General features: G+C 40.1%; 1 protein-coding gene and 1 long non-coding RNA gene across 2 annotated transcripts; one reads left to right on the forward strand and one right to left on the reverse strand.

The window, feature by feature from the left end:
- Nucleotides 1-23,802: 23,802 nt before the first annotated feature.
- EXO5 (exonuclease 5) lies at nucleotides 23,803-94,367 on the reverse strand. The gene is made up of 6 exons (XM_053706292.1): nucleotides 94,235-94,367; nucleotides 88,488-88,554; nucleotides 68,817-69,088; nucleotides 67,270-67,374; nucleotides 52,126-52,298; nucleotides 23,803-25,049 (listed from the first exon to the last, which is right to left on the reverse strand). Exons 1-6 carry the CDS (start codon nucleotides 94,365-94,367, stop codon nucleotides 24,582-24,584), a joined length of 1,218 nt encoding a protein of 405 aa, XP_053562267.1. The 3' UTR covers nucleotides 23,803-24,581.
- LOC128653164 (uncharacterized) lies at nucleotides 94,280-98,812 on the forward strand. The gene is made up of 2 exons (XR_008401337.1): nucleotides 94,280-94,403; nucleotides 98,038-98,812. It is a non-coding gene; the product is annotated as an uncharacterized LOC128653164 (long non-coding RNA).
- The last annotated feature ends 40,086 nt before the right edge of the window (nucleotides 98,813-138,898 follow it).

A 138,898-nucleotide genomic window follows, 5' to 3' on the forward strand; every position in this document is an offset into this window, starting at 1 on the left:
TACAGACAAAATAAATAGAATACATAAAATACTAGCAGTTCTATATAAGCACACATTGTCTTTTTATCATGCATTTGTTAAATGTGTATTTTATTTATCCAATTCTTTGAATCCAGTTTAATAAGAACTATTAATTAATAAATAATTGTAAATAGGCATAGAATAAACAAAGGAGTGCTGAACCCTAGTGTTTAAATAATAGTTACTGCCAGTGGCGTATTTAGGTTTTGTGCTGTCCTAGGCACCCCCACCCAAAGGTTTTAGGCTTAATATTTTTTGGGTCAGTGTTTAAAATGTTTTGTTGTTCTTTTTCATAACATTTCAAAAGAAAATGGGCTATCAAAACACTTGCATACAGGTGGGTTGAATTACATGCATCTCATACTATTTTCTCCCTGAGAGAAGGGAGAGAAAAACATACATTATGCTTACCTGATAATTTTCTTTTCTTCAGATGGAAAGAGTCCACAGCTGCATTCATTACTTTCATCCCCCAGTCATTCTGCCGAGGAACAAGGAACAGAAAACAACAGAAAACAATACCCAAGCTATAGAGGACACTGAACCCCTACCCAACAAAAAACCTGCTTCGTCCGAAGCCAAGAAAACTTTGAAAAAGGACACTGACCCACAGAAGATCACAAGCCTTGCTAGAGACTGCAGAAAATAGACTCGACTGAGCCAACATGCCTCCGGGAGAGACCATCAACCAGCAGTCGGTCCCCCACAACACACCCCTTACGAGAGAAAGGGATCAACTACCGTAAACTTCCCAAAAGGAAGAGAACACAGAGAAACCAGACAAGGATACCCGGAAGACACTAAATAGGGTACAATAAAGTCCAAATAAAATAAGGAAAAAACTCCAGAACCAAGTCTAGCTAACAGAGATAAAAAAAACAGTTCTGAGAAACAAGGGGAGGCAACGCCCAGACCCCAAAGAGTACAGAAACCACAAGATTAGGACCGGGATCCGAAAACAGAGAAGAAAACTTCTATTACAGTGTGAACGCACCGTAAATAACAACTGAAGACAAAGTCCTCAAGTCGCAAGGAACTCAGAATATCAAGATATTCAAAAGCCAAAATACGTGCCGCAAACCCAGATAGAAAACACCTGCATCAAGCACACGCAAAAGTCATACCAGGATGACTTGTAAACAAAAATACTTGCAGAGCAAGTAAAGAGCACCTGAAGTAGATTTGATAAAAATACATTTCCCAGTAATGGGAATCAAACCTAAGTTGTCAACAGACCTAAGCTGTTGCTCTAACCAATATACCAGATTAGAGCACCTACCCCACCTTCAAACTGAGAAACATCCCCGGAGCAGTGGACACATCACAGGCTATCCATAAGCCACCAAAGCTACTCGCGTAACTTAAACATGGAGAAGCACCGAAACCTCAAAGAGGCTCACCGTACCTCAAGACCCAAGGACTAACTCCAGATCCCAGAGTCTACTCCCAGCACCAGACCAGCCCAGCAACAGGCAGATCTGACAAGCAGGGGAACAAAAGGACCCCAATCTCAGTCACAGAAAAAGGACAGAATGGGACAGACCTAGCCACCCCAGTAGAGTTCGGGTGCCAACCCAAATAGATCTCTCAATTAGGAACTACCCTGATTGAAATGAATGGATAAATGCAGTAGATCGCCATAAGACCCAGTACAATACTAATGACAGTATCAACATGGAGACTTCATCTCCACCGATGGAACAGAACAACCCACTATAGGTTAAAATACCCATTCCATCACCTGCCCACAAGACAGGACAGCCAACCTACCGAGAAAGGACTCCACCTCCTAAAGGAGAACAAAACTACCCCCAAGGGGGAGAGCACAAAGAACAACTGCGCACAATCCCCAAACAGGAAGCCGTAGCCTGATGAAAACAAAAGCTGAATGAAAATCATCCACATGCCAAAAAACACAGAAGAACTGCCAATGAAGGAGAGCACCCATCATTCAAAAGGCAGGACAGACCAAAAGGAGCATATCCAAAAACACACAGATCTTGGCCAAGCTGCAAGCAGCTCAACTAACTAGACCATAAGTCATAGCCAACGTTCCCTGCAAAAACTGGAACGCACTGAACCAGCCACAGGATCATAATGTTCCGGACATCCGGAAAGATCCAAGACAAATGTGTGGAACCAACCACACCCCAGGGAACACAAATACCCTGTCTGAAAACAGACCTCACAGGAGAATGACCCGGAATAATCGGAAAACAAGAGTGACTCGAAAATTCCCAACTACAAGGGAGAGAACACCCCTTGTCAGAGTCCAGCACTCCAAAAGGAGCTAGAGCACAACAGAGTCGCTACAAGACTCTAGAGCCCAAAAGGCGTGCAGAACAACACCAAGACATCCAAGACCAAGGGAAAACATTTAGGACCAAGTCGTCCGAAGAGGGAGTAGAACAAGGCTAGAGCAAACTGTAGTGTTGTGCTTACTTCCTGGTTTGGTCAGATGGCACATTGAGGCTTCCATACAAAGATGATGTCACCAAGTGGGCTGTGCTTAGAATCAGAACAGTTCAGAGAAGCCATCTTGTGACAGTTTTGTGATGCAGTTATAAAGTACAAGGACTGAACCTGAGGCTCTGAATATTGCTGATACTAATAAATGTAATGTCAGCTACAGATCACTGCAGAGGATACAGCATCAGCCAGTCAGGAAGAGTAAGAACTGTCAGTTACACATTATAAGTTATATTGCAGTTATACAGTTATCAGTTATAAGTTTCCCTGGATTACTATAGTGCTGCATACACAGTGTACAGGACTGCTAATATAAGGAGTGCTGCAGCCATTCATTATAAAGGACTATATATATGTGTATCTATCCATATTACTGTGTGCAAATATACAGGAGCACCTTGTTATGTCATCCAGTGAATAAAGTGCCAGTTACATTTAGAAGTTGCAAGTGCATCATTCATATAGAGTTAATGTTTGCTACATAAGGACATTACACAAACCACGAGGCTATGCCAGTGTGGCCCTAAACGTCTCCATAAACACCTCAGAGTACGTAACCAGAGGAACCCACCTAAGGAAAAAGAATGCAAAGCATCCCAACCCTGGTAGAAAAAAACCCCTAAGCAAAGCTTGGAGAAGGAGACAACACAGCCTATTGTCCCTGATAGGGAAAAAAACTAACTACCAAATACAGGAAAAAGGCCACAGGCCCTCCCAGAAGGCGGCTTAACCGCTAAGGATTATGGACAAAGTCCAGAAGTCTCCAAAAAGCCCCTAAAAGGCAAGACCGCCAGGAACCAGCGGCAAGGAGGCCCAAAATCCTCCAAACCTTCACCCACGCGGGAAGGAAACAGACATCAGAAACAACTGAGTGTGTCGCAGCGGACCTCCACTGAATCCCAAACGACCAGCTAAAAAGGCTGAGGACTGAACCAAACCTCCACGCCACACAAACCTTTAGGTCTTTCTTAATGCTCAGCATAACTTGTAAATTAAAAACAATAATAATAATAATAATATTGTGAAGCTCTCGGCGTCCTACTCGGATCAGCCAGGTAGAACAGGCGCTACGAGTCTGAAATAGGGACAGAAGGATCAGAACCCAAGCAGGACTAGTCTGCAACCAAGGGCCCAAGGCCTCATATATTTACCCCCAGAGGAAGAATAAACGGCAGATAAACATAGGACCAAACTAGACAAACTTCCATAGAAGTAAACAGTGCGACTTAAAGGTCGCGAGTATCTATTCCAGAAAATAAAATTCCCGAAGGAAAAATTTAAAAAAAACATGAGCTGTAAGCAATAAACAATCATCCTAAACGGAGTGAATAAAGAAGGCAACCCGTAGGTTCTCGCCCAATAAGAACAGACTCACCCGCAGGAATAGCCCAACAGGGACCCTGTTCTTCCAAGCTCATAACTGGAAAAGGATACTCAACAAATAAGCCTATAAGAGGAATACTTTATCCCCTTATATCAAATTCTGAAAGCTATTCGAAGAAGACGACTGAGACTTCTCAGATCCATTAAGGATGGGATCTTCCAACAACGCCAAAGCATGCCTCAATAGAACACGAAAGTGCACCAGTCTATACCGAAAAGCACAGCATACCCCCGCCGTAGCCCCGAAGGTTGACCCCCTGAAGCCTCAGGGACAGTCATTCCCCCAGAGAGCTGAACAGGCCATCCCATGCCTTAGGAGCCCCAGATAACGGAACACGAATATCTGAAGCAACTCTCTGGAAGTTGCAGATTCGCCAGCGCAAAATTATGGACATGCGACATTGTGCCGAAACCCCTGGTGGGAACAAGCCACCTTCCCGAGAAGGATAAGCAAAGTCTGGGTTACCTGCATGCGCAGTAAGAGATGGTGGAAGGGAACTCGTCACTCGGAGAACAAAAGTCCCAGAGGCGGATGGCTCAGCGGCCCCTTGATTCCTCGATCCCAAGGAATTGAGCACTCTAATACAGCATTCAGAACATAACTGATAGGCTTGTATCATCCAGGGCAATACGCATTCTGCGCAAGAAGTAGAATCTGAAACACAGACTTCCGTCCCCACAATATCAGACTCCTCCATAACTAGGATATTGAATACAAGAGAGTGGACTAAAAAATCTAAACGGCACCTGACATCCACAATGGCTGGGGTACTTACCACCTCATATGAACCAGACACCAGCAGACCAGAATTTACCCGTCGCCACATGGTCAGGAATGCGAAAATGGAGCCCAAAAACGTGACCACGTCCGGTCACCAGGTGAACCATATAGTCCAAAAAAGCGCGCCCGACCGTAAGGTCGTGTCACTTTCCAAAAGCTGTTATGTTCCACAAGCCATGAGGCAAAATAACACTACACATAAGCAGGTTGAATCATAACAAACATGATTAAAAAAAACCTGTTCAATAACCCCCCTCAGGAGATATTAACCCTTGATTCCAAGATACAAAAGGAGCCTCACTGAGACCCTGTGTTATGTTAGACCCGCGAGGTGGTAGCCCCTCGGAAAAACATCTGTAATACAGTACATTTCATTCAGAAAGTAAAATGAAACAATCTTACCGGAATGTACGCTGTGGAACAGGAACACGGCCCTTCAAGTGTGACAGATAGTAGCATCACTTTTGCCATAGACTTATAAGAAGAAAGCAGGCAGCGAAACACGTCAACCAGTCTCTGCCAACCTCCTGGGACGAAAGGCAAAGAATGACTGGGGGATGAGAGAAGTGGGAGGGGTATCTTTGACTCCTCCTGGTGGCCAGGTTCTGAATTCCCAAAAGTAATGAATGCAGCTGTGGACTCTTTCCATTTATGAAGAAAAGAAGGGGAGAAAGAGAGAGAAAGAAAGAGAAATAGAGAGAAAAAAAAGAGAGAGAGAAAAAAAAGAGAGAGAGAAAAAGAGAGAGAAAAAAAAGAGAGAGAGAAAAAAAAAAGAGAAAAAAGAGAGAGAGAAAAAAAAGAGAGAGAGAAAAAAAAGAGAGAGAAAAAAAGAGAGAAAAAAAAGAGAGAGAGAGAAAAAAAGAGAGAAAAAAAGAGAGAGAAAGAAAAAAAGAGAGAAAAAAAAGAGAGAGAAAAAAAAGAGAGAGAGAAAAAAAGAGAGAGAAAAGAGAGAGAGAGAAAAAAAGAGAGAGAAAAGAGAGAGAGAGAGAAAAAAGAGAGAGAGAAAAAAAAGAGAGAGAAAAAAGAGAGAGAAAAAAAGAGAGAAAAAAAGAGAGAAAGAAAGAGAGAGAAAAAAAGAGAGAAAGAGAGAAAAAAAGAGAGAGAGAAAAAGAGAGAGAGAAAGAGAGAGAGAGAAAAAAAGAGAGAGAGAGAGAAAGAGAGAGAGAGAGAAAGAGAGAGAGAGAGAAAGAGAGAGAGAAAGAGAGAGAGAAAGAGAAAGAAAGAGAGAAAGACAGAGAGAAAGAGAGAGAGAGAAAGAGAGAGAGAAAAATAAAAAGAGAAAGAGAGAGAGAAAAAGAAAAACAGAAAGAGAGAGAGAGAGAGAGAGAGAGAGAGAGAGAGAGAGAGAGAGAGAGAGAGAGAGAGAGAGAGAGAGAAAGAAAGAGAGAAAAAGAGAGAAAGAAAGAAAATCGGGAGAAAGAAAGAGAAATAGAGAGAGAAAGAGAGAGAAGTAGAGAGAGAAAGAAATAGAGAGAGAAATAGAGAGAGAAAGAGAAAAAGAGAGAGAGAGAGAAAGGAAAAGTGGGGAGGGAGAGGAGGAAAAGTGGGGAGGGAGAGGAGAAAAAGGGGGAGGGAAAGAAAGAAGTGAAAGAAGGGAGGGAGGGAAAGAAGGAAGGGAGGGGAAGAAAGAAGGGAGGGGAAGAAAGAAGGGAGGGAGTTGAGGGAAGAAGGTAGGGAGCAAGGGAAAGAAGGGAGAGAGGAATGGAGGGAAAGAAGGAAACACTCTGAAACAATCACTGCCCTTTACATGCAACAACATACAGTAATTAACATCATTCAAGTAATGAAACTTTTTTTTTTTTTTGAAAAAGCTTTATTGAATGAGTAGAATACAGAAGTCCAAAAACAATCATAAAAATACAGACACTATTAGCAAAATGATACTTCCAAGTTATAACATAGTGTAATTAGTAATAACAGTAGTTTGTCAGTGCCTCTTGCTTACTTTTCTGACTCATTGTTCATAAGTAGGCTTATAGTGTTATACAGTGCAATTATATTTAGGCTTGCAAATTTTGTGAAAGCTCGGGTATTACTTCATACCCAAGAGAAAAGGAAAGACAGGGGGGTTATGGGCAGAAAAGGAGAGGGGGAAGGAGGGAAAGGAAGAGAGGGAAGAGAAAAAAAAAAAAAAAAAGGGGGGGGGGGGGGAAGAGGGGAAAGGGGGCGGGTCTCAAAATTACAGGCGACTTACATCCAACCTCCAGTGTTCTTATAATATTCAATTTTCCAGGTCCCCTCAAGGGGACATCGGGTAAGTGCACCCCCAGGAGTAGTAGCTGCGTATTAACCAGATCAATATTTGTCCAAAAGGGCTAGTAAATACCCCTGCCCTCCCAGATCAGAACCATATGTTCATGCGTCTCCAATTTCCCAGTTTTGAGGTAATGATACCGTTCCAGACCGAGCAGATCACGAACTCCATGCTTCCATTCACTGCGGTTCGGAGCATGTACAGATTTCCAATGTTTTGGGACTAGGCCCTTGGCACAGTTTAGCATCAGCAGGAAAAGCCTATGTTTGGCCTCCACCACAATCTTGGGGAGGTCGTGATATAACAGGTATCTCGGGTTTGGTGGCAAGATAATGTCAAGAAGCCGACTACATTCCTGGAACACTCCTTCCCAGAACACACGCATTCGTGGACAAGTCCACCATATGTGCATAATTGTTCCTTCCTCTCCGCAGCCCCTCCAACAATCCCCACATGCCTGCAGGTAGATCTTGTGGAGCCTCTGGGGGGTCAAGTACCACCGGCTTAGGAACTTAAAATGCATTTCTTGCAGCCTCATGGAGACCGAGGTTTTTTTGGCTTTATTGAATATCTCGAGCCAATCCTCTGTGGTGATGTCAGAGTCAAAATCTGCCCGCCAGGCATCTACATAAGAAGGCAGTGTCTCCTTACTGCTCACTAGAAGCAGCTTGTATAACCGGGATATAAAGTGACCAGGTGGCTGTGCCATAGTGCATATGGATTCAAAGAGAGTTTTTCCCCTTGTGAAGGATGTGGTGTCTTTGTGGCTGTTTATGTAATGGTGGAGCTGTGTAACCCTAAACCACGAGGAGAATAGCCAGTGATCCCACTGTTTCAGATTCTCTTGGGTCTGAATCTTCCCCTCATGGAAAGCATTTGAGATTGCTGCATCCGCTAGGGTATATGGTTGTCTCGGGTATTGAGTTTTGTTTGCCAGAGCATTGTCTGGGTTTTCAAAAACCGGCGTCACTGGCGATTGGACAGTGGAAATATGTTTCTTTAGTTTAACCAGGGCATTCCATTCCCGAAACACATCTCCCAGTAAGGGATATTTACGCAGTAGGGGTGGTCGGTTCTCAACTGATATCCACGCGAGGGTACCAATGTTTCCCCTCTGCAGGATCTCGCAATCCAACTCCACCCATGCTCTGTCTGTTTTATTATGGCACCAGTGAACTAACCGTTGGACGATTATCGCCCTAAAGTATGTCTTCAGTGAAGGGACCCCCGCTCCCCCCCCTGTCCCTAGGTAGGAACATTGTTTTTTTGTTGACTCTCGGTCGAGTGCCGTTCCAGATATATGCTTCTATTTCTGATTGAATCTGGTGGATAAGGGGTGTTGCTGACAGGAGAGGGATTGCCTGCATTACATAAAGGACCCTGGGCAGTATGTTCATTTTGACTGCATGGACACGGCCCATCCATGAGATGGATTTATTCTTCCATCTGGTTAAGTCCTCTACAACTGTGTCTCTGATCAGCTTGTAATTTATCTCAACACTGTCTGTTGCCACTGGAGTCAGGAAGATCCCAAGATATTTCAAGTGTCGTCCTGCTATTTTAAGTGGGCAGAGGGAACCAACCCCACAGAAAACATCAGCTGGTACAGTTATGTTCATGATCTCTGACTTAGATAGGTTAAGTAAAAAGTCAGAAACCTTTCCAAATTCCGCAAATTGCTCCAACATTGGTGAATTTATTTAACTATTATTTTATTGAGCATAATAAATGCTCTCCTTAGTTTGCGGCGGCGGTAATATCTCTAATACCCAAAAAAAAAATAAGGATCCAGAGTTACCTGGGTCATATAGACCTATATCAGTTCTCAATGCGGACTACAAACTGCTTACATCGATTTTGGCAAAAAGACTAAAACCCCATCTCGGGTCAATAATACATGAGAATCAAGCCGGGTTTATGGCAGGGAGGAATCTGGCCAAAAATACCCGTAAGATCTTGACTCTAATTGATTATTTTTGGAATAAGTTCAGAACGGATAAAGACAGAGCGAAGGTAGATCTGGCTCTGCTGACCGTCGACGCGGAAAAGGCGTTTGACCGGGTTTCTTGGAAACATCTGTTTCATTCTTTAGAGCAGTTTGGTATGAGGGGGCATATTCAGGAAGTAGTTCGCATTATTTATTCTGCCCCAAATTCAGCTTTGCTTATCAATGGCGAACTTTCCCAACCGGTAATACTACATAGGGGCACCCGTCAAGGATGCCCCCTATCTCCTCTCCTGTTTAACATCTCATTGGAGCCTCTTGCAATCATACTTCGTCAACGGTTAGAGGGGATCCGAATAGGGGCACAAAAATTAATACTATTGATGTATGCGGACGATATCTTATTGTGTTTAAGTAATATCAAAAAGGATCTCCCGCTTCTGTTGGAACTGGTTAACAGTTTTGGCAGTATATCGGGTTTTAGAATTAACTGGTCCAAATCGGAACTGTTATGGATAAATAAAAAAGATCATATTATCAAACACCCTTTCAAAGAAACAGAGCAGATAACATACTTAGGGCTCACTCTAAATTCAAATCCTTCAGAGTGGTATAACCTGAATTACAATAAATGTTTTTCAGAATGTAAAAAAAAAATGGAAGACTGGATGAAACTGCCTATCTCCTTATCAGCCAGGGCCACGCTTTTAAAAACTATTTTATTTCCTAAAATATTCTACTTCATTCAAAATATACCGCTACCTATCCATAAAAAGGACATAATAAACTATAATAAGGCATGTGCCAAATTTTTATGGCAAGGCTCTAGAGTTCGGATTTCTGTAGCACGCTTGATGAACAAGGTAGAAGCTGCCGGCTTATCACTGCCGAATATATTATTTTACAGTCAGGCGGCTCGGGTCAAGATAGCAGTGGATTGGTTGACAGGACTAGAACAGGTATCCCCAGTAAGCTGGGAATCAGCATTGATCGCTCCCGTACGTTTAGATGCGATATTACATTGCCCAATTACTGCATTGCCAACAAAAATTTTCATGATGGAAACTTTTAAAAACATAATAACTGCCTGGCAAAAGTATTGTGTGGATCTGGGTGCCTCACCCTATGTATCCAAGTATTTACCGATTACAGGGAATCCCAACTTTTCTCCAGGTATCACAGATCAGGTTTTTAGAGACTGGGAAGGCAGAGGGCTCGGTTATGTGATACAATTTCTTAATTCGGATCTAGAGATACTTACTTACAGGGAATTGACCAATATGTTTGGATTATCGAATAAGGAGTTTTATGCTTACCTACAGTTAAGACATTTTATTCAGGAACTAAAGCTAAGTTATTACGGGATAGATTGGTCACTAGGTGAGGCACAAAGTAGTATTAATAATTTCCAAAGAGGGGATTATTCTATTGCCCCATTTTATTCCCTTCTCATGCTTGAGCCTTCCTCAATCCAAATAGAGTACATAGTATCTTTATGGGATAAATCTCTCCCACAAATTGACGCTGAGATGGTAAAGAACGCCTTTAGGGTAATTCAGAAAAGCTGGGTGTTGACCACTTGGCGAGAAACGCAGATTAAAGTAGCCTTAAAAGTGTATTTGACGCCGGCAAAGCTATCTAAATGGCATAATTCAACGATCACCTATTCCAGATGTAGTGCAACTAAGGCGGGCATGTTGCACTGTTTCTGGTCATGCCCCAAGATAGCGCAGTTTTGGGCTAGGATAATATATTGGATGAAAGTTACGCTTAAAATACAATATGAGATTTCACCATTAGAAATATTTTTTTTGGTGAAATCTCGCTATACGCCCAGAAATTATAAAATGATTAATCAGATTATATTGGTCGGACGTAATTTAATCCTAAAAACATGGAAGGCCAAGTCTGCCCCAAACATAAAATCCTTGAAGGGTGAGTTGACCTCTCAACTTATATTTGAACAATATAATTTACAGAACCCAACAGATACTCAGATTGCTATCTTTATTAAACACTGGAAATTGTTTATTACTTCTTTTCCAGCGGAGACCCAAAAGACGTTGGTCAGGCCATTGAAAAACTCCATTTATATTCAATCTCAAGTCCTAGCAGGCCATCTCCCAAGTATTTGGTTGGAGGACAGTGTGGATGTGGGTTAGACTTGATACACTTAGGAAGTTGACACTTCAATATTAAGATGAGCTGGAGGGTGGGGCGAGGGAGAGAGAGAGCGTATTTCCTTCCCCTTTTTCCCCTTCTTTTTTTTCTCTTTTTTTTTTTTTTTGTTTTTTTTTGTTTTTTGTGTGTTTGTCTGATTTGGTGTTTTAGAAAATAATTGGGAAAAACTCCAACATTTATGAGCTAGTATCTACAAGCAAAGACTGTATTGTCTATATTTAAGTTAATTATAGGTAATGGGGCCCTGCGTGGCGCAAAAGGTAACACACCTGTATTATTTGTTTTTTGTATTTTCTTTTTTGTTGGAAATAAAATAATATATAAAAAAAAAAAAAAAAGTGTCGTCCTGCTATTTTAAGTGGGCAGAGGGAACCAACCCCACAGAAGACATCAGCTGGTACAGTTATGTTCATGATCTCTGACTTAGATAGGTTAAGTAAAAAGTCAGAAACCTTTCCAAATTCCGCAAACTCCGCCAGCAATGCTGACAAGGAAGTAGACACGTTAGACAGCATCACAAGGACGTCGTCTGCATACATGGCCAATTTATGTTCCCGTCGGCCGACCACTAGGCCAGAGATGTCGGGGTTGTTACGTATTTTGCAAGCTAGTGTCTCCATAACAAGAGCGAATAGTAAGGGGGACAGGGGACACCCCTGCCTCGTCCCATTGGTTATCTGAAAAGGCTTGGATAGTGTGCCGTTGACTCTCACCTTGGCACTCGGTGCAGAGTATAAAGAGAAGATTGTATTCACAATACCGCTACCAAATCCCAGCTTGTTCATAGTGTGTCACATGAAAAGCCAGTTGACCCGGTCAAAAGCCTTTTCGGCGTCTGTGGAGACCAAGGCCAACGGCACTGGGCGTAAGAAATCAATTGTATTACTCTTGTGGTATTGTCCCGGGCCTCTCTACCTGGGACAAACCCCACCTGATCAGTGGTGATCAGCTTTGGTAATAGTTTGGCGAGGCGATTGGCTATGACCTTTGCCAGGACCTTAACATCTGCGTTAAGGAGTGAGATCGGTCTATAGCTACTAGGTTGATTTTCAGGTTTCCCTGGTTTATGGATAACCGATAGAAACGCTTCCAGCATGGAGCTCGGTAAAGCCACCTCCTCCGGTAAGCGATTGAACATCTGGAGTATCTGAGGTGCCAGCTTATCAGAAAAGATTTTATAGTATTGCATGCCAAACCCATCCGGGCCGGGGCTTTTGCCTCCCGGGAGGAGCTTGATAGCCAACTGGATCTCTTTTAGAGTAAATGGGGCTTCAAGTTGGCCCGCTTCTTCTTGTGTTAATTTTGGCATATCTATTTTGTTTAAGAATTCTAATATATTACCCTCCTGGTTATCCACAGATGCCTGATCAGGGTTCTCTTCTCCCGTATTGTGCAGGTTGTATAGGGTTTCATAGAAGCACCTAAATGTTTCTGCAACAGATAAGCCATCATAGTGTTTATTACCATTAGAGTCTTTGATCTCATATACATACGTTTTGAGCCTCTGACGCGCCAACGCCCTCGCCAGGAGCCTACCGGCTTTATCATTTTGTTCAAAGTAATATTGCCTAAGCCGAAGAGCCTTGGCTTGTTGTTCAGTCTGGATGTGGCTTAATAGAGCCGATCGTGCGTCAGCAAACTCTGTTTGTAATGCGTTATCTGCTGGCCGCGCTTTGTGTAGAGATTCTGCCTGTGCCACCTTTTGAAGCAGGGTGTCGTAGCGAGCTCGTTGTTCCCGACGAAGGGCCGAGGTATGCTTAATTAAGACACATTTATGTGCCTCCCATACTGTGGTGTTAGCCAAGGCGCCTCCTGCATTAAGGCGGAAGTATTCTTCAATGGTGGTGTCAAGTTTCTTTTAAAGTAGCTGATCGTCCAGTAAGGACTCATCGAGTCGCCACATGAATGGGGTGTTCGACGCATCCGGCCAGCTAATGGTGCATTTTCCTGGTGCGTGATCTGACCAGGTTATTTGACCAATGTTACTGCTAGTTGTGATTGAGAGCCCTGCTGGGTCTGCAAAGATGTAGTCAATCCTTGTATATTTCCCATGAGGATGGGAATAAAATGTGTAGTTTTTGGCGGTCGGATGCAATGTGCGCCAGACGTCATGAAGAACCAATTCCCTCATGTGTTTGGCGACTTGTTTCACCACCTTGTGTGGGGTGCTAGACAAGCCATCTGACGTGTCCAAGGTAGGGCAAAATGAGATGTTGAAATCACAGCCCAGAAAAACAATCCCTTTTTGGGTTTCCAAAGTTCTATTTGCTAGTTTTTTGAAGAAGATATCTTGCGCCACATTTGGGGAGTAGAGATTAACAAATGTTACTCTCTTGCCATATAAGGTGCCAGTCAAAATCAGAAACCTGCCATCTGGGTCTCTTACGATCTGCTCCATTCGGAAGGGCACGTCTGCCCCAAACAGCATTCTCACTCCATTTTTTTTGGTCGGGCCGGACGCGAAGTAAGCTACTGGGAATTTTTGGTTATACCATTTTGGCTCTCTGAATCTGGAGATGTGCGTCTCCTGGAGGTACACTATGTCCCCGCCCATTCTCCGAAGGTCTTTGGTGACCAGTGATCTCTTTCCAGGGCTATTAAGTCCCTTTGCATTCACTGTGATAAGGTCTCACTGGGGTTAAGAGGGTCAAATGGGGACGGAGAGAAAGAAAAAAAAAAAAAAGAAAAAAAAAAAAAAGGGGGGGGGGAAAGGAGGAGGAGGCGGGAGGGAAAGGAAGAAAGGGTAGGTTCAAAGGATTAGGAACGTATGGTAAGGTACAGTTGCCAGAGGGGAACAGAGGTTAGGAGGGAGTGCAAGAGTTAGGGAGCTAAGAATAACTCCTAGTTCAGATATGGATGTGAGTAGGATAGGGAATAAAGGAATATAGAACAGTAAAAGTGTAGAGTTTCACTCTACTTAAACAAGAATAAATCAAACAGAAGGGTAGTAACCTTCATGCTCTCAGCAATGAAATATATACTTTGATTCAATAACTTATAGATAAGCACAACTAAGGGAGAATAAAGTTAACAGTAATAACATATGCATTTAACACCAACTAATATCAGCTCAAATGACGCTCTCTATAGCCACAGTGATTCTGTGAAGATCCAGGGAGCAGTCGGCGCCACCAGATGGGTCTGGCTCATCTTGTGTCTATCAGACACAACCCCATCGGGTGGTATCTCAAGCTTACTCCTACGCGTCTTAAGTTGTGTCTAAGTCAGAGCCAGCACAGTCCCTCGATCTATATCGGACAGGCCCAAGTCGCTTCTAATGTCTAAAGAATATCTTTATGGAGAGCTTATTTTTCTTTAAGTGGGGCTAGTGTCCGAGCCAAATAAATCTCATGTCAGTGAGTCAGGTCTCCTAATCGGGTCAGGGTGTGGTAGCGTGTCCAACTGCCCCGGGATCAACACCAAAGCCTAGAGTGCACATGTTTTCCAATCATTTCTTAGCAGAGTGAAAGATAGAACCAAACATTGAGTAATAACATATACATATTTAGAGTGCGTAACATAGAGTAGTACAGTGATAACAACAATAACTGCGCAACTGCTATATTCTGTAAGTTCGATTGTACAGCAAATTTCCCAGTCTTGGCAAAAAGGCAAATTGTAGATGTCTATTGCTGTGATATCCCTTTAAGACTTTCTGGCTATCAGCACTTCCTCCTATTTAAGGAAGTGCTTCTCCATTACTCAGTGCCTGAAAATTAAAGTGGATTCTCTCATCCTGTGCTACTGCTCATTTCAAGCAGTTTATTTTTCCCTTTCAGGTCTAAAGTATTTTATATTTTTGAAGGCTGATTATAACTCAAAGTTTGCTGCACTTCTTTCCTGATTCCTTTTTGGACCGTTACTTCTTATCATATTCCTACGCTTCCGGAACTCTATCACTCACAGCTGAAGCCGCACTCACACATGCTGCTACCGGACGCCGCTCTCTAATATTCTCCGGTTTATTAATTACTCTGCTGCTAATACCGCTCTCCACGCTTCACCATCGTTTCTGGGGAAATCTGGTCTTATCACCACGCTGGTATTGGTATCGTATTGTATACAAAGTTTAAGGTTTACAAATATAACGCTAAGTGTCATTACTTACCTGAGCTGTATTTTCACTGAATTAACCTCCTCCTTGCTGCTCAATATTGCGTGTGTGTTGGATCATTGTATATATATTTTAGAGTGTTTGTGTGAGTGCGTGAAACTAAAGGAAAGTTACTTGAACATTACTTTACTAAGATTTGAACTTTATCAACTCATTTCATATCCTGAATATAAAGGAATTTTTCTCATTTTTTCTTTTGATCATAAACGAATCATTGTTTATATATTAGAAACTTAATAAGTTTCTCACATAAGAATTACTATTATCATTCATAGAGGTATAGTCCATACTTTTCATTTCAATTACTAAAAGTAAATGCTCACCTTGTGCATGCGAGTATACTAAGTTATATATACTTGCTGTTTACAAGAATAGAGCTACATTTCCTTTATTTTATTTTTCTCTAAAGTTTGTGAGACAAATTTATCACACATATCACAGAATTTTCAGGCCTTAAAAAGAAAGTTTTTTTTTTTATTTTTTGGAATATGGATCCTAATGAAATTAAAAATGAATTTTCTAGTATTCATCAGAAATTGGAATATCTTGCTAGAGCATTAACAGAGGTACAAACTGAAAATAAAGCTCTCAAAACCATAATAAAAGATTGTATGTCAGGGAAAGAAGCAGGAATTGCTGAACCTCACATACAATACCCACAACCATTTTCTGGCAAACGCAGCGAATTCAGGGATTTTAAAAGTGCATGTAAACTTCTTTTCTCACTTAGACCTAAAACATATCATAGTGAAAGGATAAAGGTCTGTACCACTATTTCCTTCCTACAGGGGGAGCCACGCTCCTGGGCCAATAGATTTTTTGAAAGTGAACATTCAATATTGGATTCGCTTGAAGAATTTTTTTTAGCTATGACTGCCTTGTATGAGGATTCCCACACTCAAATAACAGCTGAAAATAAATTAAGATCTATGAAACAAGGGAAAAGAAACATTGAAGAATATATTACTGAATTTCAAATGTGGATAGATGACTCTCAATGGAACGAGATCTGTTTAAAGAATCAATTCAGATTGGGTCTCTCTGAATCCCTTAAAGATGAATTGTCACGATTAGAGATGCCTGACACACTGAATGGGTTGATGAAATTAAGCACCACCTTGGACCGAAGGTTACGTGAAAGAAAGGCTGAAAAAGCTTCCTATGAAGTTGTGCCCAGACGTTCATATCCCTGTTTTACAACCATGGAAAAAGCTGTTTCAAACCAGGTTCCTATGGAGATTGGAACTATAAGGGGTCCTCTAACCCCAGAGGAAAAAATTAGACGTAGATTAGAAAATCTCTGTCTTTATTGTGGACAAAAAGACCACTCCGTCACAAATTGTCCATCTCTATTGAGACAGAAAAAGGGTAAGGGTAGTTTCAAAAACAATATTTTTCACATTTCTCAAAACCCACATCTCACTCTCACTTTTTCTTTACAGTGGGATCAGAAAAACGTGCGCTCTAACGCTTTGATTGATTCTGGGGCGTCAGGAAACTATATAGACATAGCATATGTTAAGCTCAATAAAATTCCAACTGTTGTCAAGACACATCCTGTTTCAGTTAAACTTATTGATGGTTCTATTATACAACAGGGCCCCATTACTCATCAGACAATCCCTTTACTCATAACAACTGACCAAGGACATTCTGAATATATTACTTTTGACCTCATACCTATCTACATGCATATTATTATCTTAGGGTTTAACTGGTTACAAATACATAATCCTCATATTGACTGGTCATCACAACAAATAAAATTTGACTCTGATTATTGTACAAAGACTTGTTTTCCCTATCAGGTAATCTCTACTATAGAACATGAGCTACCACAAATTTATCAGGACCTGGCAGAGGTATTTGACCTCAAGGAGGCAGAAAACCTCCCACCACATAGGGAATTTGACTGTCCCATTGATTTAATACCGGGATCTCAGATACCACATGGTAAGATTTACCCCCTTTCGCAAGAAGAATTGGTATATCTAAGATCATATTTAGATGAAAACTTGCGAAAAGGGTTCATCTCACACTCAACATCCCCTGCTGCTGCAGGATTGTTTTTAGTACGCAACAAAGATGGGACAATAAGACCTATTATAGACTACAGGGCATTGAATGAAATAACAATTAAAAATAGGTATCCTTTACCTCTCATACCAGAGTTACTCGAAAGATTAAATGAGGCCACGATCTACTCGAAATTAGATCTAAAGGGCGCTTATAATCTTATTCGCATAAAGGAAGGGCACGAATGGAAAACCGCGTTCAGAACCCGCTATGGTCTTTTCCAGTATAACGTAATGCCCTTTGGTTTGAGCAATGCTCCCGCAACCTTCCAACATTTTATCAACGAGATTTTTCATGATCTAATGGATATCTGTGTCATCATATATCTAGATGATATTCTGATTTATTCGAAATCTCCCATAGAACATGAAAAACATGTTAGGTGGGTTCTTACTCGACTCAAGGAGCATAAGTTATATGCAAAGCTAGAAAAATGTGTTTTTCATGTCTCAAAAATAAAATTTTTGGGTTATATAATTACCCCAAATAAAATAGAAATGGATCCTGAAAAAGTATCCGCAATTAAAGACTGGCCTAAACCCACTACAGTAAAAGCATTACAGCGATTTATTGGTTTCGCAAATTATTACCGTAAATTTATAAAAAACTTCTCCTCAGTGATAAAACCATTAACACAATTAACTAGCATAAAACAGCGCTTTAAGTGGTCTGAACAAGCCCAGAAGACTTTTGATAGTCTTAAGGAAATGTTCACAACAGCTCCAATACTAACACTGCCTAAATTTGATCAACAGTTCCTGTTGGAAGTTGATGCATCTAATACAGGCATAGGGGCTGTTCTTTCCCAACAAAATAAGGAGACAGGTGAAGTTCATCCCATTGCGTTCTATTCAAGAACGTTGACTTGTGCTGAAACTAACTATAGTGTTGGAGACAAAGAACTCCTTGCTATTAAGTGTTCTCTAGAACAATGGAGACACCTACTAGAAGGATCAGTAATTCCATTCCTTATTTATACTGATCATAAAAATTTAGAATACTTAAAAAAGAATAAGACTTTAACAGCAAGGCAAGCAAGGTGGTCACTCTTTCTAGATCGCTTTAACTTTCTAATAACTTATAAACCTGGGAGTCAAAACACAAAGGCAGATGCACTTTCACGTATTTATGAGTTACTTCCACATGAACAACCTAACTTCACTATTCCTCCAGAAAAGATAATAGGTACTTTAACACCCTTAGAAGAAGAGATTTACAGCGCTCTAAAACATGATTCAATACCATTACAAAATTGTTCCAAAGATCCTACTACAGGTCTTTTTTATCATGAAGAAAAGTTATACATACCTGAGAAAATAAGATCTTCCATTCTCACACATACCCATGATGACACCATATCTGGTCACCCAGGGATACAGAAAACCATTGAACTTACCCGTCGTAAGTTTTGGTGGCCAGGGATGAATAAATACATTTATGATTATGTCTCTAGGTGTGAGAATTGTGCTAGAAATAAAATTGAACATAAAAAACCCATAGGGTTACTTAGACCTCTGCCCATTCCAGATAAACCATGGAGTACTATTGCCATGGATTTTATAGTGGAGTTACCTGCATCACAACAATATAACACTATCATGGTAGTAGTCGACCATTTAACAAGACTGGCTCATTTTATTCCACTTAAGGGATTACCAACTGCCATGACTACAGCTAAAGTATTTCTTGATCAGGTTGTAAGACTACATGGTTTACCCTCTAATATTATTACTGACAGGGGTACCCAATTCACCTCTTCGTTCTGGAGATCTTTGTGTAAATTACTGAAAATTGATCATCGCTACACTACTGCTTTTCATCCTCAGACAAATGGGTTGACAGAAAGACTCAACCAGACTATTGAACACTTTTTACGTTCTTATATTTCACATTTACAAGATGACTGGCTAATTTACCTTCCTATGGCTGAATTTACTCATAATAATTCATTCTGTTCCTCAACCAAAACATCCCCCTTCTTCACAACTTATGGGTACCATCCTAATACTATAACCTTGTCCCACAAAACAGTGAATTCCCCTTCAGCTTTAGATTTTTCTTCCAAGCTTCAAGATCGATTAAGAGTATTGAAAAAACATTTAGCTGAAGCTAAGGAATACCAAAAGAAATACTATGATCGGAAACATTCAATTGGACCTGAATATAAAATAGGTGACCTAGTATTACTCTCTACTAAAAACCTCAAACTTCAGGTCCCTAGCAAGAAATTGGCTAACCAATTTCTGGGACCGTACCCTGTGGAGCAGGTAATAAATCCCAATGTGGTCAAGCTCACCTTACCCAAGGACTACAAGTTTCATCCCACTTTTCATATTTCATTACTAAAACCTTTTGATTCAATGACACGTACGACAGTTGATCTTCCACCTCCTATCTCAGTGGATCTTCCAGAGGAATTTGAAGTTGAATCTATATTGGATTCTAGGATTCGACGACAAAGATTGGAATATCTCATCAGATGGAAGGGTTATGGTCCAGAAGATGATTCCTGGCATCTTCATTCGGAAGTTCATGCCCCTCGTCTGGTGAAGTCATTCCATCATCGTTACCCCCCTTAAACCTGGTCTGGAATCCCCGGGGGTGATTCCCTGAGAAGGGGGGGATGTGATATCCCTTTAAGACTTTCTGACTATCAGCACTTCCTCCTATTTAAGGAAGTGCTTCTCCATTACTCAGTGCCTGAAAATTAAAGTGGATTCTCTCATCCTGTGCTACTGCTCATTTCAAGCAGTTTATTTTTCCCTTTCAGGTCTAAAGTATTTTATATTTTTGAAGGCTGATTATAACTCAAAGTTTGCTGCACTTCTTTCCTGATTCCTTTTTGGACCGTTACTTCTTATCATATTCCTACGCTTCCGGAACTCTATCACTCACAGCTGAAGCCGCACTCACACATGCTGCTACCGGACGCCGCTCTCTAATATTCTCCGGTTTATTAATTACTCTGCTGCTAATACCGCTCTCCACGCTTCACCATCGTTTCTGGGGAAATCTGGTCTTATCACCACGCTGGTATTGGTATCGTATTGTATACAAAGTTTAAGGTTTACAAATATAACGCTAAGTGTCATTACTTACCTGAGCTGTATTTTCACTGAATTAACCTCCTCCTTGCTGCTCAATATTGCGTGTGTGTTGGATCATTGTATATATATTTTAGAGTGTTTGTGTGAGTGCGTGAAACTAAAGGAAAGTTACTTGAACATTACTTTACTAAGATTTGAACTTTATCAACTCATTTCATATCCTGAATATAAAGGAATTTTTCTCATTTTTTCTTTTGATCATAAACGAATCATTGTTTATATATTAGAAACTTAATAAGTTTCTCACATAAGAATTACTATTATCATTCATAGAGGTATAGTCCATACTTTTCATTTCAATTACTAAAAGTAAATGCTCACCTTGTGCATGCGAGTATATTAAGTTATATATACTTGCTGTTTACAAGAATAGAGCTACATTTCCTTTATTTTATTTTTCTCTAAAGTTTGTGAGACAAATTTATCACACATATCACAATTGCTGTCTCAAAAAGTCAGTGTAATGCTGTGGGAAGGGGTTCTATTTCGGGGTTCAGTAGTATTATGTGCCTGCTCGTAATGTAGTGTCTCTGCTGTCTGTTATAGTATCAGTGTGTTGTGCCCTGTTCAATACTGAGCTGGTCTTGTAATGTATGGCGGAGGGTTTGGGGCAGTGTCCAGTTTTTAATTTAATGCTGATCGCAGGACTACTAGTCAGCAGCCTAAGTCAGGGCGTGGAAGTCTAGATGTCTCTGCCTTCCTGGGGTTAATACTAAAAAGGGAGGCGTATGTGTGTGCCGAGCAGCGACCTGTAAAGCAAAACGGTGGTTACAGCAGTGAAATCCCAGCATCTTCCCCACAGGATAATTGAGCATTCAAAAGGCAAATATTATTATAAACAGTTACAGTGCTAAAATTATTTACATAGTAGTGGCCATACGGCCAATGTCCTGTATAAATTCTGAAGCAGTCCAATTATATCGGGCCAAACACAAGTAGGTCACTGTAATATTATCACAAAAAACATGTCCTATCAGGCTTGGGAGCCGAATGTAGTATACATATACATTTATACATATACTTAGCTGCATGATGTGAAGGTCAGGTTCAGCATATGTAGACTGTAGGATGTAGTAAAAATCATGCCCCATTCAGCATACAAGTGGTGTGTCTTTGTGAAAAGGTGAGCAAAAACCTAGAGTGGCCTTCTCTGAGTTAAATTCCCGACTTCCATGTGATCAGCACCTCCTTGGACAGGTTCCGCTGCTGGGCCTAATGGTCTAATCTGCGTTCCCAGAGCTTGGTTAAAAGCTGGTAGGTCGGAGGGTATCCGATATGTAGCGGTGGTTTCGTCTTTGGTTGCTATCAGACAGGTTGGGAAACCCCATCTATAAGGGATTGCTTGATCTTTGAGCGCTGATGTGAGGAAGCGCAGCTCCCTCCTTTTTTGCAAAGTTGCCGGGCATAAGTCTGTGTAGATCTGTATTTCCACTCCTTCATATGATAAGGGTTGTCTGTTTCTAGCATGCCTGAGTATATCTTCCCTATCTCTGTATGAGAGAAGCTTAACAATAATATCCCTGGGTGGGGCCCTGGCTGGAGGCTTAGGTCTTAAAGCTCTGTGGGCTCTTTCAATGTGTAGATCTTCAGCTTCTGGGTTGTTATTGATGTATTTAAAGAGTCTTTGTGTATACTGGTTTATTTCTGCTGGGGTCACAGTCTCAGGAACTCCTCTTATCCTCAAATTGTTCCGTCGACTCCTGTTCTCTAAATCCTCAATCCTCTCAGTTAGGTTCAGAACAGCTATTTCTTGTGACCCTATACAGTTGGAATTATGCTGTAAGTCAGAGCGTAGTGCCTCTTGTGATTCCTCAACTAGTGTAACTCTGTGGTCTACATTAGCAATGTCTTTTTTGAGCTCACCAAACATGTTCCTCATCTCCATTATGGCATCCTTTATGTCATTCTTAGACGACAAGTGTCTTATATCATCTTTGGTGACATAATCAAACTGCATGTGCTCTATGCTGTGAGAAGAGGCTGCTTCAGGCTGCCCCATAGAACCCAGTGGGTCTTTCTGGGAGCTCTGAGTTGAATCTGTTGGTATCAGGTAATTATCCATATTTGAGGAGTGCAGATTTTTATGCGGCTTATTGCCCCTCTTAGTGGACATTGCTGTGATTAACACTTCTTACAACTAGTGTATTCTGGTTTGTGATGGGCCCGTAGTCTGATAGAGATGTATGCAGTGGTATCAGTGTGGCAGTCTATTTTAAGTAGCCCAACATCACAGTGCAAAAGAAAAATAAAGGCTTTTGTGTGACTTACGTGCTGTTATCTGTTAGTCAAGCTTCTAATAAGGTATGCGCATGCCAGTATCGATTTAGCCCCAGGCCTTTCGTGTGCCCCAAAAACAGCAATGTCTAATGTGGTCACCTGCCCACGTGCGCTGCGTGATTAGGAATGTAACTCACCGTTCACCTCACCAGCCTCTCTACGCTGTAACTCTGCCGCCGGTGCCGTTATTTTCTCCGGCAGGGAAGTGACCGGTCACAGGAGGCAGTTCAGGCCCCACCACAACATTCAGCTCCGTAAATCGCCGCAGGACAGAGCCGGGTATAAACCCCCGGTTGAAGTGTTTGCTTGAGTCTGTGAGTATGCTTCCTGCTGTAGTCCGGACCTTCAGCTGTGCATTCTGCGGGTATTTATGTTGTCCCCGTTGGCAGGCCGCCAGAATAGAGTTTAGCAGGGCGCGGGAAGGGGTAATCTGCGGTCGCCGACCGCCCTTACTGCAGGCCTCCCCTCACGCTTTGTCTTTTGTGTTCCTGCAGCGGCTTAGTTTTGTTCCCGGTTTGGGACGTGTAGGCTTTCCAAGTATAGCAGGGTTGTTTTTGGTGTTTGCCAGGCTGCTAGTCGTGCTTAAGCATGTGCTGAGAGCATTCAGGTATCAGAGCACTTTCAGTGTGCGGCCATCAGCGTTCATGGCCAAGCTCCGCCCCCCAGTAATGAAACTTTTTAAGTGTCAATTTACTATTTACTCCGTGGGTTCATGAATGCAGAGAAAGCTAGCTATTAGTAGCTAACATACATTAGCGCTGAGAGTTTATGATTAGACATCACAAGCTGATCTAAGAAGTGCACAGACACATCCAGTCTGTTAGTTACTAAGACCTGCAATAAGCACTGCGCTCGCAAACCCACCACAGCTGACAAGGGGAGGCAGCATATCGGCACAAGGTCTTCAACTCCAGCCTCACCTTGTAAGTATATCCCGAGCAAGTTTCTCACCAAGAACGCTTCCACTGCAAAAATGCTGGCGGCTCTAAATGAAGCAATGGTTTAAATGAGCACTGCCTGTGAAGAGTGACCTTAATCAGCCCACGTGCCTTGTCTTCTCTGTAAAAGCCTGCACTTTATCGCTAACTGTACTGTGTGCTGGCTTTTAGAGAGAGAATAGGGCCAAGACCATAATACGCCCCTGGTTACTGCTAATGAAAAGAATTATGATATGAAAACATACAAACTCACATATCCCCATTCACTCCAATTTTTATAAAATAAACAAACAGTCGTGTCAGCTACACAATTAAAAACACTTAAACCGTAACTTTAGAAATCAAGATATTTAAATGTTCTGTGAAGGTAACAAATAGCAATAATATAGATGCTGCAGCACAATGTTAAGTCAATATAAACTTTGGCTCCTACAATCCAGGAGCTATCTTTAATTTTAATATTACAATAACAGTCTTCTGCAGATTCCTAATTAGATGCCACAGACGAAAAGATAACTTAAATCATCTTAGGTACGGTAAGCAAATTAAGAAAAAGGAGAGGAAAAGCTTCTCCTGTGGACCTCTTACGTGCGTTTCACGATAAAGCTTCCTCTGAGGGGTTATTGTGACACGCACGTCAGGGCATCTAATTAGGCATCTAGTATAGGAACCTAGTTTAGCATCTATATTATTGGTATTTGTTACCTTCACAGAACATGTTAATATCATCATGATTTATAGGGTTACAGTTTAAACACTAGGGTTCAGAACTCCATTGTTTATTTGTATGCCTATTTACAATTATTTATTAATTAATATTTCTTATTAAACTGGATTCAAAGAATTGGATAAACAGAATACAAATTTCTACTTTATCAGCAATGAAAAGCCAAAATGCTTAACTAGTAAGACTGTAGTAAAGTCAAATTTGTATGTTTTTCTTAGCCGGCATTTATCATAAAAACATTTTAGTCCAATAAATTATACAAATCAATGAAGTTAATGTTAATATTGCAAAATAATGGGCTGGTGTACTCATTTTCCCCTCTTGGTCTGGTTTCGGTCGATTGCTTCTTTAGCTTTTGTATTTCTCCACTCACAGATCTCCACAAAGCTACATGTTCTACATTTCCAAGCTTCTTCAATATCAACTCCTTGCAATTCCCTGCCGCCTTTCCAGTATGACAATAAAAAATGTAATCTGTCCATAACATTTTGCTCCTCAAAATTTAGCATTTCACATCCTAATAGACTACTGTCCTCTTGATAGCAATACTCAAGTTTCAAGCAATCAATCATGGGGAGCTCAGAAAATCGTAAGTTTAAACAAATCAACTCTAAGATGTCACCAAAGGTAGAAACAGTTAATCCTACTTTGCGGGAATGGTCTGCCACCTGTGGACCTAATTTTTGGTCTAACCGCAAGTGCAAGTGTTGGACAAATATTTCTGGCTGTAGAAGTCCCATCACCATACCGTCAAAGAGAATCTTGTACACAGATACCTGAAAAGAAAAGCAAAATCTATAGGAAACCAGCACACTCCAATATATTTGCAGTAACTAAAAATATTAACTATGGAGTTTATGTATATTGAGCCTTTGTTTCAATGAGAGAATTATCTTTAATTTTGATTTTATAAAATCTAATTTCAGTTTGAATAGAAGCTTCAAAGCTTTTTTTAAATATTACACACAAAAACAAAACAAAATGCTTACCTGATAAATTTCTTTCTTTCCGGATATAGAGAGTCCATAACGTCATTCAATTACTAATGGGAATTTCACTCCTGGCCAGCAGGAGGCTGCAAAGAGCACCACAGCAAAGCTGTTAAGTGTCACTCCCCTACCCATAATCCCCAGTCATTTTAACGAAGAAAAATGGAAAAGGAATAACACAAAGGTGTAGAGGTGCCTGAGGTTTAGTAAAAAATAACTGTCTTAATAAAGAGTGGAGTCATAAATTCTCCATATCCAGAAAGAAAGAAATTTATCAGGTAAGCATAAATTTGGTTTTCTTTCCTAAGATATGGAGAGTCCACAACGTCATTCAGTTACTAGTGGGAACCAATACCCAAGCTAGAGGACACAGAATGAACAGGGAGGGAGAACAAGACAGGCAGACCTAAACAGAAGGCACCACCGCTTGAAGAACCTTTCTCCCAAAAGAGGCCTTAGCCGAGGCAAAAGTAATACATTTGGAAAAAGTATGCAGAGTGGACCAAGTTGCAGCCTTGCAAATCTGTTCCACAGAAGCTTCATTTTTGAATGCCCAAGAAGAGGAGACAGCCCTAGTGGAATGAGCTGAAATTCTCAAAGGAGGCTGCTGTCCAGCAGTCTCATAAGCAAAACGAATCATACTTCTCAACCAGAGGGAAAGAGAAGTAGCCTTCTGACCCTTACGCTTTCCTGAGAAACAAACAAACAGGGAAGAAGACTGGCGAAAATCCTTATTTGCCTGTAGGTAGAATTTTAGAGCATGCACAACATCCAAGTTGTGCAACAGACTTTCTTTATGAGAAGAAGGATTGGGACAGAGAGAAGGAACAACAATTTCCTGATTAATATTTCTATCCAAAACCACTTCAGGAAGAAACCCAAATTTAGTACAAAGAAACGCCGTATACACATGAAAGATAAGGTAATGCGAATCACACTGCAAAGCCGAGAGTTCACAAAACTCTCCAAGCAGAAAAGATAGCAATAAGAAACAAAACCTTCCAAGAAAGCAACTTAATATCTATGGAATGCATTGGCTCAAACGGAGCCTGCTGCAAAAGTTTAAGAACAAAATTAAGGCTCCAAGGAGGAGCAACAGGATTAAATATAGGCCTGATTCTGACCAGGGCCTGACAAAACGAATGAACATCTGGCACAACCGCCAGACGCTTGTGTAACAAAATAGATAATGCAGAAATCTGGCCTTTCAGAGAACTGACTGACAACCCTTTCTCTAGACCTTCCTGGAGAAAAGAAAAAATCTAGGAATCCTGACCCTACTCCAAGAAAAGCCCTTAGATTCACACCAATAAAAGGTATTTACGCCATACCGTATGGTAAATTTTTCGAGTAACAGGCTTGTGAGCCTGGATATGGTCTCAATGACCGATTTAGAAAATCCACGCTTAGACAGAGCTAAGCGTTCAATCTCCAAGCAGTCAGCTTCAGAGAAACAAGATTTGGATGGAGGAATGGACCCCGAGTTAGAAGGTCCTTCCTCAGAGGCAACCTCCAAGGCGGCCGAGATGACATCATCACTAGGTCCGCATATCAAATCCTGCGAGGTCATGCAGGAGCTAATAGAATTACTGATGCTCTCTCTTGTTTGATACAAGCAATTACTCGTGGAAGGAGCGTAAATGGAGGTAACAGGTATGCTAGACCAAAATCCTAAGGAGCCACCAGGGCATCTATCATAATGGCCTGAGGATCTCTTGACCTTGAACCGTACCTTGGAAGCTTGGCATTCTGCCGAGATGCCATCAGATCTCACTCCAGCACCCCCCATTTAAGGGGTTAACCTGGAGAACACCTCCGGATGGAGAGCCGACTGCCCAGGATGAAATGTCTGTCTGCTCAGGAAATCCACTTCCCAGTTGTCCACTCCAGGAATGTGAATGGCAGATAAACAATTGTGAGCTTCCGCCCACTGAATAATCTGTGCCACCTCCTTCATGGCTAAGGAACTCCAAGTTCCTCCCTGGTGGTTGATGTAAGCCACTGAGGTGATGCTGTCCGACTGAAACCTGATAAACCGGGCTAAGGACAATTGAGGTCAAGCCATCAGAGCATTGTAAATCACTCTCAATTATAAGATGTTTATGGGGAGAGCAGACTCCTCCCGAGTCCATAGTCCCCGTGCCTTTGAGTCCCAGACTGCTCCCCAGCCTAGCAGGCTGGCGTCCATGGTCACAATCACCCAGGAAGGTCTCGGGAAGCATGTGCCCTGAGACAGAGGGTCCTGAGAAAGCCACCACGGGAGAGAGTCTCTTGTCGACTGGTCTTGATCTATCCACCGAGACAGATCCGAATGGTCTCCGTTCCATTAAATGGAATCGAGCAAAGGGAATGCTGTCCATGGAAGCGACCATCAGATCAATTACCTCCATACATTGAGCCACTGATGGTCGAAAAGAAGACTTAAGAGAGCAGCAAGAGGAGAGAGCTTTGGATTTTCTGACCTCCATCAGAAAATTTTCATAGATAGGGAATCTATTGTGGTCCCTAAGAAAACCACCCTTGTAGCTGGGACAAGGGAACTCTTTTCCAGATTCACTTTCCAACCATGGGAACATAGAAAATACAAGATCTCTGTATGAGAGTTTGCTTGTTGAAAATATGGCGCCTTAACCAATAAGTCGTCCAGGTATGGAACCACTGCAATTCCCAGAAACCCGATCACTGCAAAGAGAGCCCCCCCAAACCTTTAAGAAAATTCTGGGAGCTGATGCAAGTCCAAACGGAAGAGCCGCAAACTGAAAGTGTTTGTCTAGAAAGGCGTATCTCAGGTATTTGTGATGATCCCTGTGGATGGGAGCATGAAGATACGCGTACTTCAGGTCTATGGTCGTTATGAACTGACCCCTCTTGGACCAAAGGAAGAATGTGTTGAGGCACTTTAAGTCTAACATGGGTCAAAAAGTTCCCTCTTTTTTGGGAGCCACAAACAGATTTGAATAGAATCCTAGACCCTGTTCCCTTACTGGAACTGGAACAATTACTCCCAGGGCGGAAAGGTCCTGAACACAGTTCAAGAATGCCTCTCTTTTTAACTGGTCTGCAGATCTTGAGAGGTGGAATCTGCCCCTGGGAGGTAAAGCTTTGAATTCTATTTTGTAACCCTGAGATACTATGTCCACAGCCCAAGGATCTGGGACATCTCGTCTCCACCCTTGACCAAACAGGGGAAGTCTGCCCCCTACTTGATCCGATCCCGGACCGGGGGCCGACCATTCATGCTGACTTAAACTCAGCTGAGGGTTTATTTGATTGCTTCCCCTTATTCCAAGACTGAATGGGCTTCCAAGAAGACTTGGACTACTCCTGCTTGGAAGAGGGAGATGAAGACTTTTGACCTTTGAAGTTACGAAAGGAACAAAAATGAATTTGACGTCCTTTGAGTCGGTTATTCTTGTCTTGCGGTAGAAAAGACCCTTTTCCACCTGTAATATCAGAAATTATTTCTGCCAGACCAGGTCCGAACAAGTTCTTACCCTTGTAAGAAAGCGCCAGAAGCTTGGACTTAGAGGTAACATCAGTTGACCAAGACTTTAGCCACAATGCCCTATGGGCTAGGACAGAGAAGCCAGACATCTTGGCTTCCAGTCTAATAACTTGCATGTTAGCATCAGAAATATTTATTTATAAAATATTTTACCAGGAAGGATACATTGAGATTTCTCTCGTTTTCAAGTATGTCCTGGAATAAAGGAATTTGCTAGTTTGAGAGCCTTAATCCTATCTTGGATATCCTCCAACGGAGTCTCTGCTAAAATTGATTCAGACAAGGTGTCGCACCAATAAGATGCCGCACTTGCTACTGTGGCAATACAAACTGCAGGTTGCCATTGAAGACCTTGATGAACATACATCTTCTTCAAATAAGCTTCCAGCTTTTTGTCCATGGGATCCTTAAGGGAGCAGCTATTCTCTATAGGGATTGTAGTTCTCTTAGCCAGAGTAGAAATAGCCCCTTCTACTTTATGCACCGTGCACCAAGAATCTTTAATGGAGTCAGCAACAGAAAACATATTTTTAAATACAGAAGACGGGGAGAAAGGAATCCCTGGCTTCTCCCATTACTGTGAAATAATCTCCGTCACACGGTCTGGGACTATAAAAACTTCCACAGAGGAAGGAACATCATATTATTTATTAAGTTGACTAGACTTCTTAGGATTGACAACGACAGAAGTATTGGAGTAGCCCAAAGTAGCCAATACCTCCTTTAACAGTACACGAAGGTGTTCAAGCTTAAATCTGAAGTTTACTTCTTTAGTATCAGATGAAGAAATAATACTGTCCGAATCTGAAATTTCACCCTCAGAGGCTACTGATGTATTCTCTTCATCAGGGCAACCTGCGTAGCAGTAGGTGGAACAGAAACCTTACTATCTGAATGTCTGATTTTCCTCTTGCGTTTTCCCAGCATAGGAAAAGCAGATAATGCTGCAGAAGTTACCTGTGCAGCAAAATCTGCAGGCAAATAAACTCCTACAGGAGGCTGAGAGGAACTGTAGGGCACTGTATGTGACGCCATTGAGGCTTGGGACGTTTGAGGAAAAAGCTGTGGCATTGCCTGAACAGCATCATCCTGAGAGACATTGGGCTCAGAGGGCAACAATTTATCTTTAAATTGAAGTGTTCTAGCTAAGCATGCAGCACAGAATTGCATAGGCAAAACAATTTGTGCCTCAAGGCATAACAAGCATTTGTCAAAAGACACAGAGTCATAACATAAGCCACACGCATACTAATAAAGTAATACAACAAAATTAGCCCAAAGAGGAAAAACATCCTAATAAAGGGAAGATTAACCCCTAGTCTCAACATACATAATGTGCCTTCTCACTGTCAAAGAAAATCCTGTATAAAGGGACAGTCTAGGCCAAAATAAACTTTCAGGATTCAGATAGAGCATGTAATTTTAAACAATTTTCCAATTTACTTTTATCACCAATTTTGCTTTGTTCTCTTGGTATTCTTAGTTGAAAGCTTAACCTAGGAGGTTCATATGCTAATTTCTTAGACCTTGAAGGCCACCTCTTTTCAGAATGCATTTTAACAGTTTTTCACCACTAGAGGGTGTTAGTTCACTTATTTCATATAGATAACACTGTGCTGAAGTTATCTGGGAGCAGGCACTGATTGGCTAAACTGCAAGTCTGTCAAAAGAACTGAAATAAAGGGGCAGTTTGCAGAGGCTTAGATACAAGATAATCACAGAGGTTAAAAAGTATATTATTATAACTGTGTTGGTTATGCAAAACTGGGGAATGGGTAATAAAGGGATTATCTATCTTTTAAAACAATAAAAATTCTGGTGTAGACTGTCCCTTTAAAAAATGTCCCTATCTACTGCATATGACATATTCTTCTAAAGTGCAAGTCTCCAAGACCTAGAAGGCAAAAGCACTTACCCGCAGTCTAGCTGTCCGGCAGGAAGACAGCTCACAAGGCGTGAAAGGACACATTCTCCTTACAGAGACCTGTAGAAAAAGAAAGAACAGAGTAACCAACTCTGGATTTCTGTACCATGGGCAGCAATGTGTTAGGAAACAAAGCAAGGACTACCTCACAACTTCCTAACTGCTTACAAGCCACCACTACTCTACTGAAGAGATTGACGTGGACTCAGCTAAACCCAAATCCTTGCTTGTAGGGAAAAGTACCTGAAGAAGGAATTCATTTCTTTAGACACCAAACTTCACCTCCCCCATTGACAGAGGCAAAGAGAATGACTCGGGATTATGGGTAGGGGAGTGACACTTAACAGCTTTGCTGTGGTACTCTTTGCCTCCTCCTGCTGGCCAGGAGTGATATTACCACTAGTTATTGAATGACGTTGTGGACTCTCCATATCTTAGGAAAGAATTTTTTTATTTTTTTTTACCGCTTGACCTTTTTGCAACCATTCATTTTGTTTACCATATGTTTTTTATTACATATTTGTGAAATTAATTACTATTATATATATATATATATATATATATATATATATATATATACACACACACTTTATGGCCAAAAGTATATGGGCACCTGACCATCACCCCTATATGAACTTGGACATTCCATTCAAAACCTCCTGCATTAATAGGTCAGTAATTATGTGTTAATGTATGTGTTTGTGCGTGCAATGCTGCCTACTTTTTAAATGTAGTTTTATAAAATAAAAAAAACATAATTTATGCTTACCTGATAAATTTATTTCTCTTGTAGTGTGTTCAGTCCAGGGGTCATCCATTACTTATGGGATATATTCTCCTTCCCAACAGGAAGTTGCAAGAGGATCACCCAAGCAGAGCTGCTATATAGCTCCTCCCCTCACATGTCATATCCAGTCATTCGACCGAAACAAGACGAGAAAGGAGAAACTATAAGGTGCAGTGGTGACTGGAGTTATAATTTTAAAATTTAGAACCTGCCTTAAAAAGACAGGGCGGGCCGTGGACTGAACACACTACAAGAGAAATAAATTTATCAGGTAAGCATAAATTATGTTTTCTCTTGTTAAGTGTGTTCAGTCCACGGGTCATCCATTACTTATGGGATACCTATACCAAAGCTAAGTACACGGATGATGGGAGGGACAAGGCATGAACATTAAACAGAAGGAACCACTGCCTGTAGAACCTTTCTCCCAAAACCAGCCTCCGAAGAAGCGAAAGTGTCAAATTTGGAAAATTTGGAAAAAGTATGAAGTGAAGACCAAGTTGCAGCTTTGCAAATCTGTTCAACAGAGGCCTCATTCTTAAAGGCCCAGGTGGAAGCCACAGCTCTAGTGGAATGAGCTGTAATTCTTTCAGGAGGCTGCTGTCCAGCAGTCTCATAGGCTAAACGTATAATGCTACGAAGCCAAAAAGAGAGAGAGGTAGCCGAAGCCTTTTGACCTCTCCTCTGTCCAGAGTAAACGACAAACAGAGAAGAAGTTTGTCTAAAATCTTTAGTTGCCTGTAAGTAGAACTTCAGAGCACGAACCACGTCTAGATTATGCAAAAGACGTTCCTTCTTTGAAGAAGGATTAGGACATAATGACGGAACAACAATCTCTTGATTGATATTCCTGTTAGAAATAACCTTAGGTAAAAACCCAGGTTTAGTACGCAGTACTACCTTGTCTGAATGAAAGATCAGATAAGGAGAATCACAATGTAAGGCAGATAACTCAGAGACTCTTCGAGCCGAGGAAATAGCCATCAAAAACAAAACTTTCCAAGATAAAAGCTTAATATCAATGGAATGAAGGGGTTCAAACGGAACACCCTGAAGAACTTTAAGAACCAAGTTTAAGCTCCACGGAGGAGCAACAGCTTTAAACACAGGCTTAATTCTAGCCAAAGCCTGACAAAAGGCCTGGACGTCTGGATTCTCTGCCAGACGTTTGTGTAAAAGAATAGACAGAGCTGAAATCTGTCCCTTTAGCGAACTAACCTTTTTCTAAACCCTCTTGTAGAAAAGCCAATATCCTAGGAATCCTAACCTTACTCCATGAGTAACTCTTGGATTCGCACCAATATAAATATTTACGCCATATCTTATGGTAAATTTTTCTGGTCACAGGTTTCCGAGCCTGTATTAATGTATCAATAACCGAATCCGAAAACCCCCGCTTAGATAGAATCAAGCGTTCAATTTCCAGGCAGTCAGCCTCAGAGAAATTAGTTTTGGATGGTTGAAAGGACCCTGAATTAGAAGGTCCTGCCTCAGAGGAAGAGACCATGGTGGACAGGACGACATGTCCACTAGGTCTGCATACCAGGTCCTGCGTGGCCACGCAGGCGCTATCAGAATTACCGATGCCCTCTCCTGTTTGATCCTGGCAATCAGTCGAGGTAGCAACAGAAATGGTGGAAACACATAAGCTATGTTGAAAACCCAAGGGGCTGCTAATGCATCTACCAGCACCGCTCCCGGGTCCCTGGACCTGGATCCGTAACAAGGAAGTTTCGCGTTCTGGCGAGATGCCATGAGATCCAGATCCGGTTTGCCCCAACGACGAATCAGTTGAGCAAATACCTCCGGGTGAAGTTCCCACTCTCCCAGATGAAAAGTCTGGCGACTTAGGAAATCCGCCTCCCAGTTCTCTACGCCTGGGATGTAAATCGCTGACAGGTGGCAAGAGTGAGACTCTGCCCAGCGAATTATCTTCGAGACTTCCAACATCGCTAGGGAACTCCTGGTTCCCCCTTGATGATTGATGTAAGCCACAGTCGTGATATTGTCCGACTGAAATCTGATGAACCTCAGTCTTGCCAACTGAGGCCAAGCTAGAAGAGCATTGAATATTGCTCTTAATTCTAGAATGTTTATTGGAAGGAGTTTCTCCTCCTGAGTCCACGAACCCTGAGCCTTCAGGGAATTCCAGACTGCTCCCCAGCCTAGAAGGCTGGCATCCGTTGTCACAATCGTCCAATCTGGTCTGCGAAAGGTCATTCCTTTGGACATATGAACCGGTGACAACCACCAGAGAAGAGAATCTCTGGTCTCCTGGTCCAGATTTAGCAAAGGGGACAGATCTGAGTAATCCCTGTTCCATTGACTGAGCATGCATAGTTGCAGCGGTCTGAGATGCAGGCGCGCAAATGGCACTATGTCCATTGCCGCGACCATTAAGCCGATTACCTCCATGCACTGAGCTACTGATGGGCTTGGAATGGAATGAAGGACACGGCAAGCATTGAGAATCTTTGATAACCTGGACTCCGTCAGGTAAATCTTCATCTCTACAGAATCTATAAGAGTCCCTAGAAAAGGAACCCTTGTGAGTGGTAACAGAGAACTCTTTTCCACGTTCACTTTCCACCCATGCGACCTCAGAAATGCAAGAACTATCTCTATATGAGACTTTGCATTCTGAAAACTTGACGCTTGTATCAGAATGTCGTCTAGGTACGGAGCCACCGCTATGCCTCGGGGTCTTAGTACCGCCAGAAGTGAGCCCAGAACCTTCGTAAAAATTCTCGGGGCCGTGGCTAACCCGAAGGGAAGAGCCACAAACTGGTAATGCCTGTCTAGAAAGGCAAACCTTAGGTACCGATAATGATCTTTGTGAATCGGTATGTGAAGGTAAGCATCCTTTAAGTCCACTGTGGTCATATATTGACCCTCTTGGATCATGGGTAGGATGGTTCGAATGGTTTCCATCTTGAACGATGGTACCCTTAGGAATTTGTTTAAGATCTTTAAGTCCAAGATTGGTCTGAAGGTTCCCTCTTTTTTGGGAACCACAAATAGATTTGAGTAAAATCCTTGTCCCTGTTCCGATTGCGGAACTGAGTGGATCACTCCCATGATTAAGAGGTCTTGTACACATTGTAGAAATGCCTCTCTCTTTACTAGGTTTGTTGATAACCTCGAAAGATGGAACCTCCCTTGTGGAGGAGAGGTTTTGAAATCCAGAAGGTATCCCTGAGATATAATCTTCAACGTCCAGGGATCCTGCACATCTCTTGCCCAAGCCTGGGCGAAGAGAGAAAGTCTGCCCCCCACTAAATCCGTCTCCGGATAGGGGGCCCTGTCTTCATGCTGTCTTAGGGGCGGAAGTAGGCTTTCTGGCCTGCTTGCCCTTGTTCCATGACTGGTTGCCTTTCCAACCCTGTCTGTAACGAGCAGTAGTTCCTTCCTGTTTTGGAGCGGAGGAAGTGGATGCTGCTCCTGCCTTGAAGTTACGAAAGGCACGAAAATTAGACTGTTTGGCCTTTGGTTTGGCCCTGTCCTGAGGAAGGGCGTGGCCCTTACCTCCCGTAATGTCAGCAATAATTTCCTTCAAGCCGGGCCCGAATAAGGTCTGCCCTTTGAAAGGAATGTTAAGTAGCTTAGACTTGGAAGTTACATCCGCTGACCAGGATTTAAGCCAGAGCGCTCTGCGCGCCTGTATGGTGAATCCGGAATTTTTAGCTGTAAATTTGGTTAGATGTACTACGGCATCTGAAACAAACGCATTAGCTTGCTTAAGGGTTCTAACTTTGCTCAAAGCCTCATCCAATGGCTCTGTGCGAATCGCCTCTTCCAGAGACTCAAACCAGAATGCCGCTGCAGCCGTGACAGGCGCAATGCATGCAAGAGGCTGCAAAATAAAACCCTGTTGAACAAACATTTTCTTAAGATAACTCTCTAACTTTTTATCCATTGGATCTGAGAAACCACAGCTATCCTCCACCGGGATAGTGGTACGCTTGGCTAAAGTAGAAACTGCTCCCTCCACCTTAGGGACCGTCTGCCATAAGTCTCGTGTGGTGGCGTCTATAGGAAACATTTTTCTGAATATCGGGGGAGGGGAAAAAGGCACACCGGGTCTATCCCACTCCTTACTAATAATTTCTGTAAGTCTTTTTGGTATAGGAAAGACGTCAGTACACACCGGTACCGCATAGTATCTATCCAACCTACACAATTTCTCTGGGATTGCCACCCTGTCGCAATCATTCAGAGCCGCTAATACCTCCCTTAGTAACACACGGAGGTTCTCAAGCTTAAATTTAAAATTTGAAATTTCTGAATCCGGTCTCCCCGGATCAGAACCGTCACCGACAGAATGAAGCTCACCGTCCTCATGTTCTGCAAATTGTGACGCAGTATCAGACATGGCTCTCGTGTCATCAGCGCGCTCTGTCCTTAACCCAGAGCTATCGCGCTTGCCCCTCAATTCGGGCATATTATATAAAACTTCTTTCATAACATTAGCCATATCATGTAAAGTGATTTGTAAGGGCCTAGATGTACTTGGCGTCTCAATCCTACGCATCTCCCGAGCGGGAGACGCAGGTACTGACACGTGAGGAGAGTTAGGCGGCATAACTTCCCCCTCGTTGTCTGGTGATAGTTTCTCTATCGGTACAGATTGACTTTTATTCAAAGCAATATCAATACAATTGGTACACATCGTTCTATTGGGCTCCACATTGGCTTTTGAACATGATGAACAAACAGTTTCCTCTGAATCAGACATGTTTAAACAGACTTAGCAATGAAACTAGCAAGCTTGGAAATCACTTTCAATAAGTTTACAAGCAATATAAAAAACGCTGCAGCGCTTCAAAAATACAGATATAATTAAACAATTCTTAACAAGAAGTGTAATATTAGCAGAGAATTGCACCCATTAGCAAAAGGATGATTAACCCCTCAATACCCAAAACGGATAAAACGGATATCAATTAAGATTTAACGCTTTTAATCACAGTCAAGCACACTGTCACAGATCTGCTGTGACTGATTACCTCCCTCAAATGAATTTTGCAGACCCCTGAGCTCTCTAGAGACGTCCTGGATCAAGGAGGAAGAAGCAGGAAGACTGTGCTAGAATTATAACTGCGCAACAAGGCGCTAAAACAAGGTCCCTCCCACTCCTATCACAACAGTGGGAGCCCTGATATAACGGTTTCCATGCTGAAAATATATGTCAGCCATGTGGAAAAAAATCATGCCCAAAGAGATTTATCACCAAAGTACCTCACAAAAACGAATAACATGCCAGTAAACGTTTTATTAAAAAATAACATTTTCCAATGTCATGCAAAATTATCACTAAGCCTGCTACCAGTCGCTACCACTGCAGATAAGGCTTAAGTATTATTTCAGTTTTAACAGTATTTTCTTAGTCAAATTCTAGTCCCTAGAAAATAACTTGACTGCGCATACATTTATCAGCCTGATACCAGTTGCCACTACTGCATTTAAGGCTGTACTTACATCATACGGTAACAGCAGTATTTTCTTAGTCAATTCCATTCCCAGAAAATAATGTACTGCACATACCTCATTTGCGGAGGACCCCGCATGCTATTCCCAGTTTCTGAAGTTACCCCACTCCTCAGAATGTCGAGAACAGCCAGTGGATCTTAGTTACGCCTGCTAAGATCATAGAAAAAAAAACGCAGGCAGTTTCTTCTTCCAAATACTGCCTGAGATAGGAAAACAGCACACTCCGGTGCTATTTAAAATAACAAACTTTTGATTGAAGAATAGTTAAGTAAAAACTCCAGCTCCTCTCGCGACCTCCTTCTTTGTTGAGGGTTGCAAGAGAATGACTGGGTATGACATGTGAGGGGAGGAGCTATATAGCAGCTCTGCTTGGGTGATCCTCTTGCAACTTCCTGTTGGGAAGGAGAATATATCCCATAAGTAATGGATGACCCGTGGACTGAACACACTTAACAAGAGAAACAAAAGTTGAATTTTCAGATTACTCTTTCAATTTGCTTATGTGTCTTATGTTTTTATACACTTAGAAAAAAAACAGTTCATTTGTGCCACTTGGTTCGGACAGTTGTGTACAGTTTATTTTATTTAAAATAAATAAAAATTGTTTTCCTGTTGCAGTTTGGGCATTCAGGCTCAAAAACGTTCACCCATCACTATGACAGAACATGCAATTTTAAACAACTTTCCAATTTACTTCTATTATCAAATTTGGTTCATTTTTTAGTATCCTTTGCTGAAGGAGCAACAATGCACTACTGGGTGATAGCTGAACAAATCTGGCGAATCAATGACAAGATGCATATATGTGCAGCCACCAATCAGCAGCAAGCTCCCAGTAGTGCTTTGTTGCTCCTGAGCCTATCTATGCATGTTTTAAACAAAGGATACCAAGATAACAAAGCAAGTTAGATTATAGTAGTAAATAGGAAAGTGGTTTTAACCCCTTAACCGGCACGTCCTACAAAAAACGGTCGGCAACGACCAAGGACGTGCCTGGCACATCCTCAGGGGTTTTAAGCACTGGATGCGACTGTGATCGCTTCCAGCCACTTTCAGGGTATTGCATTGATGCCTCGATATTGAGGCATCCTGCAATACCCTCTGGTAAGCAACCGATGTGGCCCTCTCTGTATCGGCCAGCGATGGTGCAGATCGTTGGTGGTGTGGGAGGGATAGGAGGGAGGCGGCCCATCCCTACAGGAGGTCCGGTGAGTGCTAATTAGAGGTCTGGGAGCGGGTGGGACCACTACACTACGGCACATGTTAAGTGAAAGGGAAGGAGGGAGAGGGGGGGGCAGCTACACTACAGAAAGACAATGTTTTTTTAAATTTATTTTTTATAAAAAAAAAATAAAATAAAAATTGGCTTTTTTTAAAGTGATCTCACCCTTTAATGTAGAGCAGATAATGAGAACAAGGTAGCTACAGATTTTACTTCTGGCTCCTAAGTTTTTGTTTTGCAAAGCTTTATTTGGGAAGTCTAAATAACATTACAGGAGCTACGGAACATCCGAAGCTTTACATATGTACAATATGATAGATTTAAGAACAGTACTTAAAAGTCTTTTCAGTAATCTGTGTAGCTTCAAAAGGTCTCAGAAGCCTACTAAACTATAGTAATGTCCTTGTCCGCCCGTAGGCGGATATTGTCTTCAGGTCAAATGTCCAGGCTCCTGCAATTTGTGGGCTTTATGCAATGGTTTTAACTTTTCTTTTTCCTTTTAACATATGAACCTAAAAACAATGAATTAACAAATGTGAACTTAACAAAAATTTCAGTTTGCATTCTTTACATTTTACACATCCATATTGGATAAGGGGGGGATAGTCTATAGGGAAGAATGGGTGGAGCATAGGGGGGGTGGGGTCAAGGGGAGGGGTCTGGGTTCATCTTGGTGGATGTGGGGGAGGGAAGAGTATGGGGTTGGGGGAAAGTCTAAGAAAGTGTCGTGGACCGCCACAGGTGGAGAGGTACAGTCGTTGTGTTTGGTTAATGAGCTCTGTGTTAGAAGGAAATAAAATGAGTTGGGTGGGCTGAATGAGGGGGGGGAAGGGGGGTATGCTTAAAGTGGGATATCTCTCCATGTTAGAGACATGTATTCGTGAATGTCAGGTTTCCCTATCTTGGTGTAGTGGTATCTCTCGAGTTGTAGTTGAGTGGTGACTAGGGTTTCCCATTCTACTTTGGAAGGTATTGTCTGTGTCTTCCATTTCTTAGGGATCAGAGCTTTGGCTTCATTGAGCATTATGATGAATAGGGACTTATGTTGGTGATGAAACTTCGGGAGATCCAAAAAGAGTAGGGTTGAGGCTGTCGGTTGGATAGAAAGGCAAAGTTTTTTGTTAATCACGTCGAACACCTTGCCCCAGAAGTCTCTTATTTTGGGGCAGCTCCACCATATATGTAACATGGTGCCCTCTTCTCCGCAGCCCCTCCAGCATTTTCCTGTTGTGTTAGGGTATATCTTTTTTACTCTTTGGGGAGTCAAGTACCATCTACTTAAAAATTTATATTGGGTTTCTTGAGTTCTGGCCGAGATTGAGCATCTTTTTGTTATATCAAAGGCTTTGTGCCATGATTTGGGGTCATGTTCCTGTCCTAGTTCCCTATGCCAACCCTGTACATACATAGGGAGGTTGTGTAAGCCCCCCCCCCCGAGCAATATTTCATAAAGTTGAGAGATAAAGTGTTCAGTTGGGATGGGTAAGGTGCAAAGTTTCTCAAACGGTGTGAGTGGTCTGAATAGCAATGATTTGTGTCTGTGTGTTGTTACATAGTGTGAGAGTTGAGCACAGCGGAACCATGATGTGAAGAGGTCCTGGTCCCATTCTCTAAGTTCTTGTTGTGTTTTGAGTTTATTATTGGAGAGGGTATTGTTTATCGATAATTTGTTTAAGGGTAGGCCACATTTAACTTGTCTCGTAGGGGTTTGGATGTGTGTGGCTGGGTTGTCTCTAACCGGAGTAAGAGGAGAAATTGGTGATGAGATATGCGTCTGAGTAGCTGCAATTTTGTCCCATGTCATCATTGTCTCTTTAAGAAGCGGGTATGCCTGTAGTTGTGTAGGGCGGTGTTTCTGAGATATCCACGCTAGGGATCCTACATTGTGACATTGGAGGATATCTAAGTCTAGTTTTATCCAAGCCTTGTGTGTTAGATTTTGACTCCATTCTATTATGTGTTGTAGAGAGATAGCCTGACAATATGTATGTATTGTCCCCCCCCCCCCCCTTGGATCGTGGCCTGTACAATGTGTTTTTATTTATTCTGGGTTTAATACCTTGCCAGACAAAATCTTCCATTGCTTTCTGAATGTTCTAGATGTGTGGAGTGGTTGGTGTCAATGGGATGGTTTGCAGGATATATAGGATGTGGGGTAGTGTAAGGAATCCACTTCGCATTTTCCACTTGTTCCATGTTTTCACAAGTCAGCTGATTTAGGCTATTTAGGTGTTCACCTGTGTGCAAACAGGTGCTTAGTTATTTTCCTTGTAGCAGTTTACAGCTCTCCTGCTCAATGCAGCTACTCGCCTAAATACCAAGCTCTCTCTTTTGGATTACAATTTGTTCATTCAAAATAGAACCAGTTTTTCCTACTGCAAGTTTCTACAATGTTACCTCTCTAAGAAACCAGCTACAAATTATCTGCTGCTTGTTGCTTTATATCGATCTTTGCTACACACAGCCAAGCCTCTCTCACTAAATGGCAGTCTCACTGTAACTGAACAAACAGGATTGGCGTAACATTCTAACTTGGTACATTGCTGAACTGATTTCAACGATCTATAGTAAGTTGGGACTGTTTTCCTCTCACTCCTTACCTGCAAGCACAAGATTTGTTTGTTTCTCAGCGTCTGATACTTTTGTCAGATCTCTCCGCTTGTGCCGCTGTCACTCAGCACATTGACTCCTCCCACACATATTAAATATACTAAAGTTTCTTATGCATCCAGTACTTATCTCTCACATTTGGGACTTCCTTTACTTTATGTAAAGAACAATATAGTATACCTGAAGCCTTTTGTTCTGCTTCCTGTTATTTACCAAATTTGATAACAGAGACAGCTATTGAATTTATACATTACTTTATTTACAAATATTAATTTCCTTTCACTTTCAGGCATACAGTCTATGCTATTTAATAGCCTGTTTAAGAAAGTGATACAAATACATTTTTTCTCAAGTCTGCAGTTGTGATCTTTTGCTCCTTCTTCATCAGGCATTACATAATAACTAAGCCTCTCATATGGATCCAGCAGACCTTCCTAATTTAGTCTATAACCTTTCCCAAAGGGTAGACAAACTCACTAATGGTTTGAGGGAGTTGAGGGTTGAAAATGAAACTTTAAGAAAAGTTATCAAGGACATTGCTCCAGCTAAACAACAAGGAACTGAATCAACTGTTGAACCTCATATCTCTCCACCGGATATCTTCAATGGCGATAGATCTCTATACCGCCAGTATAGGAATGCTTGCCTTCTAACTTTCAATTTAAGGCCTCACACATATCCAAATGATAGAGTGAAGGTACTTACCATGATCACTTATTTACGCGGCGAACCCCGCATTTGGGCTGATACCCTATTCGAATCCAATAGCCCATTATTATCTTCTTTATAGTCATTTCTTGCTGTAATGGATGAATTATATTCTGACTCCAATCTACAGCTTACAGCAGAAGGTAAACTCAGAAAATTGAAACAAGGCAATCGGCCTGTTGAATCATACATTACAGAGTTTAAGCTATATGCTATAGATAGCCAATGGAACTCCATTGCGTTAAGGAACCAGTTTCGTCTGGGCCTGTCTGATAATGTAAAGGATGAGCTGGCTCGAACTGGACTTCCAGATTCCCTGGAAGTCCTAATCCGACTCTCCATGCAAATAGACCGCAGGTTGAGAGAAAGAAGATCAGAAAGGCAATTTGGGGAATCCACACCTAAAAGGTCGAGTCTTACTAACCCTCAGCCAGTCTCCCAGCCTACAAGATCTACCAACCCTGAGGCAATGGAAATTGGTTTCATGCGTGGACCACTTTCTTCCGAAGAAAGATTCAGACGCAAATCCAGAGGTTTATGCATGTATTGTGGTTCTCCTTCCCACTCTATCAAAGATTGCTCAACACTACACAAGAATAAGAACAGTAAGCCATATTACAATTTGAGTTCTATGATTCTGCATGACCAACCTGTTCATTGCCTTTTACCTCTCTCATTACAGTGGGACTCCAAGACCATCAAGGAAGAGGCCATAATTGACACTGGAGCTCAAGCAAACTATATTGATGTTTCCCTTGTCACTAAGAATAAAATACCTCTGATTAAAAAAATGTCTCCTGTTTCCATTCGGGTAGTAGACGGCACTGAAATTTCCTCAGGTCCTATCTCTCATCACACGATTCCTATTCTGGTCACCACTCATGAATCTCACCAGGAATACATCACATTTGATGTTATCTCTTCTCCTCTCTTCCCTATTGTTTTGGGGTTACAGTGGCTGCGCTTACACGAACCTGTCATTTCGTGGAATACTTTGAGGTTGCATTTCTCTTCTCCCTTCTGTAAACAATCCTGTTTCCGGGACATTCCCCTACTACAATTGTCAGAAACTACGCAAATACCCCTTGCCTATCAGAAATTCACAGAAGTGTTCAGTAAAAAGGAAGCAGACTGCCTACCTCCACATCGGTCCTACGACTGTCCCATCGAACTTAAGCCTGGCACCACTCCACCTTTTGGTCATCTTTATCCACTCTGCCAACCAGAGCTGGACCATTTGAAGACATACCTGGATGAAAATCTAAAAAAAGGCTTTATACGCCCATCTGTTTCACCGGCTGCTTCAGGATTCTTCTTCGTTAGGAACAAGGACAACTCTCTACGCCCTATCATTGACTTTAGAGAATTAAATAAAATCACAGTGAAAAATAGGTACCCCTTGCCACTTATCCCTGAACTTATTGAAAGGCTTCAACATGCAACTATATTCACCAAATTGGATCTCAGAGGGGCGTATAATCTTGTCCGGATTAGAGAAGGTGACGAGTGGCTCACTGCGTTTCGGACCCGCTATGGTCTCTTTGAATACCTAGTGATGCCCTTTGGCCTAACGAATGCACCCGCCACGTTCCAATACTTTGTCAACAACATTTTCCACGACCTTCTTGACATTTGCGTAGTAGTGTACTTGGATGACATTTTAATCTACTCTAACAGCCTTGAATAACATATAAAACATGTGAGTTGGATACTCTCTAAACTTCAAGTACATCACCTTTACGCAAAATTAGAAAAATGCGTATTCCATACTACTCAAATCGACTTCCTTGGCTATACCATTGGTCCACATGGAATTAAGATGCAAGAAAATAAAGTCGACGCAGTTAGAGACTGGCCACAACCAAAAAATAGAAAGGACCTGCAACGTTTCCTGGGTTTCAGCAACTACTATAGGACGTTTATCAAAAATTTCTCCCTTAAAACCAAACCACTGACCAGACTCACTAGCACTTCTATTCCCTTCCAATGGAATGCTTCAGCTACTCAGGCCTTCAATTCATTAAAAGATTCATTCACTTCAGCACTCATTTTACAATTCCCAGATCCCTCACTTCAATTTGTGCTCGAAGTGGATTCTTCTGACTATGCACTTGGCGCTGTTCTATCCCAAAGAAAGTCTTTAACCCAACCACTCCATCCAGTGGCTTTTTACTCCAAGTCCCTTTCTCCTGCAGAGATTAACTATTCTATTGGTGATAAGGAGCTCCTCGCCATTAAAAGGGCATTTGAGAACTGGAGACATCTTTTGGAGGGTACGGAATCCCCAGTCATCATCTATACTGACCACCGCAATCTAGAGTTTCTGCAAAAAAATAAAACCCTCTCTAGCAGACAAGTTCGTTGGAGCTTATATTTTAGTAGGTTCAATTATCAAATTATATATAGACCTGCTGCCAAGAACGGCAAGGCTGATGCCCTCTCCAGACGAGATCCAAGACTATCTTTTCCTTCTGAACCTACGAGCATTATTCCTGCCGACAAATTCCTCGGTCTCCTACCAACTTTTAACAAACGAATACAAACAGCTCTTCGCTCTGACAATACTATCCCATATGGACAGCTCACTCTGCGAAATAATTTATACTTCCATGGAGATAAAATATATGCTCCAAATATGCTCAGAAATGATCTGATTAAGCAACACCACGACCCACCACTACTTGGTCACCCTGGTATAAATAAAACAAAGGATCTCCTTTCTAGAAGTTATTGGTGGCCAGATATGTATACCACTGTGAAAGATTATATCCAAAACTGCACAGTCTGTATTACATCTAAAAAGGACAGAAATAAACCCTATGGACAACTTCTACCGATTGACATACCTGAACGTCCTTGGTTTCACATTGGAATGGACTTTATTGTTGAACTTCCTACTAGTTCTGGTTTCAATACCATTTTAGTAGTCACTGATATTCTCACTAAAATGGCTCTCTTTATTCCATTCCATAAAGTACCTACTGCTTCTGAAACTGCACTTCTGTTTCTTAATACTGTTGTTCGTCTCCATGGACTCCCCAGTATCATAACCTCTGATAGAGGTACTCAATTCACCTCAAAGTTTTGGAAATCCCTATCAGAACACTTACAAATTGATCATCGGCTGAGTACAGCATTTCACCCGCAAACCAACGGGCAAACCGAAAGACTAAATCAATGGCTCGAACAGTACCTCCGGTGTTACTGCTCCTATCATCAAGAAAAATGAGCTGAATATCTATATTTAGCAGAATTTTCATACAACAACTCTACCAATAGTACAACTAATCTCTCTCCCTTTTATGCTAATTATGCATATCATCCACACTTTAGGATTCTTGACGACACTCCTGTGAATTCACCTGGAGTGGATGACCTCCTAAGAACTATTGTGGAAAATTTCCATCTTCTAAGGAAAAACATTCAAAACGCACAATCCTCTCAAAAGAAGTATTATGACTTACGTAGGAGACCTGCTCCAGCATATGCAGTCGGAGATAGAGTGTGGCTTTCCACTAAAAATATAAAAATTCCAGTTCCCTCAAAGAAGCTTTCTGGTTTGTACATTGGCCCTTTCACGATTACTCATGTTATCAATGTTAACGCAGTCACTCTGGACCTACCTCCTTCAATACCTATCCACCCAACCTTCCATGTCTCGCTTCTTAAACCAACTACTAACACTAGCTCTACTTCCATCGTTCTCCCTCCTCCAGCTCTACCCTTGGATTCTGATGTCTTTGAAGTCCAAGACCTCCTTGACTCCAGAATTTGCAATGGGGAATTGCAATACCTCGTAAGGTGGAAGGGTTACTCTCCTGATGAGGATACTTGGGAGCCACATAACCTGATTAATGCACCTCGCCTCCTCTCCCGATTCCACAGACGTTACCCTACGAGACCCAGGCATCAAGCCGAGGATCGGCTTCCTTGAGGGGGGGCATATGTAAGGAATCCACTTCGCATTTTCCACTTGTTCCATGTTTTCACAAGTCAGCTGACTTAGGCTATTTAGGTGTTCACCTGTGTGCAAACAGGTGCTTAGTTATTTTCCTTGTAGCAGTTTACAGCTCTCCTGCTCAGTGCAGCTACTCGCCTAAATACCAAGCTCTCTCTTTTGGATTACAATTTGTTCATTCAAAATAGAACCAGTTTTTCCTACTGCAAGTTTCTACAATGTTACCTCTCTAAGAAACCAGCTACAAATTATCTGCTGCTTGTTGCTTTATATCAATCTTTGCTACACACAGCCAAGCCTCTCTCACTAAATGGCAGTCTCACTGTAACTGAACAAACAGGATTGGCGTAACATTCTAACTTGGTACATTGCTGAACTGATTTCAACAATCTATAGTAAGTTGGGACTGTTTTCCTCTCACTCCTTACCTGCAAGCACAAGATTTGTTTGTTTCTCAGCGTCTGATACTTTTGTCAGATCTCTCCGCTTGTGCCGCTGTCACTCAGCACATTGACTCCTCCCACACATATTAAATATACTAAAGTTTCTTATGCATCCAGTACTTATCTCTCACATTTGGGACTTCCTTTACTTTATGTACTGAACAATATAGTATACCTGAAGCCTTTTGTTCTGCTTCCTGTTATTTACCAAATTTGATAACAGAGACAGCTATTGAATTTATACATTACTTTATTTACAAATATTAATTTCCTTTCACTTTCAGGCATACAGTCTATGCTATTTAATAGCCTGTTTAAGAAAGTGATATAAATACATTTTTTTCTCAAGTCTGCAGTTGTGATCTTTTGCTCCTTCTTCATCAGGCATTACAGGTAGAATGTTCATTTTTACTATATTGATTCTACCCAACCATGAGAAGGATTTTCTCCGCCACCCTGAAAGGTCTGAAATGATTTCATCTTTAATTTTTTTGTAGTTAGACTCTATGATTTCCGGTAAGGTCGGTCTGATAGCGATTCCTAGATATAGGAGTTCCTTACGTACGACTAAGGGGACAGGAGCGTTGGATTCATTGATGTTAAGAAGCTCAGATTTATTGAGATTTAGATGGAAGTTGGAAACAATGCCATACTGCTCCATCTCCCTCAGTACTTCTGGCAGTGAATATAGAGTGTTTGTGAGTGTGAGTAAAATATCATCTGCGTACATAGCTAATTTGTACTCTGTGTTGTGTACTTTAATTCCTGTGATAGAGGAATTTGCTCTTATTCTGCTACCTAGGGGTTCTATCGAAATGGCGAACAAGACAGGGGAGAGCCGGCATCCCTGTCTTGTTCCATTCGTGATCGGAAATGAGTCTGACAGGACACCGTTTACGTATATACTGGCGTTTGGTGTGGAGTATAATGCTAAAATCCATTTCACAAGACCAGGACCGAAGTTCATCCTCTGAAGGGTGGAAAGCACAAAATGACCAGTTAACTCGGTCGAACGCTTTCTCCGCGTCAGTTGAAAGGAGCGTAAGGGGGATGGATGATATTTTAGCATGGGATATCAATTGAATGACTTTTAGGGTATTATCTCTTGCCTCCCTGTGTGGTATAAAACCCGTTTGATCCGTTGAAATTAATTTTGGTAAGAATGTATTGATTCTATTTGCGATTAATTTAGCCAGGATTTTGATATCGGAGTTTAGTAAAGAGATTGGGCGGAAATTTTCTGGTTTTATGGGGGGTTTGCCAGGTTTGGGTAGCACCACTATGTGGGCTTCTAGCATATAACTTGGAAGTGGTGTTGTGTCTTGGATTGCATTAAATACTTCGAGTAAATGAGGGGCAAGTATGTGAGCAAATTTTTTATAATATTTGGAATTTAGTCCGTCTGGGCCTGGGCTTTTACCTGTTGGTAAATCTTTAATAGTTTGTAAAATTTCAGTGAGTTTGAAGGGCTCATCTAGAGAGGCCCTGTCGTCATCTGAGAGACATGGCAGCTCTACTTTCGAAAGGTATTTTTGTGTCTGGGAAATGTCCTCTTTGGTACTCTGTGGGTCATCCGAATCTGTATGATTCGGTTTTATGTTGTAGAGAGTCTTGTAATAATCCCTGAATAAATTTGCTATGCTGTTCGCATCATAATGGGTAACATTCTTGGGGTCTTTAATTTCATGGATATATGTTTTAAGTTTTTTACGTGCCAGGGCTCTGGCTAATAGTTTGCCTGCCTTATCTCCCTGTTCATAAAATGTTTGTTTTAAGAGAAGTGCTTTCTTTTGTTGCTCCACACATAAATGTGCTGTCAATTCTGCTCTGGCTTGTGTCAATTCTGTCATAAGATTAGTGTCTGTAGAGCTGTTTTTATGCCGTTGTTCTAGTTGGGAGATCAACGTTAGCAAGGAATGAAGCTTCTCTCTTTTTAAGTCTATTGTGTTTAGCTCTGATCTTTATAAATTCCCCACGCATTACACACTTATGTGCTTCCCATGTGGTGGTTAGGGGGAGGGTGTCTGTCTTATTTAATTGGAAGTACTCTAGAAGTGTTTTGGTGAGATCTGCAGTAGTAGTGGGGTCGTCTAATAGTGTGTCGTCCAATTTCCACACGAAGGTGGAAATCGGGGATTCCGGCCAATGGATCTTGCAGGATACAGGGGCATGGTCTGACCATGTAATGTTTTGTATGGTACAGTCCGAGACGGTAGTAAGGCCCACTGTGTCTGAGTAAATGTAGTCTATCCTGGTATATTTATTATGGGGGTGGGAGTAGAAAGTAAAATCTTTAGTGTTTGGGTGTGTTATTCTCCATACATCATGCACTACCATATCCCTCAGGTATTGTGATATCTGTTTAAGGGTCTTGGGTGATATGCTGGAGGAGCCATCAGAGGTATCTAGTTGAGGGTCTATAGGGACATTAAAGTCTCCTCCAATGAAGAGTGCACCTTTTTGAATTTCCTGAATTCTTTGTGTCATACATTTGAGAAATGTAGCTTGTGCCGTATTCGGGAAGTACAGATTAACAAGTGTTATTGGTCTATTATACAAGAGGCCTACTATTATGATATACCGTCCATCAGGGTCTTTCTCTATTTGTGTGTGCTTGAAGGGGATCCTTTTATGAAACAATATTACCACCCCCCCCCCCACAAAAAAAAAAAAAAGCCAAATTTTTTAGCAAACTGGGTAGTGGCAGACAGCTGCTAGTACCCAAGAAGGCGGCAAATAGGTAGAGGGGGGAGGGTTAGAGAGCTGTTGGGGGGGGTACTACACTGCAGAATAATTATATAAAAAAGACTTTCTGCCAGTATTTAAGATGGGGGTGACAATTGAGAGGTGGGGGAGGGAAGAGAGGTGGGGGAGGGAAGGTAGCTGTTTGAGAGGGGTCAGGGAGGGATCAGGGGGTGGGATGTGTCAGGTGGGAGGCTGATCTCTACACTAAACCTAAAATTAACCCTACAAGCTACCTAATTAACCCCTTCACTGCTGGACATTATACAAGTGTGGTGCGCAGCGGCATTTAGCGGCCTTCTGATTACCAAAAAGCAATACCAAAGCCATATATGTCTGCTATTTCTGAACAAAGGGGATCCAAGAGAAGCATTTACAACCATTTGTACCATAAGTGCACAAGCTGTTTGTAAATAATTTCAGTGTGAAATGGTGGCATGAAATATAAAAAAAATGTGCCTAGATCAATATATATATATATATATATATACATATATATACATATATACACACACACACATACATACATACATATATACATATATAGATATATATATATATATATATATACATACACACACACACACACACACGTGTGAAGGGTTATTCAGGGATTCCTGACAGATATCAGTGTTACAATGTAAAAAAAAAAAAAAAAATGGTTTGGAAATAGCAAAGTGCTACTTGTATTTATTGCCCTATAACTTGCAAAAAAAGCAAAAGGACATGTAAACATTGGGTATTTCTAAACTCAGGACAAAATTTAGAAACTATTTAGCATGGGTGTTTTTTGGTGGTTGTAGATGTGTAACAGATTTTGGGGATCAAAGTTAGAAAAAGTGTGTTTTTTTTCAATTTTTTTCATCAGATTTTATAATTTTTTACATTTCTTTCAATTTTTATAGTAAATTATATGATATGATGAAAATAATAGTATCTTTAGAAAGAACATTTAATGGCGAGAAAAACAGTATATAATATGTGTGGGTACAGTAAATGAGTTAGAGGAAAATTACAGCTAAACACAAACACCACAGAAATTTAAAAATAGCCCTATTCCTTAACGGTAAGAAAATTGAAAAATGGTCTGGTCACCAAGGGGTTAAAATTGCATGGTCTAATTCTGAGTTTAATTACTTTAATGTCCCCTTTAAGTTGTGCAGAAACATTGAATGCTGATTTTGGGTTGATGTAAGCTAGATTTGGGAGTAACTTTGGTTTGGTTCTTATGCCCTGAATTGAGATAAGGTAGCTGGAGATGCTGTGCTCTTCATGCCAGTACACTTCCCACTGTCACAGCTTGGCAAGTAGTCCTGTCAGAAGCAAGCGGATGCAAGAGGCAGATTTTTAGCTCTGCCTGTGTTAAGATGGTTGCAATGGGCGGGTTTAGTTAAACTTGTGTGTTCCCAACTGATAAAAGTGCTTGTGATTAAATAACACTGTCCATGATAGAGTGGCTGGCAGTGGTGAGATAGGTATACCCTATCCCTTACAGTCTGGCTTGCAATCTTCCAGAGAAAAATGTGGAATTCTGTAGTAAATGATGCAACAGATGATAGTTAATGTTTACGAGCGGCATGCTTCAGCACTTGGCAGCTCTTAGCTGAGAGAATAGAGTTTCTGTCAGTCTCTTTGCGGTATAGGGTAGACTGTAGGTATCCATTACTCTTATACAATCTTAAGTCCAAAAAATCAATCTGGTTTTGGTCATAGGACAACTTGAATCTCACCGTGGTATCAATTGAGTTAAAGAGACAGTCTAGTCCAAAATAAACTTTCATAATTCAAATAAGGCATGCAATTTTAAACAACTTTCCAGTTTACTTTTATCACCAATTTTGAAAGCTAAACCAAGGTAGGCTCATATGCTAATTTCTTAAACCTTGAAGGCAGCCTCTAATCTGAATGCATTTTGACAGTTTTTCACCACTAGAGGGCATTAGTTCATGTGTGTCATAGGTTACATTGAGCTCACGTACGTGGTTACCTAGGAGTCAGCACTGATTGGTTAAAATGCAAGTTTGTCAAAAGAACTGAAATAAGGGGCAGTTTGCAGAGGTATAGATACAAGGTAATTACAGAGGTAAAACCTGTATTATTATAACTGTGTTGGTCATGCAAAACTGGGGAATGGGTAATAAAGGGGTTATCTATCTTTTTAACCCCTTAAGGACCGGGCATTTCAGACAAAGACTTCTTTAAAAGACCAGAGCATTTTTAGCATTTTTGCCATCACTACATTTAAACAGCAAAAAAACTTTTTTTTTATATTTACCTATCAAAAAAAATAGTAGACAAGTATTAATCTAGGCCCATTTTGGTATATTTCATGTCACCATTTCACCACCAAATGCGATCAAATAGAAAATCGCTAACTTTTTCACAATTTTAGGTTTCTCACTGAAATTATTTACAAACAGCTTGTTCAATCATGGCACACATGTTTGTAAATGCTTCTCTGGGATCCCCTTTGTTCAGAAATAGCAGACATATATGGCTTTGGCATTGCTTTTTGGTAATTAGAAGGCCGCTAAATGCCGCTGCACACCACACTTGTATTATGCCGAGCAGTGAAGGGGTTAATCAGGTAGCTTGTAGGTTTAATTTTAGCCTGACACATTCCACCCCCTGATCCCTCCCTGACCACTCTCAAACAGCTCTCTTCCCTCCCCCATCCTCCAAAGGTCACCCCCATCTTAAGTACTGGCAGAAAGTCTGCCAGTATAAAAATAGGTTTTTCCTTTGTTTTTTTAAATATATTTTCTGCAGGGTAGTATCCCCCCTTACCTCCCAACCAGCTCTCTAACCCTCCCCCCTCTACCTATTTGCCCCCATCTTAGGTACTGGCAGCTGTCTGCAAATTAGGCAAAACATTTTTTTACAAATTTGAAATACCCATTTTTCTGTAGTGTAGCTGCCCCCCCTCAATACCCTACCCCCTCCAGGATCCCTTTCCGTCAACAGATCCCACATAGGATCCCCCTCATTGCCCTTCCTCCCTCCTTCAATGACGCAGCTTTTTTTTTTTTCATTCCCTGTAGCATGGCGTAGCGGTCCCATCCGCTCCCACCCTCCTCCTGCCCCCTACAGCGATGGGCCGCCCACCCACCTCCCTCCTTACCCTCCCACTAACGATTGGCACCACCGCTGTCTGATGCAGAGAGGGCAACAGAGTAACTCTGCAAATCTATTTCTGCAGTGCCCCACTCGTGGGGCATGCAGAAATAGTGCAATCTTGCTATTTTTAGCAAGATTGTGGCAGAGTGAGTCCCAGGACCGCAGCGATGTACAGGATACGTTGCTGGTCCTTAAGAGTGTAATGACCAGCGTCGGGTTACAGGGTACGGCGCTGGTTGTAAAGGGGTTAAACAACAAAAATTCTGTTGTTGATTGTCCCTTTAAGGCCTGATAGTTTTACCTTTACAACATATAACATGAGATACATTATATTCTGTTTTGTAACAGCTATTTTACCTGAAAATTATGTTGTTTACTCTGGGCACACCCAGGCAGTGATGGATTTGCTCGTGTTTTCAGTTCTCTCAGCTCAAGCTGGCCTTTGGAGGTGTACCCAAGTTCATCTATTACTCCCACCAATAAGACACCTTCAAGTTCCCTAAACACTGGAAACTCACGAACATTGCCACCTAACAGAGGAGACAGTGATAGCTTTAAAGACCAAAGCAGAAAAGTATAAAAGGTAAACATGATGTTTACCTTAGAAGTCTTGGTTAAAAATCTGCTGGTCAAAAGCAAAGTGAATACCAAGTTTGCTTGATTGAGTCTCAAACAGCAGAAGCTATATTCACTTATGTCTTATTATGCTGAATATATTATTAAATGACAAAGAAAATAGAAAAACAAGATAGTTTGACTTACTAATAGAGTTGTAACATCTAGTCATCTTGAAAAGCTAGAAACATGTATCCTATTACAAAGGACAGGCAAAAGAAAAAGATACAAATAATGTCTAGTTTATAATCACTGAGATTATGATGAGAAAAAGGAACCAGGTGGGCCTTCACATGCAGTCAACAGTCAAGATAAAGAAAATATGTTTTTCGGAAGAAGAAAAAAAAAAAAAATCTTTGTTTATTTTACTTTCATTTGTAATGATATTAATAATGACCATAGTAGTATTAGCAGTTGAAAGGTAAGTGCTATAAAGCAAAACCACTTTTCTTTCCAATGGCATGGAGAGTCCATGAATCCATTCAATTACTAGTTGGAATTCAACTCCTGGCCATTAGGTAGAGGCAAAGAACACCCCTGCAAAGCTTCAAGTATCCTCCCACTTCCCACAATCCCCAGTCATTCTTTGCCTGTGTAACATTGTAGGTGATGTGCAAAGAAGGTGTCTGAAGAAATCACGTTGTTAATCCTTTAATTATTATTATCATTTATTTGTATAGCGCCACTAAATTCCGTAGCGCTGGGTACAATGATAGGGGTATACAATGACAAAGATTTGTGATAAAATACAAAACATAACAAATCTAGTACAGGAGGAAGAGGGCCCTGCTCCGGAGAGCTCACAGTCTATAGGTTTAGGGTGCAGAGGAGTGGCGTATTTAGGTTTTGTGCTGCCCTAGGCATGCAAAATTCTGCTGCCCCCCTCCACCCCCCATCCCCTAGGATTTAGGCTGTTTTTTGGTCCTATTTTTTTTAGGAAATTTTAAATATATATTAATTTTATTTGATCAGATTTACTTTGTTCTGTTGGTATCCTTTGTTGACAAGCACGTGTACATATGCTCAGCAGCAACAAAGCACTTCTGGGAGATAGCTGGTGATTGGTGGCTACATATATATGCCTCTTGTCATTGGTTGACCAAATGTGTTCAGCTAGCCCCCAGTAGTGCCTTGCTGCTTGAGATCCTTTGCAGGGGTTAAACACATAGTTACATGTATTCAACAGTGCAATAATAAAATGCTCTAACATAATAGAGCAGTTACTTTTTGCACTATTGTGTCCCAGGAGCTGCTGAATAACAGTATGCAATATTAAAGTAATTACTATACATAATGTTAGCTACTGTATGTAAACAAATATTATTACTGCACCACCCTTAATACCCTAAACATATTTCTCAATTTCTTCTTTCAGAGCAGTTTACAATTTTTATTCAATTTGAGCAGTGAAAAGCTCCATGAAAACACCAAACTGTTTGAGGATTAAATTATACACATTAACCCCCCAACTTTATATATTTCAGATTTAAAAGTTCATGATATTTGGGCACTGAAACACAAACCATTAGATTATTAATAAAAGTTATTCAGCTCTTTTTAGCCTCTGCCTGCACAGGGAATAATTACTGTGAGTTTCTAACAACCTCAGTCTCCCACTGCACTCAACTGGTTAACAGTTTCGGATGTGTAGTGTTAACCAGACCATGACCCAGGGGGAGGTGGAGGGGGTACATTTACAAATTGAATAGCTTGAAACTTGCCACGCTCTCAGCCAGTATGCAGGTCCTGGCTCTAAATACACGCTCTTCTAGCTGGTGTGTGGAGAGAGACTGTTATTGGCGGAGGTGGGGTAAGTCAGTCTTCATCAAATTCCACTCACAGCTCCTACCGTGTGCCGCATGTAATGCTTCTGGACTCTATCTCGGCTCCTTCATAGACTGTGCAGGCAGTAACACTCACACCATTCTCCCCTCCGCTTTCCCTACAGTGCTAATTTGAAGGGGAGCATGCTGAAAAGAAGCCGGTTGCCGTGTACTACATTCCTAGCATTGTCATAGTACCCCAGCCTACAGAGGCTCTAAAATGTGCCGCCCCCTCACAAGTTGCTGCCCTAGGCCCGTGCCTTGTCGGCCTAGGCGGTAATACGCCCCTGGTGCAGAGACATAAGGTTGGGGTAGCTTGTTACATCGGTTGTAGTTGCAGCAGTGAGTCAGGTAGTTCACGTACATGTATTAGTTTGGTTCGGATGAGGGATGAAGGAGAGATGGTAAGCCTCTAGGTGAGTTTTCAAGGAGCGTCTGAAGCTATACAAGGCTGGAGAAAGTCTTATGGAGCGGGGTAGAGTTCCAGAAGACAGGAGCAGCACGTGCGAAGTCTTGGAGGCGGGAGTGGGACGTAGAGATAACAGGGGTGTAGAGACATAGGTCAGAGGTTGATCGAAGAGGACGGGATGGGGAATATTTCACGATGAGAGAGGAAATATAGTTGGGAGTTAGACTGTTGAGTGATTTGTAAGTTAGGGTTAATACTTTAAATTGTATTCTGGGGTGTATGGGGAGCCAGTGTAGAGACTGGCAGAGTGGAGCAGTTGATGTAGATCGGCGACTTAGGTGGATGAGTCTAGCAGAAGCATTCATAATAGATTGGATGGAGGAGAGGCAGTGTTTGGAAAGGCCATTTAGGAGTAGATTGCAATAATCAACGCGTAACAAAATGAGGGAATGAATAAGTATTTTTGAAGTTTTTTGAGTAAGGAAGGGACGAATTCTGGAAATGTTGCGTAGGTGTGAACGACAGGATTTGGTAAGCGCTTGTATATGTGGGTTGAATGCGAGTTGTGAGTCTAGTGTGACCCCAAGATAGCGGACCTGGGGTGAGGTGTTGAGAATAGAGTCTCCAACCGTCAGAGAAATGTCAGGTGTTGGATGTCTCGAAGAGGGGGGGATAAGAAGCAGCTCAGTTTTGGACAGTTTGAGTTGGAGGTAGTGTGAAGACATCCAAGAGGAAATTTCAGAGAGACAGTCAGAAATCTGGTTGAGTAAAGAGGGAGAGATATCAGGAGAGGAAAGATAGATTTGGGTATCATCAGCATATAAGTGGTACTGGAATCCAAAGGAGGCTATAAGTTTAACAAGGCAGGATGTATAGAGAGAGAAAAGCAAGACAGAGCCTTGCGGTACTCCAACTGAGAGAGGCATAGGATCACAAGATATGGTGTTTAAGGAAACTGAAAATGAGCGGTTTGAGAGATACGAGGCAAACCAGGAGAGGGCTGTGTCTTGGACGCCAAATGAATGTAGCATTTTTAGGAGAAGAGGATGATCAACTGTGTCAAAAGCTGCAGACAGGTCAAGAAGAATTAGTAAGGAGTAATGGCCCTTTGCTTTAGCTGATAAAAGGTCATTTGTTACTTTAGCAAGAGTGGTTTCTGTTGAGTGTTTAGGGCGGAAACCAGATTGTAGTGGATCAAGTAAGAAGTTAGTAGTGAGAAATTGAGTTAGCCGATTATAGACTAGTCATTTCAATGATTTTGAAGCAAAGGGAAGGAAGGAGACCGGTCGATAGTTAGAAGGCGTGAAGGTGATCAAGCGAGGGCTTTTTTAGGATTGGTATGATTGACACATGCTTGAATGTGTCAGGAAAAGTGCCAGCGGTGAGAGATTGGTTAAAGAGATGAGTTAGGGTAGGGGTTAGTGAAGCAGAGAGAGAGGGAATAAGTTGTGAAGGAATAGGGTCAAGTGGGCAGGTTGTGAGATGAGCCAAGGGTAGGAGTGTAGGGACTTCTTCCTCTGTTACAGCATAGAATTTTGTTAATAGAAGGGGTGGGTAGGATTTCTGAGTTTCAGGGGTGTGAGGTGCAGATCTCTTTTCTAATGGTGTCAATTTTATTTTTGAAGTGATCAGCAATAATTTGAGCAGTGAGGTTGGTAGAGGGCGGGGGTGCAGGCGGACGTAGAAGGGAGTTAAAGGTTGAGAACAGCTTTCCTGGGTTGGATGCATGAGATGACACAAGGGAGGAAAAATAGACTTGTTTGGCCAGGCTGTGCGCAGGTTTGTAGGACTTACGGGTGAATTTATAATGCTGGAAAGCAGCACAGGTGCATGATTTCCTCCAAGTACCTTTCCCTGCAAGCAAGGATTGGGGTTATGCTGTGTCCATGTAATCCTCTTTAGTAAGAGTAATGGTGGCTTTTAGCAGTTGGAAGACTGTGAGGTGGTCTTTGCTTACCTTCCAACATTTTTGCTTACCCTTTATAGAAATCCAGGGTTGGTTACTCTGTTTTTTCTTTATCTACAGGTCTATGTCAGTGAGGATTCTGTCACACCTGTTTGCTGTACCTGCCCTACAGCGGATCTACAGGTAAGTGCTTTTACCTTCTAGGTGAGAAGGATGCAGCACTTAGCAGTTCCTTGTTTAAAAAAGAACAAGGTGGATCCTTATGGGACTGAATATCCCTTTTAAAGATTGGGGATTTATTGGGCAGCTGTTCAGGGCACTGTTCTGTCATGCAAAGGCTTTTTTGATTTTGGCTATGGGGATTTATTTGCACAAGTTTACCTTTTTATTTTATTTGGGTAACATCTCTTTAAGGAGGTTGTTGGCAGTTCTTTTTACCGCATCTCACTTTTGAATTTGCGATCATGTGACCGCTCAGTTACTTCCTGAGTGCTGAACGGTTTGTTTCTAGCCGGCTGTTTGGAAACCGGATTTACAAGGGGACAGAGCGGATTTTCTGGCATTAGATAGTTTTTTCTGCCTGTCGCTTCTCTCTGATGTTTGCAGCTTTCCAGGATCTGCAGTTTGAAGAGGATTGTTTTATCTGCTGATGTGGATTGGATTCCTGGTTACCGGTTTGGCGAGTCTCTCCAGCGTGGCTGGGGTGTAGAGGTGCCGGTTTTAATAAATTATTTGTTATCTATGCCTATAGTTTTTTATTCCAATTATTTATATAGAAATTAGAGTATAAGGGAAATAAAGGGCTTTTTTATTTACTATGGATGTCGATTACAAGCTTTCTCTGTCATTTGATAAATGTCTTTATTGTGCAGATGCCTATGTTATATCTCCTGTGCAATTTTGTTCCCCTTGCTTTAATAAGGTTTTATTATCGAAGGGTAAGGATTCCTTATCTTTTTCTCAGGATAATACTGTTCAGGGGTTGTCTCAGCCTTCTTCTAACATGTCCCGGCCTTTGACAGATTCACATGCAGTGCCCTGCGGTTCCTCTCAGTCAGTATCTGGGAGTGCTTGTTTTCCTAAAGATTTTGCTGCGCAGTTGATTTCTGCAGTTTCTGCAGCCCTAAGTGCTTTACCTAGTTCTGGTAAAAGAAGATGAAATCTAAGAACATTTCTATGGGTTCTGTTTCTACCAAGACTGATTTGGTTAGTCTTTCTCAGTTATCTAGCAAGGATCATTCCTCTGCAGCTTCTGAGGGCGAGATCTCTGATTTGGAATCTGCGGTTCCTAGTACAGTATATTCTGAGAAAGGTTAATTTTAGATTTAAACTGAAGCATCTCCATTTACTTTTGAAGGAGGTTTTAGCTACTTTGGATAACACTGAAACAATTACAGAGGCTCCTAAAAAAGCTAATAAACCGAATAGAGTTTTTGATGTCAAACCTAAATCTGTGGAGGTTTTTCCTGTTCCAGATCGCATGTCTGACATATCTCAGGAATGGGAGAAGCCGGGTGTTCCTTTTAACCCGTCTCCTGTGTTTAAAAAGATGTTTCCTGTGGCTGATTCAGTGCGAGATCTGGGGCGTACTGTTCCTAGAGTAGAGGGTTCTATATCTACCTTAGCCAAGTGAGAGAGTTCCTCTTTTAGAGACCCTATGGATAAGAAATTTGAGTGTTATTTAAGATGTTTCTTTGTCAGGGTGCAACCAGTTGCTAGTTTTGCGACAGTTGCTGGTGCAGCCTCTTATTGGTGTGACTCATTGTCTGATTTAATTTCAGAGGAGACTACTATAGAGGAGATCCAAGTTAAGATCAAGGCTCTAAAGCTGGTTAATACTTTTATCTGTGATGCCAGTATGCAAGTTGTCAGGCTGGGAGTCAAGATTTCTAGTTTTGCGATACTAGCCCGCAGAGCCCTTTGGTTAATGTCTTGTTCTGCGGATGTGACTTCCAAATCCAAGCTTCTGTCTCTACCTTTTAAGGGTAAGACTTTATTTGGTACTGGGCTGGCAGAGATCATTTCTATGGTTACTGGTGGAAAAGGAGTTTTTTTTTTTACCATAGGATAAGAAGACTAGACCCATGGGTTGTCAGACTTCTAATTTTTGTTCCTTTCGGAACTTCAAGAGACAGAAATCTTCCTCGTCTTCTAAATCTGAGCAAGCCAAGACTTCTTGGAGAGCTAGTCAGCCCTGGAATAAGGGTAGGCAATCCAGAAAGCCTTCCGCTGACGCTAAGTCAGCGTGAAGGGGACGCCCGATCCAGTTCTGGATCAGGTAGGGGGCAGGCTTTCCTTCTTTCAGCGGGCTTGGATTCACAACGTTCCAGATCCTTGGGCAGTGGATGTGGTCTCCCAGGGACACAGGATAGGATTCAAATCTTGTCTTCCCAGGGACAGATTTCTATTATCAACATTATCTGTAAACAAGGTAAAGAGAGAGGCCTTCTTAAACTGCATAAGGGATCTGTCTTCTCTGGGAGTAATTATTCCAGTTCCTCTAGCAGAACAGAGTCAGGGATTTTATTCAAATCTTTTTGTGGTTCCCAAAAAGGAGGGAACTTTTCGACCCATTCTAGACTTCAAGTCTCTCAACAAGTTTCTCAGGGTTCCGTTCTTCAAAATGGAGACTATTCGTTTCTATTCTCCCTCTAGTTCAGGAGGGTCAATTTATGACTACCATAGACCCAAAGGATGTGTATCTTCATGTGCCTATCCTTTCGGCCTCAAATCTTTACAAAGGTTCTAGGGGCTCTTTTGGCTGTGGCCAGATCTCTGGGGATGCAGTTGCTCCTTACCTGGACAATATCTTGGTTCAGGCATCATCTTTTCAGTTATAAAGATCCCATACAGATTCTCTGTTAGCCATTCTCCGCTCTCATGGGTGGAAGGTTAATCTAGGGAAAAAGTTCCTTGGTGCCAAGTACCAGGGTATGTTTTCTGGGGACAATCAGACTCAGTATCTATGAAGATTTTTTTGACGGAGGTCAGAAAATTCAGGCTTCTGTAGGCCTGTCGTTTTCTTCAGTCCTCTTTTCGTCCATCAGTGGCAGTGTGCATGGAAGTTATTGGTCTCATGGTGGCATCCATGGACATTATTCCATTTGCTCGCTTCCATCTGAGACCTCTACAGTTATGTATGCTCAGTTAATGGAACAGAGACCACTCAGATCTCTCTCAGGAGGATAGTTTTAGACTCTCACAATGATTTCTCTGTCTTGGTGGATCTCCCAAGACCATTTGTCTCAGGACACTTGTTTCCTGAGACCTTCTTGGGAGATTGTGACCACGTATGCCAGCCTGTTAGGCTGGAGAGCAGTTTGGGGTCCCTAAGAGCTCAGGGACTTTGGACTCAGGAGTTGTCTACACTCCCTATAAATATCCTAGAATTGAGAGCAATTCTCAATGCACTAACAGCTTGGCCTCAATTAAGTTTAGTCCAGTTTATCAGATTTCAATCAGACAACATCACTTCTGTGGCGTATATCAACCACCATTGAGGAACTCAGAGCATGTTAGCTATGAAGGTGGTGACTCGCATTCTTCAGTGGGCAGAGTCTCACAATTGTCATCTCTCTGCCATTCATATCCCAGGGGTGGACAACTGGGAAGCGGATTATCTAAGCAGGGAGAAGTTTCATCCAGGGGAATGGGTTCTCCATCCGGAAGTTTTCTCAATGTTAACCCTCAAATAGGGAGTTCCGGAGCATGATCTGATGGCATCTCCTCTAAGCGCCAAGCTTCCAAAATACAGTGCAAGATCAAGAGATCCTCAAGCAGCTCTGGTAGACTCCCTGGCAGTGCCATGGGATTTTGGTCTAATTTATCAGTTTCCTCCAGTTGCCTTCCTTCCTCAGGTGATAGCTCGTATCAAAGAGAAGAAGGCATAGCTCCAGCGTGGCCTCGCAGAACTTGGTTTGGGGACCTAGTGAAAATGTTGTCATTTCCCATGTGGAAATTGCCTCTGAGGAAGGATCTTTTACTTCAGGGTCCCTTCCTCCATCCGAACTTAGTCTCTCTGAAGCTGAATGCTTGGAGATTGAACACTTAGTCTTGTCCAGACGAGGTTTTTCTGTAAAGGTTATTGAGACTATGATTCAGGCTCGTAAGCCTGTTACTCGCAAGATTTATTATGGCGTAAATACCTTCATTGGTGCTGTTCGAGTATTCCCTGTATTCTGTGTTTTCTTCAGGAGGGCCTGGAGAAGGGTGTATCAGTGAGTACCCTAAAGGGCCAGATCTCGGCTCTACAGAAGAAAGATGTTTAATCTTTTGTCCAGGCTTTGGTTAGAATCAGGCCTGTGTTTAGGTCAATTGCTCCTCCTTGGAGTCTTAATCTTGTTCTCAAAGTACTGCAGCAGGCTCCATTTGAGCCTATGCATTCTGATGATATTAAGTTATTGTCCTGGAAGTTTTTGTTTCTGCTGACAATTTCCTCTGCCCATAGAGTTTCTTATTCTTAATGCGGATAAGGCGGTCCTCCATATTAAATTAGGATTCCTACCTAAGGTGGTTTCGGAACGCAATATTAACCAAGAAATTGTTGTTCCTTCATTTTGTCCTTATTCTTCCTCTAAGAAAGAGCGGTTGTTGTACAATCTGGATGTTGTGCGTGCTTTGAAGTTCTATTTGCAGGCTATGAAAGATTTTAGTCAATCTTCTGCTCTGTTGTCTTTTCTGGTAAACGGAGGGGTGAGAAGGAAAACTTATTCTACTCTCTCATTCTGGTTGAGAAGTGTTATTCGATTGGCTTATGAGACAGCTAGACAGCAGCCTCCAGAGAAAATTATGGCTCACTCCACTAGGGCTGTCGCTTCCTCTTGGGCCTTTAAAAATGATGCTTCTAAGGAACAGATTTGCAAGGCGGCCACTTGGTCATCATTGCATACTTTTTCCAAATTTTATGTTTCTGCCTCAGCTGAGGCTTCTTTTGGGAGGAAAGTTCTTCAAGCGGTGGTGCCTTCTGTTTAGGCCCGTCTGTCTTGTGTACCCCTCCCTTCCATTCTGTGGACTCTAGCTTTGGCACTAGTAATTAAATGGATTTGTAGGCTCTCCATGCCATTGGAAAGAAAATATAATTTATGCTTACCTAAATTCTTTTCTTTCCTGGCATGGAGAGTCCACGACCCACCCTTATTTTAAGACGGCTTTTTGTCATTTTTTCCTCAGGCACCTCTATACCCTTTGAGGCCGATTTATCAAGCTCCGAATGGAGCTTGAGGGCCTGGGTTTCTGGCGAGTCTTCAGCCTCGCCAGAAACAGCAGTTATGAAGCAGCGTTCTAATGACCGCTGCTCCATAACCTGTCCGCCTGCTCTGATGAGGCGGACAGACATCGCCAGAATTCAACCCGATCGAGTAAGAACGGTTTGATTGACACCCCCCTGCTGGCGGCCAATCGAGTCTGCAGGGAGCAGCGTTGCACCAGAAGCTCTTGTGAGCTGCTGGTGCAATGCCGAATACGGAGAGCGTATTGCTCTCCGCATTCAGCGATGTCTGTTGGACCTGATCCGCACTGTCGGATCAATTCCGACAGACATTTGATAATTCGGCCTCTTTGTGTCTTCTTGTCTTTCCATGATTCCTCGGCTGAATGACTGGGGATTGTGGGAAGTGGGGGGATACTTGAAGCTTTGTTGGGGTGTTCTTTGCCTCCACCTGGTGGCCAGGAGTTGAATTCCTACTAGTAATTGAATGGATTCGTGGACTCTCCATGCCAGGAAAGAAAATAATTTATCAGGTAAGCATAAATTATATTGTTTGTGTATGGTTGAAATCACAAAAGGAAAATTACATTCTCTTCTAACATGTTTTATACAGTCTGAACATTAAAAATGGCATCAATTTTTATAATGTTTATTGGTAGGTAGTATACTAAAATGCAAATAAAATGATTGATATGTGGAAGGGTAAGATTTGGGAAACTTGTGATATGCTCTTTCGGCTTTTGGGACTGGACAACCTACAAATTTTCAGGGTTAAATTACAGGTAAATTGAAAAAATAATAATGAAAGTATGTTACAAAATTGTTTTACTATGCATAAATAAAGGATGAGTCCAGTCAAAATTAAACTGTCATGATTCAAATAGAGCATGCAATTTTAAGCAACTTTCTAATTGACTCCTATTAACAAATTTTTGGTATCTTTAGTTGAAAAAGCAGGAATGTAAGCACAGGAGCCAGACCATTTTTGGTTCAGAACCTGGGTAGCGCTTTCTGATTGGTGTCTAAATGTAGCCACCAATCAGCAAGCGCTACCCATGTGCTGAACCGACATTGGGCTGGCTCCTAAGTTAACATTCAAATAAAGATACCAAAAGAAAAAACGACAATAGGAGTAAATTAGAAAGTTGCTTAAAATTGCATGCTCTATCTGAATCATGAAAGTTTAATTTTGACTAGACTATTCCTTTAACCCCTTAATGACCACAGCACTTTTCCATTTTCTGTCCGTTTGGGACCAAGGCTATTTTTACATTTCTGCTGTGTTTGTGTTTAGCTGTAATTTTCCTCTTACTCATTTACTGTACCCACACATATTATATACCGTTTTTCTCGTCATTAAATGGACTTTCTAAAGATACCATTATTTTCATCATTTCTTATAATTTACTATAAAAAAAAATTATAAAATATGAGGAAAAAATTGAAAAAAAACACACTTTTTCTAACTTTGACCCCCAAAATCTGTTACACATCTACAACCACCAAAAAACACTGTGCTAAATAGTTTCTAAATTTTGTCCTGAGTTTAGAAATACCCAATGTTTACATGTTCTTTGCTTTTTTTGTAAGTTATAGGGCCATAAATACAAATAGCACTTTGCTATTTCCAAACCATTATTTTTCAAAATTAGCGCTAGTTACATTAGAACACTAATATCTTTCAGGAATCTCTGAATATCCATTGACATGTATATATTTTTTTTTAGTAGACATCCCAAAGTATTCATCTAGGCCCATTTTGGTATATTTCATGCCACCATTTCACCGCCAAATGCGATTAAATACAAAAAATTGTTCACTTTTTTACTAATTTTTTCACAAACTTTTGGTTTCTCACTGAAATTATTTACAAACAGCTTGTGCAATTATGGCTTAAATGGTTGTAAATGCTTCTCTGGGATCCCCTTTGTTCAGAAATAGCAGACATATATGGCTTTGGCGTTGCTTTTTAGTAATTAGAAGGCTGCTAAATGCCACTGCGCACTACACGTGTATTATGCCCAGCAGTGAAGGGGTTAATTATGGAACATGTAGGGAGCTTTTAGGGATACTTTTAGCTTTAGTGTAGTGTAGTAGACAACCCCAAGTATTGATCTAGGCCAATTTTGGTATATTTCATGCCACCATTTCACCGCCAAATGCGATCAAATTAAAAAAAACGTTACATTTTTCACAATTTTAGGTTTCTCACTGAAATCATTTACAAACAGCTTGTGCAATTATGGCACAAATGGTTGTAAATGCTTCTCTGGGATCCCCTTTGTTCAGAAATAGCAGACATATATGGCTTTGGCGTTGCTTTTTGGTAATAAGAAGGCCGCCAAATGCTGCTGCATTTCACACGTGTATTATGGCTAGCAGTGAAGGGGTTAATTATGTAGCTTGCAGGGTTAATTTTAGCTTTAGTGTAGAGCTCAGCCTCCCACCTGAAACATGAGATCCCCTGATCCCTCCCAAACAGCTCTCTTCCCTCCCCCACCCCACAATTGTCCCCGCCATCTTAAGTACTGGCAGAAACTCTGCCAGTACTAAAATAAAAGCTATATTTGGGCTTTTTTTTGTTTTTTTTGGCATATTTACATATGCTGCTGTGTAGGATCCCCCTTAGTCCCCAACCTCACTGATCCCCCACCAAACAGCTCTCTAACCCTCCCCCTCTGCCTTAATGGGCGCCATCTTGGGTACTGGCTGTCTGCCAGTACCCAGTTTAGCAACAAATGTGCCTTTGTTTTAAAAACAAATGCCCTTTTCTGTAGTGTAGCTTCCCCCCCCCCCCCCAGACCAACCCCCCACCCCTTCCTGATCCCTTAGATGTTTATTTCTAAATTTGAAAATATTTTTTTTTTAACTTTTAACAATTTTATTTTTCTGTAGTGTAGCGGTTCCCTCCCGCTCCCGCCCCGTGCACGCGCCCGCCCGCCGCCCCCGTGCACGCTCCCGCCTGTTCCGCCCCCGATCCCGCCCCCCTTCCCTCCACTCGGCACATCGATGGCCGCCCACCCGCCTCCCAAACTTGCTCCCACCCACCAACGATACCAGCCACCGATGTCCGGTGCAGAGAGGGCCACAGAGTGGCTCTCTCTGCATCGGATGGCCAAGGGGGGTTATTGCAGGATGCCTCCATATCGAGGCATCACTGCAATAACCGGAAAGCAGCTGGAAGCGAGCAGGATCGCTTCCAGCTGCTTTCCAGACCAAGGACGTATGCCACACGTCCTCGGTCATTAACTGTCTTTTTTTTTTTTAGGACGTGTGGCGTACGTCCTTGGTCATTAAGGGGTTAAAGGGTCATTATACACTCATTTTTTTCTTTGCATAAATGTTTTGTAGATGATCTATTTATAAAGTTTTTTTTTTTTTTAAATGTATAATTTTGCTTATTTTTAAATAACATTTCTCTGATTTTCAGACTCCTAACCAAGCCCCAAAGTTTTATTTGAATACCGTAAGCTACCTTCTCCAGCTTGCTCCTGTTTGTGTAAAGGGGGAGGGGGGGGAGTGTCTTATTTCCCACTTGCAGTGGGCTTTCCAACTACCTTTTCAACAGAGCTAAATTGAAAGCTTCTAAGTATGTTTTTAAACCATTTTATACTGGATTTTTATATCAGTATCTGTGCATCTTATTCTTTATAGTAGTGTCTATTACATGCAGTTATATGAAAATTAGTGTATACTGTCCCTTTAAGCATTTTATATTACAAATTGTTTACTGCCCCTTAAAATAACTAACATATATTCCAAGAGTTGCTCACAAGGGATTGACCATCATGTCACCTCATTTAAAGGTGCCTGAGGTCATTTTGAGAAATATCATGCAGTACCATAATATATTAACGCTTTCACTGGTTATACTTTCATTAACCCCTTAACTGCTGAGCCATTTCCACCCCTGTGCTGAACACACAGGTCACATTTAATTCCCACTGTAGGCTATTTTTAAGTGAGAAACTCACACATTACATAATGTTTTTTTTCAGCAGACCCAACAGATTCAAACTATAATGTTATTTTATGAATATATCATGGCATGCGAGAACTATGCAACAAAATGTGTTTATTAAAATTTTAACAGAAATATAAATTAATAAGGTTGCAAACAACAATGTGTGTGTGCGCTTTTTTTTATTATTATAAAGTGAAAAGAAATGGTTATTTTCATTCAAATTATGGCTTTTTGGAATATTTATATAACTTTTTTGCAAGTAGGGGCTCCCATGAGCGTCTGCTCAAATAAATGCACATTTATTCACACCAGGTGATCACTATTGACCAAAGTGAGTGATCAGCTGGCTATTAAAACATATAGGACTTTATTTTAAAAGGGTGCTTTAAAATAAGGTAGCACAGGGGTCTCTAGGCCTTTTTGCTGGCCTGATAGAATGTGACATATTATGCTTATACATGTTTATTTCATTTTAGTTTTTTTATTTTACTTGTACTTAACACCCCCAAGACACCCACCGTTTGATAGGCAATTACCTTTCAAACAGTGGTTCTTGGGGGTCTCTAGGGCTTAAGGGAGCTGAGATCGAAGGGTTTAAACACTTACTCCCTATATAGCAAGCTTAAGTCCTGTGTAGCTACTATGACATCACCACGCCGTGCGTGGCAATGTCACTGGCATTGCTGGATTCAACCTTCGATTCAAGGCCTCTTGACCACCTCGTAGTTCCCGGTAAGTGCACAAGAGGCGGGAAAAGTTGTGGGCTTATGGGGTTGCTGTGATAAACCGTGAAAGCAGCCCCCCCCCCCCCCCGGGTAACTACACGTGATCGTCAAACGCGCTGAAAGTATTGTGTGTATGACAACCACATGTATGATGACCACATGTTGGCACACGTGGTTAAAGTGTTAACTATATGGACTGTGGTTCACACTTTAAGGACTTGCTTACACCCTTCTGAAAGCATATCATTGCAGCATGTAGGCGGTAATGGAGTTTGCTTTTTGATGATTGTGCACAAGCTAGTAGTGTACACTAGTGATGGTCCAGTCATGCTGTGGTGAATAAATGCAAATAAACTGTCACAAATCAAGCAATCACTGTGTAAATTGTTGTGAAGTTAGTGCATTGAAGTCTGATGTTTTAACTACATATTTTTTGAGGAATTAGAAAAAACAAAACAAAAAGCTACATTTGCACAATTAATGTAAAGTATCCAAAACAAATAATGATAGTAAGTTGCAAAATAATTTTTTAACAACTTAAAACAGGTCAAGAGTGACTTTTTTTTTAGTTATTTGCAGTTCAGGGGCATACCCCTTGAAAAGCACCCTAAACAAATCTCATTGTCCTTGCACTCGCCAGTTAAGGTCAGGTATATAAAAAAAAGAAGACGCTATTTCACAAATCAAGCAATCAGTGCGTAGGAACGTTGCAAGGTTAGGAGACTGAAGTCTGACGTATTCACAACAGATTTGTTTGAGGCAGTGGAAAAGTTAAATTATCAACTAAGGTCATTAATTGCATTAGTTGGTTACAAAAGACACTGGTAGTTCCCCTATTAATTTCCCAGCATACCTGATTGCAAAATAGGTATCATAGATAAGACATTAAGAAATTTTATTGCCCAAACATCTTCTTTCGTCTGTGTTTTCACTGATACAACATCATGTAGTTCTAGCTCTGAAAAGTAAAAGAAGTTGATAGCTGTTAAGAATACAGTGCACCATTTAAAGTAAAGGCATGAAATATATCTGTGAAATATGTGCTTTCATTTGAATATTTTGTATGTGATGGTACCTTTAAAAAGAATCTTAAAATGCAGCATAGTTCATGCCTTATACCTTATTGCAACCTCATGATATCAACGCCAGATTCTTGTTGCTAACACTCTTCAGTCACCTGTCAATTTTAGAATGCTATAAACATGCTTTCTTCAGACATTGAAGAACTCCTTTACAGAAAAGCTGTTATAAAAGCTTAGAAACTAACTCATTTGGTACATCTGACAACTTTAAAACTAGCTTTGACAGAATATAAAAAGTAATCTCTAGCATTATTTTGTAATAATGGGCCCCCAGTCTTAGACATCACATACATCTAGCAGACACGTTTCCTCCAGGTAAAACTAACTGGCCAGCAAAAATGCATTTACCCAAGTGGCTGTTCAAACATGCATGACAAACTGAACAGAAGATCTGTGAGGTAGGTGTTTGTTATGTGGGTCTCATGAGGTTAGTATGTACAGTTTTCCAAGTGTAGAGACGGTGGGATGGTGAAAAGCATAGCCCACTACCAGAAATTGCTGAAATTTATTAATAAAGCCAACCATTTCACACCAGGATGTAGAGTCCAAGAAAATGTTAGCTCTAGCAGTGGTAAAAAAAGCTAGAGAAGGAGAGCAATTGCTTTGAGTGTGCACAGGAGATGGAAAAAATGAAGCACTATGATGATTTGAGAGAGCTGTGCACCATTAAGGAGTCCTCTTATAAAGTGGAGGCACCTTTGCTATTCACTGGCTACAAGAGAATGCATGGGGAGGACGTGGAACAGACAACAGGAATCTTGGACCTAAGAGTCTGATTCCCTATAGTTCTCTTGTCTGGCTAGATTATCTTCAGTACTGCCAAATAATTTTTAGAAAGACAATAAATGTGAAGAAGAGACACTTACATTACAATATAATGCTAAAAAAAGTGCATGACTTCTCTGAATGCCACTGACCCCAGTGAAAGGCAGGCCACTGGGACAATTTCTAGAAACCATGGCAACCTGGAGTCTGGTATATTAGATACAATACGGAATGCAAATATATCAATCTTCCTTTTACAATTCTAAAAGGTCCACTGATATCATTTCACAGGTGATCTATTTTAGTTTAATACAAAACAGGGCATTTAGAAATATATTACAATTATTTTTAAGGCATTTTTTTATCCTGAATAATCCAACCTTTTCTTGTCAGTACCTTTTCTGTATGCTAATAATTATGATGATTTGGTTCTAAAAAAAAAATCTCACTACAAGCAAAATAATTTGTTGAAAGTCTCACTTGTTACTAAAGTGCTGGCGCTGCAATGTTAACAGCAAACTTGTCAACAAACAAACCCCTGGTTGCTTCTCACCTCTGGCTAAATGTATGCTGGCTCCGGCATTCATGACAGGCGGTTTCTCTTGCTCAAGCTCTGGAATTTCATATCCGTACACCATCTGCTGTTCACACCACATCTGGGAGCACAGGTCAGTGACACACAAATACTTCATCTTATACTTCTGTAAGGGGGTTGTTGGCATGTACTTTCTCTTCCTTTGTAAAAGTTTGCTACATTCTGGATTTTCACTAATCTGTTGTTTTTCATCATGTTGTATATTGTCTGTGGTGTCTTTATGTTCATCACTTTAGTAAGAAAAAAACAAAAAGATATATATAGATTATTTTTTTTTGCACAAGATAATAATAAAATTACATCCTATATTATAAAAGGCCAAGTGTTTGTCTGAAGCTGTCATGCGCAGTAGAGACAAACACTTGGCCTTAGAAAGCGCACAGCTGATCGCACGTGCACCCACCCGACCTCGCACGCGCACCTCTGCAAATGAAACAGCAGCGCGAGGATCAGGCAATTGACAGGAGAGAGAGAGAGAGTGAGAGAGAGAGAGATAGCATTAGCATTAACAAGTATATTTAAACATAGCTAAATGATCTATACTAGGTACCTTCCTTCAGTGCATATTTATATTTTAATGCATGAAAACCGAATAAGGCACGCGTTAAGGAGACATACTAATGCAAACATCATGTAAATCATTAGCTGGGTTTATTTGGCAGGTAAAATACATCACACATTTTAAAACTGAAAGAATGGGATTTCCCCAGTTGTGTTAGAATGTGTGTTTAAACGGGGCACGTAACAAAACATTAATGTGACATTCTAAAGCAAAACGTACATGCTCTGCAAAGGGGTTACACACATATACAATGTTCCGCTCCAGCAAGCCAACCAATCAGAAGCGGCATTTACACAAAGCCACCAATCAACGCCAATGTCTTGCTCAGGAGCTGGAATTTTTAATTGGAACATTAGATTTTTAACCCCTTCCCAGAGCATGTATTTTTACTTTAGAATACCCCTTTAAATTGACTCTAGTAAAATAAATTATATGCTCTAATTCGAAGACAATGCAATTCTTAACACTATCAACACTAAAAGTCTGTGTTTAACCCCCATGACGGGGATACAAATACATAGCTGTAGTACTGCTCAAGAGCTGCAGATACCCTTTACCAAGTGAAAACCCAGTTTCTGCTTTTGACCAGCAGTTTTCTGCAGCTCCTGCAAAGTATTTAAAGTATGTGTTTAATCCCTTTTCAGTGATTCAACACAGAGTTGAAGAGCATGAGAAAATAACATGCTCTAACGAATTCAAGCATGTAATTGTTTGCCCTATAATGTCCCCTTAAAGGGACACTGTACTATAAAATTAGTTTCCATTTAAAGGGATAGTAAACCCCAACATTTTCTTTTATGATTCAGATAGAACATACAATTTTAAACAACCTTCCAATTTAATTCTATTATCAAATTTTCTTCATTCTCTTGTTATCCATTGCTGAAGGGACAGCATTGCACTACTGACAGGAAGCTGAAAATATCTATTTAGCCAATCACAAGAGACAAATGTGTGCAGGCACCAATTAGCAGCAGCTCCCACTAGTGTATGATATGTGCGTATTCATTTTTTAACAAGGGATACTAAGAGAACAAAGCACATTTGAAAATAGAAGTGAATTTAAAAGTGTCTTAAAATGACATGCTCTATCTGAATCATGCAAGTTTATTTTTGACTTTCCTATCCCTTTAATGTGTTCCAAATGACTTGTTATGCCTACTGCAGTGTATTAAATGTATGGGAAATTGATCCTTTAAGCTGAAATAGATGGTTTTGCTCATTAAAAACCATCACCTATTGTTTTCAAGGACACATACGGCCAGCCATGAAAGTGATATTTGCACTCCACTATGTAATACCATGCACGCTAATGTGTGCTGGTATAACAAGTTGTCAGCAATTGCAGAATTTGTAAATATATATGTAAAGTATATGATTATATACATATATTTGTGTGTTAATATGTGTATATAAACATATTATGTATATATTCATATATATTTACTGGGAACACACAGTTCCCATAGACCACAATGTTAAGGCACTTTTTAGTGCCGTTTTTTTTTCCCTAACATTCCACTCCCACCAACTTTAGACCCCAAAAACTGCCTAGTGCAGTTATTTTTTTATTTAAACTAAAAAAATCCTATATACATTTTTTAATAAGTAATTTTAATGCCCTCTATTTTAAGGACATTTGGGGCACTTTTAGAAAATTAACCAGAGATCGGATCTCTGGTTAAAAGGGACACTGAACCCAAATGTTTTCTTTCGTGATTCAGATAGAGCATGCAATTTTAAACAACTTTCTAATTTACTCCTATTATCAAATTTTGTTCATTCTCTTGATATCTTTATTTGAAAAGCAAGAATGTAAGTTTAGATGCCGGCCCATTTTTGGTGAACAACCTGGGTTGTTCTTGCTGATTGGTGGACTAATGTAACCGACCAATAAAGACGTGCTGTCCAGAGTCTCAACCAAAAAATAGCTTAGATGCCTTCTTTTTCAAATAAAGATAGCAAGAGAACGAAGAAAAAATGATAATAGGCGTAAATTAGAAAGTTGCTTAAAATTGCATGCTCTATCTGAATCATGAAAAGAAAACATTTGGGTTCAGTGTCCCTTTAATTTTCTGAGTGCTAATTGCTACTGTGAGCTCGCAAACATTTATTTCAGATGCAAAGATCTCTCATACCCCTCATTGGGAGATTGATTAGTGCTATTGTTTCCTGTTTACATCACTTTTCAACATTTGTTATTCAAATGTTCAGTGTAGGTATTGGTTTCTACAAGGAAAGAGCTATTTCAAATACCAAATAAAGGCAAAGAAGTTGTTTGCAAATATAGATAATGCGGAGGAGTCAGTAAAAATTACGCTGAACTGTAAGTTGTTTCTACTTTTTACTTATTTGTACAATAAAATGAAGGACTTATCTTTTGATCTTCTCGTTATGGACTAGTATTCTGACCATTGCATGGTACTTTATTTTTGAATATGCAAACATATAAACCCCAGGACATAAAAACATAATTTATGTAAGAACTTACCTGATAAATTCATTTCTTTCATATTAGCAAGAGTACATGAGCTAGTGACATATGGGATATACAATCCTACCAGGAGGGGCAAAGTTTCCCAAACCTCAAAATGCCTATAAATACACCCCTCACCACACCCACAATTCAGTTTAACGAATAGCCAAGCAGTGGGGTGATAAAGAAAGGAGTAGAAAGCATCAACAAAGGAAATTTGGAAATAATTGTGCTTTATACAAAAAATCATAACCACCATAAAAAGGGTGGGCCTCATGGACTCTTGCCAATATGAAAGAAATGAATTTATCAGGTAAGTACTTACATAAATTATGTTTTCTTTCATGTAATTGGCAAGAGTCCATGAGCTAGTGACATATGGGATATCAATACCCAAGATGTGGAGTCTTCCACTCAAGAGTCACTAGAGAGGGAGGGAATAAAACAAAAAAACAGACATATTCCGCTGAGAAAATAATGCACAACCCAAAAATAAGTTATTTTCACCTTTGAAAGAAAAAAACAAATCAAAAAGCAGAAGAATCAAACTGAAACAGCTGCCTGAAGAACTTTTCTACCAAAAACTGCTTCCGAAGAAGCAAATACATCAAAATGGTAGAATTTAGTAAATGTATGCAAAGAGGACCAAGTGGCTGCTTTGCAAATCTGATCAACTGAAGCTTCATTCTTAAAAGCCCATGAAGTAGAGACTGATCTAGTAGAATGAGCTGTAATTCTCTGAGGCGGGGTTTGACCCGACTCCAAATAAGCTTGATTAATCAAAAGTTTCAACCAAGAAGCCAAGGAAATAGCAGAAGCATTCTGACCTTTCCTAGGACCAGAAAATAAAACAAATAGACTAGAAGTCTTCCTGAAATTTTTAGTAGCTTCCACATAATATTTCAAAGCTCTTACCACATCCAAAGAATGTAAGGATTTCTCCAAAGAATTCTTAGGATTAGGACATAAAGAAGGGACAACAATTTCTCTACTAATATTGTTAGAATTCACAACCTTAGGTAAAAATTGAAAAGAAGTCCGCAAAACTGCCTTATCCTGATGAAAAATCAGAAAAGGAGACTCACAAGAAAGAGCAGATAGCTCAGAAACTCTTCTAGCAGAAGAGATAGCCAAAAGGAACAACACTTTCCAAGAAAGTAGTTTAATGTCCAAAGATTGCATAGGTTCAAATGGAGGAGCCTGTAAAGCCCTCAGAACCAAATTAAGACTCCAAGGAGGAGAAATTGACTTAATGACAGGCTTAATACAAACTAAAGCCTGTACAAAACAGTGTATATCAGGAAGTATAGCAATTTTTCTGTGACATAAAACAGAAAGAGCGGAGATTTGTCCTTTCAAGGAACTTGCAGACAAAACCTTATCCAAACCATTCTGAAGAAACTGCAAAATTCTAGGAATTCTAAAAGAATGCCAGGATATTATGAGAAGAACACCATGAAATGTAAGTCTTCCAAACTCTATAATAAATCTTTCTAGCGACAGATTTATGAGCTTGTAACATAGTATTAATCACTGAATCAGAGAAACCTCTATGACTTAGAACTAAGCGTTCAATTTCCATACCTTCAAATTTAATGATTTGAGATCCTGATAGAAAAACGGACCTTGAGATAGTAGGTCCGGCTGTAACGGAAGTGGCCAAGGCGGGCAACTGGACATCCGAACCAGATCCGCATACCAAAACCTGTGTGGCCATGCTGGAGCCACCAGCAACACAAAAGACTGTTCCATGATGATTTTGGAAATCACTCTTGGAAGAAGAACTAGAGGCGGGAAGATGTAAGCAGGTTGATAACACCAAGGAAGTGTCAGCGCATCCACTGCTTCCGCCTGAACATCCCTGGACAGGTATCTGGGAAGTTTCTTGTTTAGATGAGAGGCCATGAGATCTATCTCTGGAAGACCCCACATCTGAACAATCTGAGAAATCACATCTGGATGGAGAGACCACTCCCCTGGATGTAAAGTCTGGCGGCTGAGATAATCCGCCTCCCAATTGTCTATACCTGGGATATGTACCGCAGAGATTAGACAGGAGCTGGATTCCGCCCAAGCAAGTATCCGAGATACTTCTTTCATAGCTTGGGGACTGTGAGTCCCACCCTGATGATTGACATAAGCCACAGTTGTGATATTGTCTGTCTGAAAACAAATGAACGGTTCTCTCTTTAGTAGAGGCCAGAACTGAAGAGCCCTGAGAATTGCACGGAGTTCTAAAATATTTATTGGTAATCTCGCCTCTTGAGATTTCCAAACCCCTTGTGCTGTCAGAGACCCCCAAACAGCTCCCCAACCTGAAAGACTTGCATCTGTTGTGATCACAGTCCAGGTTGGGCGAACAAAAGAAGCCCCTTGAACCAAACGATGGTGATCTATCCACCATGTCAGAGAGTGTCGTACATTGGGATTCAAGGATATTAATTGTGATATCTTTGTATAATCCCTGCACCATTGATTCAGCATACAAAGCTGTAGAGGTCTCATGTGAAAACGAGCAAAGGGGATTGCGTCCGATGCTGCAGTCATGAGACCTAAAATGCACATAGCCACTGAAGGGAATGACTGAGACTGAAGGAGCCAACATGCTGCGACCAAGCTTAAACGTCTCTTGTCTGTTAGAGACAGAGTCATGGACATTGAATCTATCTGGAAGCCTAAAAAGGTGACCCTTGTCTAAGGAATCAAGAAACTTTTTGGTAAATTGATCCTCCAACCATGTTTCCGGAGAAACAACAGTAGTTGATTCGTGTGAGATTCTGTAGTATGTAAAGACTGAGCTAGTACCAAGATATCGTCCAAATAAGGAAACACCGCAGTACCCTGTTCTTTGATTACAGATAATAGGGCACCCAGAACCTTTGAAAAGATTCTTGGAGCTGTTGCTAGGCCAAATGGAAGAGCAACAAATTGGTAATGCTTGTCTAGAAAAGAGAATCTCAGAAACTGAAAGTGTTCTGGATGAATCGGAATATAAAAGGTATGCATCCTGCAAGTCTATTGTGGACATATAATGTCCTTGCTGAACAAAAGGCAGAATAGTCCTTATAGTCACCATCTTGAAAGTTGGTACTCTTACATAACGATTCAAAATTTTCAGATCCAGAACTGGTCTGAACAAATTTTCTCTCTTTGGTACAATGAATAGGTTCGAATAAAACCCCAAACCTTATTCCTGAGGAGGAACTGGCATGATCACCCCTGAAGACTCCAGGTCTCAAACACACTTCAGAAAAGCCTGAGCTTTTACTGGATTTACAGGAATGTGTGAGAGAAAAAATCTTCTCACAGGAGGTCTTACTTTGAATCCTATTCGATACCCTTAAGAGACAATGCTCTGAATCCAATGATTTTGGACAGATTTTATCCAAAAATCCTTGAAAAACCTTAATCTGCCCCCTACCAGCTGAGCTGGAATGAGGGCCGCACCTTCATGCGGACTTAGGGGCGGACTTTGGTTTCCTAAATGGCTTGGATTTATTCCAATTTGAGGAAGGCTTCCAACTGGAAGCAGATTCCTTGGGAGTAGGATTGAGTTTTTGTTCCTTAATCTGACAAAAGGAACAAAAACGGTTAGAAGCCTTAGATTTGCCCTTAGGTTTTTTATCCTGAGGCAAAAAAACTCCTTTTCCTCCAGTGATAGTTGAAATAATAGAATCCAACTGAGAACCAAATAAATTATTACCTTGGAAAGAAAGAGATAGTAATCTAGATTTAGAAGTCATATCAGCATTCCAAGATTTAAGCCACAAAGCTCTTCTAGCTAATACAGCTAAAGACATGGATCTAACATCAATTTTGATAATATCAAAAATGGCATCACAAATAAAATGATTAGCATGTTGAAGTAGGCGAACAATGCTAGATACGTCAGAATCCAATTCATGTTGCGCTAAATTTTCCAACCAGAAAGTTGATGCAGCCGCAACATCACCCAAAGAAATAGCAGGTCTGAGAAGATGACCTGAATATAAATAGGCCTTCCTTAGATAAGATTCAAGCTTTCTATCTAAAGGATCCTTAAAGGAAGTGCTATCTTCCATAGTAATAGTAGTACGTTTAGCAAGAGTAGAAATAGCCCCATCAACTTTGGGGATTTTTTCCCAAAACTCTATAGATTTTGCTGGTAAAGGATACAATCTCTTAAACCTTGAAGAAGGAATAAAGGAAGTACCTGGCTTATTCCATTCCCTAGAAATCATATCAGAAATAGCCTCAGGAATAGGAAAAACACCTGGAGAAACAACAGGAGGTTTAAAAACAGCATTTAAACGTTTATTAGACTGAACGTCAATAGGACTGGTTACCTCAATATCCAAAGTAATTAATACTTCTTTTAATAAAGAACGCATATACTCTATTTTAAATAAATAAGTAGATTTGTCAGTGTCAATATCTGAGGAAGGATCTTCTGTTTCAGATAGATCCTCATCAGAAGAGGATGAATTATTATGTTGTTGGTCATTTGAAATTTTATCAGCTAAATGAGAAGTTTTAAAAGACCTTTTACGTTTATTAGAAGGTGGAAATGCAGACAAAGCCTTCATAATAGATTCAGAAACAAATTCTTTAAAATTTACAGGTATATCATGCACATTAGAAGTTGAAGGAACTGCAACTGGCAATGTACTATTACTGATAGAAACACTTTCTGCATGTAAAAGTTTATCATGACAACTATTACAAATGACATTCGGTGGAATAATTTCTACAATTTTACAACAAATGCACTTAGCTTTTGTAGAACCCATGTCAGGCAGCAATGTTCCAGCAGAAACTTCAGAGACAGGATCGGATTGGGACATCTTGCTCAATGTAAAAGAAAAAACAACATATAAAGCAAAATTATCTATTTCCTTAAATGACAGTTTCAGGAATGAGAAAAAATGCAAAAGCATAGGCCTCTTGATAGAAAAGAAAGCAGGAGGCAAACAACAATGGGGTATTGAAATAATTAAGAAAAATTGGCGCCAAGTATGACGCACAACGTAACGTAAACTTTTTTGGCGCCAAAAATGACCGGAAATTACACACTTGCGTCACTAATGACGCCGCCGTGTGAAAGGTCTCGCCGCCGTGTGAAAGGTCTCGACGTCACGTATCACACCGGAAATGACGAAGTTGCGTCAAAAACGTAATTTCCTGCGCCAAAAATTCACGCCAAAAATGACGCAATAAAGTCTAACATTTGAAGCACCCGCGGGCCTAATACCCGCAAATGCAAAAGTAATCAAATTGAAAAAAAGACTAAACCCCAGTTAAGAAACAAATTTCTTAAAGTGTTTATATTCCCAAATATGAAACTGACAGTCTGCAGAAGGAAATACATGAACCTGACTCATGGCAAATATAAGTACAATACATATATTTAGAACTTTATATAATTTGCATAAAGTGCCAAACCATAGCTGAGAGTGTCTTAAGTAAATGAAAACATACTTACCAAAAGACACCCATCCACATATAGCAGATAGCCAAACCAGTACTAAAACAGTTCTCTAGTAGAGGTAATGGTAAATTTGAAAGTATATCGTCGATCTGAAAAGGGAGGTAGGAGATGAATCTCTACGACCGATAACAGAGAACCCATGAAAAATCATCGTATTCAATAGGTGATACTCCCTTCACGTCCCTCTGACATTCGCTGTACTCTGAGAGGAATCGGGCTTCAACAATGCTGAGAAGCGCATATCAATGTAGAAATCTTAGCACAAACTTACTTCACCACCTCCATAGGAGGCAAAGTTTGTAAAACTGAATTGTGGGTGTGGTGAGGGGTGTATTTATAGGCATTTTGAGGTTTGGGAAACTTTGCCCCTCCTGGTAGGATTGTATATCCCATATGTCACTAGCTCATGGACTCTTGCCAATTACATGAAAGAAATGGACTATTGATAAATTAAAGGGAAAAAAAAATTAGAGTAAAGTGCCCCCTTTTTTTTTAAATATTTTTTTATTGAGGTTTCAAAATTGTGTACAATAACATAAATGTAAAGGGTAAATGTAAAAACTAGCAAGTATCTAGGGAATAAACGACCAGGTGTCGATAAAAAATGTTAGGGGTAATCAGCAGGCAAGAGCTGCTTTAAATTGGGGGGGGGGGAAATGGAGGGGCGGGCGTTCTATATATTGGTGTAGGGGTTTAAGGAATCAAGACCTGGTTCTCAAAGGAATAGTTTCTAAAGTTTAGGTGGTTGTAGACTATTTGCATTAGAGGTAATTTGAAAGTATCAGGTGTTAACAATATACCTGGTTACATCAGTGCTGAGAATTAGCATGAGATCCATAATCATAATGTGTAGGGACCCAATGTCATAGGGCGGTGGCATCCCAAACTACTGCTAGAACCTACACTGGGGATATCTATAGGAAGAGAAACAAAAAAGCCAGTACTGAAACCCCTCTCTAGAACTCCACCTAGTGTTAAGGAACTGGTTATGCTTAAATTAGGGGCTATATCTAGTGAGATGTAAACTAACCTATAGTTACTTAGTGCGACACGTAAACAGATATAAGGTCCCTGAGAGAGTAATATGTCTATTAATATCCATGGAGCAGTTATTTCGGAATCATGAAATGAGCTTGGAGAGGAGACTCAGTAACAACCCATTACATCCTATGGCACTCTAGGGAACAAGTATATCATGTTAACAAGCTTAAGCCCTAGATATAAACCTAGCCATTGAAGACAAGCTGTGAGACTAGGGAATGAGGAGAAGAGTGCACATGAGTCTTCCTCCCATCCTAGTAATGTAAGTAGATGGATAGACATGTCTCATATCTTATGCTCTAGGGAGGATAGAATGAGGAAGTGTTTCAGCAGGTGTCAGTAAAAGTTTCCTATTTATGCAATGGACTAATTACCATCTGTACCTAGTCAGGGAGGGTCTCAGCAACTATAGGTGTAGAATTAAGTTATGGCTAGTGTTGGCATCTAGACATAGGAATGCAGTGGTCATATGAAATATGTATCCTATTTATGATCTCAGTAGTAACTCAACTGCTGATGGTACAAGAAGGCATGTGTCTGTATGTTTTCCTAGCCTGCAGAGTCTCGCTATATAGCGGTCGTAGATTAAAACAGGCCGCTTAAGGAGAGCTAAGCCCTCACATGTAATAACTAAACATGATATCCCAAATAGTCACTGCTAAAAAAGAGATGTTGAGTGTACTTTGTAAGATTAGCTCACTGGTAAGGTAGGTTCAGATACTAAGTGTATAGGTCCTGTCTTTATAATAGAGTTAAGATCTACATCGTTAGCTGCAGCATAGATATCTAGATGCTTTTAACGAGTGAAGTGTGAGGGTCAAAAGCTACAAAGGAAATTTACTGGTGTGCATAGCAACCAAGACCGGCTCTGATGGCAGAGTAACTTAAGTCTTACAACCCCCAGTGTGACTCTAGTGTCTGTTAATTAGTCTTTGGTTAACCAGGTGTAAACATATTCAAATAAACACAACGAACAGGCAATTTCTACATAACAAACCAATATATCTTATAGTAAGAAATAATGCCCAGGGTGCTGGCAGTCATAACCTTTGTGACGTTCAACTGTCTGACTGTGCTAGAGTCCCTTAATTCGGCCCTACATGTCAGGCAGACAAACAATAACAATCGCCTCCTGGATCAAAAAGGCCATTCGACAGTCCCGTAGGAGCTTGTAAAGTATCTTGTCTGAGAAACCCATGTTTCTCATAGCGCTGCATATAATCTGCGCTTAAGTCATTGTGAGCTATCGTGGGTACGTGCAAGGGCAAAGCATACTGAACAGAGGCCCTTTAAATAATAAGTGATGACATCACAATTCTCAGACTGCATCCTGTCTCACACTGATGATGTACACCAGTCTGGCCATAAAACGAAGTGTAGGAAATGAGCAGCATCACACAGTCAGCAAGAAAGGTGAGCAAAATGGCTGCCAGCAGCACATGGCAAACAAAGCAGGGGAAAAAACCCTGACAGTACCCTCCCCTCAACGACCGCTCCCCCGCGGGAGGACAAAAGGCTTATTGGGGAAACGGGCATGGAAGACACGGAGGAGGGCGGGAGCATGAATATCAGAGGAGGGAACCCATGAACGCTCCTAAGGACCGTAGCCCCTCCAGTGAACCAAATACTGTATGCGGCCCCTGGACATACGAGAGTCAATAATGCTGCTGACCTCATACTCCTCATGGTTGTCAACAAAGATAGGACGGGGACGAGGCAACAAAATGGTAAACAGATTACAAACCAATGGTTTCAAGAGGGAGACATGAAAAACATTGGAGATGCGCATTGCAGGAGGAAGGTCAAAAGCGTAGGCCACAGGATTGACCCGTCTGAGTATTCGAAAAGGACCAGTTTATTGGAAGGCCCACAAAGGTTCAAGTTGCGGGAGGACAGCCAAACTCTCTCACCAACCTGGTAGGAAGGCACGGGCAGACGCCTACAATTGGCCTGGAACTTTTGGCGCTGCATAGAACGATGAAGGCAATCCTGAATCTGCACCCACGTGGAACGGAGTTGCCGGAGATGCTCCTCCAAAGCCGGAATACCCTGAGACATGAATGAATCGGGCAACAAGGATGGTTGAAACCCATAATTCAGCATGAACGGGGATAACTTGGAGGAAGCATTAATAGCACTATTACGAGCAAACTGCCCAAGGTAACAGTTCAGATCAATTATTGTGGTGAACTGAGATATAGCAACGGAGGAACTGTTCCAGAGCTTGATTAGAACGTTCCGCAGCCCCATTGGATTGAGGGTGATATGTAGAGGAGTAGGAAAGCTGGATCCCCATTTGAGCACAAAAGGAACGCCAAAATCTGGAGACAAACTGGCTACCTATCTCCTTGGGTAACAAAAAGAAAGAAAAGGTAGAAGCGCTGAAGGAATAAATGAGATCCTGCTATACTCGTGTGTTCCCCTCAAAGAAACAAAAGTGAAAATACCATTAAGTGTGAAAGAAGGAGTAAGCTCTAAAAAGCAGGGATCTAATTTTATAGAAACAAAGTATGTAAATATGTAAAATTAATTAATACCTGTGTAGGGGATATAAAAACTATGTGAGGAAATACCTAAAAAAATTATAACCAATCCTAGAATATAAAATAGATCGTAATATAAAGGTTCTATATATAAGGAACAACCAACAAGTAAAGGCTATTAAACAGTAACAATTTAAACAGTAACAATTTAATAAAACAGTAAGTTATAGAATAAAGGGACGTCTCCCTAGATGCATAAATAGGCTCCTAAAAATATAAGATCGGCTCACCAAGGTAATATCACCGATACTTTTCTTCTTTTCCTATCACATAGGATTTTATTGGAATTTACTACAGACAGTCTAAGGTACCTTCATTGTATTTTAACAGCCATAGGCCCTGGCTACAGTGTATTAAATATTTTTACTATGCGCAAGTAACTTTGAGCTCCCTTTTGCTCCTACACACTGTGTATATATTTTTAGGAACCTATTTATGCATCTAGAGAGACATCCCTTTATTCTATAATTTATTGTTTTATACTGTGTTATTAAATTGTTACTGTTTAAATTGTTACTGTTTAATAGCCTTTACTTGTTGGTTGTTCCTTATATATAGAACCTTTATATTACGATTTTATATTCTAGGATTGGTTATAATTTTTTTAGGTATTTCCTCACATAGGTTTTATATCCCCCTACACAGGTATTAATTAATTTTACATATTTACAAATTATCTCCTTGGGTAACCAATGCAAACGGAAGACCTCCCGGGCAAAAATTTAAGCAAGCTCCTGAGCGGTAGGCAACTTCTCCAAGGGAATGCAATGTGACTTTTTAGAAAAACGGTCAACCACCATAAGGATAACAGTATTGCCATTAGAAACAGGGAGCTCGATAATGAAGTCCATGGAAAGATGTGTCCAAGGACGCTCACCATTAGCAATAGGTTGAAGAAGACCCACAGGAAGACGTTGAGGAGTCTTATTCCGTGCACAAACTGAGCAGGAGGCAACATACGCAGCAACATCAGAACGAAGACCTGGCCACCAGAATTGTCGAGTGACAGACCAAATCATTTGGTTCTTACCTGGGTGACCTGCGGCTTTAGGATAGTGGTAAGTGTGCAAAAGTTTAGTTTGAAGATTCTCAGGAACAAAAACACTTACCACTAGGTTTCTCAGGAGATGCATTGGTTTGTGCAGCCAGGATCTCCTCCCCCAAGGGAGAAATCAAATGTATGGTAGCCATCAGTAGAGAGGGCATCAGTAGAGAGGGCATCAGCTCTAACATTCTTACTACCAGGCAGGTAGGAGACCACATAATTAAACCGAGACAAAAATAGCGCCCATCTGGCCTGTCAGGGCGACAAACGTTTTGCTTCAGATAGCTAAGTTAAATTCTTGTGGTCAGCAATAATGAGCACTGGCACGCTAGTACCCTCGAGAAGATGCCTCCATTCCTTGAGTGCCAAAATTATGGCCAATTATGTCGCCAATTTCATAATTGCACTCCGCTGGAGACAATTTCTTAGAGAAGAAACCACACGGATGCAAGGAACCATCAGGTGTAGGACGTTGAGACAAGAGGGCACCTACTCCAGTCTCAGATGCATCGACCTCAAGAACGAAAGGCAGGACAGGGTTAGGATGAGCCAGAACTGGAGCGGCAACAAAGGCAGTCTTAAGACTATCAAAGGCCTTAATGGCAGTAGGTGACCAATGGAGTGGATCATTCTCTTTACGGGTCATGTCTGTGATAGGTTTGACCAAGGAAGAAAAGTTTTTGATAAACATTCTATAGTAATTGGCGAACCCAAAAAAACATTGAATAGACCGAAGACCAACTGGACGAGGCCACTGCAGAACTGCAGATAACTTGTCAGGATCCATGGAGAGCCCTGCAACGGAGATAACATAAACTAGGAAGGTTACTTGAGTCTGATAGAACTCACATTTCTCGAGTTTACAAAACAGGTCGTTCTCACGTAGCCTCTGAAGAACCCGTGTAACATCAGAACGATGAGCCTCAAGTTTGGGTGAGTGTATGAGGATGTCGTCTTAGTACACCACAACACACTGTTGGAACATATTTTGTAGGACATCATTAATAAACTCCTGGAAAACAGCAGGAGCATTACATAGGCCAAAGGGCATTACAAGATACTCATAATGCCCGCTCCTGGTATTAAATGCTGTTTTCCCTTCATGGCCCTCCTTGATCCTAAAGAGAATGTACGCTCCTCTCAAATTAAGTTGAGTAAAGACCGTAGCTCTCTTGAGGCGGTCAAAGAGTTCCGTAATGAGCGGAATAGGGTAAGCATTCTTAATGGTAAGATGATTAACACCCCTATAATAGATGCATGGACTTAATTCGCCACCCTTTTTCTTCACAAATAAAAAGCCAGCCCCTGCAAGAGAGCAGGATTTGAGGATGATCCCCCGCGACAGAGCTTCGGCAATATACTCCTCCATAGCACAATTTTCCGCAACAGACAGAGGGTAAACCCGGCCCCGAGGAGGAATGGCTTTGGGTTGCAGGTCTATGGCACAATCGTAAGACCGATGAGGAGACAACGTACCGGCAGGCACCTTGTCAAAAACGTCTAGGAACTCTCGGTACTCCTCTGGCAATTGAGATACCGAAGAAGTGCACAAGACTAACTGGTTTCTGAAAACAAGTGGAAATACATTGCGGAGACCACGACAAAATTTTGGACCTGCACCAGTCGAGACTGGGATTGTGCTTTTGGAGCCAGGGATAACCCAGAACAACCGGAAAATGCGGAGCGTTATCACCTGGATCTGGAGGGTTTCAAAATGGAGAGCCCCAACAGCCATGGATAACGGAGCAGTTTCATGAGTAACGAGTGCGGGTTGAAGGGGCCTGCTATCAATGGCCTCAATAGGAAGCGGAACGGACCGAGGCAACACAGGAATGGAGTGCTTTGATACAAAAGCACTTTCAATGAAATAGCCCGCAGCAGCGGAGTCAACAAGAGCCTGGGTGACTATGGAAGAGTCCACTCAGGAAAGGACAACTGTGACCAAATGTTTCTCCTTTAGCGATTCCAGGGACAAGGATAAACCACCCAAGGTCTACCCCCAACAGGACCTTAGGTGTGAGCGTTTCCCGGCTGTGTAGGACAAGACTTCAAAAGGTGGCCCTGTAACCCACAATAGAGGCAGAGCCCCTCACTCCTCCTAAAGGCCCTCTCCGCCGCAGAGAGACGTGTGAATCCCAACTGCATCGGCTCAGCAGTACCTGGTGACTCGGGACCAGGAGTCATGGGAGGAGAAGGAGGCATGGGTGAGAACGAACACGTAGGAGACAATGGAACAGGAGGCTTCCGCAAGCGCTCCTTGAAAGAGGGCCTCTCACTTAGGCTGATGTCAATTAGGATAAAAAAAAAAAAAAAAAAAAAAAAAAGACACCAATGCCTCAAGATCTTCTGGTAAATCTCTGGCAGCAACTTCGTCTTTAATCGCATCAGAGAGCCCATGAAAGAAGGCGGCAACAAGGGCTTCATTGTTCCAACTTACCTCTGCGGCAAGTGTACGGAACTCAATGGCATACTGAGCAACAGATTTTGTACCTTGCTGAATGGACATAAGTCGTTTAGCAGCAGAGGAGGAGCGAGCCGGAACATCAAATACCCTTAGAAAGGAGGCCACAAATTCAGGGTAATTTGAAGTCACAGGTTTATTAGTCTCCCACAAGGGATTAGCCCCTTCAACCCGCACTCGTTACTCATGAAACTGCTCCGTTATCCATGGCTGTTGGGGCTCTCCATTTTGAAACCCTCCAGTTCCAGGTGATAACGCTCCGCATTTTCCGGTTGTTCTGGGTTATCCCTGGCTCCAAAAGCACAATCCCAGTCTCGACTGGTGCAGGTCCGAAATTTTGTCGTGGTCTCCGCAATGTATTTCCACTTGTTTTCGGAAACCAGTTAGTCTTGTGCACTTCTTCGGTATCTCAATTGCCAGAGGAGTACCGAGAGTTCCTAGACGTTTTTGACAAGGTGCCTGCCGGTACGTTGCCTCCTCATCGGTCTTACGATTGTGCCATAGACCTGCAACCCAAAGCCATTCCTCCTCGGGGCCGGGTTTACCCTCTGTCTGTTGCGGAGAATTGTGCTATGGAGGAGTATATTGCCGAAGCTCTGTCGCGGGGGATCATCCTCAAATCCTGCTCTCTTGCAGGGGCTGGCTTTTTATTTGTGAAGAAAAAGGGTGGCGAGTTAAGACCATGCATCTATTATAGGGGTGTTAATCATCTTACCATTAAGAATGCTTACCCTATTCCGCTCATTACGGAACTCTTTGACCGCCTCAAGAGCTGTGTCAGAGAGTAACGAGATGAGAAATCCCACCTTAGCTCTGTCAGAGGGAAACGCCTTAGGTAACATCTCAAAGTAAATGCCCACCTGGTTCAAAAACCCTCTGCACTGATTAGGATAGCCTCCATATCGCTGAGGTAGAGGTGCAGAACCGGACATGCTCCTGGTAGGACTAGGTGCAGCAGCGGAAACAGAAGCAGCCATAACTTTGGTCCAAATGTGCAGTGCGAGTCAGCAGGGTTTGCAGGGCTAGTGCAAATTGATCCAAGCGGTGATCCTGTATATCCATCCTGGAAATGATGGCCGGTAAAGGTGGATAATTAGCACCATCAGGATTCATGGCCCTTGCGTAATGTCAGGGTGCCAGGAATCAGACTGAGACGAGAAGTGCAAAAAGAATCACACCTTTATTAATAGCAAAAAATAATAAAAAGTCCACAAAACAAATAACAAGCCAGAGCTGGTAGTCAGATGAGCCGAGTCAGGAGCCAAAGTGAGTAATCAGACAAGCCAGAATCAGGAACAAAGTGTCAGATTTTATTCTGCTTTTCCTAAAAGGCAGAAGAAAGAACAAAAAGAAGTAATGTTGAACCACAACTGCAGCGTAAAAATTAATGTGAATGTAGTAAGGCAGATATCTTGTACATATATTTAACAAGGGCGCAACAGTTGTTTAATATGTAAGTAGATATGTCTGGCAATTAATATTGGTTTACTTATGAATCTGCAGCTAAGCAACAAGAATTCTAATTTGGCTATGTATAGTCTGGAGGAGAGTAACGCAGTAGTTACATTAAGTTGAACAGTTCAGTTTCTATGCAGAGATGCGGTATGAGGAACAGGTAAGATATTAGGTTTGAATCTTACCGAGTAAAGAGAGGTTCAAGTCCTTTTAGTAAGAGCTTTTGTTGGTAACCAGTGAGGTCCGTTGCCGGTTAGCGCTTGCAAGGAGGAATACGAGTAGCATGTGAAAGTTCCGGTGGCGTGTGACGTCACAGCCGGTTCGTTTGAGCAGAGATCCTGTGTCAGGTGCAACAGCTGCTGAGGAGAGTGAATCCTGAGTAGGTCCGTTGCGTTAGAGAGACAGAATTCTAAGCAATCAACATTAGGTTAGTTGATCCTTTATACGAAGTGAGTGGGAGGGATTTTCTAGATAGGTGCAAGAACACAATCAGCAAAGGATGGACAGAGAGTTAGGTTACTATATTTTCATGACACAAAGAGAACAGCAGAGTCAGGAACAAGCCAGGGATCAGGAACCAGGAGAGACGTCAGACAGCCAGGTAATACACAGGAGCCCTCACAAACAGGTCTGAGACAACGCAAGGGCAAAGCAGTAGCTTTGCCCTTGCGTTGATAAGCGTTGATCAGCTGTCCGGCTGATCTTATTCTTATAGCATGGAGATCTTGTAGTCGGTATCAGGTGGTTGGGTTTGATGGTGTCTTCTGCTCCAAACTCGGCTGAGTGGGCCGGAGTGCCTGAAATGTCTCTGGGCTTAGATGGTTGTATTGCTACTCCGGGAGCTAGATGCGTAGGAGGAGGAAGATCTAATTCAACCTTGGTCTGCTTAGAGAAAAAGCCTTCCCCCTTGCTCCACAGACAGGCCGTGGCTTCCGATGATAAAGGAGATGAGAGAGCTGGAGGAATTCGTAGGGATGTGCTGTGTTGTGGTAGCGTATCTCCTGGTGTGTGTTTGAGCATCTGTATCTTGCTCTTCTCGACGCCGCCCCACTGATGTCTCATCTCTTATGGCATGGATGTTGAATCTGTCTTCCCTGGTGCCTAGTGAGCGAATATCAACAGAGAGCTGGCCGTATCTTAAATCTATCCCGTGTCCTAGACCTTCGAGGAGGGCTAGCACTGTAGTCATCTCTACCTCCATAGTCTGATGAAGGTAATCTGTTATAAGGCGGCTGGGGATAAGGGGTATTGTGAAGGTGGCTGATGTTCTCTCCAATGAGTATTCCAGGCTATATGACCAGGTAAATCCTCCGCATCAGTTTCACTCGATGAACCGGAGTGAGGATAGTGCAAAGATCCGCGTGACAGGCCCTCGCCGCATATGTATCTGCCCCAGATCACATACTCAAGCTGCAGAGTGGCAATAAAAGAATATATTTCGGTTGTGTGTTGCTTCGAAAACCGAATATATGATTATTCTAGGCTGGCAGTGGATAGCGCTATAAATAAATTATTAGATTAGGTTGTCAGCCTTTGGAGCTATAGTTTTTTCCATCCGCCATGACTGCCTCTTGGCCATGCCCCAGTAAAGTGTCCCTTTAACGTTTTGCAAGCTACATGCTCTGTTTAAACAAACTGTTTAACTGTAACTAGACAAATACTGCTGGTAGATAGGGATATAGTAAGACTTTATATTTGAATGTTGTTGCTTTTCCTATCTTGGAACTAATTAACTTTTATTTAGTTTTGCTACTACAAAGTTCACACGCAAATAAAACGATTTTCTCTTTAATTAAAGTACCATTATAGTCAAAAAATTATATGCTCTAATTTGTTACAGCATGTCAGTTTAAAGGGACACTCAGATTTTATTAAATTTTCATGATTCAGATACAGCATGTAATTTTAAACAACTTTCAAATTTACTTCCATTAAAAAAAATGTGCACAGTCTTTTATATTTACACTTTTTTTTGAGTCACCAGCTCCTACTGAGCATGTGCAAGAAATCAGACTATACGTATATGCATTTGTGATTGGCTGATTGCTATCACATGGTACAGGGGGAGTGGAAATATACATAACTTTGAAATGTGTTAGAAAAGAATCTACTACTCATTTGAAATTCAGAGTAAATGCAATTGTATTGTCTTGTTATCTTGCATTTGTTGATTATGCAAATCTACTGTGTTTACTGGTCCTTTAAGACTAGTAACCCATAGAGGAGCATGGGTCGCACCCCTGCAAATCTAAATGAATGCCTAAGATGGTGGCTGCAAGCCACATTCAGCAAATTTCGGAGCCAGATTTATTCTTGTGAAAGTGCAACACACTAAGATCTGTGCAAATCCAGATTTTAGTGTCCTGCACTTTCACAAGAATAAATCAGACTCTGAAAATTGCTGAATGCAGATTGCGGCCACCATCGTTGGCATTTGTTTAGTGCTGAAAAGTAAAAATGCACATGCCTAAATTATACCATGTAATATTTTGACTTTAATGGCCCTTTAATTGCAATATTTAATATTAAACATAAAAAAAATATGTAAAAACATTTTTACCATTCAGATTAACACCTACGTATTTCCAGAGCTTTGGACCACTTCTTCGCTCGACTGGACATTCTTGTGTGATACACATGCAGCATCTATAATACAATTACAGAGAATCTTGAAATACTAGGAAGCAATTATGTCACAACACGCAAGAGAGTATATAGTAGTTTATTACATTATCCTAAATATAAACAGATATTAGCTAAATTTTTTGTAATGTCTGTTTTATAATTTAACATAAATTTATTTATTTATAATCTGTACAGTTATTATGTGCTTTGGAAAGTTTAAAGGAACATAATACAAATGACATGCTCTAATCTATTAGAGCAGTGTTTCTCAACTGCTGTCCTGAAGTACCCCCCAACAAGCTTGTTTTCATTATAGCTGAACCAGTGCAAAGGTGAAGTAATCAGCTGATCAGTAAGACCATGGTTACTAACCTGTTCTCATCCATTATATGATTATTTCAACTGTGCACTAGTTCAGCTATAATGAAAATCTGGCCTGTTGGGGGTATTTGAGTACCACGGTTGAGAAACAATTCGTTAGAACATGTCATTTTACTACTATTGACCCTACTCTACTGAGTATTTAAAAGGGACACTGAACCCAAATTTTTTCTGTTGTGATTCAGATAGAGCATGCAATTTTAAGCAACTTTCTAATTTACTCCTATTATAAATGTTTCTTCATTCTCTTGCCATCTTTATTTGAAAAAGGCAAAAAAGGAGAGTGCTTGTTTATTGGTGGGTGAATTTATCCACTAATCAGAAAGAACAACCCAGGTTGTTCACCAAAAATGGGCCGGCATCTAAACTTACATTCTTGCATTTCAAATAATAATAATACCAAGAAAATGAAAACAAAAATTGATAATAGGAGTAAATTAGAAAGTTGCTTAAAATTGCATGCTCTATCTCAGAGCTTTCCAAACTTTTCATGTTAGTGACACACTTTTTAGACCTACATCATTTTGCGACACAGTAATTCAGTTGTACTAACAAACAGGAGGTTAAACTAACTTGTTTAAAGAGATATGGACACATACATAAATTATATAATAACAAAATGTATTTACAAGTAACAGTATGTATAGGCAAGAATAAAAAAAAAAGTTTAATAACTCCAATAGCTACTTACTATTTTAATGAGATGTATGAGGTTGATGGGATGAACACAGTTTCTGAATATTTTGTGGAGTATTAGATAAAGACACTTGCAATTAATCATCAAGCATTTTTAAGCTTCCACTTCCTATCTATATATCTAGAGCAGGAGCAGCAATGCACGACTGGGAGCTAGCTGCAAAAAAAACCAAAACACTTTGACTTCTAATTTCCGCTCAGCGTTTAAGCTGACACCCTCAGAGCTCTGCGAGTCTGACCGACTACTGCCCACACTGCAAACACACTGCTTTACCACTCACTGACTACACATGCAGTCACAAGTCGATTGAGGAGACTACACGTGCAGTCAGGAGCCAATGTGCTACCAAAGCCGCCAATGGGAATAGTTTCAGTTCCCGCTGAGCTGCGCCAATAGGTTAAGATGATCTGTGACCCACTAGGTGTCAACCATGTGATGTGCGTAGCAGGCAGGCGGAAAGTCGGAAACCAAAAAAAAAATTACAATTCACAAAAATTTGTGTTGAAGCAGGAATACACCTACACACTGCTGCCGACACACTAATGTGTCACGACACAGTTTGGAAAGCACTGCTCTATCTGAATCACAAAAGAAAAAATGTGGGTTCAGTGTCCCTTTAACTACTGCAAAGGGGTTAAACACAGGAAAAGTACTGCTTGGGACCCGTGGTGCATTGATGGTCCCAATCATCGCCCGACGCTGATCCAATAAAAAGTTACACAACTCAGATGTGCAACTAGCACTGCTGATTAGATCAATGGTGGGTCCCACTCAAGTCCCGAGTGACAGTTTTACTATGTGTTTAACCCTTGTTTATAAGCAAAAGATGTGCAGGGAGCTTAAAAAAAATGTAAGCTTTTATTTAAATATTACATAAAATACAGAACAGGAGGCATATGTCCCTATGTCAGCTAGCAGGCTGACGCGTTTTGGCTAAAAGCAATGGCAAAGCCATGTATGTCTGCTATTTCTGAACAAAGGGGATCCAAGAGAAGTTTTTAGAATCATTTGTGCCACAATTGCACAACCAGTATGTAAATAATTTCAATGAGAAACACAAAGTTTGTGAAAAAGTAAAAAAAATATATATATATTTAGTTTTGACAGGTAAATTAAAAAAGGCTCTATTTCTGTTTAAATTGAATGATAGCAAATAATTATCCGGTATTTTGGGCAAGTTCTTCTCTGAAATTCCTGGTAGTGAAGGGGTTAAGAGTGTTTCTGCAGTAGAGTGCAAAGAGTGAAATGTGTCTATGTTCATAGCTTACAATGATTTGCAGTGAGGACAGGAGATTGGCTTATAACCATTGCAGGTGGAAAGGGATACAGAGAAATTTTAGTTTTTAAAAGGATATTATTATCAGGTATTTGTAGAACGTCAACAGGCTCTGCAGCGCTATGAACATAGGTGGTATATAAAAAACAATTACAGGGATCAAATAGGTAGGGGGTCCTGCCGAGAGTTGCACTGTTGTAGTCGGCTCTTATGAAGGTGAACAACAAAAAGCTGGGCTCATAGGCTTACATGCTATGGGGTTTAAGGATAGCAGTGGAGATAGGAAGGTTAGTGTAGGTTATATGCGTCCCTGAATAGGAGAGTATTCAGGGAGCACTTGAAGCTTTTTAAACTAGGGGAGATTCTTGTGGAGCGAGGCAGAGTTCCACAAGATGGGAGCCAGTCTGGAGAAATCTTGTAAACGGGAATGTGAGGAGGTAACAAGAGAGGAGGAGATCATGAGAGGAGCGAAGGGAACGGGAGGGAGAGTATCTGGAGACAAGGTCTGAGATGTAGGGGGATATTAAACCCACGTTTTCTTTCATGATTCAGATAGAGCACTGGTTTGCAAACCTGTCCTCAGGACCCTCCAACAGGCCAGGTTTTCAGGATTTCCTTGGATTAGAGCAGGTAAAATAACCATGTTTACTAAGCAGCTAATTGTTTTGCCTGTGCTCTACTTTTTTTTTTTTTATAAATAATTTTTATTATTCTCCAATAGCAAATGAAATCGACAAATTACATGATTATACACCACGCAGGGCATAGTATTTTATAACAATAAAGATTGCATTTGATACATGTATATTACACAACATTGATATTTTAACGATATACTCAAAAAAGAAAAAGCTATGCCATAGATCCTTAACTAGACCTTAAGAGAACTTAGAATATACCAGTAAAGTTTGGAGATTTTTTTTTTTTTTTCCGTATTTTATTCATACGTAAATTTCTAATACTATTGCTGGTTCTGGAATCAGAATTTTATCAAAATATATTTACCAAGAGATTGGGAATTTTCAATTCCTTTAGTATGTATAACAGTAATCTCTTATGACCAGCACTTTGTTACCAAATAACCACATACGCCTCCCCCACTCCCTCTTGCACTACTTTTTGAAATTATCCATTTCTCCAGAATGCCGGATATCTATTTGACAAAGTCAGTTGTTGAAATAAAGCAGAGTCCCTTATCGGAGCTATCATTTGGGTCTGCATCTGATCTGGAAGTGATAATATAAAATGTTCCCATTTAGCCAGAAATATTATTAACTTAGCATCTACAAAAATGAAGGGGTCTTTTATGTCTGTTGCCACTTGGAACAACATATTATTAACAAATGCAGTAATACCAGGTGCTCTTTTATCTTTCCAGCTTCTTAAAATCATCTGTCTTGCAACTAATATAGCAGTATTGACTAGGTGCTTATTTTGTATATCCTTCTCATACATGAGAAATAGAACCTGTTCTACTTTAATTTAGATTCTACTAGATATAAATTTATTCAGCCAATATACTATCTTACACCAAAACTGCTGAATCTTCGGACAAGAATAGAAAGCATGTATTAAAGGGACAGTCAACATTTACTTTAACATGTTTTGATATTGAAAATAAAAAAACGGAGGTCCGCCTAAACTATACCCCTCCTGCCTTGCTTCTGTCCTAATCAGCGTAGCTAACTACACTAATACCCGGTAAATATGGATGCCGAACTCCCCCCACCATTACGTAGCTGCCTTCTTCTTCAACTGATAAGCAAATCAGAATCCAGTTCTCGGACAGAAATTGCACACGCTTGCAATTTCTGTCCGAGGACTGGATTCTGATTTGCTTATCAGTTGAAGAAGAAGGCAGCTACGTAATGGTGGGGGGAGTTCGGCATCCATATTTACCGGGTATTAGTGTAGTTAGCTACGCTGATTAGGACAGAAGCAAGGCGGCAAGGCAGGAGGGGTATAGTGTAGGCGGACCTCCGTTTTTTTATTTTCAATATTAAAACATGTTAAAGGGACAGTCAACACTTACTTTAAGTCAGCTTCTGTAGAATTGCACCTTGGGCATTTAGTAAAACCTTGACTGCTCCATTTAGATATTCGCTTTGGTGTTAAATATACTCTTTATTAATTTGATATGTGATTCTCTAAATGCAATATCACGAGTATACTCTGTAATTAAGCTGAAACTCTTTTTGAAATGCTCAAATTTTAAATTTCTAATCTTTAGGCGCCATTTCGCATAGAGATCTATTATTTTATCTTTAGTTTCTAAAGAGATTATAGTTTTGTAGAGATAAGAAATTGAGTGTTTCCCAGACCGGTAGATGTCAATAATTGCCTGTGCTCTACTTCTGATATCCTCAAAATGTGGCCTGTTAGGGAGGCCTGAAAACCAGTGAGATAGAGCATTCAATTTTAAGAGACTTTCTCAATTTACTCCTACACTTTATTTGAATGTAAGCTTAGGACCTGACGCATTTTAGGTTCATCACCTGGGTAGCGCTTGCTGATTGGTGGCTACAAGCTTAAAGGGATACTAAACCCAAATTTTACTTTCATGATTCAGATAGAGCATGCAATTTTAAGCAACTTTCTAATTTATTCCTATTAATTTTTTCTTTGTTCTCTTGCTATCTTTATTTGAAAAAAGAAGGCATCTAAGCTAATGAGCCAGCCAATTTTTGGTTTAGTACACTGGACAGAATTGATCCACCAATCAGCAGAGACAACCCAGGTTGTGAACAAAAAATGGGCTGGCTTCTAAACTTACATTCTTGCTTTTCAAATAAAGATAGCAAGAGAAGAAAAATTGATAATAGGGGTTAATAAGAAAGTTGTTTAAAATTACATGCTCTATCATCATGAAAGAAATGTGGCTTTAATATCCCTTTAAGAAGATTAAATCTTTTCAACAACGGAAACCAGAAGTGACACCGGTGATGGGCTGCTGCTGAAGAGTCCCATGAGACAAATTTACAGACGTGTCAGCCCTTGATTGCTTGCTGGCTTTTTTTTAGTTTGCATAACCTGGTTTTACATACTTTGTACATTCGTTCTTAGTTTGTACAAATAGGCGCCATACTATGCAGCAGTTTGGCACAGCGCTCTACCTAGGACAATACCGAACAATTTACAGGCCATAGTCAACACTGAACTAAGACTGCTTATGTAAAACAACCCTTCAGCGGAGTTGCTATGCCGCTGCTGCACCATTATGTAACGTCCCACGCCACCACACAGTAATGGGCAAGGCATTCATACTTCCCGCATACAAACAAAATAGACCGCCTAACTAAAAACCCGTGACCTATGTAGCCACGCCCACACCGTACCGAGCATCTCACCGTTTGTGTCGCGATCGCTTTCATCTTGGAGCGTTAATAGTTCTGAGTCGCTAATGTCAGAGAATCCGTCCCCGTTCTCCTCAGGATCCCGCCCACACACCGAGCCGCTGGGCAGTCCGGTGTCAGCCGACATTGTGATTAGTGCTGCATGGGGAGGATTAGGACATCAGTAAGCAATGCCTGCGCTTTGCGTATCAATTAGGCCGTGTTCATTATTCTTTTTTCTCGTGCGCATGACATAAGCAGCAAACCGCCCCAGTCTCCTGGTTGAAGTGGAAGAGTTGTTAGCCTATATGAGAACCTCACCCGACCCAAACCAAAGTGAATTAAATTATGGGACTTATGTGTAGTTAGTTTAAAGTGAATGTGCACTGATAACTTCTTCATACATTTCCACAAAAAAACGGTAGTTATTCAGTAGCTACCTTTTAGGGATATTAAACTGAAAAATACTTTACCTTAAAATTTTTTCTTATTTAACAAAAATAATATTTTCAGGAGACAATAAAATTATGTGTTTTGTGTTCATAGGACTAGATGCTGACAGCAGCCAATTCTGGTGGGAAACTACATTAACCCCTTAGTGACCAGACAATTTTTCCATTTTCTTACCGTTAACCTTTTAAAGCCGTTATGACGTTCTATTATGTCATAATTAGATAATTAGACTGGGCTTTAAAGCTGTTATGACGGAATAGAACGTCATTGCTAACGGCTGTCCTGAAGCCTTCTGTGCAGTCAGGACTTGATCGCGGTCTTGGGGGCGTTCCTAGGGTTGTAGGGACGCCCCCAAACGCGATCCAATAATTGAAATCTCGCGATCGTGTGCACGATCGCGTGGTTTCAATTTGTCTACATCGGAACAGTTGTTCCGATGTCGGCACTTTAGCCCAGACTTGGGTTGTTTTTACATTTCTACAGTGTTTGTGTTTAGCTGTAATTTTCCTTTACTCATTTACTACTGTTTTCTAGCAATTGGACTTTCTAAAGATACAATTATTTTCATCATATCATATAATTTACTGTAAAAAATTATAAAATATGATGAAAAAATTGAAAAAAAAACCCCTAAATTTTTCTAACTTTGACCCGCAAAATCTCTTACACATCTACAACCACCAAAAAAACTCCCATGCTAAATAGTTTCTAAATTTTGTCCTGAGTTTAGAAATACCCAATGTTTACATGTTCTTTGCATTTTTTTGCAAGTTGCTATTTCCAAACTAGTTTTTTCTCAAAATTAGCGAGTTGCATTGTAACACTGATGTCTGTCAGGAATCCCTGAATAACACTTCACACGTATATATTTTTTTTTAGTAGACAATCCAAAATATTGATCTAGGCCCATTTTGGTATATTTCATACCACCATTTCACCGCCCAATGCAATTAAATATTTTTTTTTAACTTTTTCACAAACTTTTGTTTTTTCACTGAAATTTTTTACAAACAGCTTGTGCAATTATGGCATAAATGGTTGTAAATGCTTCTGTGGGATGCCCTTGGTTCAGAAATAGCAGACATATATGGCTTTGCCATTGCTTTTTGGTAATTAGAAGGCTGCTAAATGCAGCTGCACACCACACTTGTATTATGCCCAGCAGTGAAGGGGTTAATTAGGTAGCTTGTAGGGTTAATTTTAGCTTTAGTGTAGAGATTACCCTCCCACCTGACACATCCCAATTCCTGATCCCTCCCTGATACCTCTCAAACAGCCCTCTTCCATCCCCCAACCCTCAATGGTGACCCCGTTTTAAGTACTGGCAGAAAGTCTGCCAGTATAAAAATACAGGTGGTTTTTATATATATATATATATATATATATATATATATATATATATATATATATATATATATATATATATATATATATATATATATATATTTATTTATATATATATTTTCTGCAGTGTATGATCCCCCATCACTCCCAACCTCCCTGATCCCCCCAAACAGCTCTCTAACCCTCCTCTCTACCTATTTGCCACTGGCAGCTGTCTGCCAGTACCCAGTTTGCTTTAAATAATTGTCAATTTAAAAAAAACAAACTTTTTTTCGTAGTGTAACTGCCCCCCCCCCCCAATTAGCATACCCCCTACCAGATCCCTTTCCAGACACGGATCCCACATAGGATCCCCCTCTTCTTCCCACTCACTACCGTGCTGTAGTGTGGAGTAGCGGTCCCACCCGCTCCCGTCCCCCTTCATGCCCCCTTCCTCAGAAGAAGATGAAATCATTACTTTTTAATACCTTGGGATATCAGTGTTGTTTTATTTCCCTAATTGAGTTGCCTATTACCAATTTGGACATAGCATAGGCTGTGTTCGGCAAGCGCTCCAATTGAACTGGGACTTGTTGGAGCGTTCTGTGAACACTTGCCAGTGAGGAGCTGGGCGTTCTCTCAGAGCTCTGATGATGTAAGTCCCAGCCTTCCAACGTGCTGGTAAAGCTGGGACTTTTCAGAGCAAGCTCAGACACTTGATAACATAGCAGCCTCCACGAGCAACACGTGTGTATATATGTATGTGTATATATATATATATATATATATATATATATATATATATACATACAGTACAGTATATTTATATACACTCGTGTTGCTTGTGGAGGCTTCCATGTCTACAATAATGTAAAAGTTAATGTATACATTATTTATTATCACGATTTTTGAAAGTACTATTAAATTTACAACACTTATTTATATATATTTATATAAATAAGTTGTAAATGCAATAATACTTTTACAAGTAAGGGAGCTAATAATAAACTTTTTTATGCACAAAGGGATCTGCTGCACGATAATTAATTACATATATATAATTCATATGTGAGACATTTCTATTTGCATGCAATATTTCTAATACTTAAAAGGTATTAGAAATATTGTATGCAATTAGAAGCGTCTCTGTACTATGCAGATATCTTTGTGCATGCCTACTACTCTGTCAATGCGTGGTGACGTGGGATGTTGCGATGGGAGAGTTTTGTCACAGCTGCCTAACTGGTGACGTACCCAGAGTGCCACATCATCACCCCTGCATATGTGCTGGCGCTCAGAGTAAGCGCTGCCCGAACACGGCCATAGGGTCCGTTCACACTTATATTAATGTTACAATCTAGTTACCATTATATGTGATATTGACAGCAACCTTTAATCCATCCCTTCATTTCGTTATCCACTTATTGTTGATTTCAATAAACACTTTATTTTCAATAATATGCCAATCTGACTAGTACTGTAGTGTTTGTAATTTTTGTTGGGCAGCAAACAGAGTATGCTTTTCAGGCTGTCTCTTTAGTAGCAATAATAAAAGTTACTTTGTATATACATAATTGATACAATTTTTTCTTTCCATTCTTAATTTTGTGCCTAGAAGCGTTTCTCTTTTTTCACCCTGCTCTTGGGGTGTGTTAAAGAGCCAGTAAACCTCGAAAATAATGTTATATAATTCTGCACAAGGGAACACTCGTACAATACTGCCCCCTACCGTCACGCAACTAACTGTGTGAGAGTAGGGCATGTCAATCACCCCGGTCGAATGAATCCGACTCCAGTTTGGCAGATAGGTTTTATGAAACAGCAATTTAAAATGCTGCTTCATAAATATAAGTTGCAGATTCAAATGAGAAAGCCTGCAACCAATCGGGGCATTTGCCTCATAATACATTTTGCCCATCTTAGCTGAAATATGAGAACTGGAAAAGAAGCGACAATTTATAAAAACTGCAATCTTTTAGTATAAAATATTTATGTATAAAATGTATGAATATTGTAAGTAAAAGTTATGATGATTCTTGCAGATACAAATGTGGCACATACACAAAAGAGTGTGCAAAATATTCAGAAGAGAAACGTAGTGCCCAGTGTCAGAAGCTGCGTCTCATTTGCAAGTCATGGGTTCGTCAGCAGCATAAGGACCCAAATCATAACTCAAAAAGCACCAAAGAATAGATGATGTTTTCAACTGGACTTTACTGTGATCCCTCATTCTGGACTCTCATCATCTTATGAAAGAAAATATTTTTGACTTAATATTTTGAGTACTATGTCCATTTAAATCATTTTTTTCATGCTATTTTGGTGATAATTGCTGTCTGCGGAATATTAATGGAGCTGTTCTTATAGAGCTGATACTCCATATCAGTGAATCCCAATCATGGTGCAGCCGGAACACCTTTCCTAGCATTGCACTACACATTTTGGCCTAGATGACAAGTAGAGGGCAAAAATATTACGCTATTAAGCAATAACACTGCTCAAGTTAAATCAATAGTGCTCTTATTCCTGCACTCATATTACAAGCTGAAAGTAAAATGGTAGTGCTCGAGCAAAAGCCTTAAGCATGCTAACATCCAGAGGTCAGATAGCGTGGTTGTGCTAACTCCCTCACCTAATAGACATCAATGGGGAGCTCTATAAAACTCATGTCCTGGCTTTTGCTCGAGCAATAACCTAAAAGTGTGCTTAGCCGAAGTTGAGTCAAAAAGTTGAAAAATTTTGTTCTTCACACCTTGTCATATACCATATCAAACTTTGTAAACATTTATTTTGATAAAACATATACTTTACTTTTAATATGTATGAGTGAAATACTTCATTTTTTTATTTGTATACTTTTATTGTAGCCCTAGCACTTCAGGTATCCACTCATGTTAACTTTTTAGAGCTCTGGAGCAGCACATAACTCACCACTTGTAATATAAGCAATATATATTCACTGGTAATTGTTTTTTACTATGGACTTATAATATCAGATTGAGTGCTATCTTTAGCACTGGATCGCAATGTGGATCAGTAGTGCTTCACTTGTAATGTGGGCCATTATTCTTATGCCATCTACTCTAAACTATTGTTTTATGAACTAATTAAATTTCAGTTTAACATTATCATGATCTATGTGGAGAAAGAGACGCCTATGGGCGTCATAACTATAAATATGACCCTGTATAACATAGTAGATAAGGTTGAAAAAAGACTGAAGTCCATCGAGTATGTGCATTTTTTACTGTATGACATTTTTGTTGTGGCACTGGTCTGACAATACTTATTTGCTGTTCTTCAATGTCATTTACTGGTGCAGTTGTACTTATTTCAGAGGTGGCTAAAGAAATTAGTGCCATTAAAAAATAATAATTATATATATATATATATATATTCAAAGGTGGATACAGCGCCTATATGTCCAATATACTGATGTGGTATGTGAGGAATAAAGGATGGGAAAAAGCAAATAAGAACATAGAAAATAAAAGAAAAAATAAGAGAAAAATATATATATATTAAAATAAAATAACAATAAAAAGTCCAGCTAAAAATAGCATATAAAATATATGAACTCTGAAACGATGTTCATATGAGTCCTGGAAGTAATATAAATCGTAGTGAATCTCCAGATGTAGTGGTTGTATAGATATAGTTGTGTCAACTCAGTTCACTGAGGAGACACATTTTACTTATTTCTACATATTTTTAGTTCCTTACTCAGGTTCAATTGTTACTCTAGGCTGTAGGTCATAGACACCACTAACTCAAACTACCAACAGTAACTTCTCAGATTATTTCACACATTGCAATAGACAGATCTAACTGCATTTTGATAAATATATACAGATACCCTAGATTAATATCTAGATCATGGATCTGGAATACGGGGCATACTTTGATCCGAAAAACAAAAGCAGAAATTTATCAATAAATGAGGAACAATTTACCCTAGAAACCAATTTGGAAATCACAAATCCAAAAAAACTATTCGAAAAGCTAGAAAAACTAAGTAAGAAGCAACTGCAAAACTGGTATGACAGCTTAACTTTAGAAAGATACATCAAATACAATATTGTACCTCAGGGTCTACAACTCACTAAAACACCTATATTTGAGGATACAGAAATTGAGCTACTAACAGAATGGGATACAGCCCTACACCAATGCTCCATTACATTTATGAAAATTCTAATCAAATACAGGGATAAAAAAGTAGACACCCTAACAGAACAGATCACTGACATAAGACAAAGATTAAACAACTTCAAAGGAGACGTATATTACAATGAGCTCGATAATGAGAACAAAAATAAAATTTTGAGGTATGAAAAAATAGTAGAAAATCGAAAAAGAGATAAATTCATGAAAGATCTAAACCTACATAAAGAAAGAATAAGAGAAGATAATAATATTTCACACAACCTAGGTTTCAGCTGCGAAAATCACAATACAGGAGTAGAAGCTGAATCTCATGATAAAATAAATGAGGACAATTATGAGGAAATATATTCACCAGGTTTTTCATTACACTATTCAGATCCTATAGAACAACACAATAGAGGAAACAAAAGTATACACAATACTACGCTCCCCAAACACATACCCCACATAGCTCGCAATAGAAATCTTAAAGAAACATATCAACATACTAATCGTAATAATAGTCACTATAACCCTCATTTTTTAGGACCACGCCCACCTCCCCAGTATCCTCCCAACACCCATATCAGACAGTCACACAAACACTCCCCCAATTACAGAAGACAGGCATACACCAATCATCCACAGCCTCCACAATATCCTTACCATCCCCCCCCATATCAACAACCCTATCAACCATACAACAGGTATCACAAACTGAACAATCAGAACACAACACCCAGAGACTCACACCCACACACACCACTTCAACAAGAACAGAACATCAACATTCCACACTGGAGAATAAAACCACATCACCAAAAGAGAAGAAGAGACGAGTCAGAAGAAGAGGCTGTAGAGCAGGAAAACGAATGCAATCAAAAAAGAATAAGATCAACCAAAATGTAAAATATAGTCCCCCTGATTCATATTCAGAAGTTAAAATATTTAACCTATCAACACACAAAACCTTTTCACTGCAGGAACTAAATCTCCTAAAGAAAGGTCTAGCATTTGCTCCCACTAAGGGACCGAATCCCTTTGACCTCTTCATAGACCTACATAAATATATCAGGAAGTTAACGCTAAACAGGCACTTCCAAAAAATACAAAAAGACAAATCAACAAATATGGACACTATAGTTCCATCACAACTAGATGACAAAGATCTAAACGCTCTAATAGATCTAGAAGCACTACTAAATGACAATGATAATCCTATGGCCAATGATCTTGTATCTAGCTCTAGTACAGCAACTGTAAACTTTCCCTCTTATTCAAATTTTAAACCTATCTCTACCTTTTTCCCTACACACTCTAAAGGGAATTACATTCCGGTATTTGAAAAGTTAGTTCAAGAAGACCTGCTACAAATGTGCGAAACATACAAAATAAAAAAAGATAATCTCACTAGAAAAGAAAAGATTACTTTAAAGCAACTAAAAGAAGACAATGAAATAGTAATAAGGGAAGCGGATAAGGGAGGAGGGATTATCATACAGGACAGAGCAGATTACATCAAGGAAGCTATGAGATTACTGGGTGATAATGAAACATATAGATCCCTTAAAACTGACCCAACAGATTGTTATCTACGAGAATATAAAAATCTTCTAGATACCGCTAAACATGAAAACATAATTAATAATTATGAATTTCTTTTTCTATCTATCACTAATCCGAAAGTAGCCACCTTTTACCATACACCCAAAATACATAAATCAAACACTAATCCCCCTGGAAGACCTATTATTTCTGGAATAGGGTCACTCACGACCAAATTGTCAGAATACATAGACTCATATCTTCAACCCCTGGTACCTAAACTCTTATCACACATTAGAGATACACCTGACACCATAAGCAAACTATCTAATATCAAATGGAAAGATAACTTTTGCTGGCTCACGTTGGACGTCAGCTCCTTATATACCAATATCCCTCACAACAAAGGCATAGAAGCACTAGACTATTGGCTTAATAAACTATCCAATTTAGAAACAAATAAAATCGAATTCATAAAAGATTCTGCTAAGTTCATCCTACAAAAAAACTACTTTACTTTCAATAATGAATATTTCCTCCAAATAGGTGGCACAGCTATGGGGACGAAATTCGCCCCCAGCTATGCCAACCTATATATGGGCATGTGGGAGGACAAATATATTTGGGACAATAATCCCTTTATAGATAACATCAAAACATACTTTCGTTTTATCGATGATATCATAATAATATGGGAACACAAGGACAATAACAACACAATCCAAGACTTTGTAAACCACATCAATATCAATGATTTTAATTTAACATTTACAGATAAAACTAATTCAAAAGAAATTGAATTCCTTGACCTCATACTTTATCATGAAGAAAATTCCATCCAAACAAAATTATACAGCAAAGCTACTGATAGTAACAGTTATTTAACAGCTACCAGTTGCCATCATCCGGCCTGGATACAAAGCATACCATATGGTCAATTTCAACGCATAAAAAGAAATTGTTCCAGACAGACAGACTTCCTACATGAATCAAATATTTTAACTAATAAATTATTAAACAAAGGATATAAAGCTGATAACATACACAAGGCATTTAATAAGGTAAATAAAATGGATAGAAATACACTACTAACAAATCTTAATAAAAATACCAAAAAACGAAAAGATACACCACTAATGATCACAACATACAATGAAGGTGCTAATGCCATTAAAACCATCTTAAACAAACACTGGCATATATTGAAAAAGGATACCCTATTGAATGAAATAACTAAAAATAACCCTAAACTAGTCTTTAGAAAGGGCAAAAATATCAGAGCAACCATAGCACCAAGTAAATTAAAATCAACAAACAAAACTATAAAAACTACCAACTGGCTGCAAAACAAGACAAAAGGCTTCTTTAAATGCAACCGTCTCAATTGTGAGGCTTGCAAACATCACTACAATAATAATAAACCCACCAAAAAAATTACTTCATTCTCAAACCATAAAAGCTGGGAATTGGATTCAATTACTAACTGTAAAACAGATTATGTAGTGTATCTCATTGAATGTAACTGTGGGCTACAATACGTAGGGCGCACTATTAGACCCTACAAGACCAGACTTCTGGAACACATTAGAAATATAGAAAGTAGCTTCAAAAAACATAGTGTATCAAACCATTTTCGTTTAATACACAATTCTAATCCAGCATGTCTGAGAGGCACTATACTTGAACACATCAGGGATCCCCCGGAGGGTATAAGTAGAGAACTCCATCTAAGACGAAGGGAAACACAATGGATACACAAACTAGATTCCATGACCCCCAAAGGCCTCAACAAAGACATAGATATAGCAGCTTTCCTTATCCAGTGAGTCATATAATTCTAAAATTACAGAGTATGCAGTAACTCTTGTAACAACATGTATGTGGCATTTATATCAATTCATTTCTTACAAGATTAAGAACTAATAACATACATTATAGTATCATTTATTCCATAACTAACACCAACAAAAATATAATATGTTACATAGATACGTATTCATTATGACACACTAACTACTTTGTGACCAAATGATCAGAGTAATATATAAAACAGGAACCATAAATATGCAGATACTAACTAGCCTATGAGATCAGTCTAAGCCCTGGACTCCAGAATCACGATGTATCAAGTTATAGCTTATATCCTATACATAAGAACAGGACTCAAATATACACTAAAGATATATTCCTACTATAGAGGAAATAATAACTACTCAAAGGGGCTACATACAATTTAATAATCATAAGAAACTTATTATACCGAAATGTCCCTTATATATACTGTATTCCAAAACGTAATGGAGCGTATAATAAATACCCTATAAAGCAAAACCTAACCATACACGAGCTTTTAAAGAAACAAGCAAAATGTATGTATCATAAAATAATAATCATACAAAAATACCGATCACACTATATGAATATATCGATAAGAATGTCTTCAAAAATGACAATTGAAAATATTAAGTATCCTGAAAACTACATATCCCATAAATCTTTGCTGTATTGGACCTATCAGGATACGTTTTTACCCAATCACGTGTACTGATGTGTAACCAACCAATACACAAAAGCAGTATACTCACCATACTCAAACAAACGTGAAACTAACGTCACGTAACGCGGGCCCATATGACCAATTATACGCTGAGGGCGTGCCGCCGCCCGAAGCGTACAAAACAACCGAAAACGGCCCAGCTTTCCATCTAACCCTCTGAAGAAGAAGGATTCAAACCTTTGAAACGCGTTAGGGAATTGACTTGTTTGTATACACATTTTAATTTATGTTCCATTTTGTTGTCTTTTGAAAAGATTGTGCTCCTCCTTGCAGCTAGTCTCACTAGCGGTGCTTTGCGTGCCATTTATGCTGCACTGCTTTACTTACTTTGAAATACACCACAGCTGTATGCAAATTCTTTGCGAGGTCTGTAATTGTGACTGGGGATTTTGTATCCCATTCTAACCTGTGGAAAGGATTCCTCTAAATTATATGTGCCATATACATACCTCATACTGTTTGAGGATGTCAAATGTGAGTGCGATATAAACTGTATTTTTATGCTTTTTTAAGAAAATAAACGGTATTACACTATATATTTCCTTTGTGTCTCCCTGGGTATCCTCACGCCGGAGAAAGTTAATACCAGAGCAGAAAGAGCACTCCAAGAGGCCAACCACGAATCCATAGGAAGTACAAGGGATCTATTCATCATCAGAGGCACATCCCTGCATACTCCAAGAGGTCAACGAACACCACAAGCAGGATACAAGGAGGAAACCCAATCATCTATATATACCCCCAGTGCGGCATACTTACCTCATTCGATTGAGGTAAGATCTGGTAAGGGTATTATATACCAACTATATCTATACAACCACTACATCTGGAGATTCACTACGATTTATATTACTTCCAGGACTCATATGAACATCGTTTCAGAGTTCATATATTTTATATGCTATTTTTAGCTGGACTTTTTATTGTTATTTTATTTTAATATATATATATTTTTCTCTTATTTTTTCTTTTATTTTCTATGTTCTTATTTGCTTTTTCCCATCCTTTATTCCTCACATACCACATCAGTATATTGGACATATAGGCGCTGTATCCACCTTTGAATATATATTCTCTTTTACTGTCTAGGGCTTCACAACCCTCCCAGTATATGTCCTATATAGCTGCCACTATTTCCTATACACCCTTTGACCAGCGCCCACAACAGAGTATCACTTGTGTCAACTCAGTTCACTGAGGAGACACATTTTACTTATTTCTACATATATATATATATATATATGTATATATTTCTCTTGTAAGGTGTATCCAGTCCACGGATCATCCATTACTTGTGGGATATTCTCATTCCCAACAGGAAGTTGCAAGAGGACACCCACAGCAGAGCTGTAATATAGCTCCTCCCCTAACTGTCATAGCCAGTCATTCTCTTGCAACTCTCAACAAGCTAGGATGTTGTAGGAGAGAGTGGTTAAATATAGTTAGTTTATTTTTTTCAATCAAAAGTTTGTTATTTTTAAATAGTACCGGAGTTGTGCTATTTTATCTCAGGCAGTAAATAGAAGAAGAATCTGCCTGAGGTTTCTATGATCTTAGCAGGTTGTAACTAAGATCCATTGCTATTCTCACATATGTCTGAGGGGATTACACAGATGAGGTAACTTCAGCGAGAGAATGGCGTGCAGTTTATTCTGCTATCAGGTATGTGCAGTTATAATTTTTTCTAGAGATGGAAAACACTAGAAAATGCTGCTGATACCGGATTAATGTAAGTTAAGCCTGAATACAGTGATTTAATAATGACTGGTATCATGCTTACTCCCAGGGGTAATACCCTTATGATATTGCAATATAAAACGTTTGCTGGCATGTTTAATCGTTTTTATATATGCATTGGTGATAAAACTTTATTGGGGCCTAGTTTTTTCCACATGGCTGGCTTAAATTTTGACTAGAAACAGTTTTACTGAGGCTTTCCACTGTTCTAGTATAAAAGTTACAGTTGGTGCAGTTAAAATTACAAACTGTGACATCCAGCTTCCCTCAGGAGTCCCCTGTATGCTATAGGACATCTCTAAAGGGCTCAAAGGCTTTCCAAAGTCGTTTATTGGGGAAGGTAGGACCACAGCTTGCTGTGGCAGTTGGTTGTGACTGTTAAAAAAAACAAAAAAAAACACGTCTATTTCGTTTTTTTGATCCGTTTTTTTAACTAAGGGGTTAATCATCCATTTGCAAGTGGATGCAATGCTCTGCTAGCCTATTACATACACTGTAAAAATTTCGTTTGATTTACTGCATTTTTTCACTGTTTTTCAAATTCTGACAAAATTTGTTTCTCTTAAAGGCACAGTACCGTTTTTTTATATTTGCTTGTTAACTTGATTTAAAGTGTTTTCCAAGCTTGCTAGTCTCATTGCTAGTCTGTATAAACATGTCTGACATAGAAGAAACTCCTTGTTCATTATGTTTAAAAGCCATGGTGGAACCCCCTCTTAGAATGTGTACCAAATGTACTGATTTCATTTTATGCAATAAAGATCATATTCTGTTTTTAAAAAAAATTATCACCAGAGGAATCTGACGAGGGGAAAGTTATGCCGACTAACTCTCCCCACGTGTCAGACCCTTTGACTCCCGCCCAAGGGACTCACGCTCAAATGGCGCCAAGTACATCTAGGGCGCCCATAGCGTTTACTTTACAAGACATGGCGGCAGTCATGGATAATACACTGTCAGCGGTATTAGCCAGACTACCTGAACTTAGAGGTTAGCGAGATAGCTCTGGGGTGAGACAAAATGCAGAGCATACTGATGCTTTAAGAACCATGTCTGATACTGCCTCACAATATGCAGAAGCTGAGGAAGGAGAGCTTCAGTCAGTGGGTGACGTTAATGACTCAGGAAAGATACCTGATTCTAATATTTCTACATTTAAATTTAAGCTTGAACACCTCCGCGTGTTACTTAGGGAGGTTTTAGCTGCTCTGAATGACTGTGATACCATTGCAGTGCCAGAGAAATTTTGTAGACTGGATAAATGCTTTGCAGTGCCGGTGTGTACTGATGTTTTTCCAATACCTAAAAGGTTTACAGAAATTATTAATAAGGAATGGGATAGACCAGGTGTGCCGTTCTCTTCCCCTCCTATTTTTAGAAAAATGTTTTCCAATAGACGCCACCACACGGGACTTATGGCAGACAGTCCCTAAGGTGGAGGGAGCATTTCTACTCTAGCAAAGCGTACTACTATCCCTGTCGAGGACAGTTGTGCTTTTTTAGAGCCAATGGATAAAAAATTAGAAGGTTACCTTAAGAAAATATTTATTCAACAAGGTTTTATCCTACAGCCCATTGCATGCATTGCCCCTGTCACTGCTGCTGCGGCTTACTGGTTTGAGTCTCTGGAAGAGGCTTTACAGGTAGAGACTCCATTGGATGACATACTTGGCAAACTTAGAGCACTTAAGCTAGCCAATTATTTTATTTCTGATGCCATTGTTCATTTGAATAAACTAACGGCTAAGAATTCTGGTTTTGCTATACAGGCGCGCAGAGCGCTATGGCTTAAATCATGGTCAGCTGACGTGACTTTAAAATCTAAGCTACTTAACATTCCCTTCAAGGGGCAGACCCTATTCGGGCCTGGTTTGAAGGTGATTATTGCTGATATCACGGGAGGAAAAGGTTGTGCCCTTCCTCAGGACAGGTCCAAATCTAGGGCCAAACAGTCTAATTTTCGTGCCTTTCGAAACTTCAAGGCAGGTGCGGCATCAACTTCCTCTAATAATAAACAAGAGGGAACTTTTGCTCAATCCAAGACGGTCTGGAGACCAAACCAGACCTGGAAAAAAGGTAAGCAGGTCAAAAAGCCTGCTGCTGCCTCTAAGACAGCATGAAGGAACGACCCCCTATCCGGTAACGGATCTAGTAGGGGGCAGACTTTCACTCTTCGCCCAGGCGTGGGCAAGAGATGTTCAGGATCCCTGGGCATTGGAAATTATATCCCAGGGATATCTTCTGGACTTCAAAGCTTCCCCCCCAAAAGGGAGATTTCACCTTTCACAATTATCTGCAAACCAGATAAAGAGTGAGGCATTCTTACACTGTGTACGAGACCTCCTAGTTATGGGAGTGATCCTTCCAGTTCCAAAGGAGGAACAGGAACAGGGTTTTTACTCAAATCTGTTTGTGGTTCTCAAAAAAGAGGGAACCTTCAGACCGATTTTGGATCTAAAGATCTTAAACAAATTCCTCAAAGTTCCGTCGTTCAAGATGGAAACTATTCGTACCATCCTACCACTGATCCAGGAGGGTCAATATATGACTACAGTGGATCTAAAGGATGCTTATCTTCACATTCCGATACACAAAGATCATCATCGGTTTCTCAGGTTTGCCTTTCAAGACAGGCATTACCAGTTGTAGCTCTTCCCTTTGGATTAGCTACAGCCCCAATAATCTTTACAAAGGTTCTAGGGTCGCTTTTGGCGGTACTAAGGCCGCGGGGCATAGCAGTAGCCCCTTATTTAGACGACATCCTGATACAGGCGTCAAACTTCCAAATTGCCAAGTCTCATACGGACGTAGTACTGGCATTTCTGAGGTCGCATGGGTGGAAAGTGAACGAGGAAAAGTGTTCTCTATCCCCACTCACAAGAGTTTCCTTTCTAGGGACTCTGATAGATTCTGTAGAAATGAAAATTTACCTTGACGGAGTCCAGGTTATCAAAGCTTCTAAATTCCTGTCGGGTTCTTCATTCCATTCCGCGCCCTTTGGTGGCTCAGTGTATGGAAGTAATCGGCTTAATGGTAGCGGCAATGGACATAGTGCCGTTTGCACGCTTACATCTCAGACCGCTGCAACTATGCAGGCTCAGTCAGTGGAGCGGGGATTACACAGATTTGGCCCCTCAACTGAATCTGGACCAAGAGACCAGGGATCCTCTTCCCTGGTGGCTATCTCGGGTCCATCTGTCCAAAGGTATGACCTTCGCAGGCCAGATTGGACTATTGTAACAACAAATGCCAGCCTTCTAGGTTGGGGTGCAGTCTGGAACTCCCTGAAGGCTCAGGGATCGTGGACTCAGGAGGAGTCTCTCCTTCCAATAAATATTCTGGAACTAAGAGCGATATTCAAGGCTCTTCAGGTTTGGCCTCAGTTAGCAACTCTGAGGTACATCAGATTTCAGTTGGTCAACATCACGACTGTAGCTTACATCAACCATCGAGGGGGAACAAGAAGTTCCCTAGAGATGTTAGAAGTTTCAAAAATAATTCACTGGGCAGATATTCACTCTTGCCACCTATCAGCTATCCATATCCCAGGTGTAGAGCACTGGGAGGCGGATTTTCTAAGTCGTCAGACTTTTCATCCGGGAGAGTGGGAACTCCATCCGGAGGTATTTGCACAACTGATTCTCCGTTGGGGCAAACCAGAACTGGATCTCATGGCATCTCGCCAGAACGCCAAGCTTTCGTGTTACGGATCCAGGTCCAGGGATCCCAAGGCGACACTGATAGATACTCTAGCAGCGCCCTGGTCTTTCAACCTGGCTTATGTGTTTCCACCGTTTCCTCTGCTCCCTCGACTGATTGCCAAGATCAAGCAGGAGAGAGCATCGGTGATTCTGATAGCACCTGCGTGGCCACGCAGGACCTGGTATGCAGATCTAGTGGACATGTCATCCTTTCCACCATGGTCTCTGCCTCTGAGACAGGACCTTCTACTTCAGGGTCCTTTCAACCATCCAAATCTAATTTCTCTGAGGCTGACTGCCTGGAGATTAAATGCTTGATTTTATCAAAGCGTGGCTTCTCCGAGTCAGTTATTGATACCTTAATACAGGCACGAAAGCCTGTCACCAGGAAAATTTACCATAAGGTATGGCGTAGATATCTTTATTGGTGTGAATCCAAGGGTTACTCATGGAGTAAGGTCAGGATTCCTAGGATTTTATCTTTTCTCCAAGAAAGTTTGGAAAAAGGATTGTCAGCTAGTTTCTTAAAGGGACAGATTTTTGCTCTGTCTATTCTTTTGCACTAGCGTCTGGCAGATGTTCCAGACGTTCAGGCATTTTGTCAGGCTTTAGTTTGAATCAAGCCTGTGTTTAAACCTGTTGCTCCACCATGGAGCTTAAACTTGGTTCTTAAGGTTCTTCAAGGAGTTCCGTTTGAACCTCTTCATTCCATAGATATCAAATTTTTATCTTGGAAAGTTCTTTTTTTTTTTTTGGTAGCTATTTCCTCGGCTCGTAGAGTCTCTGAGCTATCTGCCTTACAATGTGATTCTCCTTATCTGATTTTTCATACGGATAAGGTAGTCCTGCGTAGCAAACCTGGGTTCTTACCTAAGGTGGTATCTAACAAGAATATCAATCAAGAGATTGTGGTTCCATCCTTGTTTTACACAATCTGGACGTGGTCTGTGCTTTAAAGTTTTACTTACAAGCTACTAAAGATTTTCGTCAAACATCTGCTTTGTTTGTTGTCTACTCTGGACAGAGGAGAGGTCAAAAGGCTTTGGAAACCTCTTTTTCTTTTTGGCTAAGAAGCTTAATCCGCTTAGCCTATGAGACTGCTGGACAGCAGCCTCCTGAAAGGATTACAGCTCATTCCACTAGAGCTGTGGCTTCCACTTGGGCCTTTAAAAATGAGGCTTCTGTTGAACAGATTTGCAAGGCGGCGACTTGGTCTTCGCTTCATACTTTTTCAAAATTTTACAAATTTGATACTTTTGCTTCTTCGGAGGCTATATTTGGGAGAAAGGTTTTACAGGCAGTGGTTCCTTCCATTTTAGTTCCTGCCTTGTCCCTCCCTTCATCCATGTACTTTAGCTTTGGTATTGGTATCCCACAAGTAATGGATGATCCGTGGACTGGATACACCTTACAAGAGAAAACACAATTTATGCTTACCTGATAAATTTATTTCTCTTGTGGTGTATCCAGTCCACGGCCCGCCCTGTCATTTTAAGGGAGGTAATTTTTAAATTTAAACTACAGTAACCACTACACCCTATGGTTTCTCCTTTCTCGGCTTGTTTTCGGTCGAATGACTGGCTATGACAGTTAGGGGAGGAGCTATATTACAGCTCTGCTGTGGGTGTCCTCTTGCAACTTCCTGTTGGGAATGAGAATATCCCACAAGTAATGGATGATCCGTGGACTGGATACACCACAAGAGAAATAAATTTATCAGGTAAGCATAAATTGTGTTACTTCCTTGGAAGGTATACAAAACAGTTGAGTATTTCCAAAGCTGCATACACTTGCCAGTTCAATACTCATTTCTAAATACATTAGTTTGTGAGAAGCTTTATGGTTAGTACATTCACCTGACTTTCTCAGCCATGGTATGTTTTTAAATGGCCACTAGATGACACTATTTACACAAAATTGTGCTTTTTAAAGGCATAAGGTTAAATGTTACAAAATGAAATATTATTAGAGATGCACAATTTATATGAAACATAGAAACTTCATCTAGCTAAACACAGCTTCATAAATTTAATTTAATTGCATATGTTTTATTGTGCAGCATTTTACCTTTTCACATAAGGAAGGTGAGCTGCATTTATTCACAGTTCATTGAAAGTAAATAATTTTGAAGTGATGTTTTAGTCCAATTCAAAATGTCCAGCAATGCCTTTAAGATTCATGTAGGATTATTTGTACATTATGCTTCTCTTTTACAAAAATGCCTATAGTAAAAGTTACCAGTGCACAGAGCTTTAGGTTACAAAGTTGCACTTTCCCTGATTCCTACTTTTGAGTGATACTAATATTACAGTGTATGTCACCACTGCCACACGGTGCAAATACTAAAGAAGTGATGACTTTTACTAGAAATATTTTATTAAAGTTTGTGTATTTCAAAAATGCTTCTACTGAAATATGGTCTGTACCTTTAATAATATATTAGTATAGTATATGACGGTCTAGGGAAGGCTTTGTTTTTTATTATTATTATCAGTTATTTGTATAGCTTCAACAGATTCTGTAGCACTATAAATATAGGTGTGGTATACAAGGTAACATTTATAGGGGTGAAGTGAGGCAGAGAGTTCCACAAAATAGGGGCCAGTCTGGAGAAGTCCTGTAGATGGGAATGTGAGGAGGTAACAATAGAGAAGGAGGTTGTGAATAGAGGGAAGGTAACAGGAGGGAGAGTATCTGGAGACAAGGTCTGAGATATAGGGGGGAGAAGTGCAATTGAGGGCCTTGTATTTCAGAGTCAGAGTGTTGTGTTTAATTCTGGAGACTAGTGGAAGCCAGTGAAGGGATTGGCAGAAAGATGCAGCAGATGAAGAGCGACGTGTAAGGAAGACGAGCCTGGCAGAGGCATTTATTATGGATTGTAAAGAAGCTAGAAAGCAGCTAGAGAGACCAGAGAGGGTGGCATTGCAGAAGTCAAGGTGGGAAAGAATGAGAGTGTGGACTAAAATATTAGTTGTGCCTTGTGTGAGGAAATGTCAAGCTTTGGAGATGTTTTTGAGGTGTAAGCGGCAGGAATTGACTAAAGACTGAATGTGAAGAGTGAAAGAAAGATCTGAGTCAAGTGTGAGCCCAAGACATCAGGCTTGTGGTGTCGGGGTAATGATTGAATTATCAACAGTTATAGAAAAGGGGGGTGAAGATTTTGGAAGTAGGGGGAAAATAAGGAGCTCAATTTTGGAGAGGTTTAGCTTAAGGTAGTGAGAGGTCATCCAGGATGAGATATTTTAAAGATAGTTAGTGACACATGTTAGCAAGGAAGAAGATAGGTCTGGTGCAGAGAGGTAGATTTTGGAGTCATCAGCAAACAAATGATATTATAACCCATGGGACTTTAATAAGGAACCTAATGATGATGTATAGATTCAGAAGAGAAGGGGACCAAGGACAGAGCCTTGTGGTACACCAACAGAAAGTGGTAAAGGGGCAGAGGCACCAGAGAAGGCTACACTAAAGGTACAGTTAGACAGGTGGGAAGGGGACCACAAGAGATCTGTGTCGCAAATGTGAAAGGATTGGATTATTTGGAGCAAAATAGAGTGTTCAACAGTATCAAAGGCTGCAGACAGATATAGGAGGATTAGCAGAGAGAAGTGTCCATTCGATTGTGCTGTGACACACTGCAAGTGGAGCGGCGCGCAGCGTGTACATGCAGCTGTGTGAGCTCAGTGTGTCCTGCCTTTTCATCTCCGAGCACTCTGCTGCGTCAGGTCGCGTAGCTGAGCGCTCAGAAATGAAATATTTGATCTTCAGAATCGATGCGATGCGGAGCGAAGCAGCTGCTTCGCCTCGTGCCGCATCGCTTGCAGTGTGTCACAGCCTTAAGTAGGTCGTTGGTAACCTTAAAGATTGCTGTCTCTGTGGAGTGTTTTGGGCAAAATCCATATTGCATTGTGTGAAGTTTTGAGGAAAGGGGGAGTAGGGAAATATGGCAGTATTTGGATGTGGAGGTTAGCCTTTAGCCATCGGGAGGACGACTAGGATGCCGTTGCAGTATTTATGATATGACAAAAAGATGAAGGTAGCACTCTTAGCAACAGGAAAACACCTTTAATAGGAGCAACGTTTCGAGGCTACTTGCCTCTTTCTCAAGCTTACACATACTGAAAAGTGAACAAGACTTTATTCACATGGCAATTAGTGGAGGGCCAATCCCCAAGCTCACAAGGGGCGTGTGCAAAATGACATCACACTTGCAAAGAAAAATTCATTTGTTAACCCATTATAGACTAACTGGAGGATTGGTCCAACAAATAAATACAATTATAAATCAAAAGCAATTACACAGAGCCAAGAGATAGCATAATAGGATCAAAAAATAAAAATGTTTAATCAAAAATATAAAACAGAATACTTAAAAAACAAAAGTATTTTAAATTAGTGGCAAGAGATCAAACTCTCTATTGAGTCCTTTTGGTGACATGGTATCTAATTGCCAAATCCATTTGGCCTCTTTATACAACAAGTCTCTCAACCTGTCTCCTCCTCTGGGTTTTTTATTTGCATGGTCAATCACCATGAATCTTAATTGATTGGCTTGGTGGCCTATATCCAGAAAATCTGAGGGGACAGGAAGATGAGACAATTTCTCATTGCCAATACTGGACTTGTGCTGACAGAAGCGGTCCTTGACCTTCTGGGTGGTCTCGCCTATATATAATAGACCACATGGGCACTTAAGGGCATAGACTACGTATGTAGAGTTACATGTAAAATACCCTGGGATCTTAAATTTCTTGCCTGTGTATGGGTGAGATATTTCCCCACCTTTAATTACGCTATTACATTGTGCACACCCCAGGCATGGAAAAGTTCCATTCCTAGGGGTACCCAAAAACGTTTGACCCTTGGTAGCGGTATTAACATACGCATGCACCAATTTTTTGCCCATAGTATTGCCTTTACGATAAGCTGCTCGTGGAAATTCTTTAAATTCTGAAATCTCTGGACAAGTCTCCTTCAGCACAAACCAATATTTTTTAATTATATGAAAAATGCTCTTACTCATAGTACTGAAAGTACTCACAAAAGAGATCATATTTGAAAACCCTGTGTTTTTAGCTACAGGATCAACAGTAGGATCCACCTGGATCTGATTAAGTTCATGTGGGCTATACCCTCTCTTGATGAATTTCTCCACCATCTGACCTGAATCTGTGCAAAGGAGGGCTACCAAAATGGTACATGGTCTAAAAAATAAAACTTACCAGGATAGGCTCATTGACCTAAATATGTATAGCTTAGAGGAGAGAAGGGAAAGAGGTGATATGATAGCAACTTTCAAGTACATTAAAGGGTTTAGTAAAACTGAGGCTGTGGGTATTTTACATAAAATGGAAAATTCAAGAACAAGGGGTCATGAGCTCAAGCTAAAGGGTAGTAGATTCAGAAGTAATTTGAGGAAGCACTTCTTTACAGAAAGAGTGATTGATTTATGGAATAAACTTCCTCAAGAGGTAGTAGCAACAAACACTGTGGGGGACTTTAAAAATGCATGGGACAAGCATAAGGCTATCCTACGAACTAGATAAGTTTATACTGTTAGGTAAGGTCGGGCAGACTTGCTGGGCCTATGGCTCTTATCTGCCGTCAATATCTATGTTTCTATGTTTCTATCTTGCCTGACGTTTAAATTTTTGTTTAAACATTTTTATTTTTTGATCCTATTATGCTATCTCTTGGCTCTGTGTAATTGCTTTTGATTTATAATTGTATTTAGTTGTTGGACCAATCCTCCAGTTAGTCTCTAATGGGTTAACAATTGAATTTTTCTTTGCAAGTGTGATGTCATTTTGCACACGCTTGGGGATTGGCCCTCCACTAATTGCCATGTGAATAAAGTTTTGTTCACTTTTCAGTATGTGTAAGCTTGAGAAAGAGGCAAGTAGCCTCGAAACGTTGCTCCTATTAAAGGTGTTTTCCTGTTGCTAAGAGTGCTACCTTCATCTTTTATCCTAATATATTCCTTCAGATCTTGGTTGGGGGTCTGTGAAGGTTTGAGCACCTATCTCCTGCAAATTCTGCAGTGTTACATATGGAGGGGATGACCCAGGAGTGCTGATCCTAACATTAACTCTATCTAAGTATTTATGATATGTGAATTTAAATTAAATGTAAAGTTGAGCTTATTAGCTCAAGTCATACGATAGAAGTTAAAAAAATGAATGAGATTTTCATTCATGAAATGTTTAGTATATACTGTACTTATCTTCAGAGATATTTCACATGGAACGCTATAAGGATAAGAGCCGATCCTCCACCCGCCATATTCAGCAATTGATTGACAGGTGACTCTACTGCAATTAACTAATCGTTGTTTCCCCCCCAAGGCGTTCAGCCCCTTTGCACAAACATCACGGTCCGGGGGGAAACAACGATTAGTTGATTGCAGATGAGTCATCTTTCAATCAATTGCTGAATATAGCGACCAGAGGATCAGCTCTTATCCATATAGTGTTTCATGTGAAATATCTCTGAAGATATGTATATACTAAAGATTTCATGAATGAAAGTCTCATTCATTTTTAACTTCTATCGTATGACTTGAGCTAATAAGCTCAACTTTACATTCACTTTAACCACCATCTGAAGGACAGCTAGGATGCCATTCCAGTGTATATAATACGTGAATTTAACCAAACATGTTGTCTTGAAAAATGCACAATGTTGAGCCGAAACGTCGACATCTGATTTTTAAGATTTACCAATAAAGTTTATAAGTTTTAAAACCTGCGAGTGCCCTTACATGAGATTTTAAATTATATGATGAACTTTTTGGATTGCTCCCGGGTCATATGAGATAAGAAAACGTGGAGTGCTTGGCGACAGACTCCTATATATAGTTACAGATATATATTGTACCAAAAAAACTATTAGATATATGTAGAAATATGTATTTATGAATACATTTTTTTAGATTTTTCTCTGGTGTTTTTTAATTTTCACTCCAATGTTCACCTGCTCTCTGATATCCAATTGCTCTCTCTCTGCGGATTATCTGTGTCTCTGTTGCTCAACTCTCTTTTTGCTTACAAATCACCCACCCCACTCCCAATCAGACACCAACAAAAAGGTGCACAGACTTCTAACACTTCCTTTTACACATCTCCACCAGCGCAGCATGCAAGGAACTGTAATAGCCTGGATGCAGTGCTGCTAACAGCTGCAGATATTGCATGCCATAATGCTGCGAAATGTACATAAAATTATTACCATATAAAATATACCATATATGTTCAATATGGATAAAACAATACAGTTATAGGCGCATATATTAGAAATAGAAGATATCCTTATTAATAATGAAATTGAAAAAGTGCAAATTGAAAAATAGAACAAATAAAAAAATGAAAAAGTTCCCAATATAGGGCCAAATCACAAGTGGAGCGGTATTTAATGCTCCCACTAAATCCGCTAGAAGTAAGCTTTTTGTGTGTGTAAAAGCCAAACTTACAATATTGCACTATCTATTTATTAATAAATTAGGTATTTCTATATATTTATCTGATGGTATTTTGGTACAATATATATCTATACCTCTCTCTCTCTCTCTCTCTCTCTCTCTCTATATATATATATATATATATATATATATACATACATGATTATATCAGGTATAGATATATAGGGAGAGAAATATATGAATGCATATTTAAAAAATATAGAAAATATTCTGCTATGTGAAGAACATTGGAATGGGAAATATTTACAGTTAATACACAGTATAACACTTTACTAAATACAATAGAAGTGAGTACACCCCTGGGCAATATCCCTTAAATATCAAATTATTCAAAATTGTATCACCTCTCAATAATTGTTTTATTTCTAAGTTGACAAGTAGAGTATTTCCTATTATAAACAATCAAAAACAAATACTTTAGGAAGATTATATGGAAAATACAGGCCCCAAAGTAGAAACTTAATGCAACAAAAGTGAATACACCTGTGGTCACTGACACATAAGTTAGATCACTGAAACAAAATCGAGTACACCTATGATTTCCAATTTGCCTAATTGCATGAGCATAGTTACCAAAACAGTCTGGGCTGTGCCTATCTGCAAGTTTGCATCATGTCTCCACATGGAAAAAATTTGCCAGAGGAATTGAAAAATCTGATTGTGAGACTTCAAAAAGATGGAAAAGGATACAGGAAGATTGGTGACCAACTAAAAATCAGTCAAAACGTAGTTGCAGCAGTAATCAGGAGGTATAGATCTATACACACTGCTAAAAATCAGAGCCACAGTGGCTGTCCTCCTAAAATGACGCCACGGACAGTGCACTACTTGCACAATCTAGCTCTGAAGAACAGGCAACAGACAAGTGCTTCAGATTTGGCTCAGGGATTATCAATAAAAATTGGAGTTTCTGTGACACCTTGCTTGCTCTTCGGCACAAAACTGCAAGGTTAAACTTAGCTAAACATCATGAAAAGCCTGATGAATACTGGGAGCGCAATATTTGGTAAAATGACCAAGACCAAGATACAGTTTTTCGGCTCAGATTGGGTGCAGAATGTTTGGTGTAAACCTGGTCAGGATTATTACAGTGAATGCATAGTCCCAACAGTGAATCATGCAGGTGGGAGAGTGACGATATGGGGCTGAATGAATGCAAAAGGTGTTGGGGAGATGACATTTATAGATGGCACCATGAATGCCTGCAATATACCAAAATACTGGCTGACAAGATGACTCCCAGTCTCCAGAAGTTTGGCAGATGACGAATATTCCAGCATGATAACGATCCAAATCACACTGCCAAAATCACAAAGGAGTTTCTAAAGGATAAACAAGTGAAAACTATGACCTGGCCAAGTATGTCACCTGACTTGAATCCAGTAGAACACCTTGGGGTATTTTAAAGAGAATGGTAGAGCAACACAACCTCTCCAGCAAAGAGCAGCTGAAAAAATTATCTCTGAAGAAGGACAGAACATCTCTCCAGAAATTTGTACGACACTGGTTTCCTCCATGCCAAAGAGGATTGAGTCTGTCATCAAAAATAAAAGTGGACATGCAAAGTATTGAAAAAAATAAAAGATTTGAATATCAGTAATGAAAGGTGCACTGACTTTTGTTGCATTGATTTCCTGCTTTGGGGCCGGAATTTTTAATATAGTAAATCTAAACAGTTTGTTTTTAATTTTACTTAAGAGAAAATACCCTACTGTAAAATTTAGACATAATGCAGTTACTGTTAGGTTATACAATTTTGAATCATTTAACATTTAAGTGATATTACACTGGGTTGTACTCTACTTCTGTTGTATACTGTATATATGTATATAAATACATATGTACACACTTATAAACGTGTGTATATATATATATATATATATATACATACATATAGATATACATACATACATATTAGGGCTGCACAATTAATCGCGGATGCCGTTTTAAACCACGATTAATTGCCACGGTTTTAAAACCGCGAGAGTACGCAATTAAAAAAAATAATCTTCAGATCGTCATGAAAACGGAGGCGGAGAGGGAGGATGAGAGGCGGACCAGTGTGCGGCTGTGGGCAGACCTGACAATGCACATGAAACGGCCATTTTGGAAGAGATTGAAGAGTGTGTGGCAGGGCCACCATCAGTGTGTGACAGGGGTGACTCCTGTCAGGGGCCCAATGGGCCAGGGGACCCCATGAGGAAAGAACTAAAAAAAAAATAAAAAAATTTTTTTAACTTCTGTGACGCATAACACTGAGTTTGATTACATATTACAATATATTTTATTTAAGGGTTGCTTGTAGGATGTATTGTGAAGAGAATTGTAAAATATAATATTTTCAACATGATGTTACCAAAATATATATAAATAATATCTACTACGTACTGCTCTTTATCTATCATCTAGTAGAGGATGAATGATATATAGAGTTACTTACTAGATAGATAGATGATAAATGTAATATTATATTTATTATTTATATTTATTTAATATATAATTTAGTTGAGTCAAGTGTAGATTACCAGAAGATAGATCATCAATCATCAGTATTAGTACATAGTGGTGCAGGGCACAACAAGTTTTTTTTATTTTTATATTTTTCCTCTAATTATAAGGCCTCTAGTTATCAAGCCGTCAACCGCAAATACGCTGGAATTCCGCAGCGTATTTGTGGCGAGGCTGATTAGCCTTAGTTATCAACCCCTACTGCCCGGCAAAAGTAGAATATAGTGACTTAAGCTTTGATCCGCCGGACTCAGTCCGACACAGATCGATTCTTGCATCACTACAGATGTTCCGAACTACTACCAGGTACGCTCGCCACTATTCCGGGCCAGTGTACCTGGATTTCAATCCCCTGCCCTGGAGGCGGCGGATCCCATAGGAATCAATGGGAGTCTGACCATAGCGAAAGCTCATGTTCGCTGCTGCCCGATATCCCATTGATTCCTATGGGAAGTGTCTGCACCTAACACCCTAACATGTACCCTGAGTCTAAACACCCCTAATATGCCCCCCCTACACCGCCGCAACTAAATAAAGTTATTACCCCCTAAACTGCCGCTCCAGGACCCCTCCGCAACTATATTAAACATGTTAACCCCTAAACCACCACTCCCTGACCCCGCCGCCACCTACATTATACATATTAACCCCTAATCTGCCGCCCCCTATACCACTGCCACCTACATAAACTAATTAACCCCTATCCTGTGGATCCCGGACCCCGCCGCAACTAAATAAATTGTTTAACCCCTAAACCGCCACTCCCGGACCCCGCCGCCACCTATATTAAAGTTATTAACCCCTATCCTGCCCCCCCTATACCGCCGCCACCTATATTAAAATTATTAACCCCTAAACCTAAGTCTAACACTAACCCTAACCCCCCTAACTTAAATATTATTTTAATAAATCTAAATAATATTACTCGTATTAACTAAATTATTCCTATTTAAAACTAAATACTTACCTGTAAAATAAACCCTAATATAGCTACAATATAACTAATAATTACATTGTAGCTATTTTAGGATTTATATTTATTTTACAGGCAACTTTGTATTTATTTTAACTAGGTACAATAGTTATTAAATAGTTATTAACTATTTAATAGCTACCTAGTTAAAATACTTACAAAATTACCTGTAAAATAAATCCTAACCTAAGTTACAATTAAACCTAACACTACACTATCATTAAATAAATTAAATTAATTAACTACAATTACCTAAAATTAAATTAAATAAACTAAACTATAGTACAAAAAAAACCAAACACTAAATTACAGAAAATAAAAAAAATGACAAGAAGTTTAAACTAATTACACCTAATCTAAGCCCCCTAATAAAATAATAAAGCTCCCCAAAATAAAAAAATGCCCTACCCTATTCTAAATTACCAAGTAACCAGCTCTTTTACCAGCCCTTAAAAGGGCTTTTTGCGGGGCATTGCCCCAAAGTAATCAGCTCTTTTACCTGTAAAAAAAAATACAACCTCCCACCCAACATTAAAAGGCACCACCCACGACCCCTACTCTAACTCACCCAAACCCCCCTTAAATAAACCTAACACTAACCCCCTGAAGATCATCCTACCTTGAGCCGTCTTCACCCAGCTGGGCCGAAGTCTTCATCCGATGGGGCAGAAGAGGACATCCAGACCGGCAGAAGTCTTCATCCTATCTGGGCAGAAGAGGACCGGCAGACATCTTCATCCAAGCAGCATCTTCTATCTTCATCCATCCGACGAGGAGCGGCTCCATCTTCAAGACCTCCGGCGCGGAGCATCCTTCCTGGCCGACGGACTAACGACGAATGACGGTTCCTTTAAATTACGTCATCTAAGATCGCGTCCCTCGAATTCCGATTGGCTGATAGGATTCTATCAGCCAATCGGAATTAAGGTAGGAAAAATCTGATTGGCTGATTCAATCAGCCAATCAGATTGAAGTTCAAACTGATTGGCTGATCCAATCAGCCAATCGGATTGAGCTTGCATACTATTGGCTGATTGGAACAGCCAATAGAATGCAAGCTCAATCCGATTGGCTGATTGGATCAGCCAATCGGATTGAACTTCAATCTGATTGGCTGATTGAATCAGCCAATCATATTTTTCCTACCTTAATTCCGATTGGCTGATAGAATCCTATCAGCCAATTGGAATTCGAGGGACGCCATCTTGGATGATGTCCCTTAAAGGAACCGTCATTCGTCGGCCAGGAAGGATGCTCTGCGATGGAGATGGAAGATGGAGCCGGCGATGGTAGGCGAGCTTAGGCAAGCGTATTGGGCCGGCGAATGCAGGTAAGTAGACGGCTTGATACATAGGCCCCTAAGTGTTAATTTGTATGCTCCAAGAGTGTATTGGACATTGAGAAACATGTACAGTAAGATTCTGTAGTGTTACATAAACATTTTTACTATGTAACCACAGCACAGGTAGCTAATTTTATTTGAACTATTTTGTGGTTTGTATTTCTTTCATGTAATTGGCAAGAGTCCATGAGCTTGTGACGTATGGGATATACAATCCTACCAGGAGGGGCAAAGTTTCCCAATCCTCAAAATGCCTATAAATACACCCCTCACCACACCCACAATTCAGTTTTACAAACTTTGCCTCCTATGGAGGTGGTGAAGTAAGTTGGTGCTTGATTTTCTTCTGTGATATGCACTTCTCTGCATTTTTGAAGCCTGATTCCTCTCAGAGTACAGTGAATGTCAGAGGGACGTGAAGGGAGTATCACCTATTGAATTCTATGGTTTTCCTCGCAGGAAATCTTTTCATAGGTTCTCTGTTATCGGTTGTAAAGATTCATCTCCTACCTCCCTTTTCAGATCGACAATATACTCTCATATTCCATTACCTCTACTGATAATTGTTTCAGTACTGGTTTAGCTAGCTGCTATATGTGGATGGGTGTATTTTGGTAAGTATGTTTTTATTTCTTAAAGACACTCTCAGCTATGGTTTGGCACTTTATGTATTAATGTAAAGTTCTAAATATATGTATTTAAGAAGTTATTTTTTCTTACCTGTGGTATAGTCTTTTCTTCAAAATTGACTGTTTTCATAAATTTTCGCGGGCAAAATTTAGAATCACAAGTCCACAAAATGCTGATATTTATTGTGTCATTCTTGGCGCGAGAATTTTTTTGGCGCAAAGTTACGTTCGGTGACGCAAATTTGCCATTTCCGGCGTCTTATTTGATGCCAGGTTTCCTTGCACAAGGTTGCGTCGGAAACTGCCATATAAGGAAATTGATAATTTTGCTTTATATGTTGTTTTTTTCTCTTACATTTGCAAGATGTCTCAATCTGATCCTGCCTCAGAAACGACTGTTGGATTCCTGCTGCCTGATAACAGTTCTCGCCAAGATAAGTGTATCTGTTGTAAGTTATCAGAGATTATATATCTCCAGCTGTAGTATGTATCAGTTGTCATGATAAGCTTTTACATGCAGAGAATGTATCTATCAGTACTAGTACAATGCCTGTTGTTCCTTTAACATCTAATGTACATGATATCCCTGTGAATATAAAAGATTTTATTGCTGATGCGATTCAGAAGGCTTTGTCTGCCATTCCGCCTTCTAATAAACATAAAAGGTCTTTTAAAACTTCTCATAAAGATGATGAATTTTCGAATGACCGAAAACATACTGAATTATCCTCCTCTGATGATGTCAGGGAATAGGCTCACACTGTTTCTTTAATTGTTGATCTAACAATGACATTCTAGCAACTCCCTTAAAACACCTGCTCATCAAGCACTCATTGCTTAGTATTCTGTTATTTCAGCTTGGAGTAACACTGAGCCCAACTGCTCTCTCAAATTGTCTTTCTAATATCTGCTTTGCCACTTCTAACCTACAGATCGTTGTGTGTGTGCTTACTGAGAATCCTCTACTTATCCTGCACTGCAGTAACCTTCCTGGATCTCACGCTTCATCAAGTAATACCCTCACACTGTTAAAGTGTACCTGCTTCTATTATCTGGGAATCTGTTCAGTTCCGGATCTACCGTCGCCTTCAGTTCACTCTGTGACTTTTTCAAGGTACCATTTACTTAATTTATTTGTACTCGCTACTGTACCTTACTGTATTTTTGTGAAGGCTGGAAAATATATCTCACGGCTTCACCGCCACTCCGATGACATCACACGCTTAGCAAATATTAGCGTGCACAGCCTTCAGAGAGTCTCCTCCTCCATCTGAGTTATCATACACCGGAACTCCTTGCTACAAGCGCTTTGAGATTTTCTCACTCTGGATAAGGTAATCTGTTTGCCTTCTGCTTGTACAATCTTGCTGTTGTTCATATAAGGTTGCATCCTTTAATTTCAGCACTAAACAGACTCTTGATTACCTGGTAGCATATACGATTTTCATACTGCAACATGTTTGTTTTTGGGGAAGCTTTGCTTTACATCCTGTATGCATTTAATGTGTGACGTTCCACTCTATCCACTAAGTCCCATGTTCTTAAAGATATATACATTTGCTGACATATATTATCTAAAGTGGCATTTATATGTGTTTCCTACAATCTTATATTATTGTACACTAATCTGTATGATTGCACTAAAATTGTTATGTACTCAAAAGAATTAGTGTTACAAATTCACTTATGCATTTAAAATGTGTTAGCAACCTAAACACAGTAAGAAAATATTACTGCATATAATTTTGTGAGACAATTCTTTACAGATGAGGATCTATCTGATTTAGAAGATCCTACCTCAGATATTCACACTGACAAATCTACTTATCTCTTTAAGATGGAGTATATTCGTTCCTTGTTGAAAGAAGTGTTAATTACTTTGGATATTGAGGAAACTAGTCCTCATGATATTAAAACTAGTAAACATTTAAATTCTGTTTATAAACCTCCTGTGGTTACTCCAGAGATTTTTCCAGTTCCTGATGCTATTTCTGATATGATTTCAAAGGAATGGAATAGGCCTTGTACTTCTTTTATTCCTTCTTCTAGGTTTAAAAAATTGTATCCTTTGCCAGCAGCCAGATTGGAGTTTTGGGAAAAAATCTCCAAAGTTGATGGGGCTATTTCTACTCTTGCCAAACATACTACTATCCATATGGAAGATAGTACTTCCTTTAAGGATCCTTTAGATAGGAAACTTGAATCTTATCTAAGGAAAGATTATTTATTTTCTGGCTATCTTCTCAGGCCTGCAATTTCTATAGCGGATGTTGCAGATGGATCAACCTTCTGGTTAGAAAGCTTAGCGCTAAAGGAAACAGATTCTGATTTTTCTAGCATTGTTCGCTTGCTTCAACGTGCTAATCATTTTATCTGTGATACTATTTTGGTATCATAAAAATTTATGTTAAATCTATGTCTTTAGCTATTTTAGCTAGAAGAGCTTTGTGGCTCAAATATTGGAATGCTGACATGGTATCTAAGTCTAGATTACTACCTCTTTCTTTCCAAGGTAGCAATTTATTTGGTCCACAGTTGGATTCCATTATTTCAACTGTCACTGGGGGGGGAATTAGTTTTTTTTACCTCAGGATAAAAGATCTAAAGGTAAATCTAAAGATTCTAATCGTTTTTGTTCTTTTCAACAGAATAAGGAACAGAAACCAAATCATTCCCCCATGGAATCTGGTTCCATTTGGAAGCCTTCTTCATGTTGGAATAAATCCAAGCCTTTTAAGAAACCAAAGCCAGCCCCCATGTCTGCATGATGGTGCGGCCCTCATTCCAGTTCAGCTGGTGGGGGGCAGATTAAAAATGTTTCAGAACATTTAGGCAGATTCTGTCCAAAATCATTGGATTCAGAGCATTGTCTCTCAAGGGTATCAAATAGGATTTAGAATAAGACCTCCTATGAGAAGATTTTTTCTCTCACGCGTTCCAGCAAATCCAGTGAAGGCTCAGGCTTTTCTGAAGTGTGTTTCAGATCTAGAGCTTTCAGGGGTAATTATACCTGTTCCGTTTCAGGAACAGGGTCTGGGGTTTTATTCAAATCTATTCATTGTCCCAAAGAAAGAAAATTCATTCAGGCCAGCTCTGGATCTGAACATTTTGAACCGTTTTGTAAGAGTGCCAACTTTCAAAATGGTGACTATAAGGACTATTCTGCCTTTTGTTCTGCAAGGTCATTATATGTCCATGATAGACTTACAGGATGCATATCTTCACATTCCGATTCATCCAGATCACTATCATTTTTTGAGATTCTCTTCTCTAGACAAGCATTACCAATTTGTCGCTCTTCTATTTGGCCTAGCAACTGCTCCAAGAATTTTTTCAAAGGTTCTCGGTGCCCTACTCTCTGTAATCAGAGAACAGGGTATTGCAGTGTTTCCTTATTTGGATGATATCTTGGTACTGGCTCAGTCTTTACATTCTGCAGAATCTCACACGAATCAACTAGTGTTGTTTCTTCAAAGACATGGTTGGAGGATCAGTTTACCAAAAAGTTCCTTGATTCCTCAGACAAGGGTCACCTTTTTAGGTTTCCAGATAGATTCAGTATCCATGACTCTGTCTCTAACTGACAAGAGACAAATAAAATTGGTTTCAGCTTGTTGGAACCTTCAGTCTCAGTCATTCCCTTCAGTGGCTTTGTACATGGAAGTTTTAGGTCTCATGACTGCAGCATCAGACACAATCCCCTTTGCTAGTTTTCATATGAGACCTCTCCAGCTTTGTATGCTGAATCAATGGTTCAGGGATTATACAAAGATATCACAATTATTATCCTTAAATCCCAATGTTTGACTCTCTCTGACTTGGTGGTTAGACCACCATCGTATAGTTCAAGGGGCCTCCTTTGTTCGTCCAACCTGGACTCTTATCACAACAGATGCAAGTCTTTCAGGTTGGGGAGCTGTCTGGGGATATCTGACAGCTCAAGGGGTTTGGAAATCTCAAGAGGCGAGGTTACCAATCAATATTTTAGAACTCCGTGCTATTTTCAGGGCTCTTCAGGTTTGGCCTCTGTTGAAGAGAGAACCATTCATTTGTTTTCAGACAGACAATGTCACAACTGTGGCATATGTCAATCATCAAGGTGGGACTTGCAGTACATATCCCAGGTGTAGACAATTGGGAAGTGGATTATCTCAGCCGTCAGACTTTACATCCGGCGGAGTGGTCACTCCATCCAGATGTTTTTTTCAGATTGTTCAGATGTGGGATCTTCCAGAAATAGATCTGACGGCTTCCCATCTGAACAAGAAACTTCCCAGGTACTTGTCCAGGTCCAGGGATCCTCAGGCGGAGTCGGTGGATGTGGTGGATGCGTTAGCAGTTCCTTGGTTTTACCAACCTGCTTATATCTTCCCGCCTCTAGTTCTTCTTCCAAAAGTGATCTCCAAGATCATCATGGAACATTCGTTTGTGTTTCTGGTAGCACCAGCATGGCCTTACAGGTTCTGGTATGCGGACCTTGTCCGGATGTCCAGTTGTCAACCTTGGCCACTTCCTTTAAGACCAGATCTTCTGTCTCAAGGACCTTTTTTCCATCGGGATCTCAAATCATTAAATTTGAAGGTATGGAAATTGAACACTTAGTGCTTAGTCATAGAGGTTTCTCTGACTCAGTGATTGATACTATGTAACAGGCTCATAAATCTGTTTCTAGTAAGATTTATTATCGAGTTTGTAAGACTTATATTTCATGGTGTTCTTTTCATAAATTCCCCTGGCATTTTACTGTTTTTTTTCAGGATGGTTTGGATAAAGTTCCTTGAAGGGACAAATCTCTGCTCTTTCTGTTTTATTTCACAGAAAGATTGCTAAACTTACTGATATTCACTGTTTTGTTCAGGCTTTGGTTCGTATCAAGCCTGTCATTAAATCAATCTCTCCTCCTTGGAGTCTTAATTTGGTCTTGAGAGCTTTACAGGCTCCTCCTTTTGAGCCTATGAATTGTTTTGGATATTAAAGGGACATTATACACTCATTTTTTCTTTGCATAAATGTTTTGTAGATGATCTATTTATATAGCCCATAAAGTTGTTTTTTCTCAAAAATGTATAGTTTTGCTTATGTTTAAAGATCATTGCTCTGATTTTCAGACTCCTAACCAAGCCCAAAAGTTTTATGAGAATACCGTCAGCTACCTACTCCAGCTTGCTCCTGTTTGTGTAAAGGGTCTTTTCATATGCAAAAGAAGGGGGAGTGTCTTATTTCCCACTTGCAGTGGGCTTTCCAACTACCTTTTCAACAGCGCTAAACTGGGAGCTTCTAAGTAAATTTTTAAACTGTTTTATACTGGATTTTTATATAAGTATCTGTGCATCTTCTTCTTTATAGTAGTGTCTATTACATGCAGTTATATGAAAATTAGTGTATACTGTCCCTTTAAACTACTTTCTTGGAAAGTGTTGTTCCTTTTGGCTATCTCTTCTGCTAGAAGAGTTTCTGAATTATCTGCTCTTTCTTGTGAGTCACCTTTTCTGATTTTTCATCAAGGCAGTTTTGCGGACTTTATTTACATTTTTACCTTGTTGTGAATTCTAACAACATTAATAGGGAAATTGTTGTCCCCTCTTTTTGTCCTAATCCTAAGAATTCTTTGGAGAGATCCTTACATTCTCTGGATATTGTAAGAGCTTTGAAATATTATGTTGAAGCTACTAAAGATTTCAGGAAGACTTCTAGTCTATTTGTTGTATTTTCTGGTTGTAGGAAAGGTCAGAAAGCTTCTGCCATTTCCTTGGTATCTTGGTTTAAGCTTTTGATTCATAAGGCTTATGTGGAGTCGGGTCAGGCCCCGCCTCAGAGAATCACAGCTCATTCTACTAGATCAGTCTTGGTTGGGCTTTTAAGAATGAAGCTTCAGTTGATCAGATTTGGTCTTCTTTGCATACATTTACTAAATTTTACCGTTTTGATGTACTTGCCTCTTTGGAAGCAGTTTTTGGTAGAAAAGTTTTTCAGGCAGCTGTTTCAGTTTGATTCATCTGCTTATGTTTTAAGTTTTTTTCTTTTCAATTATAAGAAAAACTTATTCTTTTGGTTGTGGATTTAATTTTTCAGCATAAAATGGCTGTTTTTATTTTGTCCCTCCCTCTCTAGTGACTCTTCTGTGGAGTTCCACATCTGGGGTATTACTATCCCATATGTCACTAGCTCATGGACTCTTGCCAATTACATGAAAGAAAACATAATTTATGTAAGAACTTACCTGATAAATTAATTTCTTTCATATTGGCAAGAGTCCATGAGACCCACCCTTTTTATGGTGGTTATGTTTTTTTGTATAAAGCACAATTATATTTCCAGTTCTTTTTTGATGCTTTTTACTCCTTTTTCTATCACCCCACTACTTGGCTATTTGTTAAACTAAATTGTGGGTGTGGTGAGGGGTGTATTTTTAGGCATTTTGAGGTTTTGCAAACTTTGCCCCTCCTGGTAGGATTGTATATCCCATACGTCACTAGCTCATGGACTCTTGCAATATGAAAGAAATTAATTTATCAGGTAAGTTATTACATAAATTATGTTTTATGCTCCAAGAGTGTATTGGACATTGAGAAGCATGTACACTAAGATTCTGTAGTGTTAAATAAACGTTTTATTGAAAAATGAAGGTGTTATAGTAATTTTTTTAAAAAATCGTGATTAAATCGCAATCGCCCAGCCCTAATACATATATTTATATGTATATGTATGTACCTCTATGTTAAAGCCCTTTGCATCTTTTTTTTTCCTACCACCTGAGACCTCATATCCTTGAGCCCATCTAACTTTTTTGTGCATTTTTTTTTTAATTATTTTTATTAGATAGTGTTATTATGAGTGCAACTGTACTTTGTAATGTATTTTTGATGTGTTTTGTGGCACTTTTTCTTTCTTTTTTTTTCAAAACTATTAACCTGGGCTCTAAAGATGCTCATGCGATCAAGCGACTTTCAACTTGTAATACAAGGGGTAATCCCGATGCGTGCAAACACACGTGATAAACCCCTTTTTGCTCACACGTAACTGTTAATGCGCCACTCGTAATCTGTCCCATAATCTGTCCAAAGAGTGTCCAAAATATGATAATAATAAAAAAAAAATCCTTATAAAGAATGTGTTTATATGTGTATATCTAGATATGTCCAAATAATCCTTATTTTGTTCCTCAGTGCGTGGTGTGCATACAAATGTATACATAGTGCAAACTGCTATACGTAAGAATCCCAAAAACCAAATTGTGAGCACTTACCAAATAAAACCAATGACAAGATACAACTTGAGCAGATATGGTCAAGTGGAAATGTTTCAGCCCTTGTAAGGGCCCTTCTCAAGATTAGCAACTGTGTTGACTTGACTATATCAGCTCAATCCAGGACTGAAGTTATGTTCTGAAGTGAGACAAGATGGCCATTGCTAATCTTAAAATATTAATTAGAATATGTAATTTAATTTTTACTATAATCACCCTTTAAAGGGACACTGTATACTACACTGTACACTAGATTTTTCTTTGCATACATGTTTTGTAGATGATCAACATATATAGGCTATCTCTGGGTGTTGTAAAAAAATTATAGTTTTTGCTAATTTTTAAATAACATTGTGCTGAATTTCAGACTCCTAATAAAGCCCCAAAGGATCAGATGTATACAGATTCTCCTGTTTGTGTAAAGGGCCTTTTCATATGCAGGGGAGGGGGGAAGGTATGTTGTTACTGATTTCTCAGCCACTTTCAATGGATGTCCCAAACTAACCTTATTAACAGTGCTAAATTAGTATCTTCTAAGTAAGTTTTTAAAATATTTTATACTGGAGTTTTATATCAGTATCTGTGTATATTCTTACAATAGTGTCTATTACATGCAGTTATATATACAGTGGGGCAAAAAAGTGTTTAGTCAGCCACCAATTGTGCAAGTTCTCCCACTTAAGAAGATGAGAGAGGCCTGTAATTTTCATCATAGGTATACCTCAACTATGGGAGACAAAATGTGGAAACAAATCCAGACAATCACATTGTCTGATTTGGAAAGCATTTATTTGCAAATTATGGTGGAAAATAAGTATTTGGTCAGTATCAAATGTTCATCTCAATACTTTGTTATATATCCTTTGTTGGCAATGACAGAGGTCAAACGTTTTCTGTAAGTCATCACAAGGTTGTCACACACGGTTGCTGGTATGTTGGCCCATTTCTGCATGCAGATCTCCTCTAGAGCAGTGATGTTTTGGGGCTGTCGCTGGGCAACACAGACTTTCAACTCCCTCCAAAGGTTTTCTATGGGGTTGAAATCTGGAGACTGGCTAGGCCACTCCAGGACCTTGAAATGCTTCTTACGAAGCCACTCCTTCGTTGCCCGGGCAATGTGTTTGGGATCATTGTCATGCTGAAAGACCCAGCCACATTTCATCTTCAATGCCCTTGCTGATGGAAGAAGGTTTGCATTCAAAATCTCACAATACATGGCCCCATTCATTTTTTCATGCACACGGATCAGTCGTCCTGTTCCCTTTACAGAGAAGCAGCCCCAAAGCATGATGTTGCCACCCCCATGCTTCACAGTAGGTATGGTGTTGTTTGGTTACAACTCAGCATTCTCTCTCCTCCAAACACGACGAGTTGTGATTCTACCAAACAGTTCTACTTTGGTTTCATCTGACCATATGACATTCTCCCAATCCGCTTCTGGATCATCCAAATGCTCTCTAGCATACTTCAGATGGGCCTGGACATGTACTGGCTTAAGCAGGGGGACACATCTGGCACTGCAGGATCTGAGTCCCTGGTGGCGTAGTGTGTTACTGATGGTAGCCTTTGTTAAGTTGGTCCCAGCTCTCTGCAGGTCATTCACTAGGTCCTCCCGTGTGGTTCTGGAATGTTTGCTCACCGTTCTTGTGATCATTTTGACCCCATGGGGTGAGATCTTGCGTGGAGCCCCAGATCGAGGGAGCTTATCAGTGGTCTTGTATGTCTTTCATTTTCTAATTATTGCTCCCACAGTTGATTTCTTCACACCAAGCTCCTTGCCTATTGCAGATTCAATCTTCCCAGCCTGGTGCAGGTCTACAATTTTGTTTCTGGTATCCTTCGACAGCTCTTTGGTCTTCACCATAGTGGAGTTTGGAGTGTGACTGCTTGAGGTTGTGGAGAGGTGTCTTTTATACTGATAACAAGTTCAAACAGGTGCCATTAATACAGGTAATGAGTGGAGGACAGAGGAGCCTCTTAAAGAAGAAGATACAGGTCTGTGAGAGCCAGAAATCTTGCTTGTTTGTAGGTGACCAAATACTTATTTTCCACCGTAATATGCAAATAAATTCATTCCAAAACAGACAATGTGATTGTCTGGATTTGTTTCCACATTTTGTCTCTCATAGTTGAGGTATACCTATGATGAAAATTACAGGCCTCTCTCATCTTCTTAAGTGGGAGAACTTGCAAAATTGGTGGCTGACTAAATACTTTTTTGCCCCACTGTATATATATTCATATCTGAGACAGCACACTTTCAATTAATCACAGTCCAGATATTCTTCAATCATCAATCAAAACTCGCATTCTGAAATCACAAAATTAATTTATTTGAAATTTAAGATTTCCAACGTTTTGGCCCCAACATGGTCCACTCTCAAAGTAACTTATCCATGCCCCAAAGCCACTTATGTACACACCTACATATACCAATAAGTACAGGATAAACTTCCAGAGTGGCTCTTACCCAGATGTGTCAGGGTTCTTTGCATTTTCATGTAAAGATCTATCCCCATCTAGTGGACAAATAGAAATTTACATAATTGCTTCTATTCTTGCATTTTTGCTGTTATTCATTCCTATATTTTGCTAAAGGGAAACTAAATCAAATGGTTACACTCTAGAATAAATCCCTATACTCCATAAACGTTGTGTCATAAAATCCCAATAAAGTCCCAATATTCTAGATACTCATATATAAAAGTAAAAAAAAGCACCAGTCTGGGATGTTACACAAAGATAATCACAAAAAACATGACAGAGACAGATATGTATTTAAGCCCCTGGGAAATAGTGTCTAAATTTAATACCCATTGTGCTTCTTTTTGCAGTAACATTTTCTTCCTATCACCACCTCTTTTTAAGGGTGGGATTTGGTCTATTGGACAACATCTTAAACTAGATACAGGATGCTTTTGTCCCAAAAAAAATGCATAGCTACTGGTTGATCTGCTTTACAACTATCTAATGCTTGTCTTATGGACATTCTATACATGGCCATACGTTCCTTTAGCATACATTCTGTTTTTCCAATATACATTTCCCTACATTGGCATTTTATCATGTAAATAATGTATTTAGATTCACAATTCATTGCATGGTTAATATCAAATTTCTTGCCAGTATAGCTATGGTAAAAGGAATCACCAAGTATTAAACTGTCACAGGTGATACAGTCATAGCAGCGGTAAACCCATGGTTTTCTAGTCAAAAAGTGGGTTTTATTTCCTTCATATTTATATAAGGTTCCCTGCTTATTTGAATCACAACTGCAGAGTTTAAATAAATTATATATGTTCCACAACTGGAGTACAGGCTATTATATCAGCATAGACTGTATTTACTCAGAGTGATTTTTATAAGGAATTGCAGGAAGACTTTATATGGTTATATATTGTTGTTATACCATATAAGTAATATGTGACTGAAAATAAGTAGTAGTATTAATAACAACTTTTGACATTTGCATAGTTCAAGCCCATATAGGAGAGATAAAGTTCATTGTAATAACCACTGAAACGTGAGAGACAAGTTGTATACAAACTGCAGGTGCTGACTAGGGCGTGTCCTGCTGCGAGACACAGCACACTGAATAGTGTTTGCAGCGTGGATAACTGAACACAGACCAGATAGTGTATTGAGAGCTGTGAGACATGCTGAGTTGCGAGGAGCTGTCTGACACGCTGAGATATGTGAAGCTGTGTGACATCACAGAAAGTCCGATACTGTCCGGTATGAAAATGAATCAAATAATGGTTATAACATAATTATGATACATACGTTGCAAATGTTAGAAGTATTTCAGAGACAAAGTCAGTTTAGTAATGTTCAAGAGAAAACATGACATTTGAAATTAGCCGTTAGATTAGGCTTCCAAAAGAAAGTAGAAGTGATACAAATACTGTAGTGATAGTAAGTAGAATCCTCTTGTTGGTAACAAAGTATAAATTCCTGTAGAGATGTTAAGTTGAGATAGAATATTACTTCTTGGAGTAATTCGCTGATAAGTAGTTGTTATCAGTCCTTAATGAAACCAAACTGCAGCTGGTATTTGTATTCCAAAAGTTGAAGTAGTAAAAGTAAATCTTCTCTTAGTATGAATTTAGCTTATAAGAAACAGAGCACTGATTTTAGCAAACAATACTCAACAACTAAGTACTTGTTTGGGGTGTGGTGATGCCTTAAGTACAGGTGAGGAAGGTGAGTTGAAGCAAAAGGTAAAAGCAGGACTGGAATCCTTACAGATCCCCCCCCTCAAGCAAGCCGACCACGGGTTGGAATTTAGGTCTACTTGGATAGCATCTATGGAAACGAGCAATAAGCTTCGGAGCATTAATGTGTGCATGAGGTTCCCAAGTGTCATCCTCTGGGGCAAACCCCTTCCATCGGACCAGATACTGTAACTCCATTATAAAGTCTAGAGTCCAAGAGATCATAAACTTCATAGACATCAGTGCCCAATTGTATAGGAGAAGGGGGTAAAAGAGGTGCATCAGGCTTATCTCCTAAGTAGGGTTTCAATAATGATACATGGAAAGTTGGGTGGATGGGTAAAGAATCAGGTAGGTCAAGCCGAACGGCATTTTCATTGATGATGTGTAGAATTTTGAATGGGCCAAGGAACAACCCAGCCAATTTTTTACTTGGTAAGTGCATTTTAATATTTTTGGAAGATAACCAAACATAGTCCCCAATGGAATATTTCGGAGAAGCTCTACGTCGTAGATCATAAAAAAAATTCTGAGAAGCCTGAGCATGTTTGATGTTATCACATAAGTGTAGGAAATTTTCAGCTATGTTTTGTGTCAACACATCAACAGATGGTGAATCATGTGTAGAGGTCGTTTGGATAGTGGTTAAATCCATAGTTGGCAAAAAAGGGAGAGTAATTTGTAGTGCTGTTAATGGTATTATTATAGGCAAATTCAGCCTTAGAGAGGAAAGAAGTCCATTTATTTTGATGATATGAGCAATAGCAAAGTAGATATTGCTCAAGCCACTGATTGAGTCTCTCAGTTTGGCCATTAGTCTGAGGGTTGAAGGCTGTGCTTAACCTTTGATCAATTTGGAGTGCTTTGGTGAGTGCTTTCCAGAAGCGTGAAGTGAACTGGGTTCCTCTATCAGTAGTTAAAATGGAGGGTAACCCGTGGTATCGTACAATGTGGTTTAGAAATAAGTATGCTGTTTAAATGGAAGTGGGTAACTTGTGATAAGGAATAAAATGTGCCATTTTAGTAAAATGATCTGTAACAACTAAAATGGTAGTTTGTCCTGAACTAGGTGGTAAATCAACTATAAAATCCATTCCCAAATGAGACCAAGGAGATTCTGGTACTTCCAGAGGAATCAAATACCCGTAGGGAGGTCTCCTTTCTGGTTTCGATACTGTACAAGTTGTACAATGTTGTATATATTCTTTTATACTGGTTTTCATCGATGGCCACCAATAACTTCTGGCGATAAGCTCATAAGTACGTTTGATACCTGGATGACCAATTAGTGGAGGGTCATGATGTTCTTTGATTATTTTCTGTCTGAAACGTTCTGGAATATATAGTCTAGAACCATGAAAGTAAAAACCATTCTGGAGGCTTAGACTATCTAATAGGGTTTGGTCTTCTGATGATAGATCAGATTGGTATTCCTTATCCTGTTGAGATAGGATAGCAAGGAAACGAGCAGGGGGAAGAATGCTAGTAGGAGAGTCTTCTTGTACAGGTCTTGAATCTCGTCGAGAGAGTGCATCTGCCTTCCCATTTTTTGATCCCGGCCTATACATGATTTGAAAATTGAAACGACTAAAGTAGAGACTCCATCTCACTTGACGTCCAGATAAAGTTTTGTTATTTTGTAGATATTCCAAATTCCGGTGATCAGTGTAAATCACTATAGGTAGGGAGGTACCTTCAAGAAGATGTCTCCAGAATTCAAAGGATCTTTTAATGGCTAAAAGTTCCTTGTCCCCAATGGAATAGTTGATCTCTGCTGAAGTCATAATTTTTGAATAGAACCCAACTGGGTGTAGAGTTTCTTTAGGAGACTGTCTTTGGGAGAGGACAGCGCCAAGAGCATAATCTGAAGAGTCCACCTCTAGGATATATTGAAGGTTTGGATCAGGATATTTCAGAATGGGAGCAGATGAAAAAGAATTCTTCAGAAAGCTGAAAGCATCATCCTGTTCTTTGGTCCACTGGAAAGTGCAGTTAGCACTAGTTAATTTAGTGAGAGGTTTCGCTATTTTTGAGAAATTGCGAATGAACTTTCTGTAATAGTTACTGAAGCCTAGACATTTTTGTAGTTCTTTCTTTGTTGAAGGTGTGGGCCATGATTTTACTGCTTCCACTTTGTTATCTTGCATTTGAATCCCATTCGGGCTGATGGAGTAGCCCTGGAACTCTATTTTGTTGGTGTGAAAAATGCATTTTTCCAATTTGGCGTAGAGCCGATGGACTTGGAGTCTTGCTAAAACCCAACTAACATGTTTGATATGTTCTTCTAGATTTGTGGAGTAGATTAGAATATCATCTAGGTAGACAACAACACATGTGTCAAGAAGATCATGGAAAATGTCATTAATAAAGAACTGGAAAGTTGCGGGTGCGTTGGTTAAGCCAAAGGGCATAACTAGACATTCAAACAACCCATACCTAATTCTAAAAGCGGTAAGCCACTCATCCCCCTCTCGGATACGCACTAAATTGTACGCCCCTCTCAAATCTAATTTAGTAAAAATCTGAGCATGCCTGAGTCTTTCTATGAGTTCGGGAATGAGGGGGAGGGGGTATCGTTTTTTTATGGTGATTTTGTTCAATTGTCTGAAATCAATGATAGGCCGAAGAGATTGGTCTTTGTTCCGCACAAAAAACATTCCTGCACCAGCAGGAGAAACAGAAGGACAGATAAACCCTTTCTTTAGATTTTCATCTAGGTAAGTCTTTAGATGATCCAATTCTGGTTGGCAGAGTGGGTATAAATGTCCAATGGGTATTGACGTTCAAATCTTCTTTCACGTAATCTCCTATCAATTTGCCTGCTGAGCTTCATAAGGCCTTCCAATGTTTCAGGCAACTCAGTTCGGGATAATTCATCCTTTACTGCGTCTGAACTGGTTTTTTAGGGCAATGGCGTTCCATTGAGAGTCAATAGAATATTGCTTGAATTCTGTTATGTAACTTTCAACAGGTTTGATACCTTGTTTTAGATTCCTCATCTTTTTCTCAGCAGTATACTGTAGGTTAGAATCATAGTATAATTCATCCATGATATCCAGAAAAGATGAAAAAGATGAGAGAACTGGATTATTTGTCTCAAAGAGAGTGTCTGCCCAAATGCGAGGTTCACCTCTTAAATAACTTATCATTGTAAGGACTTTAACCCTATCATTTGGGTATGTTTTAGGGTTAAGGGTGAAATTAAGCAGACAAGCATTTTTAAATTGACGGTATAAGTTCCTATCTCCATTGAAAAAATCTGGAGGTGCAATAAATGGTTCTGACAGATTGTCAGGGAGGCTCTGTTTAGTAGAGACAGTGTCTTTTATGACTTTTCTTAAAGTTTCATTTTCTAATTGTAACTCTCTAAAGGCTTGACTAAGTTGATCAACTCTTTGTGTTAAATTATAAACAATTTGAGGAAGTTCTGCTGGATCCATTATATATGGCTTAGTTGTTATATAAGGTTCCCTGCTTATTTGAATCACAACTGCAGAGTTTAAATAAATTATATATGTTCCACAACTGGAGTACAGGCTATTATATCAGCATAGACTGTATTTACTCAGAGTGATTTTTATAAGGAATTGCAGGAAGACTTTATAGGGTTATATATTGTTGTTATACCATATAAGTAACTGATATAGGAGAGATAAAGTTCATTGTTATAACCACTGAAACGTGAGAGACAAGTTGTATACAAACTGCAGGCGCTGACAGGGGCGTGTCCTGCTGCGAGACACAGCACACTGAATAGTGTTTGCAGCGTGGATAACTGAACACAAGGTAATCTTCTCTTAGTATGAATTTAGCTTATAACTTGTAGGGTTAATTTTAGCTTTAGTGTAGTGTAGTAGACAACCCCAAGTATTGATCTAGGCCTATTTTGGTATGTTTCATGCCACCAGTTCACGGCCAAATGCGATCAAATTAAAAAAAACGTAAAAGTTTTCACAATTTTCGGTTTCTCACTGAAATTATTTACAAACAGCTTGTGCAATTATGGCACAAATGGTTGTAAATACTTCTCTGGGATCCCCTTTGTTCAGAAATAGCAGACATATGGCTTTGGCGTTGCTTTTTGGTAATTAGAAGGCCGCTAAATGCTGCTGCGCATCACACATATATTATGCCTAGCAGTGAAGGGGTTAATTAGGTAGCTTGTAGGGAACTTGCAGGGTTAATTTTAGCTTTAGTGTAGAGATCAGCCTCCTACCTGACCCATCCCACCCCCTGATCCCTCCCAAACAGCTCTCTTCCCTCCCCCACCCCACAATTGTCCCGCCATCTTAAGTACTGGCAGAAAGTCTACCAGTGCTAAAATAAAAAATTTTTGGGGGGGGGTTTGGGTTTTTTTGTTTTTAAATTATTCTGCTGTGTAGGACTCCCCTTAGCCCCCAACCTCCCTGATCCCCCCCCCAAACAGCTCTTTAACCCCCCCCCCTGCCTTATTGTGTGCCATATTGGGTACTGGCAGCTGTCTGCCAGTACCCAGTTTGAAAAATAGGTATTTTTATTTTATTTTATTAAAATTAAAGTATTGCTTTATTTCTGTAGTGTAGCTGCCCCCCACCTCAACATCCAACCCCCCACCCTCTCCCAGATCCCTTGATTTTAAAATCCCACCCTCCCCAATCCTCTCTCCCACCCTCACATCTACAGCATATTTATGCTGTTTGTAGTTATCCCCGTGCACGTGCGTGCATGCCCCGTGCATGCGCACGCACCTGCACGCGATCCCTCCCCCCTCCTCTACAGATGATCACCCACCCGCCTCCCTGGATGAGCTCCCACCCACCAACGATAACAGCCATTGATGGCCGATGCC

The sequence above is a fragment of the Bombina bombina genome, chromosome 3 (genome assembly GCF_027579735.1).
Source record: "Bombina bombina isolate aBomBom1 chromosome 3, aBomBom1.pri, whole genome shotgun sequence".
Classification (NCBI taxonomy): domain Eukaryota; kingdom Metazoa; phylum Chordata; class Amphibia; order Anura; family Bombinatoridae; genus Bombina; species Bombina bombina.

Bases quoted from the DNA above. Each gene is read 5' to 3' on its own strand.
- EXO5 (XM_053706292.1), bottom strand. From the start codon at position 94,367: ATGTCGGCTGACACCGGACTGCCCAGCGGCTCGGTGTGTGGGCGGGAT. The intron at 69,089-88,487 runs GTAGGTGTTAAT...TTCTTACTAAAG, and splicing joins GTCCAAAGCTCTGGAAATAC to TGATGAACATAAAGACACCA. The intron at 52,299-67,269 runs GTATGCTGGGAA...CTCCTCTGTTAG, and splicing joins GATACCTATTTTGCAATCAG to GTGGCAATGTTCGTGAGTTT.